Source organism: Anolis carolinensis, chromosome 4, assembly GCF_035594765.1.
Source record: "Anolis carolinensis isolate JA03-04 chromosome 4, rAnoCar3.1.pri, whole genome shotgun sequence".
NCBI lineage: Eukaryota > Metazoa > Chordata > Lepidosauria > Squamata > Dactyloidae > Anolis > Anolis carolinensis.
The window spans coordinates 183,559,834-183,676,114 of NC_085844.1; the positions used below are offsets into that span (position 1 = coordinate 183,559,834).

Consider the following 116,281-nt stretch of genomic DNA (forward strand, 5'->3'; position numbering starts at 1 on the left):
TTTTGTATAGCCACTGATTGTCAAGACTTCCAGGTATTTTAGTTACAATATTATGGCCTGGTACAGGAAGAGATCCATGGGGATGACACCACTGTTCTTTATGTCCGATATGTCTTTAGGGTCAGTATCTGTTACATGACAACAGTATAGGAGCATACTTTTGGTTATGAATATTACCTGGAACCCCAGCACTGAATTAATGGCTGTATGGTGCTGTGTTATTTCTTCCTACTAAAACTAGCAAGAGTGAAAGACATTTAAGCATGAAAAATATTAGTCACTTGAAAAGAATCGAGGTCATATATAATCCTCACTCATCCCTTTCTAGGAACTGTAATGGTATCATACCAGGATCAAGCCTTTGCCCTGAGGGTGTGCTTAAAGAATGCAAGACACTCCTAGTGTTAAAACAACTTGATGATCTCTTCAATAAAGTCACCTCTCTGTATCGCAGACACGATAAAGGGCATTCCAGAACTAGCTTCCTGGGTCTACTGCAGCAAGAAACAAATTTACAACGTCTAAAACCTTTTTGTGATATATCTTTATGAACGTGTTGTGGATGTGTACTGAAAACAATACCTAATTAAGTACATTAGACATTGCTCTTGGTACACATCCACAGCATCAAACACATGTAGTGTAAATTAATCTTTATATGTAGTGTACAAGATACACAAAGTTCAAATTGGTGACCTCTGGCAGTTTCCTACTATAGAGACTCCATAAAGACCTGAGTAAAACAAGTACTTGCTATAAAACATAGTTCCAAGGCTGAAACATATTAGTAGCATCTAGCAGATAAGGAATATTATGCCCTCTAGTTTGACCAGATTTGAAGAGTTTGAATATTATTCTAAGCCTATGCAGTTTGCTGCAATTCGGAAAAGTTAACAGATATAATTGAAGTGTTGTGGTTTTGCAAAAATTCCAACCCGTAAAATACATATGTGCTTGGATGACATGCTGTGAGCGAATGTTGCTTAGTGCATAATGGTTACTGATAATAATAAGACTTTATTTATAACCCGCCCTCTCTCCCTGAAGGGAACTAAGGGCCGTCATCACCAAGCCCTGCCCTCATCACCGGGGAGTCTCAGGTTTTGACCAGAAATATCATGGTTTGAAATTATCCTGATCTGATAACGCTACTTGGGTATATAACTCATACTTTGGAATGTAGGGTGAAATAATTAGTTGCTTTCAATGAAATAAACCAGTATAAAGTGGTGATCTCTGAACCATTGCCAGTCCCTGACCCATTTGCTGCCAGTCCCTGGCATGTTTCCAGGAAAGAAAGACAATTATCAGCAGTAGGCACAAATTTAGCACTAATTAATGACACACTGAGAAAGTAACGGCCAGATTCCTACATCAGATCGTCTGAAAAGCATTGAAATAAGCCAACTAGGCTGTTCAAATAGCAAGCTTTTGGGAAAGGAACTCGGTCCACAATTCACTTTTTAAAAAGTCATACAAAACAATGTGAATGGTAAAACAATTATCAATTTTTAAATTGCTGTGTAAGATAATTCCCCCCTCCCCCCCCCCCCAATTATGACATAAGGACATATTTTCATGGAATGTAGGTGTGTGACATCTCTGTACTACATCTAGTTGAGCATTCATTGTAGAATGAAGGGCTGGTTAGATGCAAGGAGAAGTCTAATCTATGACCCCAGTTATAGAAGTATATAAAATAAGTATAAAATCAAACATTTGCTGATAATAAATCAATATTTGCAAGGCTTACTAAATTGGCTGGTTTTCCTTTTTATGAAGTACAACTGAAACATCTTCAGCAGAGCCCACTGTAAACGTGTCATGCTGTTACTAACAGATCGATGTAAATGTCTAAAACAGCCACTAGGTTTACTATTGCAGAATTTTTGGGACCCCAATATTGAGCTAAGGGGACCCCATTTGAAGTCGGGACCCATTGTTTATGGAGCAGTGTCTAAGGGGTGCTACTTTATTTTAGTTGAACTGTTTTAAACATCTTTATAATCTACAGTATTTGTAAATTGTATTAATAATATTAACTACTGTATTTCTTCGATTCTAAGATGTCTCCAACTGTAAGATGTATACTAATTTAATTATATACTTAAAAAAGCACCCATGAGTCTAAAATGCACTCGGTTTTTAGAGAAGTTTATATGCTGGGGAAGGGGGTTGCTTCTTTGAAACAAAGAAATACAGTAGTTTCATTCCATTTTAATACAGTGTTTACCTTTTTAATTGCATGGCTTTTAAAATTGTGAACCACTTTGGGTCCCAATCCTAGAGAGAAAGCAGCATATCAATACACATAACAAGAAATTACAATTATTATTTATGTAGCGCTTCAAGATCAAGCAGAAACAATGGGTCCGACCAGTGGCATACAATATGTGTGTGTGGAATGATACTCCTGACAACCTAAATAACAAGTTCCTATTTATCACTATTATTATTATTATTATTATTATTATTATTATTATTATTATTATTATATAGCACCATGAAGAACAAGAAAAAAATGGGTCCTTCTAGATCAGGTATAGGCAAACTTCAGCCCTCAAGGTGTTTTAATTGGCTGTTAGGAATTGTGGGAGTTGAAGTCCAAAACACCTGGAGGGCCAATGTTTTCCCATGCCTGTACTAGATGCATGCAACCTAAAATATGTGTATATAGTACATGTACATTCGTCTAGCCGAGTCCGACTCTGGGGGTTGGTGCTCAACTCCATTTCTAAGCCGAAGAGGCGGCATTGTCCGTAGACGCCTCCAAGGTCATCTGGCTGGAATGACTGCTTAGAGTGCCGTTATCTTCCCGCCAAAGCGGTATGTATTGATAATAATATTTATAATAAAACTTTATTTATAACCTGCTTCCATTTCCCCAAAGGGACTCAGAGCGGTTCACATGGGGAACAAGCCCGATCAACAGATAAAATAATATGACGACAGCATATATAATTAAAACAACAACAGTAAAATAACAGTAAAATTAATCTCACAATTGCATGTTTTCGAACTGCTAAGTTGGCAGGAGCTGGGGCTAACAATGGGAGCTCACCTCATCCATGAATTTGAACTGCTGACCTTCTGATCAGCAAGTTCTGCAGCTTAGCAGTTTAACCTGCTGTGCCACTGTACATGTATATATGTGTGTATATACATAACAATATTCCTGAGAACCCACAATAATAACAAGAAGATATGAATATTATTACATATATCATTACTATCATCATCTATATATATAAAAATGTTCTGACCATTTCTGCCTTAAAGTAAACAGCGAAACTAAACACCCAAAACACTTCCCAACAAAGGATTCTCCCAGGCAGGAAGCAAACAGGCTTTGAAGCTGCAAGGCCATTAAATGCTAATCAAGGTGGCTAATTGCAGCATTCATACCTGCCACACTGAGACTATTAATTGCTATTCAAACGGGCCAACCAAGGATTCCACAAAGTAGAAAGCGGCCAGGCTTACAAGCAGCAAGGCTATTCAGTGCTATTCAACCTGGCCAACCAAGATTTTCCCTAGATAGAAAACCTCCAAGCTCTGAAGCCATGAGGCTACTCTGCCCCATTCAACCTGGCCTAGCAAGGATGCCCTATGTAGAAAGCGGCCAGGTTTTGAGGCTGCAAGACTATTCAGTGCCGTTCAAGCTGGCCAAACAAGGATTCCCTTACTAAGGAAGTAGCCAGGCTTCAAAGCGGCTCTTTGAGGGTGCTACTCCAGCTACTCCAGAAAACGGCCAGGCTTTGAGACTGCAAGGCTATTCACTGCTATTCCACCTGGCCAACAAATGATTCCCATAAGCCACAGCAACGCGTGTCCGGGCAAAGCTAGTTATTTATATACTAGTGCCATGAAGAACAAACAATAATGAATCCTACCAGAGGCATACAACTTAAAATTTGCATTTATACACATAATATTCCTGACATGCTAGAATAATAAGTTACTATTGCTATTTTCTGGGGGCCCGGTGGCATAGCATATTAAAGCGCTGAGCTGCTAAACTTGTGGACTGAAAGGTCGCAGGCTCGAATCCAGGAAGTGGAGTGAGCGCCCGCTGTTAGCCCCAACTTCTGCCAACCTAGCAGTTTGAAAACATGTAAATGTGTGTAGATCAATAGGTACCACTCTGGCGGGAAGGTAATGGTGCTCCATGCAGTCATGCCACCCACATGACCTTGGAGGTGGCTTTTTGGCTTAAAATTGGGAATGAGCACCAACCCCCAGAGCCGGACATGACTGGACTTAATGTCAGGGGAAAACCTTTACCTTTTTATTGCTATTATCATTGCTATTATTACCATCTTCAATCTTCTATATATATAAAAATGTTCTGACCGTTTCTACCAAACACCCAAAACCCACGAAACTTGGCCACAAAAGACAGGGTCATCCCAGCTGTGTTTAGACATAAAAAAAAACCAAGAAAAATAAAGTCCTAATTAGAGGGAGAGGAATAACTGTTTTTAACCAATTGCTGCCAGTTAGAAGGCTAAGCTCCACCCACTTTGTCTCCTAGCAACCCACTCAGCCATTTAATGGTGCCCAGGGCCTGTTCAATCAGGCCTCTTCCACACTGCCTATAAAATACAGATTATCTTATTTGAACTGGATTATATGGCAGTGTAGAATCAAGGCCCTTCCACACAGCTATATTATTTATAATCTTATATTATCTGCTTTGAACTGGATTATCCTGACTCCACACTGCCATATAATCCACTTCAGTGTGCATTTTATACAGCTATGTAGAAGGAGCCTCATATAATCCAGTTCTAAGCAGATAATATAAGATTATAAATATACAGTAGAGTCTCACTCATCTAGCATAAACACCCCGACAGAACGTTGGATAATATGTTGGATAATAAGAAGGGATTAAGGAAAAGTCTATTAAGTGTCAAATTACGTTATGATTTTACAAATTAAGCACCAAAACATCATGTTGAACAACAAATTTAACAGAAAAAGTAGTTCAATGTGCAGTAATGCTATGTAGTAATTACTGTATTTACGAATTTAGCACCAAAACATCACAATGTATTGAAAACATTGACTACTAAAAGGCAGACTGTGTTGGATAATCCAGAACATTGGATAAGCTTGTGTTGGGTAAGTGAGATTCTACTGTAATATGAAATAATTACTGTGGTATAATAAAACAGAACAATATAATCTCTAAAACCAGGACAGTAAATAAAGAGCAACACTCTGAAAGCAGAGAAAATGGGCATTCCAGAAAGGAAACAATCAGGGCCAGCTAACACTTCCCAACAAAGGATTCTCCCAGGCAGGAAGCAAACAGGCGTTGAAGCTGCAAGGCCATTAAATGCTAATCAAGGTGGCTAATTGCAGCATTCATACCTGCCACACTGAGACTATTAATTGCTATTCAAACTGACTAACCAAGGATTCCGCAAGGTAGAAAGTGGCCAGGCTTGCAAGCAGCAAGGCTATTCAGAGCTTTTCAACCTGGCCAACCAAGATTTCCCCTAGATAGAAAACCTCCAAGCTCTGAAGCCACAAGGCTACTCCTTCCCATTCAACCGGCCTAGCAAGGATGCCCTATGTAGAAAGCGGCCAGGCTATTCAGTGCAGTTCAAGCTGGCCAAACAAGGATTCCCCTAAAAAGGAAGCAGCCAGGCTTGAAAGCGGCTCTTTAAGGGTGCTACTCCAGAAAATGGCCAGGCTTTGAGGCTGCAAGGCTATTCAGTGCAGTTCAAGCTGGCCAACAAATGATTCACATAAGCCACAACAATGCGTGGCCGGGCAAAGCTAGTTTATTTATATAAAGGTAGGTAAAGGTTTTCCCCTGACGTTAAGTCCAGTCATGTCCGACTCTGCAGGTTGGTGCTCATCTCCATTTCTAAGCTGAAGAGCCAGCATTGTCAGCGGTTTAACCCACTGCGCCACCGGAGGCTCCATTTATATAGCGCCATGAAAAACAACAAAAAGGGTTCTACCACAGGCATAGATTAATAATAATAATAATACTGCAATATTAATAACAGCAAAAGCCCTGACAATTCTCTATACTGGGTTGTTGTAAGTTTTCCAGGCTGTATAGCCATGTTCCAGAAGCATTTTCTCCTTACGTATCGCCTGCATCTGTGGCAGGCGTACTCAGAGGTCGTGAGGTTTATTTATCTGGAAAGTCCAGGGTGGGAGAAAGAACTTGTCTGTTGGAGGCAAATGTGAATGTTGCAATTGGCCAGCTTGATAAGCATTGAATAGCTTTGCAGCACCAAAGCGTAGCTGCTTCCTGCCTGGGGGAATCCTTAGTTGGGAGGTGATTAGCTAGCCCCGGTTGTTTCTTGTCTGGATGATGCAAAAAGGGTCCGCTGTGAATTAAATCCCAAAAATAGTTCCAGCCTGTTCCTCCTCGTCCGTTTGTGATGACGTTGAGAGGTCCAAGCCAACGCCGCGTTTCGAAATCCCGTGCAGAAGGAGGGAAGAACCATCGCGAGGCTTCCTGGGCCACATCCCGCCCCGTGAGGCTTTGCGCCTTCCTCTTTGCAGTGGGCGCCTCCGGAGAAGGATGGGTGAGTGGTTGCCGGCGCGGCGTGAGGGGGAATCCGCCGCCATCCGGCCTCGCATCCGCCTCTACGGAAATGTAATGTGGTTAATGGGGGAAAGGACGATCTTAACAGCAGGGATGGGGCGTTATCGTGCGGTGTTTTCGGTTGCGATAAAGAAAAAAAGGCCTCCTCCGAGTCGAGGGTAGGCGGCCAAGTGTGTCAAGAAAGCATAGGCCCAAATTGCAATTGCGGCTTGGACCTATGCTCTGTTGATAAACTGGCCGCCAATCCACTGGCTTGGGCCCGGGCCCTGTTGATATACTGGTCGCCTACCCTCGTCCCGGAGGAGGCCTTTTTCTACCCCACAGACCATGGATTCCTTCGCCTCGGGTTCCCGTGATGAAGCTTCATAAAGCCGACTGTCTTCTGGGGAGACATTTTACCTTGGAGAGCTGAGTAACTCTGGGTTTAAGGAATCCCTTTCTGGTAGGAAACTATATAGCACACTTTAGGTGCATCTACAACACTGGAACGAATGCAATTTGGTGCCACTTTTAACTCCCATGACTCAACGCCATGGTATCATTGGAGTTGTACTTTTACAAGGTCTGCAACCTTCTCTGATGTGCCCTCTCCAAGCTACAACTTCAAGAATCCTATAGCACTGAGCCATGGTAATTAAAGTGATGGCACACTGCATTTGTTCTATACTGTAGATACACCCTTTAATGCATTTCTAATGTCACACCTTTATTTTTTGGTCTGCCCACACAGGTATCTCCAGGGACAACTGGCACAAGCGCCGCAAAACTGGGGGGAAGCGTAAACCCTACCATAAGAAGAGGAAGTATGAGTTGGGGCGACCCCCTGCCAATACAAAAGTAATCCACTCTTTTATCGTCTTCCCTCTGTGTTTATGGTTTATCCTGAACGGGAATTTTTCTGCTTTTAATATATGTATTTTAATGTTTTTTTTCTGCTTTATATGTTTTAACTATCCTGTACCCTGCCTTGAATCGATAGAAGAGGCAGATAACATTAAGTCTATTATTCTAGTAGGATTTTTACTCCCTACCAAAATTGTGGAGCCCTCAGTGGCACAGTAGGTTAAACAGCTGAGCTGCTGAACTTGCTGACCGAAAGGTTGGTGGTTTGAATTCGGGGGGGGGGGGGGTGAGATCCCACTGTTAGCCCCAGCTTCTGCCAAGCTAGCATTTCGAAAACATGCAAATATTAGTATATTAATAGGTACCACTCCAGGAGGAAGGTAACGGTGCTCCATGCAGTCATGCTGGCCACATGACCTTGGAGGTGTCTACAGACAACTGTGGTTTTTGGCTTAGAAATGGAAATGAGCACCAACCCCCAGTGTCGGACACAACTAGGTTTAATGTTAAGGGGAAACCTTTACCTACCAAAATCAGACCTCCGAAATGCCACTTTTTCATAGTGAAAGATTCCCAAGTGATTAAGTTAATCATTCTCAAAATAAATAATATTTTTAAGTGTTATATGTAACATAGGTCTAACAAGTACACTGTGTAACACGATTTTTGTTCCTAGATTAGAAATGTCATTTCCTAATTGGTTTTATCATAAAATCATGAAAAGGGGTTATTAAACTGAAAAACTTTGTTTTTGTGGGACACCCTGCAGCATACTCTGGTATAGTTTTTCAGTGAATATCTCAACCACTGCCTTCAACAACACAATTCAATATAGTTTGTGGTAACCACAGGAACAGATCTTTTTTCTTTGAAAACAGCATGGATGCTTAAGAATCTACAGCATTTACATTCTGCCTCTCTCACTCAGAAGGGCACTCCAAACACATATATGCCAAACATTCAATGCTGTTACCTGAAAGTGTATTCATGAGTTTCATATAGTTTTCTTAGGCAAGAAATACTCAGAGGTGGTTTTGCCTATTTCTTCCTCTGAAATATAGCCTACTCCTTAGTCTCCCATCCAGTACTAATCAGAGCTGACCCTGTTTAACTTCCCAGACTGGATCTGGTGCCTCTAGGGCAGGGGTCCCCAAACTAAGGCCCGGGGGCCGGATGTGGCCCATCAAAGCCATTTCTCCAGCCCCCATGGCACAAGGCTAAATGACCCAAGGGGTCTCTCTTCTCTTACAACCCATATTATTATTATTTTATTGTATGACACAGCAAAGAAGATAGATATGCTGGATTTCATATCACAAAATTACAAGTCGAACACTTCCCAAGTGTCTAGGACTGTGTGATGTATTTTCGGATGATGCGTGCAGATCCCAATAGGGTGGCCTTTTGCAGTTATTATTATTATTATTTGAAATACAATGAGATGAGTCCACAGCAGATACTCTGCTGGCTGTTGTATTGGATCCCACGTCAGACACTTCCCAAGTGTCTAGGACTGTGTGATGTATCGGCGAATAATGTGTGCAGATCCCAGTAAGGTGGCCTTCTGCAGCTGGCAGGTGGGGATTGTGTCAGCGCCAATTGTGTTTAAGTGTGCAGGCCAAGGTCTTTAGGCACTGCACCCAGTGTGCCGATCACCACTGGGACCACCTTGACTGGCTTGTGCCAGAGTCTTTGTAATTCGATCTTTAAATCCTCATATCGTGTCAGCTTTTCCAGTTGTTACTCCTCAATCCTGCTGTCACCTGGGATTGCAACATCGACAATCCATACTTTGTTTTTTAAAACGATTGTGAGGTCAGGAGTATTGTGCTCCAAAACCCATTATTATTATTATTATTATTGTTAACTTTGAGGCTGTGTGGCCATCAGTTAGGGGTGCTGTGCTTGTGCTTTCAGTGCACAAAGGCAGAAAGGGGTTGGACTAAATGGCCCAAGGGGTCTCTGCCAATCCTCTTTATTATTATTATTATTATTTATTGCTCGGCGGTCAACTATAGTCTGGCCCTCCAACGGTCCGAAGGATTGTGAACTGGCCCCCCATTTAAAAAGTTTGGGGACCCCTGCTCTAGGGTATTTCGGCCACAACAAATATGAGAAAACGAATATGAGACAGCACTTGAAATAGTTTCCCTAAAATGTAGCTTGACCTCCATAACTTAGTCAGCATTGATTCCCATCTTGTACTCTCCTATATGTAGTTTTTGATTTTAAATAGCAGAATCTGTATAGAATTATTTTTTTAAAGTGGTCCAATCTTGAAATGGTTGTTATGCAGCAGGGGGAAATGTACACTATCTGTACTAGAAGCAGAGAAAGAAAGTAGAATAGTGGTTTGAGTACTCAGAACCAGGGTTGAAATCCCCACTTGGCCATGAAACCCGCAGGTAACCTTGAGCAAAACATACTCTTTCAGCCGCAGAAAAAGCCAAATTCCCCCTGAATTTCATCACAATTGGCATAAGTCAAAGACAACTTGAAGGCACATAATAACAGCTAACAGCACTAGATCTGGAGCTTTATCCACAGAGAGGAAGGCACCTGAAGTGATGAGACTGACACCTTAGGTGGGTGCTGTAGACTGTTCTGGTCTTCATCACACTCACCAGTGCTAGGAGTTGTCATAGTTACACTGATCAGGTTGCCATGCATTGTAAGAAGATTTCACATCTTTGAATCTCTGCATTCTAATTCCTTGTATTGCACCTTTTGTAGATTGGCCCCCGGAGGATTCACACAGTAAGGGTACGTGGTGGGAATAAAAAATACCGTGCTCTGCGTCTGGATGTTGGAAACTTCTCTTGGGGATCTGAATGTAAGTGCAAAGTGGATACTGTTGGGCTTTAGCCACCTGGGAAACAGAACCAAAACAACTGTGATGATAACTTTGACCTTAGGAGAGCTGTTGGTGAATTCCTCAGCTTTCAGTGATGGGAGTGTCATAGTTACCCTGAGTTTTGTGTACTTTGTTGCTGTAAGACCAATGTAAAGAGTCATGACAGGTGAGCTGGGTAGAATAGCTTGACATCTTTTCTATGGGTATATTTCTAGGGGGAAAGCCTACATCATTTTTCAGACAAAATCTGGAACTTTGCTTCTATATTTAATCAGATTGATATTTGTATGTTTTGTTCACTTTTGCTTGACATCTTAGTCTCATGGTTCTTAATCTTTTGTGTCCTAGGCTACTTTGAGTAATGAAATCTGTGGGCGCCCTCTCTTGAAAAACTGCACAGAAACATGATTTTCAAAATAATAAAACAATTTGAGGAGAACACTTATTTTTGAGCCCATCCATTGACTCCTTAGAGATCTAAGGATCCCCAAATCAAGAACCACTTTGTGTTAATTTTTGTAGCTCCACAATTCATGTCCTTTATATTTAAAATGGTTGCTGTGCCTTCAAGTGGATTCCTATTCATGGCAACCATATAATTGGATTTTCTCAGCAAGTTTTGTCATGGCCTTCTGAATCTAAGTATGACTTGTCAGTGGCCATGCTATGGATTTTTGTGACTGAGCAGGGATTCAAAGCCTGGTCTCACAGGGGGCGAGTCCCTCACCCACAATCTCTGTTGTTTTTAGTTGTTTCTCAAAAACAGACACATTGGACAAAATAGATGAGCTTCCTTCTGTACTGTTACTTCTCCTTGCGGATAGCCATAGGATGGCTTTGTATGATGATTTTTTTAACAGTTCACCTTGTTCAGCTATTGTGAAATGGACATTTTAGGTTGGTAGAATGGAACCAGTTGATTAACCTTTATGTTTTGAGAGTTTTCCAGTTTCTTGACAAATTATAGTTGACCGCTCTGATGTTCTCTGAAGAGATTATTTTTAGGACTAGATGCTGTCAAAATGTTGTTGCCAAATTTCTAGAATGAAAACTATACCAGTGCTATACACTTAAAACACCAATGAAATTTAAATAGCTGTAAGATTTATCTGCCATTAATTTCTTCCTTGCTTCTAGAAGGCATGACACACATTTTGCTCTTTACAGGCTGCACTCGTAAAACCAGAATCATTGATGTAGTGTACAATGCCTCCAACAACGAACTGGTGCGCACAAAGACCCTGGTCAAAAACTGCATTGTCCTCATTGACAGCACACCATACCGTCAGTGGTATGAAGCCCACTATGCATTACCCCTTGGCCGCAAAAAGGGTGCCAAGCTGGTATGTATTAAGTGAACCAAACTCTATCTTGCTTCTGTCAGTGAGAAGCTGGGGTGTAGGTTGATAACTGGACTGGATGGGCAATTCTTGATTTGGGAGCCACATTGAGTGCCAGAAATGCACCCAATCCTAAAAGTACAAGAAGCCAGAAGGGCACAGCTAATGTTGAAAAATTGTGTGTGTGAAGTGCTAAACAGTAGGGGAGACTGCAATTTTCTTTCAAATTGAATTGTAAGCCTTATAAGGAGTGTCACTTCGTACTTCGGTGCTAGAAAAAAACAGTCTAGAGCAATGTTTCTTAAATTGTGTTCCTTCAGGCGTTTTGTTCTTCAGCTCCCAGAAATCCCAGCCAGGAATGGGATTTCTGGAAGAGTGGGAATCACAAAAACAGTCTTTTAGGCCCACATGCAGCCCCAAGACTGCCCTTAATACCTTTCTATGCTGCTACTTTTGTTTTATGCATTTCGCTGTAGTGCTCTTGGTTTGGAGCATCTTTGTCTTCTGGTGATGATACCTTTGTCCAGTTCTGCTGCTGAATGAAGAGCGATGACATCTTTTCGTATCTGAAGAAGACGTGTGGCCATCCTCCATTAGGGACATTTGCCTATTTAGAACAGGAATTGTCCTCTCCTGTGATTATTGGATGGCAGTTCCAATCAAATTAGCACTGATATCGAAAGACAGCACAGCCCAACAACAGTTTCTTTAGACCTGGTGCTGGGCATATTTGGGGGCTCTGATCCAGAAAATTGCATTGGATAGAGCGCTTTAGCTCTAGTTTCTTGTATATGGTTATTATTTTCTCTGGGTAAACAGATAAATACTGGGATATGGTGTATGTTTCATATCTCAAAAACTAGAGCTGATAGGGAAAATTGCCATTCTTGGAATTGGCAGGTCAAATATACCCAGAAATAAGGCTAGCATTTGCGACACCAAAATGGGTGATGGGCAGTGTAATGGGAGTTGCAGTGTAATGATACCTGGATACCACAAGGTGCCAACCATAGGTTTGTAGCATTTCATTGCAAGCTGAGACCTTAAATAAATGAAGTTATTTTTGTGGACATTGGCCCGAACAATCTGTTACTGGTTAGTGCTCAGCTTAAAATCCTATTGAACCAGTAAATAACTTGGAAGGTAATATTGTTGTACAGCTTGTATTGATATACGCTAGAACTGTATTTCTGCCTGTTGTCCTTTCCAACAATTCAGATGGTTGCTAAGGTGAAATAATAATCCGTAATATTTAAACAGTATATGAACTTACCCAGTTTTTCTTATTCTCCTTTTCCCCAGACACCTGAGGAGGAAGAAATCTTAAACAAAAAGCGTTCAAAGAAAATTCAGAAGAAGTATGATGAACGGAAAAAGAATGCTAAGATCAGTAGTCTTCTGGAAGAGCAGTTCCAGCAAGGAAAGCTGCTTGGTGAGGCCCAGACACAAAAAGTGAACAACAGAAAATACTCAAATACAGCCAGCAGACTAGGTGGTGAGGTGGGAGCATGATAGCCATTTAGAGATGGAGTAAAGCTGTAACCACTTTCTTCTGGTTTCTAAGTGAACCATTAGTGCTCTGTAGCACATCTAATCTGGCATGGGAAAGAGGGACAGGCAATTAATTTTATTCCTGGGAGTAGCAGTAGGTAAATATGAGCAATCGTGGGAGACAGGTGGTAACAAGCTTTTTCTGGATATACTTTGCACATTTCATAGAATCATAGAGTTGGAAGAGACCCCACGGGCCATCCAGTCCAACCCCCTGCCAAGAAGCAGGAAAATCACATTCAAAGAAAGCACCCCTGACAGATTTGAAGAGATTCAAATGTTTTGTAACTTGGACAAATCAATAAAATTATGAAGTCGACCTTATGATGAGAAATTTGCCCAGTTCTGCTACTGAATGGAAGTGGTGACAATTGGTTTCTGAAGGTGACTTCACCAATGGGGTGGTTTTGGTGTGTTTGGGTTTTTGTTTTATTTTTCATAGGTGGAAGGGGGGGGGGGTGGATTTTTCAATTCAGACCCTTTAGCAAAAGATCAGCCATAGTCTTGTTATAAATGATTTTATGTGATTATTTATGGGCATTGAGATGAAGGGGGCGGGAGAGAAGTAACCTTATCATGGACCACTGAGTTCATTTGCTACTATGATAAGAGATCAGTAACTTCCTAAAATGAAAGTGTGGTGGGCAGTTCCTCAGTGAAATAGTTTGGTGATTTATTCACCCTTTCTAATAATCTGTTTAATTTTGCAGCTTGCATTGCCTCCAGGCCTGGACAATGTGGCCGAGCAGATGGCTACCTCCTAGAAGGCAAAGAACTCGAATTCTATCTGAGGAAGATCAAGGCCAGGAGAGGCAAATGAATGGCCACTGAAATTAATGGGCTAAATAAATATCCCAGAGTCTTGTTATAAATGATTTTATGTGATTATTTATGGGCATTGAGAAGAAGGGGGCGGGAGAGAAGTAACCTTATCATGGACCACTGAGTTCATTTGCTACTATGATAAGAGATTCTAAAATGTTGCCCTTGCAGAATACACTGGCAACAATGAATGGAGTTCTATAATATTGCTACAGTAGCTTCTAATGATATTATACTAAATGCCATGTGCTGTTCTCCTTCAGTGTGAGCTTGGTATTGTTTACTTCGAAATCCCCCTTGACGATTGGCCATGTGGAGTCCATCTGAGAAAGATGTAATGCAGAGGAAGATCACTAGACCCCCATTGTGGTCTATTGGGGTGGTGTGAATAGAACTTGCTGTTTACCGCTTCTACATGGTTTGCACCACATTTAAATAGTCACTCACTAGAACTGCTTCTGCACTGCCAAAGACCAGATTGTCTCTTCCATGGCCTTCTGGTCTTCATTCTAGTGCAAGATAAACTCCCTTCTAGCAGAAGGGCTAGGACTCTTTCTAAAGGCCTGGTCCTTTCGAAGGCTGGGTACATTATTTTTCTGACATGGAACAAGTTTATTTTTGAGGGGCTGTTGATACAGATAGGGACCCGGATTTGTTGTTTTGGATCTCGTGTGAGTTTGAGACCCATAGAAGCACCTCAAAAGATTTCCAGGCACTGATATTTTTGCATTCCTATGTATGTAGCAAGCCTATACTATAGGTTTACCTGGGCCCCTAAAGTGGCTCAGTCTAAATGTCAACTGTCTGCTTTAGAAGTGGTCTGCAATATCCTTTAATAAAGTTAATTACATGTATTTCAATAAAATAATCTTAAAGTAGAGTTTCAGATCTGTTCAAATAAAATTTAAGTACTGATTTATATAGTTACATTTATATCCTTCCTCTTCTCTAGTGAGCTCGAGGCACAATTATATGAGTTGTGTAAAGCTGGAAAGGAGCAACTGGTACAAAACCACACAATGAACTTCATGATTTAGTAGAGATTACAACCTTCTCCCAAATTCCAGCCTGACATTAACCAGCCACATTAGAGACTGTCTAAATTTACATATTTTTAATCATATACTTGGGTTTGACTTCATTTCACTACTGGGTAACATTTGGAACATTTATACAGCATGTAAAGCTAATGCGATAAACACAGAATACAAGACAGTGTCTCATAGTTCAGGGCAACAAAAATGTTGGAAGATTTTTCAGAAATTCTGTAGCATTGCATATTCAAGCTTTTGGGAAGAACAACTGGGTTAGGGTGATGCAGCTTGTGTAAGTATGACAGTATTGCTCATCCACTTAACAGAATTTGCAAAGCAATTATATATAATCTGGGAATATAAACAGAAATACATGGTCTATAACACAAAGTGGCTCCACATACTAGTAGAGCAGTAGCTCATCATAGCTCCCTCTGTATGTAGTAGAATAAAGTGTAGCCTAGAGAAAACACTTGCACTTTCAATGAGCTCCTGAAGGAGCAGTTGCAATAAAATGCAGCTGCTTAGATGGTTTAAGCAAAAGGCCTTGCTACTGCTGGTTTTATCCAGAAGGCTGGTTGCTGATAGTATCTAGAACCTCCATCACTGTAATAACAGGCAGTTCTTTTGCCTGCATATTTGAGCTCTCTAGGTTGTGGGAGTTGGGTATAGGGGATTCACTAAGCCCAGTTTCTTCATTCTCCATCTCTTCCTCATCTATGCGGCCAACCATCTCTGGATCTTCCCTTCGGTAAAAGCTGGGGCTGGTGGAAGGCAAGTTGTTCTCGTTCCTCAAACGCAGGAGTTGAGCATGGTGAATTCGGCCGCTTTTACCAAAATTTTTGAGACTGACTGCTGGGGAGGCAGCGGCAGTGAGGAAGCGGTTGAGCAGCGGAGTCTGAATACGACTCATGCTGGGAGATGCTTCCACTTGCTGACTCTGCTCTGGGTCATCACTCATCCTGCACAAGAGGGGAAAGAAACCACCTCAAATTTTTAGTCTTATGCCATATTTCAGAGACAAGGCTTATATTGGTTTAGACAAGATCCATACCGTTTGAACAGTGGCAATTGTTTATCTTAAAAGCAAGCCAATCTGTAGCTATGGTTTCAGTGAAAGACCCAAAGGACTTGTTTTTACGGGGTTTTTTTGTGTCAGAAGCCAATTGAGAATATACTGCAAGTCACTTATGTGAGAGAATCTGTGGTTACGGAGGTTGCCCCGGGGACGCCTGGATGTGTTACCACCCAGTGGGAGGCTTCTCGTGTCCCCGCACGGGAAGCTGACATGTCCCGGATTCGAATCGTCAATCATCAGGTCAGTATTTCAGCCAGCACAAGGGTTTAACCCAGTAGTTCTCAAAGTATGGGTCCCCAGATGTTTTGGTCTTCAACTCCCAGAAATCCTAACAGCTGGTAAACAGGTTGGGATTTCTGAGAGTTGTAGGCCAAAACACCTGGGGACTCAGGTTGAGAACCACTGGTTTAACCTATTGCACTACTGCGGCTCCTTTGTTTTTAGGTACAACACTGCCAGTTCCTGTAGACACTGCAGACAGATTTTTGTGCCCAGCTATATATTCAGGAGTGGCTAGGTAATTTCTGTAAATAATTTTTTGAAAGCTTTTTTAATTATTATTTTTTTAATCAGCAACAGTTTCACAATTTTCTCAGCTCGGTTCTATCACAAACGGAAAAGAGCGCTCATACAATACACGGGGTCACATGGTTATCTCTTACTGTGGCCCTAAGTATCATCTCCAGCCCTTTGACCATCACCAAGTCTTCTGGAGCAGTTGGTAGCTAGGGAAAGGGAATGTTTGCCAACTGAACTTACCTCATGTCAAAGGTAGAGCCCATGAAGGAAGGCTTCAAGGTCTCTGCAACTGTGGCCATTGTATATGGAGGCTGTGCTGTAGTCTCGTTCCAATATTTGTCCTTTCCAGTGGGAGGTAGGTTTTGGTACATGTCATCCACCGAGAGCAGAGACACCTAAGCAACCCAAATTTTAACATCAGAGAAAAGCTAGACAACATTGGTGAGTTTACTGACGGTTGTGTTTAAATATCAGATTCTTAAGATCAAGGATTAACAAGTACTAAGCAAGTAACTGGCTAAATTCAAAGCAAAACTTCTAGAGGCATATTAAAGGAGAAAGCTGAGCAATATGAATACAAATATGAGGGAAGCTTCCATGTCCAGTCTTTTTAACAGATAATGTGATCCAGCAGGTAAAGAATGAAAGTTTGTTCTAAGAAATTTACTACTGTCGCGATTGCATTGTGAAATGAGGCCATTTTTAGGCTGTAAAGGTAAGATCTATTCTCAACTAAATGCATAATAAAATGCATTCTGTCCCACTTGTCAAAAATTTTCTCATAGACACCTTGCCAACTGGGACCAACTACAGCCTGAATTATTTTTGTATCACGGAGCATAAAGTATGGTTTGTTTACAAATACCAATCCGGTCTCCCAAGATATCAACTGTTATGTTGGATACAATATGTGTCAGGTATGGTTGGCATATTTCTTTCCTTGACCATTTGTATGTGACTCACCTGAAGGTTTCTGTCTATCAGTCTGTTAGTTTCAAAGTCGTCATCATCTTCCCCAAAGGGATTAATTATTTGTTCTGCCACCTAATGGATGACAAAGATATGGCATGGGAATACTCAACAGAACTTGTGCAAGGAACCTCTTCATTCAGCTTATACCCTGCTTTCCTCCAGGCTTTGAATGAAATAATTTAAAATATAAATATCATTGAAAGCTTTGTATAAGTTTAAAAAATTCTAGTTAAAAACCACATGGATTAAAAATACAATTAATTAAAATAAAAATACTACACTTTCAGGACCCTTCTGTGATGTGATTCAGAATTGATGTTTCATCATTCTAGGTTATCCTAACTGTCAAAAATGAATATTGCATTGCATTTGGCTTTGGCTAAAAAGACAAGATGGATGAGCTAAAAATTACTTTAAAAGCATATGATTCTCAAAAATTTTCACCTTCAGCCAGCCAGCATAGAAGAAAAACTGGAGGAGTGTGGGAAGAGGAACATACAGGTCTAGTGTTGATTCATTTGGAAGTTTTAGAAACTGCCGCCCAACAACACAGAAAGCGAAGAAGGAATAGACAGCGATGGTAACCACCTGTAAAGAAAGTGTTATTAATATCTGCTAGTTTCACAACATTGTACACACATATACTTTAGTAGTTATTTTTCAGTTGTACATGCCATTTGTGATGTTAATGGCTAGCACACCCAATCCCTGTAAAAGCAGTGAAATTTCACAACTATACCAACAGCCAAATTCCTTATGTATATGGTCTTTTCAATGTTTCATATGGAGTGTGTAAGGCTATTTTGCATTTAGAATTTAGTTTAGTAGGTTGGTTGCTAAAGAGAATCCTTCAAAATAAGGCCTACAGTAAAAACGTGCACTCAAGAATGATCCCATCTGCCCCTGGGATCCCTCTCCATGTGAAGTAGTGTTTGGAGTAGTGTTGAGATTTCCACGCTCAAGGTAATATATAGACAGAGCACACTGAGAGGGGAAAACAGTTTAATCAGGACAAGATTATACTATGTTGCTATGTGTTTTCCAGGCTGTTCCAGTAGCTTTCTCTCCTGCGTTTCACCCACATCTATGGCAGGCATCCTCAGAGGTTGTGAGGTTTGTTGGAAACTAGGCAAGTGGGGTGTATATATCTGTGGAATATCCAGGGTGAGAGAAAGAACTCTTGTCCGAGGCAAGTGTGAATGTTGCAATTGATCACCTTGATTAGCATTGAATAGCCTTGCAGCTTCAAAGCTTGGCTGCTTCCTGCCTGGGGGAATCCTTTGTTGGGAGGTGATCAGCTGGTCCTGATTGTTTTTTTTTTTTTTTTGGTCTGGAATTCCCCTGTTTTTGAGTGTTGTTCCTTATTTACTGTCCTGATTTTAGAGTTTTTAAATACTTGTAGCCAGATTTCCACCAAGCAGGAAGCAGCCAAGCTTTGAAGCTTTCAATGTTTTTTTTTGCACAACAAATAAGACATGTGCAGTGTTCATAGGAATTTGTTCATTTGTTCTCTCAAACTATAGTCTGGTCCCCCAACAGTCTCCGGGACCATGAACCGGCCCTTGACTTTGAGAAACCCTAATGTAAGGAATGCAGCTGCCATCAAAGTAACCAAAAATAGCATAACCCAATATATTAAAATGTATCATTTCAGGCTAGGGAAATCTTATGCAATATATTCAGGCTCAGAAATCGGCGGTAGTCCAATATAATTACTCAAAAACCTGCCTACACCACCAGGTCTTCAGTTCCTTACGGAAATTGGATAATGTAGGGGATGGCCTGATCTCTTTTGGCAATGCATTCCAGAGCTGGGGGTCCACTGCCGAGAAGGCTCGTCCCCTCCAGCCGCGCTTGAGACAGTGGTGGGAGCGCGAGAAGAGCCTCCCCGGAAGATCTCAAGGTCCGCACTGGCTCATAGGAGGAGATGCTAATTATTGTAAAAAGTCAAGGAAAAAAGTGCAAAGGCAGGATTATATTTGAATATTAAAAAACCACAGATGCTTTACATGAATTTAAAATAGACAATGAAGATATAATAACATTATGTAACATGATTTTTGTTCCTGGATTATAAATGTCATTTCCTAATTAGTTCCATCATAAAAACATGGAAAAGTGTATTAAATTACAAAAACTTTGGGGTTTTTTTTTTGGGGGGGGGGGAATATCCTGCAGCTATAGTTTTTCAATTAATATCTCAGAGTCTCAACCAATTCAACATAATTTCTGACAGCCACAAAAACAAAGTTCCCTGAGTATAACAACTATTTTCTAAATACTGCAGAATTAAACAAGAAATAACACTTTCAGACATGGAACAGATTTTTTTAATGTGTTACGTAATGTAATGGTTTGATATTTTCCATACTTTGATTCAGTCATAAATCGGAGCGGAGACTGCAGTCAAGAAATCAGAAAATGACTAGGACTTGGAATGGCAGCTATGAAGGAACTAAACAAGATCAGATATATCACTGAATGTTAAAGTTAGGGTGGTCCATGTTGTCGTATTCCCCATTTCTATTCATGGTTGTAAAAGCCAGACTGAAGAAAACTGAAAACATCAACTCATTTGAAATGTATTGAGGAAGAGTTCTGAAGATACCATGTACAGTACTAATAATGTTATGTTGTAGGGTTGTGCTGGGAAAACACATGAAGTCAAACATATTATATTAATGGCCATTTAACATGGGAAGACAAACATGTAGCCTACTGAAACAATTGTTAAAGAGAAGTTAGTATTAGGACAGCCCAAAGGCCCTCCTTACTGACCTGTGTGTACACCAGGGGGATGCTGATCCAATCATAATGGAAAAGCATGCTGCATTTGGAGCGGTACAGGTTTAGCTCCTGAAAAGAAAGAAGCAGATCCTTAAAAGCTCGCGCAGTTGGCAAACAGATTTCTCCTGCTAGATTCTGCAATACATGTTATGTAAAAGGTAAAGATTTTCTCCTGACATTAAATTTAGTCATGTCCAACTCTGAGGGTTGGTACTCATCTCCTTTTCTAAGCCGAAGAGCCGGCATTGTCTGTAGACACCTCCAAGGTCATGTGGCCGGTATAATTGCATGGAGCGCCGTTACCTTGCCATTGGAGAGGTACCAATTGATCTACTCACATTTGCATGTTGTCGAACTGTTAGGTTGGCAGAAGCTGGGGCTAACAGCGGGAGCTCACCTCATCTGCAGATTCAAACTGCTGACCTTTCAGTCAGCAAGTTCAACAGCTCAGCGGTTTAGCCTGCTGCACCACCAGATAAATACACGTTACATTGGTAAAATCCCTCCCTAAAAGCCAGTAATACAGTAGAGTCTCGTTTATCCAACTTTCGCTTACCCAACATTCTGTATTATCCAACAAAATCTGCCTTTTAGTAGTCAGTGTTTTTGTAGTCAATGTTTTCAATATATTGTAATGTTTTGGTGCTAAATTCGAAAATAGCATCCTCAGAGGATGCCTGCCATAGATGTGGGCGAAACGTCAGGAGATAATACTTCTACAACATGGCCATACAGCCCGGAAAACATACAACAACCCCAGAAACAGTACAGTTTAGAAGTCAGTTAGTATCAGTATGCTGCAGTGAATAGTCAGTCTGTACTGAATCAATGTTCAGTAATGTATTAGGCTGAAGAGAGTGTTAGTTTATATGCAACAAAGAAGAGACTAAAACAGAATGCTTTAGAGAGCAAATTGTTTCAACTCTCAGCCAATAAGAAATGTATTTCTATGATGAATACATTAACTAAGTAAATTAACTATGTTGTACTTTTAACTGAGACTACTTATTTTTGGTCTCTTGAGAATATGATTTAAAAGCAATATATTTCATGGGAGATTAGATGTTTTTTGGGCAACTGAAATGACACTTCTGAAGATCTGCTATATGTTTTATGCATTAGCATATCTTTGTTTCTAACAGTTCAGAGAGATAACCAGATATATCGGTTAAACAACTTGCCTTAACTTAAATTGCCTTGCATTAATACTTGTGGATATTTATTTACCACTAAGGAGAGGATTCACTCAAATGAGTATTTAACTCTTCTCAGGAAGATCATATTTTACAAAAAGGTTATCATTATTCAAAATAGTGTGAATGCCAATTAATCTCCAAAAGGGTCACACTTCCAAAAGGGTATGAAGATCCCTGGTTTTATAAAAGGTTATGAACTAAAAGGTCATGCTTTTCCAAAAAAAACCTCATACTGGTAAAAGCAACAAGTAAAAATACATTTCATAGCCGTAAACTATCACTGACTCATACCACTTTTAATGAAAGTTTCTTCAGTGACTGCCTAAATGCTACTGAGCCTAACTGAATGCAAAGTGCAACATCGGTCTTCTGCTTCCTGATCGACAGGGGAACAGGCCCCAGTCAATTGTAGTAAATGGGGAACTTTCACTGGCCTTCCATATCTTCTAGAGCGAGGAAGATACAGAGACTGTGAATATGAAACTCTCACAAGTATGTAAGTTACACATTTGTAATATTGTTATATTTTAGATTTTAAGAGTTTCAATATATATTTTGTTTTTACTATCCACCAGCTTAGAAAATTTCTTTAAGAACTCTATATTGTTCAGGAAAAGTAATATGTTAATTCCCTAGATTTGTCCAAGTTTAAATTACCAGCTGACAATACTGAGGCTAAATTAGGAAGGCAGAAAGAAAAACACAACCTTGTCGGGTGGTGAAAAAATGACTGTTTAGCTAGCTAGCAAGATCCCTTCCATGTTCCTGTCACTTACATCCATGAGCAATCGAAGGGCCACATCATCCCGGATCCTCCCATCTCGGCGCGCCTGGGCTGCAAGATTGGTGAACCAAACACAGGGAATCCAATATTTGTTGAAGTCCGAATGAAGGCTCTCATACTTCTTGCGCTCATCTTGTGTCATGAAACCTGTAAGAGGGAGAGGGATATTTGCCTACCTCCAGCTTGATACTTCTTCTTTTGGTTTCTAGTGCTTAACAGAAAGGCCTTCTATCAGTACAATCAGGTTGGGTTGCTGACCTCAAGGTTGCTGGTTCAAATCCGCAAGACGGGGTGAGCTTCCACCTGTCAGCTCTAGCTTGTGGGGACATGAGAGAAGCCTCCTAGCTTTCACATCCAGGCGTCCTCTGGGCAACGTCTCTGTAGACGGCCAATTTTCTTACACCAGAAGCAACTTGCAGTTTGTTCTCAAGTCGCTTCTGATGCGGTAAAAAAGGTACAGTCAGACTTTGCCCCGTTGACTGTGAGAAGCAAGCTGCACAATATATAATAATATAAGCTGTCTGCACAAACATCTAATATTATATGAGAGCAGTTTGAACATCCCTTATCTAAAATGTTTTGGGTCAGAAGTGTTTTATATTTTGGATTATTTTCAGAGTTTGGAATACCCAATTTGCAAATTTATACATAATGAGATATTTTGCAGATAGATCCAAGTTGAAACACATTTATTAATTTCAAACACACTTTATAAACATAACTGAAAATAATTTTATACAGAATACTTTTAATAATGTTGTATATGAAACAACATTTGTTTGCACTGACTCATCAGAAAACAAAGGTGCCACTATCTCAGCAATCCAGGTGTACAATTTTGGATTTTGGAGTCTTTTGTATTCCAGATAAGGAATGCTCAACCTGTGTTTGCATATATGTAGATAATGTGACCTAAGTCTAAACAGAAAATTCATTTATGTTTCTTTTATATCTTATACATGTAACCTGGAGGAAAATTTATACATAACACTTTTAATAATTTTGTCTGTGAAACAAAGTTTGTATATATTGAACCAACAGAAAGCAAAGGTGTCACTGTCTCAGCCACTCAAATGTTTTTTGGAGTATTTTGGATTTCAGAATTCTGGATAAGGGAGGCTCAACCTGTCATTATTAGCCTTAGAATCACCTTCCTTTGGGTAATTGGCTTGAATCCATTTCTGTCATGTTCCCCAACAGCAAAAGCATCGCAACATTTGTTCCCAGCCTGGGGTGTCTGCTCTGTCCTTCTAATCCTTATTTCTACCCCAGAGAGAGCCTCACCAGCTTCTACCACGTGGTCCATAGTCGGGAACCTCTTAAGCACCCTGGTGCTGACTGAACGTAGGATGAGCACAGATGAAAGGTTGGCATAACGGATGAGAGTACGCCGCAAGATTCGTCCCCTCTCATCTCTTCCATGCACATTGCTGGAAACGACGCACATCAGCTGATCTGGCAGCGGGATGCTGGTATACTGGGCCCACCAACGGTTCACAATCAATGTGACATAGAAACCTGCCAAGAAAGACACAGAAGAGGCTTTTAAGAGTACTGAGCGAAGGGAAATTGTACTCAGTGTGAGGGTGATACTAAGTAATCCGACTTATGAATTACTGCCACTAAACCATGTTAACACCAGGAATCAAAAAGATCTGCCCATGACATCACTGGTTTCAATTGTTCATCATTTTAGTTTATTAAAATATTAAGTAATCATGTGAATATTTTAAGATTTAGTTTAATGATTTCTAAATTAAAACTATAGTTTGTTTATATAGCATGGAAATGGGCTTTTATTTTACTTTTCTTTTTGAAAACTTAAAAAAGATGTTTTGCATATTATATAATCCATTTACAAAGTTGAAAATAAATTTCAATTTTATAATTCATTTTCCAAAAAAGCAAAACAAAACAAAATTAAAAGATTGTCAGGTTCTTGTTTACACGCAAGAGGGAACACACTGGAACAAGGCGTGTCATTTGAATATCCAAAAAACCCTTTTGATGGATCAAGGTCTAACTTCCAAAGCTTTTTATCAGTGCATGAACTTTAGGGAGAGTGAGATAAAACAATGGGGCAAAGCAACCCTTCTTATCTGGATTTACACCATTAAAAGTTAAACAGAAGGCTAATAAGGGTTCTCCCCCACCCCATCTTTCTTAAAGATTTTGTATAAAATATGCCCATATTCTGTTTTCTAAAGTATGATACAGGTTTCGTCAAAGCTTAAAAGAAGGAGTAGTTGATATTGTGAAGTCTTTTCCTTCTGACTCATTCATTCTAGGAATAGCGAACAAACTCTTGATAACTCAGAACTGTTTGGCTAGGAAAGCTACAGTTTATTGTAAATGACCTTTCCCGTGAAGAGCACATTTTGCAAAAGAGTTGTAAAAATATGACAGGTTTCAGAGAGATAATATATTTCAAGCCCATCAACCTAGGCATGGGTTTGTGATTGAGGCTTTTTTCTCTCCTGAGGAAAAACAAGATCTTTGGCACAGTCTGTTTACACTGGAGAGTCAAGCAGGTTCATTTTGCATTTTTGCTGCATTAGCTGTACATCATTTAGACATAAATTGTTTTACCTGCCAAGCTGTCACTTCCCTTTTCATTTTAACTATCTATTTCCTGGTCCTTCACTTCTCTTTTTTATTCTGTGAACCATCTGAAAACCCTTTCTGCTCATCCACACCCTCCTCTTTAATGAATGCTTGTGTCTCCAAGGGCATAGGTTTATTTTAGTTCCTCAAGAGATCCCTTGAGATTGGGGTGAGTTTTCTAAAAGAAACAATGGAAGCATGAACCACTGCAGTAAGGACAGAGCTATGGGAAAAAATTTGCATTCTTGAACCATTTTGAACTAGTACGGGGTGGCAATAAAAGTGTGATTGCATGCTGCATGTTGCCCTCCAAAGCCATTTTTCAACAACCTCTGGTTCCCCTGTTTTGGCAAGATCCCTGAATGGCACACTCCCATCAAGAGACCATCAGAAGTGCAGCCCTCTCAGGTCCTATGGAAGGCCAATGGGAGCCCCCAACCCCCAGTAAGTTGCCTACTCCTGGGTAGTGCTCTAGAATACTGCTTCTTAAGCTGTGGGTCCTGACCCCAAGTGGGGTCCCCTTAGCTTGATGTTGGAGATCCTGAAAAATTTGGCAAGAGTAAAAGGTTCCCAAACACCACTTATTTACACAAATCTGTTAGCCACAACATTACAATGAACTCTACAGTGGAAAAGGTTTAGGAAGCCCTGCTTTAAAAAACAATGTGAGCCAGATAACACAAGATAGAAATCCTCAGTTTTCTTTCCATGATGCTCTTTTGTAAGTATTTTGACCTGTTCTCTTCCTCAGGGAAGAGCTGGGAATTCTCTCTCAGCATTCCCTTAGAATGAAGCTAGTTTGAGGTAAGCACTTTGAGTAAGTTTCCTACCTTAGTTTATTTCTCCAAACCATTGGTGTCTTTGCTCCTTAATGAAGATCTCTAACTGCTGTACATTATCATCCAGACAATCTAATCCACTGATCTCTTTTCACTCCAACATAGCTGGATGTGAAACTGTATTTCATTTGGGTAAAATGGTGTTGATGATGTTATTTGTGCTTGCCTCCTAGTTCAAAATGAGTTTAATTTTACTTCATGTAAAATATTGAGGCAAAGATTTATAGGTATGTCCAGGTAGTGCCAAAAGAAAAAAAAGATTCTGTAACAAAGCACCAGGTTTTATAGAGTTTCTCGTATTTGATAGCTCATAGCCTCAGTCTAGTTCAGGCTTTGATGTTCATCCATGAAGTGGAAACAACTTCCAAAAAGCATCACATATTGCTGCATTTAGCTTCTTTGTATCAGTCTGAAGGCCTCATTTCTAAGCAGAACCATAACAAGCTACAGCTGGTTCAATATTTCTTTTTGGAAATGTTTGGGTCGAGAAATGTTATAGATTTGGGGCTTATTTTTATTTGGATTTTGGAATACCTGCATTTGCAAATACAGTAGAATCTCGCTTATCCAACATAAACAGGCAGGCAGAACGTTGGATGAGCGAAAATGTAGGATAATAAGGAGGAATTAAGAAAAAGCCTATTAAATGTCAAATAACGTTATGATTTTACAAATTAAGCACCAAAACATCATGTTATACAACAAATTGACAGAAAAAGAAGTTCAGTACATGGTAATGTTATGTAGTAATTTCTGTATTTACGAATTTAGCACCAAAACTTTGCAATGTATTGAAAATATTGACTACAAAAACACTGACTACTAAAAGGCAGACTGTGTTGAATAATACAGAACATTGGATAAGGAAGACTTTACTGTACATAGACAATAAGATATTATCTAGGATCTGGGACACATGTCTAAAAATTAACTCATTTATGATTCCTATATATATTGTACACATATACTAAAGGTACTAATTTTCTGTGTGCTCTTTTAAATAATTTTGTACATGAAACAATGTTTGTGTATAGTGAACCATCTGAAACCCAAGATGTCACTTCTCAGCCACTCCCGTGAACAATTTCAGATTTTGGAATTCTGGATAAGAGACACTCAACCTGAATCCAGCTTTTTGTCCATGCAGGTATTCCAAAATTCAAATAAAAATAAGCCTCAAATCCATAATATTTCTGGTCCCAAACATTTCCCAACCTTTGGTCCTCCAGTTGTTTTGGACTTAAACTCCCCAAAATCCTAGCCAGTTTACCAGCTGTTAGGAATTTTGGAATCTGAAGTCCAAATACCCACTCTATATCAATATTGTATAGTGTGAGTTACTGGTAGCACCTCTCCAGAATTATAGTCCCAAAAAATCCACCTTTCACATCACCTACTATCTAATGCCCTTCCCTAGCAATGCCAGACACTGAACTTGCATGCAAAGGAGGAACTCTATTCTCTGCAGAAGGCAATGTAGCCTTCTGAGGAATCAGATTATGAATGGGACCTTTATTAAACAGTACCCTTTCCTCCTACTTGAAAAAGAGCAAAGTAACAAGAAACTATAGTCAGACATGTGTTCAAGAGGATGAACGGAAATGGTACCTAGGACAAAAGACAGAGGAATGAGGTTAGTGGACTTCTCGCAGTACTTTGCCACCTCTTCAAAATTACGTCTCTGTTTCTCATTTAAAAGATGCCTGTGAGAAGGAGGAAAAAAAATACTGTATTAGTCTTTGCCTGCTGTTTTAATGGGCCTCTTACAATAGACCCTTAAAAATTAAATCTAAAAAGCAAAAATTGATTTTGCCAATTTATATAAGGGGTACCACATTACCACATTACTATATATAATGGGACCTGAGCATCCATGGATTTTGGTTTTCCCAGTGGATGCCAAGGGTCCTCTGTGTGTATATCTGTTGTGAATGCGCCTTCGGAGACGAATGGTAGTGAATGATAGTGGTGGGATCAGGAGAGGAAGGGAAAACCCTCGTGAGGAGGGCTCGTTGGAGGATTTGTTTAGGAAAAGGGTCAGGGAGACTGATGGGGAGTCTTCTAAGGAGGATTCATGTGGGGATCCTGAGATGGAAATGGATGCTGGGGAACAGGTGTTAACGGAGGAATTGGGCACGGACTGGGCACGGGCACTGGAGATGCTTGGGGACGAATCGGGGCCCATGGATACTGCTGATGCTGAGGAAGCTTGGGTGTCTTCAGAAGCAGATCCCACTTGGTCTGCTTGCAGGAGTGAGAGGGGTCCACAGGTGTGAATAGAGTTGGGCATGGGCAGGATGATTGGGACTCTGATGAGGAATTCGGAACACCTGACCCAAGGGCATTGGCTGTGTGGAGTTCTGATTCAGATTAAGAAGTTGAAACACCTGCTCTTTGGGCGTGGATAGTTTGGAAGCCCAGGGAGAAGTGGATATATTGGGGTTGTTTGGCCATTATACCTTGCGTGTGCCAAGGTGTTGCTGGGCACCATTGGGTTTCCTGTGTGTGTTACTGAAGACTGGACTGGGACTTTGCAATGGATGTAAGTTTAATCTGGGTTATTCTGCAACGGAGGGCTGGAATTGTGTGGGTTTTCCTGGACTGCACTGTATTACTATTTTGTATTAGCTGCTGTTCGCCCTTGTTGCTTTGGCTCTCTGTGCCATTTCGTGTTGTGGCCTTCTTGGATGACTTCAACCTCTCGGACCTTGGACCTTGGACTGGAACTTGACTTGGCTTTGCTCTTCGCTCTCAATCCGTGGCTTGGCGTCGTTCTCTATTCCGTGGCTGTCTGCTGTTGCTGACTACTACCTTCACTCCTGATACCAATGCTGTCTGCTTATCCCGACTTCGGACCAGCTTGATGACATTCTCCCGCTCTGCTCCTTTAACTCCTGGCCTGGCGTTTGCTTCTGCAGTAGCTTGGCGCTGCTGGTTTATCCCGACTTTGGACCGGCTTGACGACGCTTTCCTGCTCTGCTCCTTTAACTCTTGGTTTGGTGTATGTTCCAGCAGCGGTTGCTATGAGCTCGCCAGCATCTTGCTGTTTCACTGGCTTTGCTGCTCTCAACTGGGAGTTCCCTAGCTCAGTTTGGGCATTTGTTTTTTTGAACTCCTTTTGTATTTTTGAGTTTTGGGAAAGGTTTGTGGGCTTCAATACTGCTTGCTTTAGTTCATGCCTCCGTTTTTCAGCCCATTGTGAACTTTTGGGTCAAGTTCTAGAACTTTAAGTTTAACCCGGATTATATCTCTGGCTAATCCGGATTATTTGCCAGTTCTTGTTTTTTTGGGGTTTTACCCGCTTGTTCTACTTAATAACACTGAAAGTTAAGTGTTTTAAGTCTTTTTAGTTTGTTGAGCTATTTTTTGGACTGTTGCTTTAATAAACTCTATTTTTCTCTCTAATTGGCGTCTGACTTTTGACAATATCCCTCCTTTGACAAGAGTTGATAATCTTATTTTATGTATTTTTGCCAAAGCAATGTTTCTCTCATATTTCTTACTTGATGATGTTAACCTACCACCAGTTGGGAGGAGAGATCTTACATCATGGAACATACTACAAAGTTTTTGCAGCTGAAACTATGTTTTCACCAGATTAGGACTCTCTTTTACTGTCTTAGCTTCACCCTCCACATCAGTGGTTCTCAACCTGTGGGTCCCCAGGTGTTTTGGCCTACAACTTCCAGAAATCCCAGCCAGTTAACCAGCTTGGAGTTGAAGGCCAAAACAGGTTGGAGGGAATGGGGAAGTATTCTGGTTATGTTCCCATCATCTATTGCAGGAGTCTCCAAATGAAGGCCTGCGAGCTGGATGCGTTCCTCCAAGGTAATTTACCCAGCCCTGCCCTACACTTTAGACTTAGGGTCACTCTAAGTCTGAAACAACTTGAAGTCACACAACAATAATCCTAATTAACTTGACTATCTCATCAGCCAAAAGCAGGACCACCCTTCCCATTGAAATATTGGTAAGTTATGTTGGTTAAAAGTGTTCTTCATTTTAAATATTGTATTATTTCATGGTTTTGTTGCACTACTAATAAGATATGTGCAGTGTGCAATTGAATTTATTCATGCTTTCCCCCCAAACTATAGTCCAGCTCCCAAACAGTCTGAGGGACCATGAACTGACCCTCTGCTTAAAATGTTTGAGGATCCCTGACCTACTGAGATCCATTGATGTCCTCCAGAAATCCCAGTAAAAGTTGGTTCCCTAATCCCCTTCCATATTCTTCACCAGCTGCTGAGTGATCACATTGTAAATGCTTTCTTAACACATATATTTTGGAGTTGTCTCATAGTAACTACATTTTGGAAGCAAGTAATCACTTAAGTAAACTTGGTTTTGTAAATTTCCTTGAAATTCAGGGATGTACACATTCTTTTGACTATTTTACCTGTTTCTTGGAAATTAACCATTAGTAGAGGTGGATTTCAATGCCCCTTTGATACTAAAAGAGTTATATTTACAGTATGATTCCCATATCCACAGAACCTTTCAATTATTTATTAAAATATTTCATCATTGAGTATTTTCTATGTCCTTTAGCACACCTCTATCTTATTTTTGGGCCAGAAGGATTTATTTCAATATAATTTGCTGATAATCTATAGTTTTATGTATCTACGCCAAGTCTTGAAAAATGTATCCTCTTGCTGATACAAGTGTCATACTATGATATACCGGGAATATCTGTGATCCAACAGATGGAAGATCTAACAACTTTTGTAACCCTTGAAAGAATGATGTATAAATGGAATTTACAAATAGATTTATATTTAGACATTTGGACAGCATTTATAGAAATTTTATTAATGTGTTTATTTTCCTGCTTTTGCTATATTGGAACTCTACATTCAAAAGATCCCTTTTGAAAGTAAATAAATTTAAAAATAAAGGGAAAAAAGAGCCATTGGTTAGATTTTGCTTATAATAAAGGAAAATGAAAGAAAAATACTTGCAAGGTTTCAAGCTTAAGAGTTGTGGTCTGAAAAATACTGAGTTTTAACAAACAGCGAATAATTGTAAATATTAATGGAGGGTGCCAACTCACCGGTAGGTAACACTGAGGGCTGCATATAGCACGGCGAAGACAAGGAACTCCTTGTAAAGCAGCTTGTAGATGCTTCCTTTCCAACGGAAGAGCAGCTTGGAGAAGCCTCCAAAGCGAGCATTGGCTACTTTCAACGTATAAGAAACAGTCATGGCTCCCTTTTCGGTATTTCATGCAGCCACAATCTGGGATGGAAAAAGAAATGCTGTCAAGGATGGAAAATACTGTATGGTGTTTTCCTCTCCTAACAACTTGGTGGGAGAATACTGAACACAGATTATTCCTCCAAAGTAAAGTACAGTAGATTCTCGCTTATCCAACATAAATGGGCCAGCAGAACGTTAGATAAATGGAAATGTTGGATAATAAGGAGGGATTAAGGAAAAGCCTATTAAACATCAAATTAAGTTATGATTTTATAAATTAAGTACCAAAACATCATGTTTTACAACAAGTCTGCCACTTGTTTGGGAGTGTGGTTGTGCTTGTGGTGTTGTTTGGCGTGTTAACCCGCTGCGCATTGCTGCCTGGAAAAACAGCTGTGGATCCGGGCAGGAGGCAGACTGCATTGGATAATACAAAACGTTGGATGAGCGAAGGTTGGATAAGTGAGACTCTACTGTATCACTGACTTATTTTTACATTTCCAAGAGATAGTTGCACTAGTATAAAAAGGCGAAGTGAGGGAATCTTAACATACATTTAAGATTTATTTTAGCACAGTTTTTTGAAGATTTCAATCAATTTTTTCAGATATATGTATTTTGGAATACAATATCAATGTCATCGAGAGCCAGTGTGGTATTAAAATTTGGGGATTAGACTACAACTTTGAAGACCAAGGTTTAAATTCCTGCTCAGCCATTGAAACCCAGGGCATGTTGCACACTCTCAGTCTCAGAGGAAGGCAAGCTCCCTGTGAATATATCTTTCCAAGAAAACAACATTATAGGGTAGCCTTGTTGTTGTTGTTGTTGTTGTTGTTGTTGTGTGTCTTCAAATAATTTCCAGCCTATGACTACCCGAAGTCAGATTAATATATGAGATTTCCTTGGCAAAATGTCTCCAGCAGTGGTTTGCCACTGCTTCCCTCTGAGGCCAAGAGAGTGTGACTTGGCCAAGATCTCCCAGCGGGTTTTATGATCAAGCAGGGATTTGAACTCTTGTCTCCAGAGTCATAATTCTGTGTCCAAATCACTATACCACAGTTTCTAGGTTCACCTTAGAATCACCATAAGTTGAAAATGATTTGAAGGTGCAAACAACATCCATGCCATCAGCAACATGTCCTTCTGTATTTAAGGACCTATATCAGAACTTTCCAAAATGTCAGCTGCAATGTATAGGTATGTCACACAAATGTAATGAGAAATCTTTCTGTGAAATAAACAATACCACCAAAGTGTGGAAACTCAAAAATGCCTGGTGACAAGGTCTGAGTGTCTTTATGTAATATTCCCCCAAATATTCAAAAGCGTGTGTTCATCCTGTCAACATCATACATCTTGTTAAAATGGTGACTAGTTCTTTTATTAGTGCTATACATTTTTATTTACATATTGTTACTCATAAATGTATAGTATTATCTTATAAATCATATACTTTAAAAATATAACAAAAGGTTTTTATGAGATATGTAGTGTCTCCATACATTTTGTTTTTACAATTTATCATGGGCCCGTATTTCTTATACGGGGTTGGCTGAACCTCCAGTTTGCCAGTAAAACTGAATTACTATGTCGTGAAACTATACGTATCTAAGAAGTGTATCCCCCAAATAAAATATTTGGAAAGCCATTATTGTGTTATTGAAATAAAGGTACAAGAAAGTGACAGAGTTTGCATTTTTCTGCGAACCAATATGTTCCGAATGGGGAAATGTGGAATTAGTATTTGCAAATATTTGTGGATGTGCATCCAGTCTTTACGTACAATTGTTGCATACTATAAAATCACTTGATATGCAACAAAGGAACTTGGAAAGGTTTTCCTGTTTTGCTTAAATGCAAATCGTGCAACTCAAGATGTCGTTGGACAAGATCCTGTTGTTTAATAGTGACTTATATAAGTCCCATTAAGTCAGTTGGTCTGCTTGAGTTGAAACTGCTTGGATACAACTATTAACTGCATTCATTATTTGTTTTCAAATAGTCTGCAATTGCTTTACTACAGAGCTTCTACTGTTAATCATCAGCCATTCCAGATTCTCCAGAGGCAACAATCTTTCTCATCAGAAGAGGATGAATTGCTTCTCTATGGTGCTTACCAGCTAAGTTGAATCTTAAGGCAACAACAGAAAACATGAGCCCGCCACACAACAAATAATGTTCCTTTTTTCCTCAGGAAATCTTGGATATTTTAAAAACAATGTGAGTGTCTATCTCTGGCTTCTAATTTACTTATCACTAAGCCCTGCCCTGGACTCATTGAGATGGAATTGAACAGAGACACAGCTTGATATTCATCAATTGAACATAGCTTTGTATTATTTTTACTACTACTTTATTAATTTTATTAATACTTTATTAATAGTACTTTACTATTATCAAGAATATTAATGGTAATGTTTTAAAAATGTAAACGCTGTAACATTTCTTGTCACAGAACTGATAAATACACAGAAATCCTTCCAGAAAAAAGTTCCAATGGTACCTAATGCTTCCCTCATGTAGAAGAATGAAAATGAAGTTCTTACCGGTTCCAAGAGGTAGGCTACAACTTACTGCAATTGTTCTCACACATGCAGAAAGAGCCAGAAAGCTCTTGCCCAACTCTTATAAATATCTTCCTTATGATCAATATACTAAAGTGCACAGAATGACAGATTGGTGGCTATTTGCTGTTCAAGAACAGAGAACTGTGTAAATGCTCAGGTGATATACATGGTCATAATTTATCTTTGCTACATTTTAATACAGTTTGAAAAAAACAGGATCCCTACTTTCACATTAGTAGCTTATCTATGCATTCTTGTACTTGTATAAGCATCTGCTCACACCTTCAGATGAACATGCAGAAGTTGGATAGCAGGTGTGATCCAAATTTCTTTCTTGCATACCTGCATATTGAATACCTGATAATGCTATAGATTTAACTGTATCACATAATGTAATGCCAAATGCAGAAAAGCAGACATGAACTACGTATTTGACAGAAGCTTTTGCAAGCAATAGTTCCTTGAGTACAGTAAGACGCCCTCATAATCCCATAGCCATGGTTTCATTTATCTATGTCCAGGGAAGAATGATCTCTCTAGGCATTTTCTAGGTCCTCCAACTGATTTTGTGGTCTCCTTCCTCTGGAGGTAACCATAGAGTTTCATTTTGGATATAGCAAAATCTTTGAGAAGGTACCTTTCTAGGTCCTATGATATGCTGGAACTGGAAGAGATGTAATTTAATGGTGTTTGATCATATCTCTGATTTCATGCAACTGTGATCCAGCTGGGAATGTATCCCACACAAATACAGTGGTCTTACTATGTAAACTTATTAGACAGTGGGTCCTTCCCACCCAAATAAGAGACTGATGGGGGGAGCATTTTTCCCCTGGGAAACATGATTGGACTTTATTCAGATAATGAATTTACAGCTCCACGTGTTCCTAAAGTAATAGTTTTCCCACAGGCAGCATAGGCTTACTGCGTTTGCACTGGTTATTGCTGCCTATAAATCTGCCTATAAAAGTCCCTCTTTTGCTCTATTATTTTGAGCATGTGTGTGCTTGCCTTCAAGTCATCTGTTGACTTTTGATCCCCCTTTATTTCATAAAGATTTCTTAGGTGGGAAGACTCTTCCACACATGCATATAACCCAGAATATCAAGGCAGAGAATCCCACAATATCTGCTTTAAACGGAAATATCTGAGTCCACATTGCCATATAACCCAGTTCAAAGCAGATAATGTGGGATTTTATACAGCTGTGTGGAAGGGGCCTCAGAGGTCAGTTCTTTACTTTGAAATATAGGATTCAACAAAGTTTTTGTCCAGGATGAGATTGGTTATATTGGGCAAGCTCCTGTCAGTCTTGCCCAATATGGCCAGAAATGGGGAAATGATGTCCCTCTGGAGTAGCAAAAAATTCTACTTCAGTTTTAGACTTGAAAGCTAAGTAAACTTAAAAACCAGAAGTCATTTTTAAAGCCACATGGGAACATGTCAAGGCCTTGTTGGGACTGGTATTCTCATTACCTTCATGATTAGGTCTGCTGGCTTGACCTGTTGGGAATCAAAATGTAACATCTGGTGATGAACACATTCCCTGATCCTGTTTTAAAGCAATTCTCATATTGAAAACAGTGCTGACATGGAACTAATTTGGAAGCTTTCTCTTATTATCATAAAAACATCCCCATCTTTCCTGCTCCATTCCTCTTCCTCTGGACTTGCCTGAAACTGCTAAATGATGGCTGGACAACTGAATTGATTCCTATCAAGCTAACAATGAGAAAGAAAGGAGGCTAGAAGCTACTTGCAAGCTTTCCTTCCAACCACCTTCAATTCCAACATGGGAAATTAAATAAAGTATGAAGACAGTATTCCCCAAATTATGTCCACAATAACTGTGACACAGTTGTAGGCTGACTGTGATACACTGATTTGTGGTGGTTGGATGTCATGGATGCATGTTCTAGTCAGGTAGGATGGGTTTGCAAGTGGGTGGACACAGCATTTCCTGCAGAAGTGAGAAGCCATGTTTCGACAGTCTGACTAGACATTTACCACACTTCTTGTTTTGATGGTGCAAATGACACATGAAGTCATTTGGAAATCTGAACCTGATGAATTTCTGCCTAGTATTTAATTATCATCTCTTACTACAGTGCTTCTCAACCTGTGGGTCCCTACAGGTTGGACCTACAACTCCCAGAAATCCCAGCCAGTTTACCAGCTGTTAGGTTTTCTGGGATTTGAAGGCCAAAACATCTGGAGACCCACAGGTTGAGAACCATTGTTTTACTAGATCCACTATGTACGCAAGAAACATTGCACACACTTACTCATCATTTCCAAGCATACTCTCTGGGCAGACCTGTTTCTTGTAAGATGAAAGTCTGTGACAGACACATGCAAGGAGCTCTTCTTTTTGTCCCTTGCCTCGCTTGTGCATTGAATCTTGTGCTCTACTGAAAATGAGATTGATAATGCCTCCCCACTATTAAAATCATTTTTAATCCAATGGAAATAGACACTAATCCAGAAAAAAACCTGTAGAAGTATGAATGCTTTCATTCTTGATGATTTTGGAATTTTCCACCAATAACAATAAGGCATATCTATTTTACAGTGTGTGGTGTGTGTGCTTGTCTGTCAGAATCATGGTTCCAAGAACAAAAGACATTTAAAATATAGCATGCTTACTAATGGGATCCTGGAACTGCTCATCTGTAACTTAGTTCTTTAAAATTAACTTTAATGTGTTAATAAGTTTGAAACCAACTGTGCCATCTTCAGTCACTAGGTTGCTGACTTCTGTAACTAGCACATAGGTTTGCAGTTGATACAGGCTTTGTGGCTTAAGTCTGAGGAACAGAGTAATGAGGCTGCATCTTCACATAATGGCACTCTCTGAATCGACATTGAATGGGCAGATGCCCTTTTCATGAGGCTATAGGGGTACACCATGGCAACAGGTATGTCTAGAGTCTCAACGGTCATGCTATTATTAAAATTGAGCAAGCACATGTTGTATCACTTGGAAGCCATGAAATTATTTGTGAAAGCTTGTTACTATCAAAGGATAAGCCCAACCTGAACAAATTGTGAATGCTCCTTGTCTTGTTAATTAAAGTGGTAAGAGGATACATTTTGTTTGCACATAAATAATCGGAGAACAGCACCATAAATTAATGGGGGAATAACAAACCTGGATTGCAGTACTGCAATCTTGTAATCCACTGTAATGTACTCTGAGTTTCCCCTGCCTATAATGTGGCAATAAGAAAATTGAACTACAGTGAAACTGTTCTGGGTGTAGTGCTTTTCTATAATCACGGAACAATCTAACAAGACTGCATTTAAAATGGTGGAAAAGGCCAAAGAAAAATGAGATTTTGTAAAGCATATCTTGTAAATGAGCACAAGATAGGCACATTTTGGAAAAGAATGGAAAACTTTTAAGGATGTTGGGCTCGGGCTGTGGCGCAGGCTAGAGAGCAAGCCAGCTGTAACCAGCTGCAATGAATCACTCTGACCAGGAGGTCATGAGTTCGAGGCCCGCTCAGAGCCTATGTTTGTCTTGTCTTTGTTCTATGTTAAAAGGCATTGAATGTTTGCCTATATGTGTAATGTGATCCGCCCTGAGTCCCCTTCGGGGTGAGAAGGGCGGAATATAAATGCTGTAAATAAATAAATAAATAAATAATTCAGCCTCCTACAGCACACCAAGGATCACGTTTCTCACTGCCATAACATGCTACAGAAATGTAGTTGTATCAAAAGGTGGAAAAGACCATCTCCAGTTAACTTGAAATTAATGTTCTAAGTAAAAATGAGCCTTGTACTAGGTAGAATTATGCTTCCTTGAGGTTTTCAGAAAAGGAATTCTCCTCCAAGGAGTAAATTTTGCCACCTTGTTTTAGGATGTTTATTTCAGGGGCATAAGTGAACTTCTTAAGCACCATAATTCTTAACACGTAACATTTTAAAAACAATGATATGTCCATTTAATAGAAACAACATGAAGCAATGCAACATAAAGCAATACACAGTACACTTCTCCTTCCCTAATATTCATAAAAGGAAGAAGATAACAGTTTGTTCCACTTCATTTATATATGTTGCTTTTTCTTTTTTCAAAACGGATGTACTACAGCAAAAATACTGGAACTGTTCAGTACAAAAAGAGAACTCAAGCAATATACAAGTGCCTGTGCTTTGCTTACGTATTACTGTGGGTATTTGGAAAGCTGTGTTTTCAAGGCCAATAGTTTTACTTCGCCATATTAGTGTATGCTTATCTGTATGAACCAAGTGCTGGATCACAACACTGAGGGCGCATCTACACTGTAGAATTAATGCAGTTTGACAACACTTTAACTGCCATGGCTCAATACTATGGGATCTTAGAGGAGCTGTAATTTGGGGAGGCACCAATGCTCTTTGGCAGAGAAGCCTAAAGACCTTGTAAAACTACAACTCCCAAGATTCTACAGTATTGAGTCATATCAATTAAAGTGGTATCAAGCTGCATTAATTCATCAATGTAGGTGTACCCGGGAAAAGGTCAAAAAGAGCTACCCTTGACTCAACAAGTAACAAGTTGTCTCGTGATCCACCCACAGATCAAGCTACATGTGTATCAAACCCCAAAAAACAAACTAAAAGAAAGTGATAGAGGCAGTCTAGATTAGAGGCTTTGTATCTAAATTAAGATATCTTAAGTGCTTTCAGATATGACTATGTTTGCGAGGATTGCTGGGACGTTCAGCCCAGCAACATTTCAAAGGCTACATGATTCCCATGTCTAATGTAAAGAAATACTGGAAATCTGGAAATGCATCCAGGTTGAGTATTCCTTATCCAAAAAATGCCTGGGAACAGGATTTCAGTTTCCTCCCAAATTTTCGTATTTGCATACATGTACACAATGAGATATCTTGAAGATAGGACTCCAGTCTAAGAATGAAACTTATTCATGTTTCATATGCTTTTTGTACACATAGGTAAAGGTTTCCCCTGACGTTAAGTCCAGTCATGTCTGACTCTGGGGGTTGGTGCTCATCTCCATTTCTAAGCTGAAGAGCCGGCGTTGTCTGTAGACTCCTCCAAGGTCATGTGGCTGGCATGACTGCATGGAGCGCTGTTACCTTCCCGCCGGAGCAGTACCCATTAATCTACTCACATTTGCATGTTTTCGAACTGCTAGGTTGGCAGGAGCTGGGGCTAAACAGCGGGCGCTCATTCCGCTCCCGGGATTTGAACCTGGGACCTTTCGGTCTGCAAGTTCAGCAGCTCAGTGCTTTAACACACTTCGCCACCGGGGCTCCTTTTGTACACATAGCCTCAGGATAATTTTATAAACAATAGTTTAATAATTCTGTATATGAATCAAAGTTTGTGTACCTTGAATCATCAGAAAGCAAAGGTGGCACTATTTTAACCACTTATGTGGACAGCTGGATTTTGGAATATTTTTAGATTTTGGATTTACAGATAAGGAATACTCAACCTTTATTATTCTAGTGAGAGCAGATGTGTGCTCTCCTGTCCACCAGGTGCTGCTCTCCTTCCATATGCAGCATGAAATCTGAGTTCTTAAAATAAAGAAATTCCTAGAGAGCAAACTCCATTTAGTAGAGTTTGGAGGGAAGGAGACTAGAGAGACCAACTTATACAGCAGGAATGAAGGTCAAGGGAGAGAGTATGGGAATTTAGGAGGGAATCTCATACAATCCCATGTAGGGAATACATAAAATAGCATGGTAAAAGTCTTTAAAAATAAAATGTCAGATTGTTTTCCTTTTTAAAAATAGGCATCAGCCTAAAAAGTTTCATGCACAGCAACAAATGGCTAGAAAGAAACTACCATCAACAGAGTCCACCCCTCTAAATGCCTTTGAGCCTTAATGTAAGATATATTTTCTTCATTTTTGACCATGACAGATTTCCCATATAAAAGGCCCTAAAGACATAGAAACAAATGCTACAGAGCATAACATTGTTTGCATGAAATAACTAATCATTGGGGGACTTTGCACAGTGTTTTTGGCTAGTGTTTCTGCCCCTCTTAACAGATGAAAAATAACCCGGTTGTGCCCATTTTCAGCCGCTTGGTCTCAGCCAAGGTCAATGTTCTCATACTCCATGTGGTCTGAGTCCTCTAGTTCAATCCCAGGCACCAGGTTGTAATAATCAGACTGGTTCATGTAGAGTTTTTCACGGTCTGCTGAGTCCTTCAAGACGTCCGTCACACTCACAGTCTCAGCTTCGGACTCACCACCTGTGACACCTTCCTCGGCCACAGCCAGTTTGTTGGACCTCGATTTGTCGTGGTCAAGGCCTCCTTGCACCATGAAATCCTCAGAGGATCCCAGTTTGATCTCTACCTCCTCATAGAGGTCTCTGTTGCTCCCCAGTAGTGCCGCTGAAGGCTTCAGCAAGACTTGGTTTCTCAACAAGATGTTCTTCTCACTTTCTGCAGCAGATGCAATAGGCAGATCACAAGGCATGTAACTGTGATGGTCTCCTGACCCTTTGCCACCATTCCTCTCCCCCATTGCTAGGTGGCTTTCCTTCCTGCTACGGATAATATAGCTAGTTTTTTTCTTCTGTCTGCAAAAGCAGCAGATGACCAAAACTAGGATAGCCACCAAAGGGAGGCTGATGAGGAGAGCAGTAAGGGTATGGTTCCGGCACAGATCCTGCCTAGGAATGTTCTTGAGGTTCAGGCCATGGAAATGTTGCGGTGTGCTACAAATTATCTCAGTGTCCAGTAGTGCAAGCTGAACTTTGTCCACATTTCCAAATAAGGTGCAAGTGCAGTCCCAACTGTTGTTGGAGAGGCCTAGTTCAAGGAGAGAGGATTTAAAAATCCCAGAGGGGAGGGAAGTTAAATTATTAAACTCAAGGTGAATGACCTGGATTTGGTCAGATGCTTCCAGGAATGCTTCAGGTAATTTCTGGAGTTGGTTGCTCTCTAATTGAAGGACATGCAAATTGGGTGCATTTTTTAGGAAATTGTCTGGGAGTGTACTTAGCTGGTTATGGTCCAAGTGTAGAATCTTTAAGGATGACGAACCGTTATCTGCTCTGATAATGTCAGATATGCCACAGTTTGAGAGGTAGAGCTCTCTCAATCCCACAATTCCAGCAAAAATGCTCCAGTCCAAGGTGTCAATGGTAGTCCTGCTAAGATTCACACAGCACATCTCAGGAACCAATTGGGTCTGGAATAGATGGAAATCAATAGTAGTGCTACAATTGCAAGCCTCCTCCAGAGATCCCAAGGCAGGTTCTGTGGCAAACAGGGCCATGACAAAGAAGATGAAAGTCCACCTCTTGTGACCTAAAGCAAAGAAAGTGCAAGAACCAGTCATTTCTCAGAAGTTTATGCAATTTGTAACATAAGTTTTCTCATGTTTCCCAATGGTCAATGCCCAATCAAAAAGCACGGAATAGTATTTAGCTTGGAGGCAATAGAAATAATGGCATTACTTATAACAAGCTACTTTGTGGATAACAAGACAACCTTATATTTTAGTGCAACGAATAATATTTAAACATATCTTGGGGAGTAATTTGGCACAACTTGTGATTTTTTTTGTATTTTTAACTGTAGTTTTTAAAAAAGAACTAAGCAATTAAAATAACATTTAAATACTAAACAGTGACTAATGTTTACAAGTTACCCTTATTAAAAAGCAACACATGTGTTCTATCTTAGTCTTCTGAATAGTTTTATGAAAAGTAAAAAAAGAAATAAATGTTAGGAAAATTTAGGAGTATGAAAATTAGGAGCACAACTCTGTTTGGAGGCTCACTACTGTTTCTGTCCAAAAGCTCCCAACAACTCTGTGGCCTAATGACATCAAAAGTCTTTGTTCATGCTGAGCCATGGAGACTACGATGGTCTGGGTGCACCATCACAAAAGAACATTCCTCCTTGATTTGATGGCAAGGAAGAAGACACAAAGATGACAGTGCCATGTCTATTCTCACACTGACACAAGGCTTGCACTATACCAGCACCTTGGCACAATAACCTCCAAAAGCAGATTTAAGACACTACCAAACCACATTGGTCACTTGAGCCACTTGTGTAGTCACAGTGAGCAGCTGGGCTCCCTTCCAGAAATGTTCACTTAAGGCTGAATATACCATAAGCTACTAGGTCAGGCAGAGGTGGAATAGATTTTACAGAGAGAATTTGGGCTTCTCCTTGAATAGATAATTTGGAGCCGGATTAATGTAATCACTCTTTTTTAAATCAGGGAATGGTTTAGCAAGACTGCAGTGAGACTCACATAGCCCTCCAGACACTGCTTGAATGAAGTTCCCAGTATTCTTCTGAACTGGCTGGTTAGGGCTATTTCTGCTTGTATCTGGAGGGCCAAATCTAGATACAAAACCCAGTTCAAATTCTCTTTCCTAAAACTATGTGATATCCTTCTTGGCCTTTTTTTCCTCCCACTTCCAATATAAAGTCCTGGAATCTTCATATACAGAACTATTTATAAACTTTATTCAGTTCCGTCTCCCATCATAATGAAGATCTTGGCTTCCTCTCTCGGCCCATCTTGATTCCTGTAATATGCTCAGACTTCTTTTAGGCATGTCTGCTTCTCATCTTTTTCTCTTCTCCGGTCTGTCCCTTGCTTCTTGTTTAAATATTTCACCGACTTCCATTTTCATGTGACATTCACTTTAAACATCTGCTCTTTGCTTCCGACTGCTAACACTTTTTGTTCCCCAATACTTGCCTTCCCCTCTCCCATTTTTCACACACACAGTTTTATTCCTGTACAATGCTCTGCTGCTTGACATACAGATATACATTTTTAGTTAAATAAAGTGTTTTCTCAGGTTTTCCTGCAATCACTTCCTATGTTCTCTAGTTCTTTTGTGTTATGGCCCTGATTTCTACTGTTGTACAGTCAGCCCTCCGTAGCCACAGATTCTGCATTCACAAATTCAAACATTTCCAGTTTGAAAACAGCAAACCTTGTTTTTGCTGTTTATATAGGGGACACCGTTTTACTGCATCATTGTATATAATAGAACTTCAGCAATCATAGATTTTAGTATACATGTGTGGCCCTGGAATCAAACATCAATAGATACTAAGGTCCCACTGTATACAATCATTTTGCTTCACATTTCTTAAACTTTATGCAGGGTTGTCAGATGCTGAGCTTTTTGTGTTTTATTATCTTTAATGTTCCTCTTTCTATATATGTAGCTGTTTCTCCCAGGTCAGGACAACATTTAAAATACAGTCAGTCATCTGTATCCATGGATTCTGCATCCACAGATTCAAGCATTCATGGCATGAAAATGTTTTTTTTTAATTTCAAATTATTTTTAAAAAAATAATTCCAAATACTTTATATGAGTAACACTAGTTTATTGTAATGTATGTACAACACTGTAATGTATGTATAACACTGTAATGTATGTATAACACTGTTATATGTAATGGGATTTAAGCATCCATGAATGTTGGTATCCACAGGGTTCCTGGAACCAAAGCCAAGCAGACGCCAAGGGCCCACTGTATTCCATGAAATAGGTTCTGGACCACAAATGCCTACATCATAACTATTATCTTCAAAGCACCACAAGGTTCTTTGTTGCTTGTTATGGTACAAACAAACACGGCTGACAACCCACAAGCTATTTTTTCCTCATTTCTGTCTTTTTTAGATTAAGAAAATATGGTACTAGAAACAATAAACACATAATAAAAATCAAAAAAATCAAAAGAGGAATCTATCCATTAGTAGGTGGTTAGATACCATCTGGTAGACAGCATTACCAGCAAAATTAATTTTTCATGGTCAACGGAACAGAGGGGAAATATCAAAGGAAATATTATGGAGGTTCTCTTGTCCCCATGATCACCTATACCAGTGTTTCTCTGCTCCTCCAGATGTTTTGGATTTCAGCTCCCATAATTCCTAATAGCTGGGATCTGATGTCCAAAACACCTGGAGGAGCAGAGTTTGAGAAATACTGAGCTATACTATGATGATCACCCTTCTACAAAAAGTCCATCATAATCTCATTGAAAACTGTGGAATAACTGTGAACTCTGATTCACTTTGACAAGTATATGATGACTGACCATTGACCTATAATGCAAACAGAGACAGGGAGGTGAGGAGGGCTGAGGAATAACTACAATCAATATACTGTTTTATATATATATATATATATACACACACACACACACACGTTATATCCAAAAACTTTTTACAAACCAACAATTTGTTTAAAGTGATAGTGAAATTAAAACTACTTTGAGTAAATCCTTCTAGAAAAGACTACATCTAAGACAAAGAAATAATGGAAATGCTCAAAGAGTAGTGCAGATCTAGGTTCAAATGAACTGTTGACAAGCTGAAAAGCTTCACAGTGTAAAGGCTAAATTGCTTTGTACTGTATTTGTATCCTTTCAGAAACGTGATCCATTTTTGAGGGAGAAGCGAACGCTATTGCAACTCGAGAGTGATTTTGCTTTGGCCATTGTTTGGGAATCGGAAGCTCTGGTGAGTTGGATTTGGTTCAGAAGACATTGATTTAATCTAGGCTACAGCAGTGGAACTATTAAAAACATTGTGCTGGAATGTGGTTCCTCCCTGTACCTTTCCTGACCAGTGACATCAGCTTTTCCTCCTGTTGCTATTAGCCTTAGCAGTCCAGGGATAATGTTCAAATAATAAAGTAACAGCTTAGAGTCAGTGACCGTTTCCCAAAGAACTCACAGAGCAGAATTTTCTTCTATTTCTATCAATTTAGCTATATATCTGTTGAATTGGATGCATCCCATCCAGCTTTTCACAGATGAAAGTCCAGGACATGTGTGGCTGAGCACTAATGTGAATAAAGTTATTAATGAAGATGAAAACACAAACTAAGAGAGGCTACAGCAGTTTGTTTTTAACTGAGCCTAAAGGAAAGAGTCAGATTCAGCTCTTTTTTAGACTGTTTTGTATTTTAAACTCAGTTTGCAGCTATTGAAGTAAGCAGAAGTCAAAAAGGGGAATGAGAGAAGAGAAATCAGAATTTTAAAAGCAGTCGAAAAAGTGGAACATTAGAAAATTAATTATGAATACGTTTGCCAAACTAAAATGTTGGAGGATATGTAAATAGGCATGGGTTTTTGTCAGAAGAGTCACAACTTGTTATTGAAGTATAGTATCACAGGATTGCATGGCAGAATGTGACAGGGTTCCCAGGAAAGTTTAGAGCAACTGGGCCCCCCAAAATTAGGCAACATGGGGAGAGGGTTGTATGCTCAAGTTTCCTGCCTGTTCAAGCCTTGCTTGGCAATGGAGGACTTCTTTCGCAAATGTGCTTTTGTTGTTTGATTTCCTTTCAGGCATCTGACCCAGGCTGCTGTTATACACAGGAAGTTAGATTACATCAGTATTCACAAAGGGGATTGCGATCCTTTCGCGATAGTGCAGTCAGAGCAAAGTGTGAACCTGAGACCATGCAGGAGCTCTCAACAATGTTTTGGCATCCTTTCTCTCCCACTCCATTCCTGGGCAGTCCTTTTTCTGGCCAAAAAGAGGGCTTCTGGGTATTCCTGGAAGTTTCCAGAAATTGCAAGACATTATTTGGAAAAAAGTCAGGATATAAATAAATATTACCATCACCATCTGCAGGGTTTCCCTAGCACCAAGTACAGGTGGCCCTGCTCCTCATTTGTGGATTTGCCTTTTGCAGATTTGATTATTTACAGATTTTATTAATATGGTTTCTCTTTAGGAATCTCTAGATTCTCCAGAGTGACTCTAGGGTCAATTTCCACTATAATGTTTCACTGAGGACCTAGAGATTCTTAGAAAGAATACTTTACCAGGCATTTGTAGGTCTTCCATTCTGATTCTATGGTCAATTTCTGGCAGATGATGCTCTAAAGGTTGTGCTGGAGGACCTAGAGATGTCTAAAGCACAGTTGTCTAATATAAAACGTTATCCACATTTTTTTCACTTTAGTGAGGAGTCCTGAACCCCTAAATTGCAGTGAATGTGGAGAGATGACTGTATTTTTCCTACAAACCAGGAGCATATTCTAGCCACTTACCTTTAACAAAAATGTTTACTCGTTGGAGCCTTTAGGGTGTGTCAGCATTGGAGAAAATGTGTCAGCATTGTCCTTCCTCCATTAAAGGGAGTGAAGCGTCTACCTCAAGAAGCAGATGCTGTGGGGAAGCAGCATCATTCCTCCTGAGGCTTCACTGCTAGGCTGTTCCACCTGGAAGGACTTTTCTCCCAAAACGGAAAAAGCAAACATCACCAGGACTACACAATCACTCAGGGAAGCAGCCGGTCTGGACCAGATGCATGGGCAGACCTTGGCCTCATGTGTGCATTACAGTTTCCAGGCAGTGCATGATGGGGCCTCCTACTGAACAGAAGTACTTGTTTGTAGGAACAGACCCACCACTGCCAGGGGAACAATGATTTAGAGTGTTTCTACACTGTCAAAATGATGCAGTTTGATACCTCAGAGGATAGGGTCAGAATTCAAAATGACCTTAACAGATTAGAGAACGGGGTCAAACCTAACAAAATGAATTTCAACAAGAACAAATGTAAGGTACTCCACTTAGGCAGAAAAAATGAAATGCAAAGATACAGGATGGGTGATGCCTGGCTAAACAACAGTCCATGTGAGAAAGATTTTGGAGTCTTCGTGGACAACAAGTTGAACATGAGCCGATGGTATGATGCAGCAGCTAAAAAAGCCAATGGGATTTTGGCCTGCATAAATAGGAGTATAAAGTCTAGATCGAGGGAAGTCATGGTGCATTTCTATTCTGCTTTGCTGAGCTCTCACCTGGAATACTGTGTCCAATTCTGGGCACCATAGTTCAAAAGTGTTATTGAAGGTGTCCAGAGGAGGGCAACTAAAATGATTAAAGGTCTAGAGACCATGCCCTATGAGGAGCATCTTAAAGAACTGGGTAGGTTTAGCCTGCAGAACAGAAGGTTGAGAGGAGACATGATAGCCACGAATAAATATGTGAAAGGCTATCATAAGGAAGAGGAAGCAGTCTTGGTTTTTGCTGTCCTGGAAACTAGAACTCCGAGCAATGGGTTCAAATTATAGGAAAGGAGATTCCACCTGAACATTAGGGAGAACTTCCCGATTGTAAGAGCTGTTCAGCAGTGAAACTCTAGGCCTTGGAGTGTGGTGGAAGTTCAATCCTTGGAGGCTTTTAAACAGAGGCTGGATGGTCATCTTTCAGGGATACTTTGTATTTTTCCTGCATGGCAGGGGGTTGGACTAGATGACCCATGTGGTCTCTTCCAACTCTGTTATTCTATTCTATGACACCATTTTAGCTGCCATGGTTCAAGGCTCTGTAGTCATGGAAGCTGTCATTTTTGCAAAGTCATTAGCCTTCTCTGTCAAAGAGTACCATTACCTAATCAAACTACTCAACCCAGGATTCCATACCATTGAGCTATAACAGTTAAAGTGGTGTCAAACTGCATTAATTCTACAGTGTAGATTCACCCTGCCTGTTGACCAGCCCTGGGCTTCTTAAGCTAGCCTGCTGCCTTGGCTGGTATAGTGAAATATACTTATTTCCTCCTTCACACCAAATGTAGGCCAAGTAACACAGTTTATTATATTCACTGTCCTGGATTAACACAGTTCCTGCCCTTCTGTATTTATTCTTTTATGCATCTGATGGGCTGCAGTTGGCTGTATACCAGAACAGAGAGATGATAGGTCCATATGCAACAACATTTTAGAGATGGAGACCAGGATATGTGTGGCCAAGCAACATCAGAGTATGGTCAATATAGCAAAAGTTAATAATAAGGAAGAATACACAAGCCAGGAGAGATTGCAATAGTTAGCTTTTCCTAACTCAACTATTAGGAAGGGCTTCCTCCCCTCTCAATGAGCTGAGTGTAAACTGCTTTCTGTATTCTGAACTCAGCAGCAACATATATTAGGTGAGGACAAAAGGAGAAAATGGGAGGAGGAAAGAGAAGCCAGAGCATTTTAAAAAGCTATCATAGAATCATAAAGTTGGAAGAGAACAGAAGAGCCATCAAGTACAACCCCTGCCGTGCAGGGATATAATCGAAGCACCCCCAACAGATAGCCATTCAGCCTCTGCTTTAAAACGTCCATAGAAGGAGACCGCACCACACCACAAGGCAGAATATTCCAGTGCCAAACAGCTCTTACTGTCAGAAAGTTTTTCCTAATGTTTTTGTGGAATCTTTTTATTTCTTGTAGTCTGAATCCATTGAATCCATTCTTACAATTTATCCCTCAGGATAGGTGGAATAAGAGATGATTAATCAGGATTGTCCCTGTTATATCAGGATAGTTAGAGGGTTTCCATTGTAGCTCCACCTAGACACACATATTCGCCACCCCCAATGTCAGAGGGTTTTGTTCCATTGCTATTGTGGTATCAAATACATATACAAAAAAGGAAGGGAAGAAAGTAAACTGGTACCTCCTACCTCCCTATTTGATACCAGGAAGTAGGAGCAGATATCCTGCAATCATAGCTTGGGAAAAGCTGATTTTATTGAACTACTGGGGAATTCTGGAAATTTTGGTACAACATCAATATTTTTCCAATAACTATAACTCCTGTTGGACTGGTTCCAGGGACAATTGGTTATTCATTCTCATTAGTAAGGTCATCAACTCTTCTATGGAGGAGGGCTTGAACATACAGGGAGAGACATATTATCCATGGCATAACCTTTGTATGTTGAAGGTCTCCTAGTAACTATTTCTGAGATACAGATACAGGGTGTATCCTGGTGGAGTCGACTGTTGCTAGGAACATATCTGCTGCATTTATTTCAGCCAAATCATGTTTAGTTCAAACACAACCTCAGTGAACTTTTGAGTTTACTATTCATTCATACCCTTTTCATGTGGAAACCTGGGATTTGTAGGGGTTTTTTGTTGTTGCTCTTGTGCACCTTCAAGAGCTTTCTGCCTTATGGAGACTATTATTATTGTCACTCAAAGTAACTGTACTAGTACCGTGTTTTCCCGAAAATACAACAGTGTTTTATATTAATTTTTGCTCCTAAAGATGCACTAGGTCTTATTTTCAGGGGATGTCTTATTTTTCCATGAAGAAGAATTCACATTTTATTGTTGAACAAAAAAATTAACATTTATTATATACTGTACAGTAGTTGTCATCATAAATCAGCATAACCAGACAAACTGAATCCTATTAAGAATTTCTTGTTACTATCATTATTTCCATATACAACAATCTATGGTATGTATATTTACCAATCCTGCATGTTCTGGTGTTCTGTTTGGCAGGCATGCTTCCGAAAACAAACTTTGCTAGGTCTTACTTTTGGGGGAGGCCTTATATTTAGCAATTCAGCAAAACCTCTACTAGGTCTTATTTTCAGGAGATGTCTTATTTTCGGAGAAACAGGGTATATTTATTTATATTAATTTATATCCTGCTTTCCCCACAAAACTGGGACTCAAAGTGGCCTATGATTTTAAATAACAGTATTGTACAATGAAAAACATAGAAAAAGTGAACACTAAAATGGAATTAACGTATTCACAGTATTAAAACAATTATCATGTCAGTGAAAAGAATGTATGTGTAGATATGTATGTGTGTGTGTATACACACACACACACACTGTATTACAGTTCAGTTAAAACAGGGATTCTGGTTTCCATGGGGTCCTGGAAGCAAACCAAGTGTACATTAGCCCCACCCGCCAATGTTTTCAGTTCAACCTAAAAACTTGGCTCTTTAACCAAGCTTTTCAATAGGTGTAGAGCCCAAAAGGTTTAAATTTGTAGGCCCAGTGGTTTTTTCACTGAAAGCACTTTATACAACTGGTTGGTTGCTATTTTTTTATGTCCATAATAATTGTAGCATTTTATCAATGTTTATTTTAGTGTTGATTTATTTTATTGTGGTATTGTTTTGTGTACTGATGATGGAAATTATGTTTTTCCTTTGGTTTTGATGTATCTGTATTTAGTGCACCATGTGTACTTTTACATTACGAGTGCTTTTTAAGCCACTCCGAGTCCCTTTTGAGAGATGGTGGCAGGGTAGAAATAAAGATGATGATGATGATGATGATGATGATTACATTATACTTATGTAGTGTGTAAAAGTGCAGAATCTTTCAAATATAGCACAGGATCTTTTCAAAGTCCCATATTGAATCTCTGGAAATCTCAAACTTTCCATTGTGTTGGAGGTGTAATTCTCCCAGGAGAAAAATGGAAGTGGGGTGGGAGGAACTAGGTATTCAGAGGTTGTGGGAAACACTACGGGGAGAAGTAATACAGGATGAGAAAGGGATATCCTTCCTTGGATGAAATTCATCATGGTGATGAGAGACACTTTTCATTTCCAAAATCCATTCACTTCCACTGACAAAAAAGTCAGCCCAACACCAGGTATCTGTTCACCACTTTTGTTTCACCTGCAGCAAATGCTAAGTAGTTGGGTGTTTCTTTTTAACTTCTCTGTGCAATATTCCCTCTCTCTTTCTGAGATGGAGGATGTAGAAAAGGGGGTTTGGGCAGGTTTGGCTCCATACTCCCAAGTTCTTGGCGGCAAGCTTGGGGAGGAGACAGGTAATGAATTCCCCTCCCCTCCATCCCCTTTTCTTTTGTATCTTCCTGGAGAACAACAAGGCCCCTGTTCCTTTAAAACTCGCCTGCAGAAACTCTGCCTTGTTCTTCTCACTCAAAAACATACCCTTGGCCCAGGCTGGTCTCCCGGGATACTAGCAACACTATATACACAGAGGGCACCTCACTTGATTTCTTCCTGGCAAACTTCCTCCTGCCTTGAAATGGGGGGGGGGGTGTCTCAAAAAGGCAGGAAGGGGGCCAATTTCTATTTTTTCCCAGTTTGTATACACCCCAAACCCTCTGGGAAACATTTCCTCCAAATTAACAAGCAGGAAACAATGCAGCTCCAATATCAGTGCTATAAAGGGAGGAGGAGACTCGTCCGCATCCCCTCCCTGGGGGGTGCATCAACACTGTAAAATTAATGCAGTTTGATACCAATTTAATTTCCAGCAATGAGGGCTATACAATCATGAGAGTTGTTGTGTTACAATTTGTTGTGTTTAGCCCGCTCTGCCAAAAAATAAAGTGAGGTGCCTCCCCAAACAACTCCCAGGTTGGGTTGCTGTGAGTTTTCTAGACTGTATGGCCATGTTCCAGAAGAATTCTCTCCTGATGTTTTGCCCACATCTATAGTAAGCATCCTCAGAGGTTGTAAGGTCTGTTGGAAACTAGGCAAGTGGGGTTTATATATCTGTGGAATCTCCAGTGTGGGAGAAAGAACTCTTGTCTGTCTGAGGCAAATGTGAATGTTTCAATTGCATGCCCAATTGCACGTTATTGGTTGTTGTTGACTTTATGTTTTCATGATATTTTATATGTTTTATGTATGAATTCATTGTAACTGAAATGTATTTTATGTTGATATAGTTTATTGCAGTATTACAGGGCTTGGTCCCCACGTAAGCTGCCCTAAATCCCTTCAGGAAGATGAGGTGGGATATAAGAATAAAGTTATTATTATTAATCGGTCAGCTTGATTAGCATTGAATAGCCTGGCAGCTCCAAGGCCTGGCTGTTTCCTGCCTGGGGAATCCTTTGTTGGGAGGTGTGTAGCTGGCCCTGATTGTTTCTTGTCTGGAATTTCCCTGTCTTCTGAGTGCTGCTCTTTATTTACTGTCCTGGTTTTAGAGCCTTGAAGATGCCAGGCTATTCAATGCCAATCAAGCAACATTTACACTTTTCTCAGGCAGGCAAGAGTTGTTTCTCACCCTGGACATTCCACAGATATATAAAACCCCACTTGACTAGTTTCCAACAGACCTCACAACCTCTTGATGCCTGCCATCAAGAGAGAATGCTTCTGGAACATGACCATACAGCCCGGAAAACTCACAGCAACTCAGGGATTCCAGCCATGAAAGCCTTCGACAACACAACTCTTGAGTATTCTCCCACGCTAGTTAAAGTGGTGCCAAAGTGCATCAACTCTATAGTGTAGATCAGGCATGGGCAAACTTGGGCCCTCCAGGTGTTTTGGACTTCAACTCCCGCCATTCCTAACAGCCTCAGGCCCCTTCCTTTTCCCCCTCAGCCGCTTAAGCGGCTGAGGGGGAAAAGGAAGGGGCCTGAGGCTGTTAGGAATGGCGGGAGTTGAAGTCCAAAACACCTGGAGGGCCCAAGTTTGCCCATGCCTGGTGCAGATGCACCTGACAGGTGGGTCACACAGGTGAAGGGAGGAGGGCAGGAGGATCCACTCACCTCTGGCCCCGTCGTGAGCCATTCTCTGCGGCGGGGCGCCTTTCTCAAGGCTCCTCCATGCCGTGGGCGCTCCTCGGGGCGCATCCGTTCACTTCGGACTCCCTCCTCTTCCTCCTCTCCTTCTCCGGGGCGGAGAATTGCAGGGAGAGGCGCCTCTCCGGAGCGATAAGCGCAGCCACTGGCGACAGGGAAACCGGGCCCCTCCCTGCCTTCTCTCTCCCGCTTTCCAAGTTCTGGGCATCAGGCTGAGGCGGGTCTCTGGGGTTTTCTTAGGCCACTTCCTTGCTCGCAAACGTAGCCCACAACACCTGCTCTTCCTTGGCAGATCTGGGCTTGGGCAAGGCTGGGCTTTTTTGGACTGCCACTCTCAACATCCCCTCAGCCAGCTATGTTAGGGCCCTTCCACACAGCCCTATAACCCTGAACATCAAGGCAGAAAGTCCCGCAAATATCTGCTTTGAACGGGGTTATCTGAGTCCACACTGCCATATATTCCAGTCCAAAGCAGAAAATGTGGGATTTTATTCAGCTATGTGGAAGGGGCCTGAGAGCAATATTACCATTTGTGTTGTAGAAGGCTTTCATGGTCCGAATCACTGAGTTGCTGTGAGTTTTCCAGGCTATATGGCCATGTTCCAGAAGCATTCTCTCCTGACATTTTGCCCACACCTAAGACAGGCATCCTCAGAGGTTGTGTGGTTTCTTGGAAACTGGGCAATGCTAAAAAAAAAAAAAGAAAAAAAAAAGAGGAATTGGAGACAGGAAAAAATCAGGGCCAGCTAATACCTCCCAACAAAAGGATTCCCCCATGCAGGAAGCAGCCAGGCTTTGAAGCTGTAAGGCTATTCAGTGCTAATCAATTGCCCATCTTATCCCTGATTCTGGTTTTTGATGTTTGTTTTAATGGTTTTTTAAAAAATATTCTGCTGTTTTTAATTTTTTAAATCAGATTGCTATATATTATGTTTTTTTTTTAAATTTAAAAAATGTAATTATTTTAATCAGATGGCTATATATTTATTATGTTCATACACTTTGTTGTGCTGGGCCTGGTCCCACTTGTAAGGCGCCCCGAGTCCCTTCGGGGAGATGGTGGCGAGATATAAAAAGAAAGTTATTATTTATCAAGATGGCCAGTTGCAACATTCACACTTGCCTCAAACAGACAAGACTTCTTTCTCCCACCCCAGACTTTCCACAGATATAAAAACCCCACTTGCCTAGTTTCCAACAGACCTCACAACCTCTGAGGATGCCTGCCATAAGGTTCGACCACAGGTGTGGGCGAAATGTCAGGAGAGAATGTTTCTGGAACATGGCCATAGAGCCCGGAAAACTCACAGCAACCCAGTATTACCATTTGGCCTTTTCTTTGCTTTCAGGCTGTTAGGTAGTCCTTGTAATAGCCTCCTGATGAATAGAGGTGTATAATTCAAGCCTCTATAGAGTCATAGTCCAGCGCTCACACCATTTGGTCATGAAACCCACTGGATGATCTTGGGCAAGGTACACTCTCTTTGCCTGAGAAGAAGGCAATGGCAACTGTCTTCTGAACAAATCTTGGCAAGAAATACCTGTGAAAGCGTCACCGTAAGTTAGAAATGACTTGAAGGAACAGAACAATTCAAAAGGCAACATAACCATATTCTATCATTTCGAAAATGGGTTCAACAATTATCTTTTGCCATTTTGTGTCTTTTGCTGTTTAACAAATATCTAGTATTCTCATTTAAAGCTCCTGATGTGGTTTTGTAGTTGTGGAAGGTATCATTAACTTCATTAATGACTGTGCTGTCAACACTATCAACTTCTCTCTTTGCTGCGTTGCATTTTCTTCAAGAAGCTGTCACACATTGCCGTCATCTTGTTGTCGACCGCGTTTGGGGGATCGGGCCCCTTTAGAAGGAAGCCGATCCGGTCCTGAGGGAACGGACCTTGGCGAAGCCAAAAGAAGAATATAAGCCGCAATACAACCTGAAGCCTGAAATGAAGAAGGTCCGCCACGTTGAAGGAAAATCCGCCAAGGAGTTTTATTGAGCAATTCAGCTGAAAAGGACGCTAATAGTGATCATTCAATCTACTAGCGTAACATATGTTTCAAATAAAGCCATATTTATACAATGTTTTGGTCTGACAGCCCTTTGAATTTCCCGCCCCGCTTCCCTGCCCATCTGATCGCGGATAGGCTGAGAGGTTGAACGAGGCGGGCTTTCGTTTCCCGCCTTGCTCTGCTGGCCCAATGGGGAGCCGCTTTTTGTCCCCTCTCGGGCCAATCAGAGAGGAGGAGGCGGGAGCTATTGAGACAAAGAGGTGACCGGACAGGAAACATCTGATTAATTCTGGCCCAGCCAATTTCTAAAGGAATTAATGACACCCATCAAGGATGTCCGGGGTCCTGTCACGTTCACAGATTTTAGATATGTCTTTGGGGTGTCAGACGGGAAGTGGTGATTTGATGAGCCATCATTGACGGCCCCACAGGGTGCCTTCCTGCGGCGTCCTGGCCTGAGATGTGACAATGTTTGCCTTGGGGGCGAGTCACCTTTAGTTTGGTGACTCGCCCTATATTGTCCATGCGATCGGAATGAGATGGGATTAAACTGTGGCAGATTATCCTTTTGTTTTTGGGAAGGGGAGGTCTGAGTCATGGGGCTAGAGTTCAGGTTGGGGTCATAATATTTCCCATTTGATTTCATGATCTGCCAATTATATGGGATAAAATGAAAATTAAAAATAAAGTTGGAATATAAACCCAGCTGGGAAAAACACATATTTTCCGGGGATCCCAAAGAGTATAAATACATATAGGCAGATAGGTAGATAAAGGAGATAAAGGAGAATCCATAAAGGTGGGTGACATTGCATAAAGGGGAATCATGAATGATATAAACAATAGAAATAAGCAATAGAAAACATTTGATAAGGACGAAGTTCACAACATCTGGGGAATCCAATATAGAAGTGGGGTTCAAGCAGCATGATTTCACAATTCATGAAGTTAGCCCAACGATTTGAAATTCATACACAGCGAGTCATGAGTGTGTCCAAGTACATAGAATATGAATATTCACAAATGCATGAGGAGAAAGAGTTCATAGGGAATTCATAGAGATGGCATGGGGAAGGGGCACATATGGGTTAGTAAGTCTTTGGAGGTATAGGATTTCATAAGTCCAAGGGTAGGTCTGGGGAAGAGTGTTCTTCTTCTTCATAAAATCACAAAAGTATGCATGGAACGTGGAGTGCACCCGTCCGTCACCCCCTGGCAGCTGTAGAGGGTGAGGGTCCTTGGAGAACTATGTCTCCCCCGCGAGAGAGCGATCCCCCCCATCCCCAATTCACAGAAAGGGGCTAGGGAAAGCCATTCCGCGAGTCGCGGGGAGAGAAAAACCCGGGATAAAGCAGCAACTTGGCTTGGAAAGAGACGCGGTTCCGTTTTGACAGTCAGCTGTTGAGATGCCGAAAACTGGACCGATTCCGGGTCTGCTGGTTGTCTTCGAGTCAGGAGCCTTAGAAAGGGTTAAGACTAAAAGAGGAGCGTTCTAGGGGTAATTTTGATAGAGATATGAGCCAATTTATATCGACCGCCATGTTAATCTATGGCGGAGAAACCTCAACCGGAGTTTAAAGGGACGGGAGGGAGAGAGAGATTGCATGCAAAGGAAAGGAGTCAGAGAAAAGATACAAAATAACCAGATAGAGAGGGTTACTGTTAAAATAAATGCTACTTTTATTGGGGGGATTTGTTACATAGTTCAGGGAAGAGGAAAATGAAGGAAAAAAGGTCTTTTAATAATAGTCTGTTGCGGTCCCGCTCCGTTCTTTTGGAGAGTAATCTATGGAACTCTCTGCTGCGTTTTTTTTTTTAATCAATTTGAAAGCGGGGGCGACGGTCATCATATTCCCCACTCGGTAAGGGCGGGGCGAAGATGGGAGGAGCCCACTTCGCCCCTGCCCTACCGCATAAGCATTATAACCTCTTAGCGGCAGCATGGCCATCTGCTGAGAGGGGTTCGAATGGTTCTTTTTGCGACAAATTTGGAACAGAGCGGGCAAATGTGACCAACAGCAGCTTATTATTAGAAGGAGAAGGATGACAGCTAGAAAGAGGAGAAAACCTTTCCTTTAGCATCTTCTAGGGTTAGGGTTAGGGTTAGGGTAGTACCTTGGACAGCTCTTAGTGGAAAAGATAGGGAAAGAACAGGGAGAAAAAATAGAAGGGAAATTAGAACTCACGGCTCCTGATTCAGCACGCCGGACAGCTCCCAGTGGGATCGCAGCGTTAGTTCTTCCGAGCGGGGGTTGAAGTGAGGGCCGATTTGACAGCTGTCAAAGCGAGCTGTCAAATGTTTGTAGGTCCAAATGGGGGTGTTCCCGTGGTGCTAGAAGGATGGAATTTGGAGAGGTCCTTGGAGAGGGTCTTGTGCTTTGGTCTCTGGCTTTTGGTCTTTCTCCGGGCCTCGGGAGGGTGTGGGTCAGGACAGTTCGCGGGCGGCGGGCCCTGAGGAGGTGTTTTCCGGAACAACACCTTCAGGTCGTCTCCCAGCTCAGCTGTCCACAGATCTTTGTCTTCCTCACCGCTGGTGGGGGCTGGTTCTGGTCCAGGAGCACTCTTGATGGATCCTGGCATGGATTCCAGCACCTTGCAAGCGATGTAGGAGGTCAGGAGGGCTTCGAGGAGGTTGTGATGCCATCTCCACCAGGCGCCTCCTAGTGTCCACAGCCAGGTCCAGCACCTCCACCCGGGAGGAGGTCCAAGGGATAGAGAATGCCTCAAGACAGCAAAGAAAAGAGATCACGTGTCCCCTCCCCACTCCCCTTCCCCCAAGACCCTAAGAGTGGAGGGTTAGTTTTATAAGGAGGAAAAAAAAAGGAGGAAAAAAAATGGAAATAAATCATTCATACCTTCTGGGACATTTTCAATACTGAAGGTTCCTCTGGCACCCTCGCAGCCATGTTTGGGCTCCCCACTCGCGCATGACCCAGCGACCAACAGCGCGGGTCCTGTTTGTGGCTCCATGGGGACGCACCTTTAGCCTCTGCCACCTCTTCTTCAGGTGAGGAGGGGTCGCCCTTACCTGCCAGCCTTCTCCTGGTCTCGTGGGGGCGCCCTTTCCTCCCTGCAGTTGAAGGGGATGTTCTTCTGCTCAGGATCAGCCTTACGACCCCTGCCAGGGGTTGGAGCCAGCTTGTGGGTGGGGGCCTCATCACCGTGATGGCACCCCACTGGTTGCTCTCGCCTTATCTGAGCTGGGTTTCTCAGAGTCCCTTGATAGCCACAGGAGCGGATGATGGTCCTGGTAGTCCAGGTCGGAGTGGGGTGCCTTTCATGTGGGGTGCCAGGATCCCCATTCTACAGTTCCCAACGGTCCCTTTTATACTGAGAGAGTGTTAGTAAAACCCCTAACCCATTGTATACACAGTCATTCAAGAGATAGCAAACAAGAGGGAGAGAGAGAGAAACAGAGAGGATAGCTCAAGGAAGAAAATCATGAGGAAAAGGAACAAAACTTGGTTCCCCACATTTAAAGGACATACAAAGCTCCAATGTCAAGGCAATCAAACAAAGAATACTACTCAGAGAACAGGGAAGCCCCAGGCAGGACTCAGCCAGTCTCTGAAGATGGAAGGTTTTCCAAAGATACACAATATCCCCCAGAGAGAAGGGGGGGGGGGCTGAGAGGGAGATTCAAAAAAGGGGGAGGGGTTTTGCAGGGTTGCCCAAAGGGATTGGGTGAAGGAAAAAAAGGGAAAGGAGTCTCTGAGGACACAGGATCCTTTAGTTTGAACAAATTTTAAGGTGTGACCTGATGATTTGGAAAGAATGCCAGATCAAAGGTCCCACTTGCAAATTGTAACCAACAAAAATGCAAATTGACAGTCTAAAAATTTATGTTCCTCTGGGATCTTTGGGGAGTTTCCAGAGATTTTGGGTAACGTTTTGAAAGCAAACAGAAAAGAAGAAGGAAAAAGGGGATTGAACTGTGACTCAAAAATTCAGAAGCAGATTGCTTTGAAAAGGAGGGAGAGAGGGGAAAATAATTCTTTGGAGAACTATTGATCCAATATTCAGGCTTTTGATGAAACAGAGGATGGCAATGAATGTTCTTTGGTCTCTGAACAGTCAATTCCTCCTTCCTCTGAGGGTCCTCATTCCCCCCATGGCCCCTCCTTTCCCCCTGTTCCTCTGGTCAAAAAGGACGAGCGAGAGGAAGAGAGGGAGAGATTAAGGGAGGGGGGCTGAGAGAGAATAGAGGGCTGGGAAACGGAAGGGAGACGGGGGGAAATGGGAATTGGGAGAGTGAGTCTGGGAGAGTGGGATCCCGGGAAGCAGAGGTTCCCTTGAAGGGTCGATTTGGGGGTTCTGGGTCGGTGCAAGACTCAGAACAAGGGGGAAAACGGGGGATGAGGTGAGGCAAGGGATGGGGGTCGGGTTTGGTAAGGTGGGGGTAAGCAAATGTCTCCAGAAGTTCCTCTTCTGGTGGAGGCGGGAAGGGAAGTAGGTCTAGAGAGGAGCTTCTGAGGGTAGGTTTTGGAGCCCACGTCCCTGCATGGGAAGACTTGGACCCCCCCTCCCTCCTTCCACTCTCCCTCTGGCTTGAGGCTATGAACATCGCAGCATAAGCAAGTTGGGACCACTTGCCCTCCTCATGGTGAGTCACCTTTAGGTCAACACTCCGAATTCGGTGACTCAAATGGGGGGGCAAGCTGTTCCCCCTTCAAGGGCCATAAGGGGCCACTTATGTGCTCTGAGTTAGCCCAACCTGGCCTGCACCATGTTTTTCGATGCAAAGCCCACCCCAATTGGCCAGGATCTTTCCCAATGGAGAATCCCTGGGGATGTCTGCTGGGGTGGGACACCCTAGACGTGCTTGAACAAACACCCATCCTTGGCTCAGCCCCTGCCCAGTACCTGACAGTTAATGGAGTAACGACTCACCCACCGGCGGGATGCACTCGTCCTTTCAAGAGTTCTCCCTACACCAAGGCTGAATGGCTGGCGTTCGTAGAATCCGCAGGTGCCCCGGGAACACAATCGTTCCCCTACCCCACGATCCTAGAACCTGTAATCTTACAAGCCAGACTGTTCTCACACACCACGGGGCGCCAGATGTTCCCGCGTTTCACCAGGAATTTGTTACCGAGCCCTGATCCGAAGTGCAATACCTCCAAGGCTCCGCCCACCTGGGTCTCAACAACGGGGCCGGTTCCCTTTTATTTTTACAGGGCGTCCCCTGTTTCACGTTGGCGCCTTTCCTTCGAGGAGCTAAAAATCTGCTTCCTCCTATCTGGCTCCTTTGTTCAGTACCCTGAATCAGATCTAGAGAGAGAAAGGGGCTGCCAGAGAAATTTGGATGTGAAATGAGGTCAAATTGTTGGTCGGAGGGCCCTCCTTGCAGCCGTTTCTCTCCCCAACCTGTCCCAGAATATCTGGACCAAGGTCGCCGCTTGGAATTTTAGCCTAAAAAATTGATTTTTGGAACTTCCAAGCGAGTCCCTTCGTGGTAAAGCCAAATTATGTTGTCGACCGCGTTTGGGGGATCGGGCCCCTTTAGAAGGAAGCCGATCCGGTCCTGAGGGAACGGACCTTGGCGAAGCCAAAAGAAGAATATAAGCCGCAATACAACCTGAAGCCTGAAATGAAGAAGGTCCGCCACGTTGAAGGAAAATCCGCCAAGGAGTTTTATTGAGCAATTCAGCTGAAAAGGACGCTAATAGTGATCATTCAATCTACTAGCGTAACATATGTTTCAAATAAAGCCATATTTATACAATGTTTTGGTCTGACAGCCCTTTGAATTTCCCGCCCCGCTTCCCTGCCCATCTGATCGCGGATAGGCTGAGAGGTTGAACGAGGCGGGCTTTCGTTTCCCGCCTTGCTCTGCTGGCCCAATGGGGAGCCACTTTTTGTCCCCTCTCGGGCCAATCAGAGAGGAGGAGGCGGGAGCTATTGAGACAAAGAGGTGACCGGACAGGAAACATCTGATTAATTCTGGCCCAGCCAATTTCTAAAGGAATTAATGACACCCATCAAGGATGTCCGGGGTCCTGTCACGTTCACAGATTTTAGATATGTCTTTGGGGTGTCAGACGGGAAGTGGTGATTTGATGAGCCATCATTGACGGCCCCACAGGGTGCCTTCCTGCGGCGTCCTGGCCTGAGATGTGACAATGTTTGCCTTGGGGGCGAGTCACCTTTAGTTTGGTGACTCGCCCTATATTGTCCATGCGATCGGAATGAGATGGGATTAAACTGTGGCAGATTATCCTTTTGTTTTTGGGAAGGGGAGGTCTGAGTCATGGGGCTAGAGTTCAGGTTGGGGTCATAATATTTCCCATTTGATTTCATGATCTGCCAATTATATGGGATAAAATGAAAATTAAAAATAAAGTTGGAATATAAACCCAGCTGGGAAAAACACATATTTTCCGGGGATCCCAAAGAGTATAAATACATATAGGCAGATAGGTAGATAAAGGAGATAAAGGAGAATCCATAAAGGTGGGTGACATTGCATAAAGGGGAATCATGAATGATATAAACAATAGAAATAAGCAATAGAAAACATTTGATAAGGACGAAGTTCACAACATCTGGGGAATCCAATATAGAAGTGGGGTTCAAGCAGCATGATTTCACAATTCATGAAGTTAGCCCAACGATTTGAAATTCATACACAGCGAGTCATGAGTGTGTCCAAGTACATAGAATATGAATATTCACAAATGCATGAGGAGAAAGAGTTCATAGGGAATTCATAGAGATGGCATGGGGAAGGGGCACATATGGGTTAGTAAGTCTTTGGAGGTATAGGATTTCATAAGTCCAAGGGTAGGTCTGGGGAAGAGTGTTCTTCTTCTTCATAAAATCACAAAAGTATGCATGGAACGTGGAGTGCACCCGTCCGTCACCCCCTGGCAGCTGTAGAGGGTGAGGGTCCTTGGAGAACTATGTCTCCCCCGCGAGAGAGCGATCCCCCCCATCCCCAATTCACAGAAAGGGGCTAGGGAAAGCCATTCCGCGAGTCGCGGGGAGAGAAAAACCCGGGATAAAGCAGCAACTTGGCTTGGAAAGAGACGCGGTTCCGTTTTGACAGTCAGCTGTTGAGATGCCGAAAACTGGACCGATTCCGGGTCTGCTGGTTGTCTTCGAGTCAGGAGCCTTAGAAAGGGTTAAGACTAAAAGAGGAGCGTTCTAGGGGTAATTTTGATAGAGATATGAGCCAATTTATATCGACCGCCATGTTAATCTATGGCGGAGAAACCTCAACCGGAGTTTAAAGGGACGGGAGGGAGAGAGAGATTGCATGCAAAGGAAAGGAGTCAGAGAAAAGATACAAAATAACCAGATAGAGAGGGTTACTGTTAAAATAAATGCTACTTTTATTGGGGGGATTTGTTACATAGTTCAGGGAAGAGGAAAATGAAGGAAAAAAGGTCTTTTAATAATAGTCTGTTGCGGTCCCGCTCCGTTCTTTTGGAGAGTAATCTATGGAACTCTCTGCTGCGTTTTTTTTTTAATCAATTTGAAAGCGGGGGCGACGGTCATCAATCTTTTACAGCTGGTATTAAGAAGCTCATTATAAATAATAATAATAATAATAAAGCTTTGTTTATATCCTGCCCTCTCTCCCCGAGAGGACTTGGAGCGGCTTACAACAGGAACACAATATAAATAAAAGGAGGCACATAACAATACAGGAGAATTAAATCAACAAAGTAAAGACAAATCATAATACATAGGAAAGAAGAATAACAATAGACATGTTGAGTATATCTCTAAAATCACTAATAAATATAAAACTAAGTAAACATTTAGGACATATAAATTTAGGACATATAAGTATACATACATATAAATGCACACACATTAAACAGAGCAATGCAAAGAGAAGTTATTGTGCCCAGACTTCATTGGAATAAAAGAAGCACAATAGCAGCATTCATTCCAGAACTTCATGTTTGATCCTTTGTCCTTGAGGTGTGAGCAGAACACCTCCATAATGGAATAACTACAATTTATTAGCAACTCTGCTGCTCATTTAAAGACATCTTAGCTGCTTAATTTTATGAGTTTTATAAGTACAGTACTGGTAAGTGTGTGTCTGTGTGTGTGTTTATGTATATAAACACACACAGGTATCCAATATTCCTGAAGTAGATGGTACCAATCAGTACCATCAGAGGCTTATCTCTTTTCCAACGTCTAAAAGCAACTATGTGAATACATTTTAATATAAGAATTTCCAAAGCTTTGTTTTCTAGTCAATATCCATTTTTGAAATAATATGCTATATTTCCTGATCCACATTTTTTAGTTTTCTCTGATTTCTACATTAATCTTTCTTGTTGTAACTTGTTTTTGATACTGCAGAGTTGATCACCTTAATTGTCTTTCTCTGACTTTTGCAATTTTTCTACAGGCCTCTTAAAGTGTTGCACCTGGAACCTGGATGAAGTATTCTGGATGAGGTCACATTACTGCAGAATAAAGGTCATTTATGCTGTCTGTCAGTTTGATAAGTATTTCCTGCAGCCCTTCCAATTAGCAGAAGTCTGTTTTGCAAATGAACAGAACTCCATCTCATGCCATAACAGTCTGACCTTTAAATATTTTGCATCACTTATCCTTGCCAATAGACTAGAGAATCTTCATCCCTGATCTGATCTAACTGATTGAAGTATTGAAAACTACTGGGTCTTCAGAAGAGACTCTTGTAGTATTGAAACCTCCCTGCAAGTTCATGATGAACCCTTGGCAAATACTTGGTTTTCTGAGCAGTTGTAAGTCTACATCACATAGATTTATACCTATAATTGCATCAATCTGCCCTGCGGCTTATTTAATGACTCTGCAAATGAATATACAGTTGGAAACTTTGGGTCCTGTTACACTGCAGAATTAATGCAGCTTGACACTACTATAAATGCTATGGAATTGCAGGAGTTGTTGTTTTACAGGGCCTTTAATTTTCTCTGCCAAAAAGTGCTGGTGCATCACCAAATTACAATGATTTTCTAAAATCATTATAAACTATATTCATGGCATTCCCACAATCCACTATAGTTGTAATCTCCTTTGGGAGCACAATTATATATTAATAAACATATTTTAGCCTGGACATTCACTTGTTTTCTGCATACCTGGCCATTTGATCAATAGTCAACAAGGATAAAGAGAATACATTAATTGGAGTGGATGAAACATTAATTTTGTTGGGGAGATACTCCTACTACACTTCTCACTATTGCCTATGCTGGCTGGAGTTGATTGGAAGTACAATCCATCATCTGGAGCAGTGGTTCTCAACCTGTGGGTCCCCAGATGTCTTGGCCTTCAATTCCTAGAAATCCTAACAGCTGGTAAACTGGTAAACCATTTATGTGTTTTAAATGCAATTTTTTTATCCTGTATTTTTGTTTTAATTGATATATTGTATTACTGTTTTATCTTTTTATAGTGTGATTTTTATTTGTTGCCTATGTTTTGTTCTATGTTGTTTGGGCCTCTGCCCCATGTAAGCCGCCCCGAGTCCCCATGGGGAGATGGTGGCAGGGTATAAATAAAGTTCTATTATTATTATTATTAACCACTGATCTGGAGGCATATTCTTTGTCTGCACTTGGTATAAGTAATGTAGTGTTCAAGTGTCACACTCTTGCTCATCCAATAGAGATGGCAATGATCTTTCCTGAGCACACTGTTGCTGAGCAACTAGAACTACTCAGGGACAAAAAAATGTTAGCAAGTTACTGTGGAACATCCAGGTACCAGGGGAACACTAACTAAAGGTCTGTTTAGTTGGTTTCTAGAGCAGAGCTTCACAATATGTGGTCCTCCATGTGTTTGGGACTCTGACTCCCAGAAGCCCTAGACAACTTATCCAATGGTCAGAAATTCTGAGAGCTGAAGTCCAAAACACCCGGAGGGGCGCAGACTGTGCAGACCTGCTCTAGGGCATCCCAGGAGTGTTGCTTGTGTATCATGGCAAAGTCGTGAATGATCATGCGTGTCCAGCGAAGACACTGCTATATAATCACAAAGGTTTTTATTTGGACTGACTAATATACAGTCATATTAGTCTAATATACATAGACTAATAAACAACTATGGTAGATGGTTGCAATATATGATCACAGCAGTCAGATTGCTTTATGTTCAGAAATGGAACAACTTAATAACACCAACAAGAGAAGGTTAGACGATAAAAACAATGGACTTGTCCAAGATGGATAAATTAACTTGCTTGTTAAAAGAAGGGACACTGGATTTTTGTTGAAATATTGGAAACTTTTAATTGACTTTTTGCTTAAAGAAGAAAAGGAGTTACCAAATTTAAAGTTTTGAAAACTATTTTGGAAAGTGTTTTTGCTCGAGAAAAGAGTCAACACTAAGAAACTGGAAGGTAGTGCCTATATTATTCTTTGTAGCTGAATGAAGATACAAGTGAACAGAAGTCAACTACTTTTCTTTTTTCTTTCTTTTACATTAAGTACTTCTATCATGTTTCAGTGTAGCTTCCTTCTGTGGCACTTTTATGCATAAGTGAGAATTAAAAAAATTACTGGTATATTATATTCTGAGGTTATAAAGCCTCAAGAGAATATAGGTGGGAGCTGGCAAGAGGGTATCTGAAAATATCCCTACTCTGTTTTGAGGACCTTTGTTTATCGGTTGATGAAATTGTACCTTTTGTGTGATATAGTCATAACTCACTTAACAACAATGAGGATCCTTTTTTACATCATCTTTTAATGCTCCCATAGCTCCCCTCTTCCTTCTTAGCATTTGTCTATCTGGAAGTTTTTTTTTGTAGCATCAGCATTGGGTAGATGAGGTCAGAGAGCTGGAGAAACACAGACATCTGATGTTATGTCGCAGCAGCACATTTGGCATAAACAATACAATAAAACTTGAAATGGGAAATGTATTCCTGTTCCACCTGATCCTGCTGTTAAGGTGTATGCCTTCCTACAGCAGGCAAAGTAAACAGCAGCTGCCTCCAGGATCCCTTTCAGGGCATGAATAGGCATCAAAACATAAGAGGAGAGAGCAGATAAGCCTATGTTTTAAAAAGCATTGATCTTTTAAGTTTGGTCACCAAAATGTAATTCATAAGAAAAATTAGTCTGGTGAAACATTTTGGATGCATTGGCACGTGGAAGAACTAGATTCCCATTCCTAGTTTAAAGCAACTATTCTGCAATTTTAATAAAATCAGGCAAACTTAAAGACTGCCCCTGGTTCACTCCATCCATTCAAAGTAAGCTGCTTGTTGTTAACTGATGTAAATTCAATTCAAAACAATTCAAACAGTCCTGTTACAGTCCGGCATGTAGTGTTTTGAGTGCTGGATTTAGACTCTGGAGACCAGAGTTTGAATCCCAACTCAGTCATGAAAACCCACTGGGTGATCCTGTCAGCCCAATGAAACCCTGAGATAGGGTTGCCATTCATCAGAAATTACCTGAAAGCACAAAACAAGAGCAGCAAAATTGCTTAGTAGAACAGAAGAGGAGTGTTTGAATTGCTTCTACTTGATGCAACAATGGCAACAGGAAGAGGTATGGGATGAGTAATGGGATCTCCCTATGACTCAAGAGGAAGATTTTTTAGAAATCTCTTGATTCCTCACAAGCTGTTGAGAAAACGAGGCCCATAGCAACTTATACATTAACATTGTTCTGGTCCCAGTGTAATGGACAAGAATCTAGATGCATTACATAGCATTATTTGTCATATTCAACTTTTGGCAATCCAAAGGATGCATGCCTAACTCTGTTTTGATCATCTTTGTTTCTTGACATCAGCTGTATTTTTTTCATTCCACAGTAAATCTAACAATTTAAAATAAGATGCCATTTGTCAGATAATTTTCTCTAGCTGAATATAACTTTCAAGGTGTGTCTCGTGCTATGTACAGCAGTGATGTGAAAATGGGTGACTCTCTACTTCATCATCTTCTCCCCAACACATTATGTGTATTTCCTTGTGGTGTTAACATGAATCAGTACCAGGGCTTTTTCTGCACTAATAAAATATAACACTTTAATTGCTGTGAATCTTAATGTTCTAGTACCCCACAACCGGTGAATTTCAGCATGCTACCATGGCTGTTAAAATGGAATCGTAGTGCTATAAATATGTAGTGTGGAGGGGCCCAAATGGTGAATGAATTTCCCACTCTGAAAACAAGTAATCTTGCAGATGAGGCTATCTCGTGTTTTATTTGTGCTTGCCAACTTCCAACAGAAACCTGCTCTTTCCACCCTGTGTCTCCCCATAGCCCCTTTGCTTACTCTGGGCCCCTATGATAGGAGTTGAAGGATTTTTTGTCGGCTTTGCATTGCTTTAGAGAGGCCTTTTTGTTTACTTGGCCAAAAGGGACTCTTTACAGCAAACAGTAATTGTGAAATAATTTAACGTTAGGTGGATAGGGAAGTGTCATTTAGAAACAGATGGAGCAAGAGCCTAGTCAGTTTATGAAACAGGTATTTCCAGCCAAGCAAGGGACAAGGTTTAGTTTCTGACTGTAACTGGGAATGAAGAGGTTGTCCATGTGTCATTATTGTTCGGTTTCTCACAAAAAAGTTAGGGAAATACCATTGTTTCCTGCACATTTGCAGCTTCAAACGGCTCTCTCCAGTGAAACTCAAAGGGCTGTGCTGCTTTGGATATAGAAACTACCCAAATCAAGGCCTTTTCTTGAGCTTTCCAGGCTGGCCAGAGTTAGAGACAGATTGCTGGATGTCATCTGCCAGCTTCAAGTTGGGAAATGGGAAGCGAATAGCTCTGTTTTCAGCTACAGTGCCATTTAACTAATGAGTCTCACTGCCACCAATGTCCTCATTTAACCTCACATAGTACAGCTTACTGTATATGCTCATGTATAAGTCAACTTCCTGTATAAGTTGACTTCATGTATAAGTCGAGGTCAAGTTTGGGAGCCAAAAGAATAATTCTTTATATGACCCATAAGGGGCAGTGGTGGCGCAATGGGTTAAACCCTTGTGATGGCTGAACTGCTGACCTAAAGGTTTGCGGTTCAAATCCACGAGATGGGGTGAACTCCCATCTGTCAGCCCTAGCTTTCCATGTGGGGACATGAGAGAAGCCTCCCAGCAGGATGGTAACACATCCAGGCGTCCCCTGGGCAACGTCTTTGTAGATGGATGATTTTCTCACACCAGAAGCAACTTGCAGTATGTTTTCAATTCGCTTCTGACATGATTTAAAAAATGATCTATACATAAATCAAGGTTAGTTGATAGAGAGCGGAAAGCATCAATCCTGAATGCCAGGAGTCATGAGATTAAAATCTGATTTTGAAAGGAAAATTTATTTTTTTCCATTTTTATTTTTCCTTTGGGAAGCACAGAGATACTCACTACAACTGAAATGACTTTTAAAAGGCCCAGTAGTGGCTCTTTCTCCCCCTTTTGGGGGAAAATGATAGTACAATTTGTTCTTTTTTAAAATAAGGTTTTATTGGGAAAGAAGTTAAGGGAGGTATCATATACCAAAGATTTTTTAAAAACTAAATAAAATTGTACATATAAAGACAGCATAAATATAGATAGGTACAGTAGTAACTGTATGTAATTCAGTTGTTTGACATTTATTTTCTGGTTCTAGCATAACTTTTGGGAAAGGTATTTTCAGGTCTGATAATTTTAAGAAGACATGGAATGAAGTTCTTTAGTAAATAGCATAAATCTATACATTTGAGCGCCAACATGAAAATCATAATAAAGTTGATGAAAGAAAGAAAAAACTTCATTTCAGGATGCATGTAGGAATAAGGAGTGATCCTTAGAAGATTCAAATGTTATTGTTTAGTTGTGCAAAGTTTACCCAACTTGGTAAGGAGCCCCCAATAGCGCAATGGGCTAAACCCTTGTGCTGGCAGGACTGCTGACTTGAAGGTTGGATTGCTGAAGGTTGTCGGTTCGAATTCAGAGAGAGCATGGATGAGCTCCCTCTATCAGCTCCAGCACCCATATAGGGACATGAGAGAAACCTCCCACAAGGATGATAAAACATCAAACATCCATGTGTCCCCTGGGCAACATCCTTGCAGACGGCCAATTATCTCATACCAGAAGTGACTTGCAGTTTCTCAAGTCACTCTTGACATGGAAAAAAAAACCCTTAAATTGATTATTTGATTTCACATATATGTACTGTTAGTTTTGAATAAAAATAGTGAAACATATTGTTTTATTTTGTCGGAACTTATCCTGTTATTTCCATGTTATTTCTGCTTCTGGTTCCAACTGTTCTGTTACAATATTTCTCAAGAACACATCTACTCCATTGACAGAGATATACCTTTACTTCATTTGTCAGCATAAAACAATTCTTCGTGTAGAAGTAGACTACCTTCCACTAACATTTATCCAGTAATAAATTTGTGAATATTTAAGATGACATATACATCTATTGCTTTAACAATATGGAGAGAACTGCTCTTCCTTTGCAAATGTCTGAACATCAAACACTATTAAGCCCAGAAGCAACAGAGACAAGTTGAAAAGCTGCTGCTCTAATAGAATTTCAGTCATCTCAGAGAAGCTAACATTCCCTCCTTTCCCACCCATTTTTGCTTGCCTTAAACAACAAAGATCCAAGGCTCCTCATTCATTCCCAGGACATCAAAAGGAAGGAAACCCAGCTGAGTGCCATTTGTCTTCCACATCCTGATTCCTTCCCACCAAGTAATGTCTCTGATCAGCTGTAGCACAGACCGCATGGGAGTGTGATTATACCAGCCATGTTCAATATAATATAATATAATAAACACAATAAATGCTATCAAGAACATAAATGCAATTTAGTCCTTAGCAATAAACTGACTAATAAGAAAAAATGCTTGACAGTTGAGCACACAATCCTTTAGTCAGCAGGGGGCAGCACATTTCCACCTTTAAACCTTTAATTTCTGCAAAGAAATACTGTATGTGCATGTATGTGTGGGTATTCCTTGCCACTGCCACTTCTGTGAAACAGAGTTCATTGAGAAGGTTTTAGGGGGAAATTTGACATAATCAGAACCTCCAAGATCAGGATAGCAATCCAAAATGTATCCACTTATTTTATTTATATATTCATTGAAAGAATTTTTAATTTTTTATTTGCATATGTTACTGCATGTTGTTGTTATTGCATATTTTTACTGGGACATACTGCCAATAAAGAGCAAAACCAATGCTTTTTTTCCTGATGGTACTGAGAAAATTAAAACATGATAAATTCTAGACCAATGTTAAAAACAAGCAAATCATACTTCAAAATCTGATTGTTCCCAAATGCTGATCAATGGTATTTTCACCCATCTTGGGGGGGGGGGGGGGGGGGACAACACCATGGAGAACCTCCTGATGACTCCATTTAGAAATTCTGGAACCATTTCCTCATTTGTGCTTCTTATGTGAGTGGTGTACCCTTTGTATGCGTAATTCTTAATTTTTCATACTTAAGGGCCCACAAACTCTCAGGTCATAATTCTGCTAATGGATATAAAGATAAAATAAGTGAATCAATTCTGGATTACTATCCTGCTCTTGGAATTTCCAGTGATGTCAAATTTCTCCCTAAAAATTTCAGCCAAATCTCACAGCCTGGGATGATCATGATTTGGCAACCCTATTTAGCCAGTATAGCCATTGGTGTGAGGGATGAGATGATTCTGGAAGTTCTGGTCCCCAAGGTAACTTTTCCAAACACTGGGACAGAGATGTTTGTAAGCAGCACACTAGGGAGCATCATTCTACACCATAGAACAATGCAGTTTGGCAGCACTTTAACTACCATGTCTCAATGTTATGGACTCATAGGAGCTGTAGTTTTACAAGGTCTTTAGCTTTCTCTGTCCAAGAGTGCTGGTGGTTTACCAAACTACAACTCCCAGGATTCCTTAGCATGGAGCCATGGCAGTTAAAGTAATGTCAAACTGTATTAAATCTACAGTGTAGAGTGCACAGAAAGGAGAGCAGGGGGTTCCTGCCACTGCTATGGAGTATTCGGCCAGAATTGCTGTCTTGAGATAAATGATGCCAGCACGAGGACTGCATTTGACAGGAAATTATCTAACTGCAATCAGCTACAGCTAAGGTCAGGAAGTTCTCTATAGACAGCCTTCCTCTGTTTACACTAAACACAGGATCAGATGGCTGACAAAAACCTTACTTTCCTGAGGGGATGATTTGTCCTCTCCTGGCAAGGATAGCAGATACAGTGACATTTCAGATTTTTCCTTGCGATTGCAGCTGGTGCAGTGTTGCAGCGAAAGTGAACTCAGCCGAAACCTGTTCCCTTGAAGGCAAGGCAGTAGCACCATTAGCGTGACTAGAGGCAAAGGAAGAGAGGGCTTCTGTATTTTAATTGTGGGCTAGAAGGAGGAATGTTGGCAGATGCCATCCATAAGCCCTGGGATTTAATGTGCCAGCTGACATGTCCTTTTAATTTCCTTCTCAAAAGTCTATTATGAGGATACTTCTGGCTCTTGGGAGCTAAGGTTTTTCATGAATGCCTGGAAGTGCAGGAAGACTCCTTAATAAGCGAGCAATGTGTTTTCTCCTGTGCCACACTGATAAGGAGAAGTTTGATGTACAAATAGCACAACTCACACTTCTTCCAATCATCTAGCGTGGGCATCTACAATGAAGAATTAATACAGTTTGATACCACTTCAAACGCCAAGACTCAATGCTATGGAATAATGAAAGTTGTAGTTTGGTGATCGCTATTTGGTAGGGATGGCAAAAGGCCTTGCAAAACTACACATTCCATTATTTCACAGTGAGCAATGGCAGTTCAAGTGATATCAAACTGCATTAATTTGGCAGTGTAAAAGCATCCAAAGTGGGACAAATGAGTGTGGATCCAACCAGAGCTTGGAAAAATTACTTTTGTAGACTAAAATTCCCAGAATTGCCCATCCAGTCAAGTTTATTAACTTTTCCAGCACACAGCAGGACTTTTGCTCATAATATAATTCCACAATATACTCCTGGATATTGGCACTGCCAGTCTGGTTCAACAGTAAAACTTACCTTTCTTCTCATGAGTCCAGCAGATTATCCATGATTTATTTATTGTATATTATAATCTTTGAGGACTGAGGTAAGTTGATGAGATCATGACATCCACCACAACCTGCTCTGTCTGACTCAATCCTTCTGCAAATACCCCACAAAATAGGTTTTGATAGTTGTCTTCATAGAGGAAAAATGTATTTGTACTGAATGTGACAGACTGACCACATTGTCTGAAATGCAACCTACCTTTACCATCAGAAATGTGATGACAGTTGTTCCCACTTTGTATCTTTCTCTTTCTCATTACATCCTGATCAACAATGTAACTGTATGTAAATGTCTGGGCTAAAACTCCATTGGCACATCTCATGAAGTGGATTTTTTATTGTGTCAGAAGTGAATTGAGAATAAAGTTACAATGTATAGAAAAACAACAAACAAAGTAAAAATCTTGGCATTATACTAAATTTCCTTTGACCAGAAGCTGGCCACTTCGAGTGCCTCTGATGTTTCTATAAGAAGGTCCTCCATTGTGCATGTGGCAGGGCTCAGGCTGCATTGTAGTAAGTGGTCTGTGGTTTGCTCTTCTTTACACTTGCATGTCATGGACTCCTTTTTGAAGCCCCATTTTTTAAGGTTGGTTCTGCACCTTGTGGTGCCAGAGCGCAGTCTGTTAAGCACCATCTAAGTTGCCCAGTTTTCTGTGTGCCCAGAAGGGAGTTTTTCATCTGGTATCAGCCACTGATTGAGGTTTTGGGTTTTAACCTGTCACTTTTGGATTCTTGCTTGCTGAAGTATTCCTGGAAGTATCTCTGTAGATCTTAGGAAGCTGTTTCTTGATTTAAAGCATTGACATTCTGGCTGATATCCGAACGGATGGGCGGGAGCTGTCAATGCCCTGGTCCTTTCATTACAGGCTGCTACTTCCCGACGGATGTCAGGTGGTACAATACTGGCTAGACAGTATAATTTCTACAGTAGTGTAGAAGTGAATGACTATATGGTATGATCCTAATATCCATGGGGGATATGTTCCCAGACTTTGTGTAGATACTCAAAACTGAATAGTGAACCCTAGGGAAATGAAGAACATCTGGCCCAAGGAAAACATAAGAGTCACATTAGAAGACCTAGAAATAGCTCACAGAGGACATATTTTGTTGGATGTAGATAAATAAAACTGCAGATACTAGTCTTGTGGATATGAAATCTATTATATAGAAAAGCTCATGCTGAAATGAACCAGTCAGTTCAAACGTGCTGTTAGATTCCTTTTCCCCACCCTCCCATTTCCATTTTTGTGCTGTGGACAGAATAATAACAATAATAATAATAATCATCATCATCATCATCACCACCACCATCTTTATTTATATTCTGCCCTATCTCCCCAAGGAAACTCAGGGCAGATTACAGTACACATACACGGTAAATATTCAATGCCGCTTGGACAGGCAGAACAGAAGAGACAGAAAGGAGGTGCATTGTGTCCAGCTTCAGGGCCTTGGAAGTTGTGCTCGGATTCAACCACAGGGAGATGTTGTTGCTCCATTCTCTATGATGGAGAACCATCAGGACTTCCTCTTTCCTTTTGGTTACCGGCATTTTATGGTGTTGTAAAATACCTTCCCCGCTAAAAAAGTAGTACCTAATTTCTCTACTTACAGCTCAGTTGTTTTCGAACTGCTTAGGGAAACAGTAAGCAGGGCTTGATAGTTGGGTGCTCACCCTGACCGAGCTTCGAACTGGCCACCTTTCGGTTGGCAGATCTCATTGTTGTGTTGTTGAAGGCTTTCATGGCCGGGATCACAGGGTTGTTGTATGTTTTCCGGGCTGTATGGCCATGTTCTAGAAGTATTCTCTCCTGATGTTTCACCCACATCTATAGCAGGCATCCTCAGAGGTTGTGAGGTATAGAGAAACTCAGCAAGTAAGGTTTATATATATCTGTGGGAAGTCCAGGGTGAGGGAAGAACTCTTTGTCAGTTGGAGGCCAGTGTGAATGTTGCAGTTAATCACCCTAATTTGCATTGAATGGTTTCATCTACTGGCTACTTTCTGCCTGGGGTCATCCTTTGTTAGTTGCCCTTAGTTCCCATGTCTCAGAGTGTTGCTTCTTATTTATTGTTCTGATTTTTTAGTTTTTTAATACTGGTAGCCAGATTTTGTTCATTTTCATGGTTTCCTCCGTTCTGTTGAAGTTGTCCACATGCTTGTGAAATTCAATGGCTTCTCTGTGTAGTCTGACATGATAGTTATTGGAGTGGTCAAGAATTTCTGTGTTCTCCAATAATATGCTGTGTCCAGGTTGGTTCATCAGGTGCTCTGCTATGGCTGATTTCTCTGGTTGAGTTAGTCTGCAATGACTTTCATGTTCTTTGACTCGTGTTTGGGCGCTGCATTTGGTGGTCCTTATGTAGACTTATTTATTACAATTACAATATTTATATCCCGCCCTTCTCACCCAACAGGGGACTCAGGGCGGCTTACAATAAAATGCATATATAAAAAATTATACAGTACAACATAAATCAGTTAAAAAATTATAACCGATAAAAACACATTATAAAATGTACAGTGTAGATATGTGAGATTAGATTACACATTATAAGATAAAACATATTATAAAATATAGGTAGATGTGTTCAGTTAAAAAAAAAAACTGGGTCTGTCGACTGAGTTCTGCGTACATGATAATAATTAACGCTGCCAATTATTATTCAAAAACCTGGCCCCATAACCAAGTTTTAACCTTCCTACGGAAGGATAGGAGGGAGGGAGCCTGCCTGACTTCAATGGGGAGGGCGTTCCATAGGTGGGGAGCCACTACTGAAAAGGCCCTGTCTCTCGTCCCCACCAACCGCACCTGTGAGGCTGATGGGACCGTGAGCAGGGCCTCATCTGACGATCTTAAGCTTCGAGGTGGGTTGCAGTGGGAGACACGTTCGGACAGATAAGCTGGGCCGGAACCGTTTAGAGCTTTATAGGCTAAAGCCAGCACCTTGAATTGTGCTCAGTAGCTAATCAGCAGCCAGTGGAGCTGGCGTAACAGAGGAGTGGTACGCTCCCTGAACGCTGCTCCAGTTATTAACCTGGCAGCCTCCCGTTGGACTAATTGAAGCTTCTGAACAGTCTTCAAAGGCAGCCCCACGTAAAGTGCGTTGCAGTAGTCTAAACGGGATGTAACAAGAGCGTGGACCACTGTGGCCAAGTCCGGCTTCCCAAGGTACGGTCACAGCTGGCGCACAAGTTTTAACTGTGCGAAGGCTCTCCTAACCACTGCTGAGACCTGGGGCTCCAGGCTCAACGATGAGTCTAGGATCACCCCCAGACTGCGAACCTGCGCCTTCAGGGGAGTGTGACCCCATACAGCACAGGCTGTAACCCTATACCCTGTTCGGCCTTCCGACTTACCAGGAAGACCTCTGTCTTGTCTGGATTCAATTTCAATTTGTTGGCCCTTATCCAGTCCGACACAGTGGCCAAGCACCGGTTCAGGACCTGAACAGCCTCCTTAGTGACAGGTGGGAAGGAGTGACAGAGCTGGACATCATCTGCATACAGATGACACCGGACCCCGAAACTCCGGATTATCTCTCCCAGCGGCTTCATGTAGATGTTGAACAACATGGGAGACAATACAGAGCCCTGCGGGACCCCACAAGTCAACGGTTGGCCACAGATGCATGGTATACGGTAGACTCCTGCAGAGGAGAGAGGATCCCTCTTGTCCGCTGACCGTAGCATTTGTTGGATTTTCTTTGTGGGTCTGTAGATGGTTATCTTATTGGTTGATCTTATTACTGCTGGTGATTTATCAGCTGGGCTAGAGCCCAGCTAAGGATGCATTTACATTGCAGAATTAATGCAGTTTGACAACACTTCAACTGCCATGGCTCAATGTTACAGAATTCTGATGTACCCTGTTTCCCCGAAAATAAGACATCCCCAGAAAATAAGACCTAGTAGACGTTTTGCTGAATTGCTAAATATAAGGCCTCCCCCAAAAGTAAGACCTAGCAAAGATTTGTTTGGAATTATGCCCGCCAAACAGAACAACAGAGCATGCAGGATCGGTAAATGTACGTACCATAGAGTGTTGTACATGGAAATATTAGTTCAGTAGAGTCTCACTTATCCAAGCTAAACTGGCCAGCAGAAGCTTGGATAAGCGAATATCTTGGCTAATAAGGAGGGATTAAGGGAAAGCCTATTAAACATCAAATTAGGTTATGATTTTACAAATTAAGCACCAAAACATCATGTTATACAACAAATTTGACAGAAAAAGTAGTTCAATACGCAGTAATGTTATGTTGTAATTACTGTATTTACGAATTTAGCACCAAAATAACATGATGTATTGAAAACATTGACTACAAAAATGCCTTGGATAATCCAGAGGCTTGGATAAGTGAGGCTTGGATAAGTGAGACTCTACTGTAGTAACAAGAAATTCTTGATAAGATTCACAATTTGTCTGGTTATGCTGGTTTGTGATGACAACTACTGTACAGTATATAATAAATGTTCATTTTTTGTTCAACAATAAATGTGAATTCTTCTTCATGGAAAAATAAGACATCCCCTGAAAATAAGACCTAGCACATCTTTGGGAGCAAAAATTAATATAAGACACTGTCTTATTTTAGGGGAAACAGGGTAGTTTGGTGAGACATCAGCACTTTTTGGCAGAGAAAGACCATGTCAAACTAACTACAACCCCTAGGATTTCATAGCATTCAGCCATGGCAGTTCAAGTGGGGTCAAACTGCATTAGTCCTACAGTGCAGCACCCATTTAAGGGATGAATAGAGCTCATATTTGAGAGCTTTCCCTTCCTTTATATGAGGAACCTCCTTCCCTTCTATGCTGCCTTCTTCCCCAGCTCTGTTGCGATGGCAACTAGTGTTGTTGCTCTTCAGCGCAAGTCCTGGAAAAAACAGAGGGCGGGGGAATACCATCAATGGGGAGAAACTCCTCCAACAGCCCCACCTGAATTCCTCAGTAACTCAGACTGAAAATAGCCCTGAGACAATAAAGGGCCAGGCAGAGAAAAATCAGCAACATTTTCCCTTCAGGAGATGAGCTAAAACCACACACATTTTTTTTTAAAAAAAACTAAACACATACCCAAGTAATAGAGGTGTAGAAAGAACAGTCAATTCTTTCTAAAGGTAGCTTCGGGCAGGAAGATACAATTGTCACTCTCCAAATGAATTAAAACACACACATACCAGCAGCCTTAGGGTGTTTCTATATTGTAAAATTAATGCAGTTATGGGAGCCTGGGATTTCTAGTTTGGTGAAGCACCAGAATGATGGCTAAAGGCCTTGAGAAGTGCAACTCTGATGTTTCTATAGCAGGCTTGGGCAAACTTGGGCCCTCCAGGTGTTTTGGACTTCAACTCCCACCATTCCTAACAACCTCAGGCCCTTTCCTTTTCGCTTAAGCGGCAGAGGGGGAAAAGGAAAGGGCCTGAGGTTGTTAGAAATGGTGGGAGTTGAAGTCCAAAACACCTGGAGGGCCCAAGTTTGCCCATGCCTGATCTATACCATTGAACCATGGCAGTTAAAGTGGTCACATCTAGTCACCATAGTGAATATTGAGGGATTATGGCAGATGCAGTTCTGAAACAATGACTCATTTGGGACTAGCTCTAGTACAAACAGCCCCCTTAGGGTCACCATAAATAGGCAATGTCTTAAAGGCACACAACAAACCTCCCTTGCACTAGTTTTTAAACTATAACTCCCAACATTCCTAACAGCACAGTTTAATATTCAAGCTTTTAACAATAGGGATGCTGGCTAATCAGTCTTTGAAAGCACCTAGCTGAACTAGTTTTCAGGTGAAACTATTCACAGTTAGAAATAAACAATCACCAGCAGGCATTTTCTTATCAACTTGGCCTAAAGGCACTGTTTCTGGGTTATTCTTTGGAAACACATTGAAATTATATAAAAGAAGCAGATGTACGGTTAGTGATATGCATAGCAATTATCAATGGGCTTTTGAGTTTCAAACATGCATATATTCACCACTTTGTTGCAAGGGGATGGTATTAAATATTCAATACATTTAATTTCATATCAGGCTTACTAGCTGTTCAACCAGTCTCTGCAACTGTGACTACAATAGAAACTCAGTATGTATATCATGGCAGGTAATCATTTTTCTCTCTCTCCATGCTGTGAAGAAAGAACGTTGCTCTATTACCCAATTAGATTTCAGTTCTTTGCTTTTCATATCCACAAGAGGAAAACTGTAAAATCAGTCATCATAGGTGCTACGGCCCTGGATTCGGAATGGTCTACTTTCATCCAGAGCTTTCTTCCTTTCTTTTTTGCTGGTTGATGGATTATGGGAGCTGCCGTTCCAAGAAGCAATATTTCTTACATTGTGCCATATCCTTCTTCAGATATGATTAATCATGGAACTTGAGAACAGTATCTGCCTCTCAGACAAACTAAGAGTTACTACGAGCTTTGTGATACTACTTTAAGTATTCTGGAATGTGTAGTTTACTAAAGCACTGATAATTGTTTTTACTAGAAATCTCTAGTGTTTTAATTCAGGGAATCCTAAGCACTAAGCTACAAATACTTTAATTCTATAGCATTGAAAATGCTACCATGATTTGTAAATTGTCGAGGCACCAGCATACCTTGGCAGAGAAGGCCAAAAACCTTGTAAAACTACATCTCCCATGATGCCCTATCGTTAATATATATATGTGTGTGTGTGTGTGTGTGTGTATGTATACATACACACACACACACACAAATACAGAGACCTATCTAGTTATCAGGTATATAGATGTGTGTGTGTATACACACACACACATCTATATATATTACATCTATCTATCTATCTATCTATCTATCTATAAACACACCTATAGCTATCTGGTATATAGATGTGTTTATGTATATATGGAGCCTCCGGTGGCTCAGTGTGTTAAAGCGCTGAGCTGCTGAACTTGCAGACTGAAACGTCCCAGGTTCAAATCCCGGGAGCGGAGTGAGCGCCCGCTGTTAGCTCCAGCTTCTGCCAACCTAGCAGTTCGAAAACATGCAAATGTGAGTAGATCAATAGGTACCGCTCCAGAGAGAAGGTAACAGCGTTCCATGCAGTCATGCCGGCCACATGACCTTGGAGGTGTCTACGGACAACGCCGGCTCTTCAGCTTAGAAATGGAGATGAGCACCAACCCCCAGAGTCGGACACGACTGGACTTAACATCAGGGGAAACCTTTACCTTTACGTTTACCTTTACACACCAGATAGCTATAGATGTGTGTGTGTGTTGTATATACAGTAGAGTCTCACTTATCCAACATAAACGGGCCGGCAGAATATTGGATAAACAAATATGTTGGATAATAAGGAGAGATTAAGAAAAAGCCTATTAAACATCAAAATAGGTTATGATTTTACAAATTAAGCACCAAAACATCATGTTATACAACAGATTTGACAGAAAAAGTAGTTCATTACACATTAATGCTATGTAGTAATTACTGTATTTACGAATTTAGCACCAAAATATCACAATGCATTGAAAACATTGACTACAAAAATGCATTGGATAATCCAGAATGTTGGATAAGGGAGTGTTGGATAAGTGAGACTCTACTGTATATAGATATATGGGTGTGTATGTGTATAGACACACATACTCATCTATATACCACATCTATATAACTATATATATATACAGTATATACACACACATCTATAGAATCTATAGCTATACACACACACACATATATACAGTAGAGTCTCACTTATCCAACGTAAATGGGCCAGCAGAACGTTGGATAAGCGAATATGTTGGATAATAAGGAGAGTTTAAGGAAAAGCCTATTAAACATCAAATTAGGTTATGATTTTACAAATTAAGCACCAAAACATCATGTTATACAACAAATTTGACAGAAAAAGAAGTTCAATATGCAGTAATGCTATGTAGTAATGATTGTATTTACGAATTTAGCATCAAAATATCATGATGTATTGAAAACATTGACTACAAAAATGTGTTGGATAATCCAGAAAGTTGGATAAGCGAGTGTTGGATAAGTGAGACTCTACTGTACATACATACACATATCTATATACCGGATAAGTATAGATGTGTGTATATAGATATATATAGATGTGGTATATAGATGTGTGTATACCGGACTATATACCGGATAGCTAGATAGATGATAGACAGATGTATGTGTTTCGCAGCTACCGTCGCTTTAAGGACTAACCCCGCCCCATTGCCGGGGGGCGGGGCCTTCTGGCGTGACGTAACCCACGCTCATTGATAAAACTGCCGGGATTCCCTCGCCGCCGGTAGAGAAAGCGCGCGCGTGGAAGGTCTCTCGCCGGGCAGCGCCACGTGTCTTCGCGCGCGGGAGCGAAAGGAGGAAAGAAAGGAAGCGTCCGAGGGCGAGCCGTCCTCTCCATCTTCCTTCCGTCCATTCCTCCTTCTGTCCGCATCCACCATGGAGCCCGCTGGTTTCCTCTCGGCTCACCCATTCCACGAGAACGTGATGGCCGCGGATCTGTACAAGCCCTCGCCTCCCGTTGTCGCTTCGCCCAAAGCCGAGCAGCCGAAAGCGAGCGAACCCGTGAGGATCATCAGCGATCCTGTCTCGGGCCGGACTTACAGCAAAGGCCGCCTGCTTGGGAAGGTGCGTGGCGTGGGGCTTGCACGCTCCCCTGTGCGCGTGTGGGTTTATATTGTATATGTATAACATGTATGTGTGTGTGTATGTATGTATGTGTATATGTCTGTTAATAGGCATAGATATATATACACACACACACTATGTGTGTATATATCTATATTTATAATATATATGTGTATATATTTGTGTGTGCCCTTGATATCCTTGTGTGTGTATGTGTGTTTATATTATATATGTATAATATATATGTTTGTATGTATGTGTATATGTCTGTTAATAGGCATATAATAGGCACACACTCTATATGTGTAGACATCTCTATATGTATGTGTATATCTCTATCTAGCTATATATGTGTGTATGTGTATTTGTGTGTGCCCTTGATTTCCACTGGGGTTTGGTTCCCTGGCAAAATAAAATGGTGTCTCTTATATCAGATGACCAAACCGAGCTTTGCTTTTTGGATTTTTAAAAATCTATTTTGGATGGTCAAATCCCAAGATGCTCAAATCCCACTGGTTTAGTCAAAATGTGTCCTTTATATAAAGTGACAAACCCAAGATCTGCTTTTTTATGTTTGTGTGTGTGAATATTTTCAAGTCATGGACGATTGAATCCTGGATACAGACGGTCAACTCTGTCTGCGTTTACATGGCCGAAATCCGGTCCTTTATCTGGATTGGAGTAGACCCACTTGGTCACTGGGATTTACTTGTGTGTGGATCCGGCATTAAACTACAGATTGTTTGGATCTGTGGATGCAGAGGATCAATGTTGTGTGTTTACACTTCCTAGATCTTGCTCTTCATTGGGATTAAAGTAGACCCATTCAGTCAATGGGATTTCTCTATGTGTTGATTCACTATTCAGCCATAGATGGAGTAGGTCTGCTCTGGATGGCACCAATGAACAGATGCAAGACTGTGTGTGTATATATGTGTGTGTGTTTATGTGGGGTAAGGGAACTGTGAGGAACGCAGCTTCAATTCAGAATACGTAACTCCGAGAGGTGACGATGATGACTTGTCCCCATAGCGCTTCCTTCCCCCGCAGTCCATGAGCTGGCAGTGGATGCAAGGCTGGCTGGCTGCCTCCTCTCCTCTTCACAATGCCTCCCGGAAACACCCGCATTCGTGACTGTGAGGATGAGCTCCAGAGCCAACTCTTGTCCCATTATTTTCTGGAAGCCAACAGGGAACCTTAGGGGATCGCCATACTTGTGTCTGCTGCTAGGTTGAAGCAGCAGAACTAAGAACAGTACTGTAATCTGTCTAGCTACCTATGACAGTGATACTGTGTGAGGGGCATTGTGAAAGAGTCATTTGACAATAGTCCAGTTCATTGTGGAGTCAGATTTTATTTTTAGTAAAGGGCTACCTCAGGAACCCTCGGTGGTGCAGCGGATTAAACCACTGCGCTGCTGAACTTGCTGACTGAAAGGTCAGCGGTTCGAATCTGGGGGGCGGGGTGAGTTCCTGTGGTTAGCCCCAGCTTCTGCCAACCTAGCAGTTCAAAAACATGCAAATGTGAGTAGATCAATAGGTACTGCTCTGGCAGGAAGGTAATGGCGCTGCATACAGTCATGCTGGCCACATAACCTAGGAGGCGTCTACGGACAACGCCGGCTCTTCGGCTTAGAAATTGAGATGAGCACAAACCCCCAGAGTCCGACACGACTAGACTTAATCTCAGGGGAAGATCTTTACCTTTGCTATTCTTGTGTATGCGCCTTGAAGTTACCCCTTGATCAATGACAACCCTATGGTTTCCATTGGATTGTCTTAAGAAAGACTGAGTGGTGGTTTTGCCAGCTCCTTCCTCAGTGTACATGACCCAGTATTCCTCCTGAGCTTTGGAAGGTTCTTCTCTTTGGACTGTCACTCCCAGAATCCTCTATCCTGGGAGTGATACTCCAAAAAGGCAGCTTTCCTCATCTCTGGAAGGGACCAAGGTCAGATTGTGTTTGTGCATGTCCTTTCAAGATGCCTGCCAATTTGTGGCAATCCCCATGAATTTCATAGGGTTTCCTTAGACAAGGATTCCTCAGCGGTAGCTTTCCCATTTCCTGCCTTTGAAATATGTTGTCTTTCCAAACAGCCCCTTCCCTTTCCCCGTCCTTTGCTTATCTGAGTGGTACCTGTCTCTGCCCTCCAGTTTCAGTCCATCTGAGGCAGGCATGTCCAAACATGATTGTGTCCCTCTGGACCCTTGCAGACAGACCTATATTCCAGGATCTGATCTCAGGTTTTCTGCTTTAAACTGGATTATACGAGTCCCCACTGCCAGATAATCTGGGATAAACAGAAAATCTGGGATCAGATCCTGGGATATAGGGCTTGTCTGGAAGGGCCCTCTGTTTTTCTGGTGCAAACACTGACATGTAAGCATCATCACCCATAAACAATATAGGTCTTGATTCCTTTGTTTCTATACCAGCTTTTCTTTCAGTAAGAAAGTGAGTTCATTTGATTTAATTTCCCCTTTATTTAAAAGATTCGTCTCTAAAAGAATCTAGGATGTGTTAAAATAAGATGGAAATACTAGGAAGAGTCGTACAACTCAGTTGCATGAGTTGCAAGTGTGAATATTAAATTTTTCTTCCTTTGCAAAATTCTACTAACAATGGTTTGTTTCCCAGGTTTTTTTCAAGTCTCTTATTGCTTTATGGAATATAATACTAAAACAGACTAGTATTATGCTTTATAATAATAAATCATTTTTAATTTGTTGTATCAGAAGTGAACTGAGGGTACAACTATAAACAAAGCTAAAAACTTTGGCATTATACTCAATGTCCTTTGACCAGTAGCTGGCCACTTGGAGTGCCTCTGGTGTTGCTATAAGAAGGTCCTCTATTGTGCATGTGGCAGGGCTCAGTCTGCATTGTAAAAGGTGGTCTGTGGTTTGCTCTTCTCCATACTCGCATGTCATGGACTCCATTTTGTGACCCCATATTAATATGCTACATATTAATTGATGTAGTGACACATTGACTATATCAGTTAATATTAAGAATATTAGGAATGATATATTGTAATTCTTATGGTTGTATAACAGGAGGCTTACGTCCTTGTCTTTCATAGTACTAGTGGTCTAATTCGTTTTCTAATCCTATATCATGTTTACTCAAAGAACTCATGGCTCTTTCTTTTCCTCACTGTATCCTCACAAATAACCTTTAAGGATGGTCAGGTTGAGAGGAGGTAACTGGCTGAAATTCATCCAGTAATTTTTACAGCTCTGTAAAATTCAGGATTCAAGCCACCCGACCCTTTTCAGTATATATAGTTTTCCTATAGGGAAATTCTTGCCTATTTACTGTATGGGTGATCAAACACCAGTTTGTTGGTGGACCATTATCCACATTTTGATGGATTTACTTGGAGCTCAGATTCTTGCATATACTGAATAGAGGGTGCCTTGGACATGTTCTATTATGCATTTACCTTCAGGAATGCCTTATTACACATCCAACCTATGCCTTAACTGGCATAGGATCATGCATGTCCATTCTTGCTTTAATAACATAAGACACAGTCTTGAGTCACAGAGCTTTTGGAGCTTGGGAAGCCAAACATACATTGAAAACTGCCTGCTTCATGTGAAACCATAGATGCAATTCAGATTTATTTCAGCCTTGTGGTAGAGATGGGCAAAGTGCAGATGTTGGACAGAAATTGCTAATCTTCACTAATATTTCTTTCAGGCATGGGTAGCTAGGGATGCATTGAGACTGTAGAATTAATACAGTTTGACACCACTTTCACTGTTATGGCTCAATACTACGGTATCCTGGGATTTACAGTTTGACATGGTCTAGCACTCTTTAGCAGAGAAGGCTAAAGGCCTTATAAATGTACGACTCACATGATTCCATAGCACTAAGCCATAGCAGTTAAAGTTGTATTAAACTGCATTAATTCTATACACCCTAGGTCTGCCTTTATATAGTCCTAATACTAAAGTAGGGCCTGGGAGTGAAAACAGGTGACCATCCCTTACAATTTTCAGCTGTTTACAGAGAAGCAGTGTAATGTAATGGTTGGGTTTGGATCTATATAATTGTGTTTTAATTCCAGCCTGGATGAATCTTTCTGAGTGAGATTAAGAGCAGTCATAAATTCACCCGCTCTTCACATGGTTATCGCTTTATATGATATCATGAGATTCTTGGAAGAGAGATGTTACTTTATAGTTTAAATCCTCGTGCTACTTGAGACCTAGAAATTACAACATTTTTCCTGGTATGAAATCTGGAGGTTTTGAAATTGTCGATACATGTATACCTCATTGCTTCTGAAACATTAATATGAAGCAACTTAAAGCCATGTGTGCTAACAAAAATGGAGAATGTTTGGATGATATTGATCTCTTTTCAGTCATTTGTGTACAGGCCTTCTGTATTTTGTTCCCTTCAGTGACCAAGTGCTTCAGTTTTCTATAGTTGTACCATGGACCCTGTATTAAATTTTACTGGATCATCTCTGGGCAGTTGCAAATTTTACAAAACAACCTTTCTAAGCAAAGTATAAAAGCCTCCTTGGCTTTGTTTGGTTTTAATAACACCATTTTTGGAGGGTCATAATTATACGCCCACAATTAGGTTTTATACTGCATGAAATGTTGATCATATTAAGTTCTGGTTTCTAGAATGTCTATGTGCGTTGTTGCCTTGGGTCCCTCCTGATTCAAACGCCTATTTTTCTGACTTATAAAACAGCCACACTCATTGAAAAATCTGCATAATCAGATTTCAGAACGGAGAGGGAAAAAACACAGTAGCATTTCCACTGGAAACCTCTCTACTCTCTATGAGCAAAGCTGGCATTGTTTCAAAGATCGTGCTTTGAGGGAAGGAGTGCGTCTGTTGGTTGCTTTTGCCCTACATCAAACAATGTGATGTGTCATATGGAAAATGTGCTCATCATGTACGGAGGTGTCTTGGCACTTCGTATTAATGTCGATTGTACAATGAATTTGACTGACTGGAGGTCTTTTAGTTCTTTCTTTGTTCTTCTTTTTGGCAAGATCATTTTTGGCAATACTAGCCGCCAGAGCTGTTTCTATGATGATATCCAAACAAGCTGTAGAGAAACTGGTTCCTTTTTGTTAAATATGTGGTATAGGCGTGATGCTTGTTTCAAATAAGGTGTATGCTGCAACCAAGGATATACTTTCTTCTCTCCTGGAAAAACCTGTATCTTCAAGCATTTTGTTGCTGTGTGATGTGAGTCAGGCTTAACTATACATTGCTGAAATTGAGCCTAGTGCCACTGAGTGTGAGGAAGGCTCTAGGACAGGATAAGGCCCTTCAACTTCCAGGTGTTTGGGCCTCCAACTCCCAGAAGCCTTAACCAGCTTGTTCAATGACTAGGAATTCTTGAAGCCGAAGTCCAAAACACTTCACCTGGAGGGCTGCAGGTTGAAGAGGCCTAATCTAGGACAAGAAATGTGATGTGAAATGAAATTACGTTTTGTCTGCATTTTAAAAACTGTGTGCAGAAGAGTTAAATGATTTCAGAGGAAATTCTAAAAATATATTTCTGTATGAAGTGCTATGCTGATTGTGGTTGGGTGGTACAGTCAACTGTTTGAATTGTGTGAGGGTTTTTTTTAGATTTATGAGCAAGATATGGAAGGTGCTCCAGAGGTCAGGCTCCTGCTTAGATGATTCTCCTGTTTTTATTTGAATATACATTCTTCAGAGGAGAGACCACTGTGATTGTCAAAAAGCTTGCCATTGGGTGGCTTTCCAAATGTTTAGTTGAAATTGGCTGTCCTACAGATTCTGCCTATTGACTTTAATTCTTCTAGAAAGCAATGGAATAATTCTGTATGTTACCTATGTATGGATATGTCAAGAGTGCTGCTATGTCTCCCCTTAATCTTCTCCAAACTATATATGAGCGAAACATCTACAGTTCTTTCAGTACTGCTTGTAGGACTGGCTATCAGACCTCTTACTATCCTAGCTTCCCTAAATATGTTTTACATCTGAACTACGCAGACAGACAGGATGCAGCGAACTTTTATAGCTTAAATTTGTCCCTCTTACTCAGAATTTTAATTCTATCTAGCTCTTGGCTGAGATTGTGCTTTCAACTCGCCTGTTGACTTGTGAGTTTGATAGGATTTTTTAGTCTATCCTTCCAAGGTTACAACTTAAATGTAACACAAAGCCTTGTTGAAAGACTAGAATGAGATGAAAGTCCTGGGCATGTTTGCAAAAGTTGACCTTATATACATCCCTTTCTCTTTGAGCATAGTCTTGTTTTCATAGACAACAGAGTGTGCTGCAAAAGGGCGCCTGGTATTGTAATCCGTATCTGTTCTTTGTGACCATGAAGCAAAGGCAATACTTGTACTGAAGGATCTACAAATGTGTTCTGAAGCTGTCATTCTCCCCGATTCCCAAAAAAGGACTGAGGATGAACTCATGATTAATTATCCCTATCTGGTTTGTTATAATTTGCCTTAGGCAATGAGCCTGTAATTTCAGGCATATGCTAGATGTTTCCCACAGTCAGGCTATAGATGACATCAGTCATGGGGCAATTGCATTCATGTGAACTCATCCTACCTGAGGCTGAGTTTCGTTGGATCCTAATCCTGTTTGTGAGGTTTTTGACAAGCACACCTATTGCTGGTTTTCATGTCTGCTGCTCTGTATCTGTTTTCTGGCATTCATTTGTTGCAAAGAAAAACAGAAAATGAGAAAATGCAGATTAGTAGGTGTATGTTTGAGGAGTTAAGAGTCTTTGTTTATCTAGTCTTGTAGGTCTCTTTGGTGCCCCAGCTGCTCTGGACTTGACTTCCGAGAAATATTAGCTAGCATGGGCTGTGATGAGAGATTTTGGGAGCTGAATTCCCAAATATCTGGAAACCCCAAATCTAGTAGGCCAGTATTGTCTACATAATATGATGCCATTAGTTCTCCAGGTCCATTCCCACAAATTTGAATCTTCTGATTAGACATCAGGCTTGAAATTGTCTACTTGTGCTCTTCATCCAGACTAGCCCTTCCAAATAATAAAGTTCCTCTTTTGATATTAATTAAAAATGAATGAAGAGAGCCATCTTTCCAGCAGCTTGTTCAGAGTTTTCTCATGTTTTGTTATACCAGGAGAGCAAACAACTGTCATTGAATCTTCTTGATTAATATTCTTCAGTTAGGATATGAGATGCAGGGGCATATGCAATTCAATATTTGTATTTAGTATATAAAATCAATGAAGAGAGAACCTGAGAAAATAATTTACACTTAAGACACCCTTCATAGAAGTAGCTGGTGTATCACGTGATAATAAACAGGAAGTTTCTGTAGCTGTCTTCTAAAGATTGCTTCCTTTGTTTATAGGGTGGATTTGCAAGGTGCTATGAAGTGACGGACCTCTCAAGCAACAAGACATATGCAGTGAAGGTCATTCCTCACAGTAGAGTGGCCAAGCCACACCAACGGGAGAAGGTAAGTGACTTGAGCATCACAATACAGGGTGAATAATTGAAGTGTTGGACTAGACCAGCCTTGTCTGACCTAATATGTTGGACCAGGTATGGGCTGTTATGAATTCTGGGAGTTGCAGTCCAAAATCCCTGGAGGGCCAAAGTTTGCCCATGTCTGTGTTGGACTATGACTCTCAGAATCCCCAAGTATAGCTGCCTGGGAGGTTGGTGATGTAAGTTGCAGTCCAACATATATGGAGGGCCTAGATGAAACAAGTTTGTTTATTTTTGTATTGCTTCTTCCAGATCATCAATGAAATTGAGCTGCACAGAGAGCTGCATCATAAACACATTGTGAAGTTCTCACATCACTTTGAAGATTCTGAGAATATTTATATCTTCCTTGAGCACTGTAGTAGAAAAGTGAGTCCAACTTTATTATCGTTCTTTATACAAGAACATTGTATCTTTCTTGAAGCACATATAATCTCCTTGTATCTGCTGTTCTTGAAAAAAAAAGATTGTTCAGTGGCCTTTGATACAGCATTAACTTCACCCAAGCAATAGGATTGTGTGCTCCTTGAATATTATTACTCCGTAGGATTATATAGTTGTGGGGAAACATGGCTGACATAGGGCAACAGAAGTGGATATTATGACTACAAGTTGGGCTCAGTCTGCTATTTTATAATTGTATATTTTATTTTTCCACTTAAAATTATCTATAGATACAAGAGTTTAAAGCAAGCATGGGCAAACTTGGCCATCCAGGTGTTTTGGACTTCAACTCCTACAGTTAGGAATGGTAGGAGTTGAAGTCCAAAACACCTGGAGGGCCAAAGTTTTCCCATGCCAGGTTTAAATTATAGTTTTCTGTAACTGCTACAAATATTAGAAAACTGTGGTATTGGTTATTCCTGTATGGAAAATTGCAGGCCTAGGTTGGTTTTCATCTTGTCGTAGCAACAAAGTAGCAACATCACTTGCTAGCATTGTCCAAAAGTATTAAGAAACTTGTAGGTCACACTTCCCCTTCACTACAGCTTTACAAACTGACGTAGGTTCTTTTTGGATGCTAGATTTACATAATGCTGTTTGATATTCTGCTTTCCTGTTGGCCTTGCTCACTTTTTTTTCTCAGTAGCATACTTGGGAAAGTGACAAAGTGCTGCACACATAATCCTTATGTAATAATCTTATTGCACATGTCCCCTTGGTATGGGAGCTGAGGTTGTCTTGCTCTTGGTTATTTTAGGTATTGGTTTTGTCCTTGTAATGCCACACTTTGTAAACTATAAGTCAGCTGCTGTCATTTTAATAGCTTTAGCTACTCTGGAGTAGATCAAGGCTGGTATTAAGCTGTCCAGCAATGATTGGTTGTTAGAACAGTGCTTATGTAGGGAATATCAGGATCATCTTCATTCAGTGCTTGGCACGGGAGCTGCTTTGGTTAAAGTGAGCTGAGCTGAGATTCTCAATGCACCTCAACATTTAACTTCTGCTTGTTTTATTTTACTGCGGCATCTCTAATCCACTCTGTGGGCCATTTGCCAGATTTGTATGATGAATCTATCAGTATTGCTTTCCTACTTGGTTTCAATTATATCTTCGCTTTACTCTTAGCAGTTCAAACTGGTATGCATGGTTCTTTTGTCCATGTTGTTCTTACTACAGTTTTTAAATATGAGCAAACCCAGTGATCTTCATGGCTGAGTGGGCATATGAACCTGAATATCTGCATTTGTTATAATCTAAGCCAGTGGTTCTCAACCTGTGGGTCCCCAGGTGTTTTGTCCTACAACTCCCAGAAATCCCAGCCAGTCTACCAGCTGTTAGATTTCTGGGAGTTGAAGGCCGAAACATCTGGGGACCCACAGGTTGAGAACCACTGATCTAAACTATAGACTTCACTATTTCTGCATGCAATTCACTATGACATTTGTGTATGTATGTGTCTGTTCTGCAGACCCCATGATTTTTAATAGGTTTTCTTAAGGAATACTGAGATGTGAAATACAGCCCATAGCACCTGTTACTCATTGGCAGTTTCCCATCCAAGCATTAACCTGCTTAGTTTTCAATATCAGACAGGATCTGTTGCCTTTAGAGTAGTTAGGCCTTACTGGGACAATTAACCACCACTGAATATGAAGTTGGCTGCAAAATAACCTCTCAACTAATGAAGCCTTTTTCTTCTTCCAGTCTTTGGCACATATCTGGAAATCTCGCCATACCCTTCTGGAACCAGAGGTTCGTTATTACCTCAGACAAATAATTTCTGCCTTGAAATACCTTCACCTCAAAGGCATCCTTCACAGGGATCTCAAACTTGGTAAGCACCACATGGCTGCATTTCACCCAAACTCTCAGGTAGACTTAAGAAGTATAGGGGTCTTTGTTGAAGTAGTGATAGCTTGAGGCTTGAGCAGGTGCCATTAATCTCTCGTGTTTATAGGCAATGGCATATTCAGAGAAGAGCTAAGTGCTAGCACCAGTGTTAGATTTTGAAATTCTGCTATATGTGGAATGCACCCAACTTTGGTGGCTTCTGGATATAGAGGCAGGAAGGGAAGTGTGGAGGGCATTGTTTAATAATATTTGATTACCAGAGTTTTATTTCCTTTTGGCTGCAGGTAACTTTTTCGTCAATGAAAACATGGAACTGAAAGTTGGAGACTTTGGTTTGGCTGCCCGGCAAGAACCTGCAGACCAAAGAAAAAAGTAGGTAGCTCAATATTCTTTCCGCTCTACATTGATTTCTTGTGCACCATCTTACTCTAGCATCGTCGTAAGGACCATGCTGTACAGCGTCGCCTTGTCCAGTTGCCCCAGTTTTTTGCAGCTGTGTGGCTTGTCCGCCCCTCCTCCATATTCGGAGTGCAAAAGGGACAGTGTGGCTTGCAATAGACTCCTTTGCTTCAGCTTAGAATTTGGTAGCCAGTCAAACAATGTAGTTACTGTGTGTACAATTGTGTCTAAATCAGAAGCCTCATGTTTGCACAAGGCAAGGAAACAATGGCAACCTTATCTGGGACTATGCCTCATGTAAAAACATTGGCTGCTGGATTTGCTGGAAAAGAATTGGGGAGAGGGACTGGAAGGCAAGGTAGCCACACTCTTGCTTAACTGAATACCATAATTTGAATGCTGATGCAATTGTGTAGCTGTGTGTAAGGGAGGCTAGCACAGAAGTTTCAGTTCTAATTGGGAAGCTGTGAATGAGGCTTCTGCTAGGCCCATTGATTGGAGGGAGGATGTGGTTTGTTAAGTCTTGAGCATCCAGGAGAATTTTATTGTTTAATTAATAATTAATGAATTAATCAATTTGTGTCCAACTCTCCTTCCTGCACAGTATTCAGTGTGGCTTACAACCATTTGAAACAGGGATAGACAAAGTGTGGTCAACTGGCGGCTCTTAGGATTTTTAATATTGGCCTGCAGGAACCCCCAGAAGCTCTTCCAAGCCCCTAGGGTGCACCCTATCCATTTAATTCTTTTTGGGTTGATTTCTTTGCCCCCAGACCATCCTAAAGCTCCCAAAACTGTCAGAAATGCTCCTCCAGCATCAAGCCTCCTAAACAAAAACTTAATTAAAAACATCTGAAGACAAACTCCAGCAGAAGAATTAAAGTTCCCTACAATCTCAGTTGCAGCCTCAAAATCTGACAAAGCCTTATCTACAGAGTTACAGTTTAAAGAGAGTAAAGGAAACCACTGATATTAATCTAGCTGTGTAGATATATTGTATTAATTGACTGTCCCCTGAAGGGTATTATGAAAAGTGGAATTGACAATGAAATCTTCAAAGAAAAGACTCCACATTTTGATTTTTAAAATTAATGGTTCTCCCTATTATATGATACATTACCTATTAATTAGTGCATAAATTATCTTAATTGGAGTGGGTTAGGGACAGGGAGCTCTGGCATGGGCTGGTCCATGAGGTCACGAAGAGTCGGAAGCGACTGAACAAATAAACAACAAACATTATACTTCTATAGTGTTCCATATTTTCATGGAATCTTTTGAAATTTTGGCTTGGCCTACTGTTTCTGCAGTGTGGCAATAGGAGTATTTCCTGTAGCACTATGGCCCTCTTGTTGTAATACATCAGAGTTGAATCTGGGGGGAAATCTGAGAAACGCCTGAGTGCAACCAAGGTAATCTACAATGTATATTTGTTCTTTTTCTCCAGGACTATTTGTGGTACCCCCAACTACCTTGCCCCGGAAGTGTTACTGCGACAAGGACATGGGCCCGAGTCCGATGTGTGGTCTTTGGGCTGTGTCATGTAAGTCCAAATCTCAAGCTTCATACAAATGTTTTCTCTCTCTTGGAAAGTTGATCTTCTGTACAGTTAAAGGAAGATACTGTGTAACAGAGGGCCTAAGATGTGGCATTTGAAATACTGGAACTAAACTACATCAGAAGTTTAGAGTAGTCAAGATGGCCAAGAAATTGAATACAAGTTCCATTGAAATTAAATAGGTGAAACATGGAGGAGTCTGAGAGTCCTCCAAATCCCGGCCAGGAAAATCAGTTCCAAATAAAGTTTCAATATTGCCAAGAAGATGTTCAGTATTTGGCAGTGTGATGGGAGTATTTTCAGATAGACATAGAATAGTACTGCATGGGACTCCACTAACAGATAGGTGTTTGTCCTGGATATTTAACTAGGTCAGTTTATCAGATAGCCTTGTGGAAGGTGGTTCCAGAATGGATACTGGAAACTGGGTGTAGTAGTATATCAAGTATGGGAAAGTTGTGTTTCTCTGGTCCTAATAAGTTTAATTTTTTTTGATTGAGTTAATCCAGTCTGGCTCATTGAAGTTTAAATCCTCTTTCCATTTCTCAGCTAATACTTGTTTCAGTTTGTATTGTTTTTCAACTTATCCATCATAGATAAGTCTGGAGTCCAAAACTGAACTTGATTGAGTAGATAGGGTTGGAGCCTGGGGACAACAAGCATCCTAAATTGCAAAATGGATGCAAAGTTCTTGTAATCATGGGCATCCATTGCTAGCATAGCTTGTAAAAATAGCTTAGTTGTCTTTCTGAGACTTATATAGGACAGGCAGATTAAGGGCAAACCAGTATACCTACTGGAACTCAAAACACTGCAGGGACCTTTCACAAACGATTTGCAGTTCCTTCAGAACAAATGGAAAAAGTGGCTGGCTGTGGTGTGCAAGTGGCTATTTAATGCAGGTGCTATTTAGTAGCTTTCCGGTGCACCTCTTTTAAAAAATCATTTGAGCTGTCAGTTCTCTTCACCCTGGTTAGCCACAGCTTCCTCTTCGCTTTCACAATGCAGAAGATGGAAAATTTATCTTGAAGGCGAGAGTTGGGGAGGAGAGGAAGAGAGTAGTCTTGAATGAGGATCTGCATAGGAAGAGGTTTTATTGTCCCATCCTTCAGAAACATTGGTTTCTTTAAAAAGGCTGATCATGTGGCAATTACTTGCTCTCCGGACATGCCTTTAGCCTGCAGTACCTGAAGCAACTTCAGTGTCTCATGAGTTCTATTACAGGGAACCCTTAATGCTGGGTGTTGTCTCGCATCCACTTCCTCTGTAGTTGCTGCTGAGTCATGTGGCAATAAAGAGCGAGTTGGTGTTGACAGCCGGGAACTGGTATCCTTGAACCTCCTTGTGGTGTTGCTTACAACCTCCTCCTGTCTATTTAGGTACACTTTGCTGTGTGGAAACCCCCCTTTTGAGACTTCTGATCTCAAGGAGACCTACAGGTGCATTAAGCACGTCACCTATACACTCCCAGCATTCCTTTCCGTGCCAGCCAAGAACCTACTCATGGGCATCTTGAAACGAAACCCACAGGAACGTTTCACGCTGGAGGAAATCTTGGACCATGATTTTTTCACTAAAGTGAGTAACCAAATTATGGGGTGCTGTAAACTTTTGGCAAGACCAGGGCCTGGATCAAAACTTGAACTGCTACAAAGTGTGGTCTGATACAGGCCATGTCCTTATCCTTTAGTTCACCTGTGATCCTTCAAGTGGCAAAATCTTCAGATGAAACTTATCATTGGGTGCTAGCAGGCTAGAGATGTCAGTCTTCCTGTTAATAAGGGAGTTGGTTGCTGGAGTCCTGCCTGGATTGCAATTTAGATAATTATATCCTGTTTCTAATAGACACTTATCCTCCTATGTCATTAGTCTTTGCTTTGGCATGTGTTGCTGGGCAGTCTGATTGTTATGGCTTGGCCAAAAGTGCTTTGTCTTGAGAGGTTTTCTCTAGAACTGCTTGCAAATCAACCTGGGTGAAACTATCCAGAGTCTGTCAACCTGTAGCAGAAACTTGAAAGAAGCTGTACAAAATCTGTGGTGTCCAATGTGTTTTTGGTATATATTTGCTATCTGTTTCCACTTTTTAGGGATACACACCTGATAAGCTCCCACCTAGCAGCTGTGTGATGGTGCCAGAACTGAATCCTCCCAATCCTGCCAAGAGCTTGTTTGTAAAAGTCACAAAGACACTTTTTGGAAAAAGGAAATCCAAAGGTAGGTTGTTACTGTGCTTCTGCCCTGGAAGCTGGGCTCCTAAGAATACTTAATGGTATCTGTTTGCCTTCAATCACTTTAGATCAGAGGTGGTGATTATGTAGCCTTCCAGATGTTGGACTATGGCTCCCGGTAGTCCTAGTTGGCATAGTGGTGAAGAATGTTGGGAAATACACTCCAGTAGTGTGTGTGTGAGGCGGGGGGAGGCTGCATGATTTCCACATCTGGTTTAGATGCTTTTATTTTGGGTCTAGTAAGGAAGGTTTGGCAACACAGTGGCACTGCCACCAGAATTGCAAAAAAAGAGGAGGGGAAGAAGGATATAACTTTGACCCCTTAAATAGGTTATGGCAGAGCTCTGTTCCATTTTTGTTTGTTTGTCCCAGTATAGCTGCTGTATAAGGCTCCTGATGATATCTGCTTAACAGGATAAGCTACAGAGGTTTGGCTGTCAAAAGAGGATTGTTCGGTTACTAAGTTCTTTTTCTCTCTTTGTAGTTAAAAAGGCTCCCTCTGAAGAGAGAGATGACATCTCCAAGTTGGTTACGGGCCTTGTGAAGACCTCCATCTGTAGGCAAATAAGCCACAAAACAGTGGAAGGAAATGAGGTAAAATATATTTTGGAAATTTAACTGTTTTTGAGGATGGAAAGAAAGCTGAGATAATTATTTTGGTAGATTCTAAAACTGTCAGTAAACAGAGTGAAGTGAAAGGAAGGAAATGTCTTAACAGAATGTGGGCTTCAGTCCATGAAAGCCCCTCTGGAATCAATTGCATAGTCCTTTTATGTTATCATAATACTTTTTGTATCGTTTTAGGCTACTCCAGTGAGTGGTCAGAGCCCCAGCTCTAGCCCAGCAGACACCGTAGCAGAGGAGGGCTCACAGAAGTCCATCTCCCGGTCCATTCGTGGGACAATGGCCAGCAGCTGTGAAGGTGAGGAGCAACAATGTCTCAAAAGAACAACACATCTTTAACTGAAGAAACCCTTCCCATTTGTAAATTAATGTGGGATGGGAGGGTGTCTCCAAGAAGAAAAGCTAAAAAAAACATAGAATGTTAGAGAGTAGTGGTTCATGAGTTGCTCTCTTTACAACTGAACCTCAAACTGAAGACTCCTTATTGAGTTTTTTTTTGGGGGGGGGGGAATGAGTGGAGGAGCACAGATTCTTCCTCACAGAAGCCAAGGCATACCCTCGGTTCTTAGAGGTAATATAACTCTGGAAACAAATAGGAATGGTTCTGTAGTTTACACCTAGCTCAGTAATCTTGTGGAAATGGACTTCCAGGCTGGAAGAGACTTAGCTGCTCAACATGGCAGGTTTGGGTAAGCTAGGTCCAGCAAACCAACTTTGGACGAGGCTGTCTATTTGAAAGGATCAATCTTCTTGTTGCTACCAGGGTTTCCTGTTGGTGAGTAGGAAAACCAGAGTAATCCGAATATGTCAAATATATTCCTTCTTCCTTTTTAGTATTTGAAGACTGTGTGACAGCAGCAGGTGTCATTGAATCTGCAATTGGACTCTTGAAGAACTGTCTCTCTGTGATGCCACCAGGTAAGTTCTCATCTTTCATAGGATGCCTTATCACAAGTATCTGGGGGATGGAAGCTAATCTTGTGAAAGGGATAGAAGAAGGAATATAATTGGATGCTCTCACAGCTTTTTTAGATGCCTTATGAAGTTTAGGCTAAACCTTAGCGCTCCAAAACATAATGGAAATTGGGTGTGAAATGTGTCAACTTTGACTTCTACCAGTTTTGAATTGTAAGGAACCAGAGAACATCACCCCTAATCCCCAAACCTACTGTTTTTAGAAAGTGCCAGCTTTGTGTGTGTTTAAGGATTACTAAAATAGGGTTAGGGTGGGTATTCTGGGATTCACCAAGGCCATACACAACTTAAATACTGATCTGCAGCAAGGGTTTAGAAGTGGCAGCAGATTTGCACTGGCCTAATGCTTCTGATGGCAAAGTGAACTTGACACTTATCTAATCCAACATAAAAGAACTACCTGTTTTACAGAGGATTCTGAAAAGGTGGTGGATATTAACATGAAAGAAGATCAAAGGTCACACATTTCTGTCCCTGAACTGTCGCTAGAATGTGTAATTTTCACCATATAGACTAGGACCCTAGAATGAGAGCAAGAGCAGCCATGAGCCAGGTTCATCTTCCAAGCATGACTTCTTTCCACCTTAACTGTGTTAGTGCTACTTTAGGAATGACACGTAACACTGCAGTCTCAAATGCTAGTAAATTAACCCTCCCCCCCCTACCTTCACCTAAATAGTATCTTTGCTCACTCTACAGCTGAGAGGAACCCTGCCTCCCTAGCCTGCCATGAACATTTTGTCTGGGTGAGCAAGTGGGTGGACTATTCCAACAAGTATGGCTTTGGCTACCAGCTCTCCGACCGTAGCATCGGTGTTCTCTTCAACGATGGAACTCACATGACTCTCTCTGCCAATTGGAAGTGAGTGGAAGGCTCATATAGCTTGGCAGGGGTTAGATGGACTTTGGGTTTGAAAAAGTGGATACCTTGCACATAGTAATGCAGCCCCAGACCCGGTGGCCTAGGCGATAAAAGCCTCGGGACTTGAAGGTTGGGTTGCTGACTTGATGGCTGCCAGGATCGAATCCCACCCGGGGAGAGCGTGGATGAGCTCCCTCTATCAGCTCCAGCTCCATGCGAGGACATGAGAGAAGCCTCCCACAAGGATGATAAAACATCAAAATATCCGGGCGTCCCCTGGGCAACATCCTTGCAGACGGCCAATTGTCTCACTCCAGAAGCAACTTAGGTTGCTCCTGACACACACAAAAAAAATCTTCTGGTGTGATGAGATACAATAAGATGGGAAAAACCAAACAAATTGATTTGCCTGAAATACATATATCCCAAATTTTCCTGTATGTGGTTTTTTCTTGGGATGCAGTCAAATGCCTGATGCTGAAATACCTTCGAGATATTACAAATCAACTCCTTTACAACTTTTTAAAGAATATTTCATTAGAGAATAGCTGGAGACTCAGTTCTATCAGCTTCAGCTCCAATTTTGCAGGAATTAAGTACAGTAGAGTCTCACTTATCCAACATTCGCTTATCCAACGTTCTGGATTATCCAATGCATTTTTGTAGTCAATGTTTTCAATACATCATGATATTTTGGTGCTAAATTCGTAAATACAGTAATTATTACATAGCATTACTGCGTATTGAACTACTTTTTCTGTCAAATTTGTTGTATAACATGATGTTTTGGTGCTTAATTTGTAAAATCATAACCTAATTTGATGTTTAATAGGCTTTTCCTTAATCCCTCCTTATTATCCAACATATTCGCTTATCCAACATTTTGCTGGCCCGTTTATGTTGGATAAGTGAGACTCTACTGTAGTACAGCAAGTGATTTGTTGTGCCAACCCTGAATTGTTAAAAGGCGGTTTTCTTCCAAATGAATTAGGCTCAACACTCCATCTGATGTTGCCCAATAGCATCTATTTGAACATGAAATGTCTATTCAGTACTGTCCTGGCTGCTGTGGCTAAATGAATTCTTCCCTTACAGGAAAGTACGTTACAACTTGACGAACAGTAAACATTTCTCCTTCCTGGCTTCAGCAGTTCCAGAACAACTGCAGGGGCAAATGAGTGTCCTGCAGTACTTTGCCTCTTATATGGAACAGCATCTGATGAAGGTGAGTAGCTTGGAACAGGGTCCCTTAGTTTCAGGTTGCATTTGCTTTCTGATAGCTAATTTACATGTAAATTGACTGGATGGTTCTTTAAAGTGCCCCTCCAAATTAGTTTAGACCAGTGATTCTCAACCTTTGGGCCTCCAGGTGTTTGGACTTCAACTCCCAGAAATCCCAGTCAGCTTACCAGCTGTTAGGAACTGAGAGCTGAAGTCCAAAAGGCCTGGAGGCTCAAAGGCTGGGAACCATTGGTTTAGACCATGCAAGACTTTTAAGTGCTAAAAACCCTTAAGTCATCACTTTTGCTTAGCCAGCTTTGTTTAGTGGCTTTCCAGATATAAGTGTGTATGTGGTAACTCTTCATTTGTCTGATCTCAGTTGCTTTGCTGTGTTCACATAAAAGGCTGTGGCTTTTTTGATATACTTAAGGAAGACTGTCATGGGATGGGCATGCTAATCCTCATGTTTTGCAATTGACCTTTACCACCTACACCTTGTATCCTCGTGCAAGCAAAGGAGTTATTGCTTGTATTGACAGAGTGCTGAGAACAAGATTATCTGAAACTGCTTTGAACTTTTAGGGTTACACAACTGATCTGTATCAGGTGTTCTAACGTATCTGTCTCCTGTCATAGGGGGGAGACTTGCCCAGCATAGATGAGACTGGACAGGTGCCACTTTTGCTTCTGCAGTGGGTGAAGACTAACCAGGCCTTATTGATGCTCTTCAGCAATGGAACCTTGCAGGTAAGTAATGTCATCAGGTCCATCTAGTACAGAACTAGGACCTGCATCCTGACCTCTTTTTCCAATTTCTTTAGGGCAGTTGCATAGGCAAATATCTCATAGTCAGTACCTCCAAACTTGCTTCACTTTAGACCCCCTCTCACAGTTATGTAGTGTGTCCTGTTCTCTTCCTGGCTTTGTTCAAGTTCTGAAAGGCTACTTTCATTGCAATGCTTCTGAGTGACTTTCTACCTGGCAATTTTCCATGGTTTCATCTGATTCTTTAGAAAGCCATGTTCAGCCATCAGATTTATTGGATGACCTTGGGGCCAGTCACTCTCTCTGAGGTTAAACTCTTATGAAGAAGGCAAGAGTGAGCCAGAAGTTGATGATGAAACCAGTTGAGATTTCCAATGGATAGGGCCTGCATGCTATGGCTAATAGACATTAGCAGTGATCACTAAAGAGTGCCTCTTTTGCATTTTTCTAGGTGAACTTTTATAATGATCATACCAAGGTGATATTCAGCAAGCCTGACCACTCCTGCCTCCTCACCTACATAAACCGTGACAGGAATTCCTACACCTACAAGCTTAGCAGCATTGCAGAATTTGGGTGCTCAGCAGAGCTTCAGCGTCGGCTCAAGTACATCCTCAGACTGCTACAACAGCGAACGGATGCTTAAAGCTATAGACGCCTGGTCTCCTTGGAACTTTTTTGTTCTTCCAAGAAACTGTTAATGGATAAGAGAGGGCATTTCTAGACCCCAGTGGGATTCTTCCTCAGTGGATGCCTGATCTCCCCAGGAGAGTAAAATGTCACAACCAAAACTGCACTTGTGCAGCTCTGAGCCACTTTTTGAGACCCATCAACTTCTAGATGCCTACCACCAACTGCCTCTTCTTTTTCTTTCCCCCTCTTTTATGAAGTGGGGGCATTTTCCCACTTGCGTTCATGTGGCTGCTGCAGCCCACTGTGCAGAGGTGATATAGCAGCAGATGCCTTAAGCTTTACTCCTGTGTAGTCAGTGCACAGTTTGTTACACACATGGTGTTACAGGGTGGAAAAGGGTGGGGGAGAAACTGTGCTCCATATGCGATATGGGGAATAACATTGGGTAAATAGGGAGGGAAATGACAAGTCTTCGTTCAAAATGGCTTGTAGGGTTTCTGTTTGGTGTCAAATGCCAAATATCTTGTGTACAATATGGCATCTTGGAGCCTGATGGGTAGAGAGGCTTGAATTCAGGATTAAGTGGTGAGTTGTTCCAGGCCCTGACAACACTACCGCTATGTTCCCTGGACTACATTATGCTGCTTGGAGTTGCATCACTTGCCTGTTCTCACTTGGTTATGACTCATGAACCAAATAAGAAGGCTGTGAATTGGGAGTGGCCACCAAGAGAGGAAGAAGGCCTGTGCTACAGGGCACTTGTAACATGGCTGGCTCTTTCCTATCGGGGAGTCAGGCAAATGGCTTCCTCGCTCTAGCTGTAATGAAGTCACAAACGAAGGTGTTTGCAAGACTGTTGTTGGCTGTTGTGCCATCTGTCTATGTCCTGGAATTGGCAGAGAAGAGCTACTACAACTCAAAATTTAACCTAAGATGTATTAGGTGAAATTGGGGTCAGTTCTGATTTCCAATACTGCCTTTAAGCATTGAGGCTGTGATGGTAATGGAATAATAATGGCTGTTAGGTAATGAAACTGTTACACTAATTAGGCAAATGGACTCCCTATTTTGCTGAAACTGTGAATTCCCTGTTTGCCTCAGTTTCTCAGCTGCTTTCATCACAAGGTACAGCAGAGGGATTCTATAAATTGCTATGGTACAAACTTGAACAGCTTTAGTGAAAGCTGCCCACGGTGTATTGAACTTGACATGATTGTCCAGTTGTGGAACCTAGATGTCCTCTAAGATTTATTTATCTATTTATAAACTATTTATTTTGCACCTGTGTACCGTCAATCATGCACACCATGTCTCTTGAAATCCAGCTGTTTTGATTACAATAAAACTCCCTTTTTATTAAAAGCAAAGAGAAAAATTGTGCCAAATTGTAATGGTATTGTGTTTTGTGAACAACTGTCTAAATGGAGCCAGGGTAAACCCTGTAAAGCTTATAGAGTTGCAGAGGGTATTTCAGCAATCCATAATTCTACAAAGTACCTTGCTATGACAAAAATATTCACTCACCCATGTCTGCATGGGGAAAAACGAAGATAAGCACATCTTTTTCCAGATGCTTTAGGGCCCCTTAACTGCATCAGGAAAGCAATGGGATCCTTATGCTGCTCTACTCAATCACACAGTTATGTTCTGAGGTGTTAGACTATTGCCCTCGCACACATTAACATCTGTAGGTTCTTCATGTAGGCATCAGATGTAGTATTGACTTTTATAGCATTAGCCAGCTGAGCACTTGAGTTGCCCCATGCTTTGCACCTGGTGTTTCAGGCGAGATAACTTGACTATTTAGACTGGAACCTCAGTCATCTAGAGCTGTGCTGGATGTTCCAGCTTCTCTCCCATGACCACCTTCTCCATATTCTGACACCTGTATATTTTGGCATGAATAACCAAAATTCTATTCTGTTCTAAACCAGCAACATGTCTGGAGGGTGAATGGTGGAAAATGAAGCTGCCACAGGATAGAAGTCTTTTCCAATAGAATAGGCAGGCCTGTTGCCAGTAGTTGCTTGTTGATGGAAGCTCATGATGGACTAATGCAGTGGTTCTCAACTTGTGGGTCCCCAGATGTTTTAGCCTTCAACTCCCAGAAATCCTAATAGCTGGTAAACTGGCTGGGATTTCTGGGAGTTGTAGGCTAAAACACTTGGGGACCCACAGGTTGAGAATCACTGGACTAGTGGATTTGCTCTCTGTTTGGTGGCTGTTCTTCCTTCAGCTGCTCCCAGTGTCTGCAAAATGATCGACCAGGATGGCACCTGCACAACTTGGAGCATCTCCGGGAGAAATGGCTTCAATATGGTGAAGGACACTATCACCTTCACCCACACATTGGATCTGGGAAAAGCACCTACCAGCTGGATATGCAAAATTCCAATATGCAATTGTAACTGGAAGGTGTGAGGTAGGGGGAAAAAATCTCTATACTCCCAACCTCGCCTCAATTGCACAATCTCCTGCCAGGTAGTTCATGTAGCTATGTGTGAGAATTGATTTACACATTGCATAGACTGAGGTGCCAAGTTGTGGGTGTAGTATTAATGCTTTTATAATATTCTTCATAAATGTTTCACCAGCACAGCTTTTTATTTACTATCCCCCCCAATATCACCTACAGTCTGCAGAACTTTATAGAGCAGGAGTAGAAAAAAACAGCCATGTGTTCCTGTGATCCCAATGACATTTCAAAAGGTTCTGACCCCTCCTAAAATTGCCTTTATTTTAGTCAAAAAAACCCACAAATTGCTTTTCTCTTGGAAGCTTCCAAGAGTGGCAATTTGTATTTTATTTAAGCACAGTCCCTCTCCCACCTCCACACTCATATACTGTTTGACACTTTAAAAAAAATTAATTCCCAGTGGGTTCTGTTTTGTTTTCCACCTTGGAAGACATTATGTCCCTTGTAGAATTCCTGAAGCAGAAGAGATGTTCACTGCAGTTACCAGAGTCACTGCAGTTACCCATTGTTACAGAACATCCTGTGCAGCAGAAAAATATTCTCCAGGTCTAGCCAAAGCCTGTTTCCTTTAGGAATGTTTGCAGTGATGATAAATAAATGTTTGGTATCGAACTGTTGTTGATTTATTGAAAGACTCTGGTTTAGTTGTGGCTATCACAAACTGACAAAATCTTCCTCTGTGCTCTGGCAACCTTTCCTGTGCTTGGTGAGTTACTATCTGGGTCCATATAGGCATGGGGCAGCTTTTGTAAGCAATGCATAGGAATGGTTCTGGGAGCTTTGAGCTGCTTATAAATCTGACTGAGGGGTTTTCCCATAGTCCCACTCCAGGATTAAGTAGCATTTGGTTTAATAAATTTTCCAGTGAAAGTGAACAGTGGTATATTTCTACCTTTGAAGTGATGATTTCAAGTCTTACTCAAGCTGAAGAAACAACTGTATCTATTAGATCTATTTCTGAATACATTTAGTTCTGATCAAGCCCACTAAATTCACCAGGTTTTGCTGCCACATAAGTGTGCCTGGGTTGGGGTTGTCTGCTCTTCACTAGAGTAAAAAAAAGGAACATTTCAGACCACAAATTGGCTGGAACATGGTTTTTGAGAAAAGTTGTTAAAAATGGCTCCAGCCTGTTTGGACAATGAAGTTAGTTGCTTTTTTCCACCACCACCTCACATGTACTAAGTGGGGGGAAATCAAGCCCCATTGAGATTGTCAATTATTCATCTCAACTATGCCATATTGATTTTTCTCATGCATTCAGTAAATGAACTGAGGCAAATTATTAAAGTACTTGCGGAAAATATAATCTTCTGAATTCTGTCTATGGAAACCATGTTCCTGGTGATCTCTCATATCATGGAATTAATGTCAAATACATTGTGCTGGGATCTAGAATAACTACAAACAATTCAAGATGGAGAGCTAGCACTGCACCATTTCAGGTAGTATGCACAAGCTTTTAAAAAAACATTTTTCTGTGCTTGGTTTGTATACAGCAGCTGCTGCCATATAACTATACAACAGGTAACATTTTGATAATAGTGACTAACATAGATCTAATAACCTCTGTGCATAGGAAGTGTCTTTTCATTTGGGGCAAATATTCATAGCGGTTGTTTGCATAAGTAGTTGTATAATCTTTTGCACAAACAGAAGTGTGAAAACTCCTACAATCTACTTATTTTAACATGATATGAAATTACTATTATTATTAATTTCCTGCTTTTGTCTCAAATGAGATGCAAAGCATATTGGTAGTCATTAATCTTTAACACATTTCTTGGATCCAAACCATAATCTTGGAGAATTATTTGGTAAGACACTAGAACATTTGTGAATGACAACCTAAATATAACACGTACTATTTGCGTTCAAATAAATTAATAAATTAAAAACATCAGAAGATGAAGAAATCTCATGGATTATGTAAAGCTGCCATATGATCTATGTACTAGTCAACAATTCTGTTAATATAAAATATTTTATCTGGCAAATAGTTTAGGGGGATTGCAACTCTTGCATCATTTAGTGGTAGGCTATATTAGACAACGGGAAACAATTGGTCACACTGAAGTTATTTCTGTTTAGAGAACAGTAAGGGTATCGGCACCTTCAGATCTGTACACATAATTCATTCAAAATATAGCCCATGCACTGTGGCCACAGCAAACATTGACGTATTGGTGAATGCGGCAGAGGCAAAGTTGTCATTTTCCACATCCCAGAGGGACCGGCTGGCGATGTGCAGGTCTTGCTTAGCCTGCTGGCCCAGAAAAACATTACACACTAGCTTGTATCGAGGTGGGCTTAGGTCTTTGACTCTGCTCCGGATGAGGTCTGACAGGTTCTGGGCCAACTGCCCACTGTTTGTTGGATTGTACTTGGCATCCCGAAGGTAGCTGGCCAGAACAGACTCAAGGAGTTGCTGTGTTTGGGAGGAATTGAACTTGCAGCCCTCATCTGGCTGGGTCTTGTAGGTGTTTTCATAGAGTGTCTCCCGAATGGGTTCAAAGAGGGGCAACCCGGAGAAGCTCACCCTGCCATAGTGCATCCAGGTCCCAATGGAAAGGCGCCTTCCCCCAGCAGCCAGGGAGTTCCTCCTGCTGGAAAAGGGAGCATTGATGCTGCTCATGATGGAGCTTCTCCGGGAGAGTGGGAGTGGGGCTTTCCCTTCAATGCTTGGAAGCTGCAAGAGTGTCCTAGGGACCACAATGGTCGACTGTGAGTTCCGACGAAGAGATAATAAGCCTGCCTTTGGATGAGTGGAATTGTTATCTTCTGAGGCTGTCCCCTGGTTGGGAGTCTGCTGGAACGGGGCTGAAGACCAATCTGCCATGTCTGAGGAGCCAAACCCTGGGAGGACAGGAAAAGACAAAACAAAATTATACGGACCCACTATTACTGGCTAAGATCAGTATTCTCCCAGAAGCCCGCTACCTTGAAGCTTGCTTTAGAATCCAGAGCATTTACAGTAACATTGTTTGCCTAACAAGTTTGCCTAACTGTATAAAGAAAACAGTTAAATGGGTTGTGAATTGTATATCCTTTTCTCAAGGTATGCTTTTCTATCATGTCAGAAGTGACTTGAGAACATGCAGCAAGTTGCTTCGGGTGTGAGAGAATTAGCTGTCTACAGAGACGTTGCCCAGGGGACATCTGGATGTGTTACCATCCTGCTGGGAGGCTTCTCTCCTGTCCCTGCAAGCTAGAGCTGACAGATGGGAGCTCACCCTGTCTTGTGGATTCGAACCGGCAACCTTCAGGTCAGCAACCCACCTTCAGGTCAGCAGTTCAGCCGGCACGAGGGTTTAAACCATTGCGCCACTATGGTTCTTCAAGGTATGTTAAAAGATGCTGAATTATACTGAATTTTGTAGTCTCTGAAACCAGAGGAAGGCAGAAAGAGAGAGTGACAGAATGCAAATAAACCTAATTATCTCCAGTTCTGCTGACTTCTTTCTGTGGAATTGTTAGGTAAACATTAATGGTTCGTTCAGTGAATCAAAGGCCCCACTTGTGAAATCTTCAGTTGAAGCATACATTTTTAAAACAGTGCCCCAGGGTTGTCAATATCCAAGCCTTTAGAAAAAAAAATTCTATTGATTTCAGCATGCGTCATCTACAAAAACAGAGTTTGACTCTGAATTGATTAACCTCATTCCACATATACTTGCTCACATGCTTTTGTTTTCTATGTGAATGAGCAAAAATTCTTCACTGAGACGGATTTGAAAATGTTTAGAGGAAATGAACATCTGTCTGCTGAAATGTCATTTGTAAGGTTATTTCACTCCATCTCAGGTTTCTTTCCAAATGTCTGTTACTTGTCTGTTTTCAAGTTTCTCATTGTCTGGGAATTAATTTCACCCCGCTCCATCTCCTTTCTATGTTGTATTTTCTGACTCTTTCTTGACTATTTACCACCCACAAGCAGCCGTTTAGATTCTGGGGATTGTGAAGGTCTCTGGAGAAATAACTGTGGAAGTGCTTCACAGCTGTTCCAACTGTTAACAACTTCTAGCTCGAAAAACATTTTCAGGGCCTTTTAAAAACATGTTCCTATTACTGTCCTGCTCTTACATGGCCTTTACACATGGCCTACTCACTGTTCTTCAAGATGGTGTGGAGACATTAGGCAGTACAGCCTCATAACATGAAAGAAGCATTTAGGATAAGAATACAAAATCTCAGAACCATTTAGGGTTACAAATATCAGTCAAAACACCGATTTCCATTTTTGTTCAAGGGCAAGGGATGTTAAATACTTTGTGTACTATGAGCGCAATAGGCTCTATAGTAGCGAGCATAGTGTAATAAATCCCCCCTTTAAATCCCATCCACGGGAGAAAAGCGGGATAGAAATGAATTAATAATAATAATAATAATAATAATAATAATAATAATAATAATAATAGTTTGAGCGTTGGACGATGACTTTGGAGACCAGAATTCGAATCCTCGCTCAGCCATGATAACTGAGTACAAGATTTTGAAGACTTGTTTCTTAAATAAATTATGTCATCACCTGTATGCTTTACAGCAGCACTTCTTAAATTATTATTTGTGGAAAATCAGTAATCATTTCCCAGAGATCATTACCAGGAACACCTCAGCAAGCGAGAGTCCAAAAGTGGCAGGTTAAAACCCGGAACCTCAATCAGTGGCTGATACCAGATGAGAAACTCCCCTCTGGGCACATAGAAGACTGGGTGACTTGGAAGGCACTGAACAGACTGCGTTCTGGCACCCTGAGATGAAGAGCCAATCTTAGGAAATGGGGCTTCAAAGTGGAGTCCACGACAAGCGAGTGTGGAGAAGAGTAAACCACAGACCACCTATTACAATGCAGCCTGAACCCTGCCACATGCACAGTGGAGGACTTTCTTACAGCGATATCAGAGGCACTCAAAGTGGACAGTTTCTGGTCAAACAAAATTTAGTATAATGCCAAGATTTTAACTTTGTGGTTTTTCTATACATTGTAACTGTATTCTCAATTCACTTCTGACATGATAAATAAATAGTACCATAATTGTTTCCCATTGGCTACAATTTTTTGCATTCTTCCCTGAAAGCTCTTTGGGGACTTGTAGTTGATGTGATGCAGGCAGGCATTGGTTCATGAACCATCACTCTGAAATAGTACTATTTTAAAGCTTTTCAAGTCTATGATTTTAACATGTAGTTACAGTGTTCAAGTACTCCAAGTTCAAATCTGTCACTATAGTGCAGAGTTAGACAGTTATTTCAAAAATCTGAAGGGCAACTGTACTACATTAAAATCGTATATGAAATGTTAGACTCTCCCATGAGACCACAACTGTAGATGTTAGGAGGGAAAAAATGAAGGCATGAAAAAGTAGAACAAATGGGATATTGCCAAAGACATTAAGCCAATGAGAGTGGAAATGTATTTCTGGACCTGCTTTAAATAATATGAGAATGATAAAGTACACGTCAGAGATTACTTCTGGAATAATAAAGTCCCATTGCTATGTAACAATAACTTAATATTCAGTTTCAGTGGTCTGTTAAAAATCCTATTTTAATTATTATTTTAATGTAAGTCAAATACTATTTGGTCTTGGAAGCTAAGCAGGATCAGTCCTGGATAGTACAGAGACTACCAGCAAATACCAGGTGCTGTGGGCTATATTCCAGATGAACAAACCGGCAAAACCAGCACTGAGTATTCCTTGCTTAAGAAAACACTATGGAATTGATGAGGTCACCATAAGTCAACAGGCAATTTGAAAGCAAATACTGTACACAAAAACTATATCAGTCTTTTAAAGTATTTTAAATAACATTTTGAGGCACCATGAGCTGTATTTTAGGATCATAAATAAATAGTTGTTAATTTGAATGTGAATCGGTATTCTACATTTTAGGCATTCTACATTATTTAATCACATAACACTGATTTCAGGTCAATTTTATAAAAACAATTTTGACTGATGAGTAAATGAATAATGTCTCTCCTTATCTTCCAATCAAAATTTAAAGCAGTATTTTCACCTGTGTCTAGATTGAGTCAATTTAGATCTTCATTTGTTATTCTTGACATATAGCATAAACCTCCTCCATCATTATTCAATATCCATTGAATTGACTGGTTTTTTTTTTAATGTGTGCAGGGATGCCTAATTCATGCATGTGCAGTGTCCTTGCTAGCAAGAACTAAGAAACCCAACTGAAAGTAACAATCTCACCAATGTTTCGCCCAGCCCTCCTTACCTGAAAGCAACGCAGCCTCAAGCAAAGCCCAGTGGCTTGGGGAAGCTGAGCCCTGCCGGATCTATGGGCATGAGATAAGTGGTGGAAGCTCTTTAATGCCCATGATCCTCTCATTCAAGTTTGCTTGGGTTTGTTGCGAGGGCCAACCTCAGGCCTTCTTGCCCCTGCTCCTGAGCCTTAATAAACTCCCTCCCTTGCCATAGTAAATTATTGCCTGTTTGACATGACAGTTCAATGGGAGAGCTATCAAAGGCCCTGCACCAGCAAGACTGGGCAGACTGCCACCTGGAATATATGGTCTCCCTGGAGACTGTCATCACTCACATTATTTTTGCACTGCCTGGAATGTGTGTGTGTGTGTGTCTGCTTGCCTTATGACTCTATGACTGAGCTTGGGGAAGTTAACCCTTATCCCAGAATCCCCCAACCAGTGCTCAAGCTGGCTGAAGGGTTTGTGGGGAAACATACTCTCCAAAGCAACTTTCCCCTGCTCTAGCCTGTACCTTAGGGTAGATTTGGGGAAACAGGAAAGCTTTGATTTTGGGGAAATGGGTAATAATAATAATAATAATAATAATAATAATAATAATAATAATAATAATACTTTATTATCCACCTTTCCTCATGGTTTGAGGGTGCACACAACATAATTATAGCTCCAGGGCAACCTAAGAGTGCCTTCTCTCAGCTGAGGGATTATACTGAAGTCATGGGAGGCATCTACATTGAAAAATTAATGTAGTTTGACACTGTTTTAATTGCCTTGGATCAATACTATGGAATTGTGGAAATTGCAGTTTTACAAGGTCCTTAGCCTCTGCTAACAAGTAATGGTACTTCAGCAAACTACACCTTCCATGATTCCATAGCACTGAACCATGGCAGTTAAAATGGCATCAAGCTGCCTTAATTCTACAGTGCAGATCAGTGGTTTCCAACGTTTGGGCTTCCAGGTGTTTTGGACTTCAGCTCCCACACTTCCTAACAGCTGGTAAGCTGGCTGGGATTTATAGGAGTTGCCGTCCAAAACAACTTGAGGCCCAAAGGTTGGAAACCACTGGTGTAGATGAACCCATGAACCCAGCTACCAGCCAGACCTTGAAACTGCGGACCATTAAAATGCTAATCAAGGTGGCAAATTGCAACATTCACACATACCTCAAGCAGACAAGAGTTCTTTCCTACTCCACCGATGTATAAACCTCACTTACTTAGTTTCCAACAGACTCCTCAACCTCTGAGGACGCCTGCCATAGTTGTGGGCAAAACATCAGGAGAGAATGCTTCTAGAACATGGCCATACAGCCCGGAAGACTCAACCCAGTGAACCCATGTCCTTTGCCCTTAAGATGCATTTTCACAATTTATGGTTTGTAGCAGAAAAGACTGTTTTAAGAACTAAACTAGGTTATGTGATAACTGTGTCAATACAATTCATATGCACATTTAAAAATATTTATAAATAGTAGATGGGGGAAGCCTGAAGCATTTTGGAGCTGCGAGGAGTAATGAAGGAGAATTGAACCCTGTAATTTACATTTCAAGGAATGACTCCATTGGCAGCTTTCTAGGAGAGCCTTTTGCCAGGACTGATAGAAGGAAAGAGAGCTTAGCTGCAACTTCAGTACTGAATTTTGCTTAGGTTTCCTTTTAGCTGTCATTTGGTATTTTGAAAACTGTACACATTAATTGGATTTCATTTAATTACATATAACCATAATGTTTGAACCCAAGTCTCACAATGGGCCCCAATCGTGCTAAGCAACCAATACCTCTACATAGATTGAGTCGTCATGAGTTTATCTCAGAGTCTGGGAAATTACTTTTTAAAATTCAATTGCTTCATTATTCTTTACAGAATTTAAAAAAATAACCAGCTACTGTTGTATATTATGGCTACGAAAAAGCTAACTTGTGTTACTTCCCCCCCACCCCCCTTTACTTTCTGATCCAAGTCAGATGATTGAAACTGAAAGCCAGAAGTATATATTGTCTGTTCTTGGTATTCCCATGAATCAGTCTCCTTTATCTATCCCAGACTCCAATCAGGCATTTATTTCTTAAATCAAGAGCTTCTGCTGCAGCCATAGGGTGACATGTCTTTACAAGTGGACGACTGAAGAAGCTTGATTGGAGAAATGACTTTAAAGTTGACAAGTTCCAGAATCTAATCAAGATGAATGTGTTGACTGGGGATTCTTGGAATTGTAGTCAAAAATTAACATTGCCAAGATCTTGTTTTCAGTACCACGACTTTCTGTTGAGGAGGACTTCTGAGTGGCTACAAAATGCCCAAGAGTTTGGAAGAAGTTGCCTAGGAAAGCTTCAATCACAACATTTCTGTTTTTTTCAGCAAAATAGAGGTTTTGTTGCATGGCTCCAGATACATTCCTAGTTGTGTCAGTCACCTGAGAATGGCACCTCACCTCAATTTTGCTCACTGAGTCATTTCCTTCCTGCAGTTTTAGTCACTTTCTCCTTAGTTGCCCTGATTGCTTTTATGGACTTGTTATCTGTTTTGGTATGCCAAAGCTAACTTAATGGATTTACATGCTTCTATTTGTCTTTCCATGTGACATTTGAATCCAGTTCCAAGCTGCTTGCCACGCTGTTAAAGGCTCTGATGAGCAAATATCGTCTTGTCTTGACTTGCACATCTTAATCTCACTCCTCTCTTGGTTCCCTTGCACTGACAAAATTGCTTCTTTTCCATTCTTGTGCATGTTGAACCTTCACTTTGTATCCTTGATTATCATCATATGCAAATTCTCCTATCCATTTGACAAACCCAATGACTTATAGTATTTCCTGAATCTATTTCTCAGTTTCTAGTAACATATTCTTCCAACTGTAGCCCTGCATGCATGTATATGTGCCTTCAAATCACCTGCCAGCTTATGGCAAATATATTAATTTCATAGACATTTCTTATACATGGAATATTCGGAGATAGTTTTGCCAGTTCCTGGACTGGAGCACCTGGTATTCACTGGCAGTTTCTTGTCCAAGTACTAACCAAGGCTGACCCTGCTTAGCTTTCAAAGTCAGTCATGATCTGGTGTCTTTAAAGTATTCAGGCCCTGCTGCATCCCTACATCTGAGCAATCTCTCTCCCCCACAAACCTATTTATCTGTGGCTAATTTCTTTATTCCTCTACCGAAAGTTATTTTGCATATTTCTGGCTTATATTTCTTTGAGCTGTTTGGCTTCTCTTTATTTTAGTGTGGGTATAGAAATCACACATGCAAGAGGGGAAAGTGTTCAAAGTACCCCGTGTTTATTTTGTAGCAGTGAGGCATCCCCCTCCCAAGGAGGGCATTCTCTAAATCTTTGAAGTCTTTATTCATGACATTATTGAACAAATGGTGTTTCAAGATCTTCCCAACAAAGCGAAAGTTCTGACAATTTGGTTCTATAAGTGAAATTTGGTTCTATAAGTGTTTTATAAGTGAACAAGTCCCTAGATTTATCTGGGCAGATTTGTGGGCTGCAGGTGAGGGGAAATTAAGACACCGTTTTCCCAGAATCTGTGTTGCATACCAATTAAGTTTATCTGCAAACCGTAATTTGTGGTAGTCGGTTGTTGCTATGCTTATCTCCTTTCACCGTATTTCCCTCTACAGAATAGACTCCTTTGGTTGTTGCTGGTCCATTCCCACCTTGTCCTGAAATATCAAGGAACACTAGACTTACAGACTGAGGGCTGATCTGGGGAAAAAATATTGCTCCTTTCTTAGATCTACCTGCAACTAAGCAAACCTAAGTGGGAATTTCAGAGTGATGTATATTCAGTTTGAAAATGCTAACCTACAATCATTATGGATTTACACAACAATGTAGGCATAACTTGATTATCTTTTCACGTATACCTGTGGTGGTGTGGCAACTATGTCTTGGAATAAGTGTGAATAAACATGTAAATTGTGCATTTCTTTACTATTGTGGTTTGTGCCAAGTTTCCTTATGTACAACACAACTGAACAGTGTAATAATTTTACTAGTTCTTATGAAAGTATTTTAAGGGAAAATATAAAGTGTTGAGTTTCCAGAGAGGCATAAGAAGATTTAATGAAATAATATTAAGAAGGGCATACAAATCCTTGCAAAATGAAATGTTTTATGTGCCTTCAAGTAATTCCTAACTTATGGAAACCCTACGGTAGACCTATCATAGATTTTTCTTGGCTAGGTTTGTTCAGAGAGAGTTTGCCTTTGCCTTCGTGATCTGCCCTGTGTGTTGCCATGGCTGAGTAGGATTTCAACCCTGGTCACCAGAATTGTAGTTCAACACTCAGACCTCTACACCATGCTGGTTCTTTTCTCTCAAAATGAACTAGAAAATAATATTTGCTGACCTAATTTTTGCAGGTCTCATTCTGTTCTGTAAACAGGATGAGACCTGATGAAAAGCACCAGAGCCTTCAGATGTAGCTACCTGTTACATATGAATGCACGTAATGAAACCCCAGTGACCACTACTTTATTGCAAAGTAGCCTTGGAAAGTGATAACTTGAAACAAAGACTGTGTATGTTTAGGAATTTCTGTGTGTGCTTGACCCTGTTTGCTATTTTATTGCTGCAGCTCTCCAGTGGCTTTCCAACTTGATGGTTGTTGTTTGCAAATATGTCTTTGATGTTTGTTGAGTAGAAATATGCATCTGGCTGAGAAAAAAAACTTCAGGAAATAAAAGGATTAAGCACCTGATTCACAAATAACTTCTCTTCTCCAAACAACTTCTTCCCAGTGCTGCTTTGCAGCAGGAAAGGAGAACAGCAGGGACTCATTTCACATGTATAAATGATATTTCAGTTGGACTTTTTTTTGCCACAGTAAAATGTAAGTTCAGTTTCTACATTACCAAGTAGCAACTCCTTTATGGTTCTGCTGGTTCCAGTATTAGCTGTGAATTCCTTCCTTTCATAAGCATTACCCATTAACAAATAGCTTTTAACCTATGATTCCATTTTAATGACTATAGTCCCATCTGGTTAAATCCTGGGATTTACAGTTTAGGAAGGAGCATTTAGAATTTTCAGGCAGGGAGTTCTAGTGCCTTACCAAACTACCAGGATTCTATTGGACAGACTCACAACAGTTAAAAATAATGCTATACTATAACTATATATAGCCCCCAATGGCTCAGCAGGTTAAACCATTGAGTTCACTGACCGACAGGTTGGCAGTTCGAATCTGGGGAGCGGGGTGAGCTCCCGCTGTCAGCACCAGCTTCTGCTAATCTAACAGTTTGAAAACATGCAAATGTGAGTAGATCAATAAATACTGCTCCGATGGAAAGGTAACGCCGCTCCATGCAGTCATGCCGACCACATGACCTTGGAGGTGTCTATGGATAACGTTGGCTCTTCAGCTTAGAAATGGAGATGAGCACCAACCCCCAGAGTTGGACACAACTAGACTTAATGTCAGGGGAAAATCTTTACCTTTACTATAACTATATATGTACTGTGAAAGAACCCCAGTTTTCATCTGTTCTCCTGCTAGATCTTTTTACAGATCCAAACCCAAGTTTGGCATTTAAAAACAAAAACTATTTCCTTCATATCATTTTGCAGGAGTAGGAGAAACTGAAGAAATGGGGGAGGCCCCTCTGCGGTTGGGTAATTCCAGGCTAATCTGAACTAGTTTCTTTACAAGTATAATCATCCCTTCTTGACAAGAATAGAGCTTAATTACCAGGTAGGAAGTTACAGTAAGGCCTTCGACAAAGTCCCCCACGACCTTCTGGCAAACAAACTAGTAAAATGTGGGCTAGACAAAACTACGGTTAGGTGGATCTGTAATTGGCTAAGCGAACGAACCCAAAGGGTGCTCACCAATGCGTCGTCTTCATCATGGAAAGAAGTGACAAGTGGAGTGCCGCAGGGCTCCGTCCTGGGCCCGGTTCTGTTCAACATCTTTATTAACGACTTAGACGAAGGGTTAGAAGGCACGATCATCAAGTTTGCAGACGACACAAAACTGGGAGGGATAGCTAACACTCCAGAAGACAGGAGCAGAATTCAAAACGATCTTGACAGACTAGAGAGATGGGCCAAAACTAACAAAATGAAGTTCAACAGGGACAAATGCAAGATACTTCACTTCGGCAGAAAAAATGGAAATCAAAGATACAGAATGGGGGACGCCTGGCTTGACAGCAGTGTGTGCGAAAAAGACCTTGGAGTCCTCGTGGACAACAAGTTAAACATGAGCCAACAATGTGATGCGGCTGCTAAAAAAGCCAATGGGATTCTGGCCTGCATCAATAGGGGAATAGCGTCTAGATCCAGGGAAGTCATGCTCCCCCTCTATTCTGCCTTGGTCAGACCACACCTGGAATACTGTGTCCAATTTTGGGCACCGCAGTTGAAGGGAGATGTTGACAAGCTGGAAAGCGTCCAGAGGAGGGCGACTAAAATGATTAAGGGTCTGGAGAACAAGCCCTATGAGGAGCGGCTTAAAGAGCTTGGCATGTTTAGCTTGCAGAAGAGAAGGCTGAGAGGAGACATGATAGCCATGTACAAATACGTGAAGGGAAGTCATAGGGAGGAGGGAGCAAGATTGTTTTCTGCTGCCCTGCAGACTAGGACACGGAACAATAGCTTCAAACTACAGGAAAGGAGATTCCACCTGAACATCAGGAAGAACTTCCTCACTGTGAGTGCTGTTCGACAGTGGAACTCTCTCCCCGGGGCCGTGGTGGAGGCTCCTTCTTTGGAGGCTTTTAAGCAGAGGCTGGATGGCCATCTGTCGGGGGTGCTTTGAATGCGATTTCCTGCTTCTTAGCAGGGGGTTGGACTGGATGGCCCATGTGGTCTCTTCCAACTCTACTATTCTATGATTCTATGATTCTATGATTCTACACAAATGGAAGTGCAACATACACTTTCTTCCTAGGGAGAATTGGCCTTTATGTGAGCTTTAACTAGCTGTCAGCAGTATGGTCCAAAACCTTTATGGTGTTTGCGTAAGGAGTCTTCTATCCCAGGAGGTGTGTGTGGAGACAGAAAGTCTCCAAAGGTGGAAGTCCTTTCAGTTTTATGGAGCCCACATATGAGTGTGACAGATTTCCAGCTAAGAAGAAGTTTAGCATACTTCCAAGCAAAATACTGGTATTTATGTGGTAGCAAATTTGTAACATATATTTTAAATGTTGTCATCCTCATAAGATATAGGATGTTGTCAGAACATCAACTTAGTTATGTAAGTGGAGCCACAGAAGATACTTTCTAGGGGCCAAGGAGGGATTAAAAAAGACTGACAGTGTACTGGGACTTCACAATGCTATATGGGCCAGTTACATAAACTAGAGAGCTTCTTTGAGGCAAATGCTAAATGAAGGAAGACCATAGAAGTGGAAGGTGCTGTTATTAGGGCTTCTACATGCATTGTTGTTGTGTGCCTTCAAGCTATTTCTAATGTATAGTGACCCTAAGTTCACCATAAGAAAATCAAGGGATTTTCTATAGCAGAGAGTATGTAATTCACCTAGTGTCACCTAATGGGTTTCCATGGCTGAATGGGGAATGGGACCCTGGTCTTCAGAATCATAGTTCTATACTCAAATCACTAAACCAAGTTGGCTCAGACCCAGAAATCAAAGGGAGGCACATTTTATCTGCAAATGGATGAGGAAAATTCAATTTACAGCTTTGTTCCCAGTTATCTCACAGTCATGGTATGACCTTTTCTTTTTGATTGCATGGATCCTCTGTTAGTTTTTGTTGTTATTAATTGCCATCAAGTTATGCCAACCCTATGAATGAGAGACCTTTAAGCCAGCCTGTTATCAACAGACATGTTTAGATTTTGCGTACCCAGGGTCATGACTTTCCTTATTGCATTTATCTATCTATCTAGAATGTGATCTTCCTCTTTTTCTACTGTCCTCCTCCTTATCAAAGTATGGTTTTCTTTTCTAGTAAATGATGCCTTCTCACGACATGTCGAAAGAAAGGCATCTCATTTTAAATAACTTGGCATCTAGGGAGAGTTCAGGCTTGATTTTATCTAGGACTTACTGGTATTTTTTTTTGGCATTCAAGAATATCCACAGAATCCGTCCCTAAGACAACATTTCAAATGAGTTGATTCTCTTCCTAGCAGCTTTCTTCACACACAGTCCACTTTTTACAACCATACATTCATACAAGCATACAGAAAAACTGGAATGGCAATGCCAATGCCATGAATAATCTTGAATTTGGTATCTACTGAGCTATTTTTGCACTTGGGGAACTCATCTTCTTTCTTCATATCTACCTTTCCAAGTCCCAGGGCTTTATTGTATGGATGTGCTTTGAATGCAATTTTCCTGCTTCTTGGCAGGGGTTAGACTAGATGGCCTATGAGGTCTCTTCCAACTCTATGATTCTATGATGTGGTGAACTGGCACAGTAGGCAGGACCGTTGGCTTTGGTAATGGACCCTATCATATGACACCATGCGGTACCCGGTGCCAGTCCACCACTTCCCCGTGAGGAAGCCATAAGGGACTATTGATGACTTTTTGGCAAAAAGACTGTTGGCTAATCTTTCAAAGAAAAGGTCTGGCAAAGCCTCTTTGAGTATTTCTTTCCTCAGGAAATCCTTTGAAATTCCTGTGGTCGCTGTAAGGCGACAGCTTGAAAGCACACACACACAAAAGAGTATAGACAGACAGGTGGTGACAAGACCGCTTATATATACGAATACTATATAATCTTCTTGTTTCATGGGCTTACTGTATTTGCTCTCCTTCTTTCATAGAGATATTAATTTATATTCTCTCTCTCTCTCTCTCTCTCTCTCACACACACACACACACACACACACACACAAAATTACAATGAAGCAATTGTTTATATATGGCTTCAGGAAATTATGCAAACGGCCATGGCAATTCTGTCCCAGGCAAAGCCAGAGCCCTGAGGCTTCTAGTCCCA

The 116,281-nt window shown here is 41.1% G+C and overlaps 4 protein-coding genes, 2 long non-coding RNA genes and 4 other non-coding genes across 11 annotated transcripts; 8 read left to right on the forward strand and 2 right to left on the reverse strand.

The window, feature by feature from the left end:
- Positions 1-6,407: 6,407 nt before the first annotated feature.
- Positions 6,408-14,037, forward strand: rps8 (ribosomal protein S8). Its single transcript, XM_062978360.1, has 6 exons — positions 6,408-6,557; positions 7,308-7,414; positions 10,154-10,253; positions 11,442-11,617; positions 12,917-13,046; positions 13,876-14,037. The coding sequence occupies exons 1-6, from the start codon at positions 6,554-6,556 to the stop codon at positions 13,983-13,985; spliced, it is 627 nt and encodes a 208-aa protein (XP_062834430.1). The 5' UTR covers positions 6,408-6,553; the 3' UTR covers positions 13,986-14,037.
- LOC134299084 (small nucleolar RNA SNORD46) lies at positions 9,978-10,080 on the forward strand. Its single transcript, XR_010006222.1, has one exon. It is a non-coding gene; the product is annotated as a small nucleolar RNA SNORD46 (small nucleolar RNA).
- Positions 12,116-12,189, forward strand: LOC134299082 (small nucleolar RNA SNORD38). The gene has a single exon (XR_010006220.1). It is a non-coding gene; the product is annotated as a small nucleolar RNA SNORD38 (small nucleolar RNA).
- LOC134299083 (small nucleolar RNA SNORD38) lies at positions 13,484-13,551 on the forward strand. The gene has a single exon (XR_010006221.1). It is a non-coding gene; the product is annotated as a small nucleolar RNA SNORD38 (small nucleolar RNA).
- Positions 14,038-14,445: 408 nt separating the features above from the next.
- On the forward strand, positions 14,446-14,578 carry LOC134299097 (small nucleolar RNA SNORA35). The gene has a single exon (XR_010006235.1). It is a non-coding gene; the product is annotated as a small nucleolar RNA SNORA35 (small nucleolar RNA).
- A 508-nt stretch (positions 14,579-15,086) lies between these two features.
- On the reverse strand, positions 15,087-52,252 carry best4 (bestrophin 4). 2 transcript variants are annotated; one of them, XM_003220214.4, is made up of 10 exons: positions 51,853-52,252; positions 30,857-31,041; positions 27,409-27,503; positions 23,642-23,875; positions 22,350-22,504; positions 20,369-20,446; positions 18,035-18,178; positions 17,582-17,662; positions 16,859-17,013; positions 15,087-15,983 (listed from the first exon to the last, which is right to left on the reverse strand). In XM_003220214.4, exons 2-10 carry the CDS (start codon positions 31,006-31,008, stop codon positions 15,584-15,586), a joined length of 1,494 nt encoding a protein of 497 aa, XP_003220262.1. In that variant the 5' UTR covers positions 31,009-31,041; positions 51,853-52,252; the 3' UTR covers positions 15,087-15,583. The 2 variants fall into 2 exon arrangements, with proteins under 2 accessions (XP_003220262.1, XP_008107746.1); XM_008109539.3 differs by lacking the exons at positions 15,087-15,983; positions 16,859-17,013; positions 17,582-17,662; ... (4 more) ...; positions 27,409-27,503; positions 30,857-31,041 and adding an exon at positions 37,429-40,863 and having other exon boundaries at positions 51,853-52,071.
- LOC134298386 (uncharacterized) lies at positions 20,440-24,133 on the forward strand. The gene is made up of 2 exons (XR_010005433.1): positions 20,440-22,069; positions 23,630-24,133. It is a non-coding gene; the product is annotated as an uncharacterized LOC134298386 (long non-coding RNA).
- On the forward strand, positions 43,794-63,443 carry LOC134298387 (uncharacterized). Its single transcript, XR_010005434.1, has 2 exons — positions 43,794-44,065; positions 62,277-63,443. It is a non-coding gene; the product is annotated as an uncharacterized LOC134298387 (long non-coding RNA).
- A 15,792-nt stretch (positions 63,444-79,235) lies between these two features.
- plk3 (polo like kinase 3) lies at positions 79,236-100,023 on the forward strand. Its single transcript, XM_003220213.4, has 15 exons — positions 79,236-79,584; positions 86,939-87,046; positions 87,331-87,447; positions 89,227-89,356; positions 89,658-89,745; positions 91,220-91,315; positions 92,710-92,908; positions 93,418-93,544; positions 94,043-94,152; positions 94,363-94,480; positions 95,017-95,100; positions 95,857-96,019; positions 97,115-97,244; positions 97,877-97,987; positions 98,457-100,023. The coding sequence occupies exons 1-15, from the start codon at positions 79,396-79,398 to the stop codon at positions 98,649-98,651; spliced, it is 1,965 nt and encodes a 654-aa protein (XP_003220261.1). The 5' UTR covers positions 79,236-79,395; the 3' UTR covers positions 98,652-100,023.
- Positions 100,024-101,714: 1,691 nt separating this feature from the next.
- On the reverse strand, positions 101,715-107,698 carry dynlt4 (dynein light chain Tctex-type 4). The gene is made up of 2 exons (XM_008109538.3): positions 107,355-107,698; positions 101,715-103,970 (listed from the first exon to the last, which is right to left on the reverse strand). The coding sequence occupies exon 2, from the start codon at positions 103,951-103,953 to the stop codon at positions 103,249-103,251; it is 705 nt and encodes a 234-aa protein (XP_008107745.1). The 5' UTR covers positions 103,954-103,970; positions 107,355-107,698; the 3' UTR covers positions 101,715-103,248.
- Between the last annotated feature and the right edge of the window lie 8,583 nt (positions 107,699-116,281).

Bases quoted from the DNA above. Each gene is read 5' to 3' on its own strand.
- plk3 (XM_003220213.4), top strand. From the start codon at position 79,396: ATGGAGCCCGCTGGTTTCCTCTCGGCTCACCCATTCCACGAGAACGTG. The intron at 87,448-89,226 runs GTGAGTCCAACT...TTCTTCTTCCAG, and splicing joins TTGAGCACTGTAGTAGAAAA to TCTTTGGCACATATCTGGAA. The intron at 93,545-94,042 runs GTAGGTTGTTAC...CTCTCTTTGTAG, and splicing joins TGGAAAAAGGAAATCCAAAG to TTAAAAAGGCTCCCTCTGAA.
- best4 (XM_003220214.4), bottom strand. From the start codon at position 31,008: ATGACTGTTTCTTATACGTTGAAAGTAGCCAATGCTCGCTTTGGAGGC. The intron at 23,876-27,408 runs GTACCATTTCCG...CTTTCTTGGCAG, and splicing joins TCCTCTGTCTTTTGTCCTAG to GTTTCTATGTCACATTGATT. The intron at 22,505-23,641 runs GTGAGGCTCTCT...TCCCTCTTACAG, and splicing joins GGACCACGTGGTAGAAGCTG to GTTTCATGACACAAGATGAG.
- rps8 (XM_062978360.1), top strand. The intron at 7,415-10,153 runs GTAATCCACTCT...CACCTTTTGTAG, and splicing joins GACCCCCTGCCAATACAAAA to ATTGGCCCCCGGAGGATTCA. The intron at 13,047-13,875 runs GTGAGGCCCAGA...TTAATTTTGCAG, and splicing joins CCAGCAAGGAAAGCTGCTTG to CTTGCATTGCCTCCAGGCCT.
- dynlt4 (XM_008109538.3), bottom strand. From the start codon at position 103,953: ATGGCAGATTGGTCTTCAGCCCCGTTCCAGCAGACTCCCAACCAGGGG.